The sequence below is a fragment of the Megascapheus bottae genome, chromosome 27 (assembly GCF_031878675.1).
Source record: "Megascapheus bottae isolate mThoBot1 chromosome 27, mThoBot2.hap1, whole genome shotgun sequence".
In the NCBI taxonomy this organism is placed as follows: Eukaryota; Metazoa; Chordata; class Mammalia; order Rodentia; family Geomyidae; genus Megascapheus; species Megascapheus bottae.
Genome location: NC_143535.1, coordinates 10,220,243 through 10,328,062, shown reverse-complemented (window position 1 = coordinate 10,328,062; position 107,820 = coordinate 10,220,243). Strand labels below are relative to the sequence as shown.

The window sequence follows — 107,820 nt, the reverse complement described above, 5'->3', positions numbered from 1 at the left end:
GCCATCTCCTGAATTACTAATGCTGCTTCCTGTCCCGCCTTCTCCATGGGAGGAGCCTCCTCCTCTGTTCCTCTAACCATTGGCTCCCTTTAAAGTCACTCCTGGTGTGATCAGCGAACTTAAAATGGGGATTGTTCACATCAAAAATGTGATGGTCTCCACCAGCAACCAGGATACAAAAGGAAGTGGAAAATGAGGCTAGGGTTGACTTAGAATATGTTTATTGCTACATTTATATACAATTATACAAACAGCCTGGACAGGAAGGGATACATTGCATCAAGTTCTGCAGATTCCACAGGAGTGGTGCAGGAAACAGAGCAGCCACCACTGACTTTGCTCTCAGTTCAAAGTCAAAAATAAGTCTCATACTTTTTTTTTTTAATGGAAAACGTGTGAAAATGCTCTCCAGAGATTCCTCTTTACAAGCGAGTCATGCAGAAAAGGAGTTCTCAGAAGCCATTGCCTTCAGGCTGCTGTGTGAAAGATGGGGTGTTGAAGAGAGAGAGGTGGGTGCTGGCATAGGTCTGTAGGGGGCAACACAAAAGCCCATGTCCTGGTCTGCTTTCCTAGGAAAGGTTATGGGGAGGGGTTGGAAAAGAGAGAAGAGCCAGAAAGAGGAAACCAACAGCAGGCAGAAGTGAGAAAAGCCCTGGTGAAAGGAGGCCGTCTCCAGCTGAGGGTGCAGGCTTTGTAGGGCGGACACCCTCCCAACACCAGCATTGTCCTGTGTTTCTTAGTCCTCGAGCTTGCCACGTGTCAGCTGCCAGGAACCTGCCTGAAGGCACAGAAAGGCAACAAAGTCAGTCAAGAAGAAAATACCACCTAGGCCCTGTCGGAGCAAGGATTTAACATGTATGAGCCGGAATACCTTTTCCATCTTCTGGGCAATAACTGGGCATCTGTGCATGGGGAATGAGGAGAGAATGATGTGCCAGGAATCCAGGGGATTCCACAAACGCTGCTGCCCTGGGGCCTTAGCCCAGAAAGGATAATTGGAGGCCCCACAAGGAGTCTAGCATTCAGTCCAGACTCCAGATGTGGACATGAGGTTAGAGCGTCCATACCTTCGTTTCATGGCATGGTCCCGAACCTTTGGGATATGATGCCTGAGGGAATAGTTGAGCAGCCCAGTGCACGAAGTGATCTTATTCGTACCAGCTTCTTATTTATACCCACCTCATGTCTCTCCACATGTTCAGGAACCGAGGAGAGAGAACCCCCTCCAGGTCAGGTGGAACTTGACCTTGTAGGTTAAAGTCAAGCCAGATGAGGTCTGAAGGTAAAGAGCAAGAAGCCTATAGTCTGCGACCCAGACTCTACCAGGCCTTGGAGCTGATGAGTAAGGTGCAGGCAATCTGGTTCTAGGATTCTTGAGTGAAAGGAGCCAGTCAGTTATATCCTATCTGAGCCTTGGGTGTCACCTCTAATGTCGTCCCTTCAGCATCTGCCAGCCCTGCTCTAAAACAGACAGGGCTGTGAAGGCCTGAGGATGGCAGAAGAACCAGATGCCAATGCACAAGTCCCTGTATTTTTCCCCTAGGTCAGCAGTATAATCAACTCTGGAGAGAACCGACAGTTCTTCCAAGACTGAGAAATAGGTGACATTTTCAGGCTGAAGGATATGGCAACTGCCAACTCCCTTACTGCCTTCATAAATTCATCTCTGGATAATTCAGAAATCTCTGTCATTTGGAGCTTGACTCGGCTGGTGAGTCATGCAGAAACAGTCTTCCTACTGACAACAGCTCAGAGTCAGACTCCGATGATTCACCCTAACAAAGCAAGAGCATGAAGGAAGATGGAAAAGCATCAGGGGGAGTTTGATTTGGGGCCTTTTTCTTTAATAACCAGCCCAAAATAGAATAAATGAGATGACTTAAAGATGAATAGCTAAGGAGAAGCTTGTAGCAACCTATGGAACATTTAGAATGGGTTTACGGCCAAGATTGTCGCTCCCAAGTTTGGATTCAAATCCCAGGAATAGGACCAGCAGCTGGGTTGTAGGAATTCAGAACTAGCTGCATCCTTTCACAGTGAGTGACAGCAACGAAGATGGGAGAGTCAACACCTTCCTAGTACATCCTGAAACAATGGGAGTATTTTGCTGGTGTCAAGAGATGTAGAGAGGATGTTAGCATGACCTTAGCCGCATTTCACAGCAAAGTACAACTCAAAGTTGAAGAAGGAAGTTGCTTCTAAAGTTTCCCTACTTGTTTTTTTATTAAAGAATTTATTAACATTGATTTTTACATCATATTTTAAATGACATGTTTAACCAACAAGTATTCAAGAAGCATTCTCTATATGCAATCACTGACACTTAGATTTTAGAATATAATTAACATTAGGCTGAGAGTTTGTGTGTCATATGTAATAAAACATTATGTCTATAGAATCATAAATTTTTATGTCTATGTAGTTGTGTTTATATTTCCAGTCCCATGTCCATAGCATTGGGTATGCAAATATTGAGTCCTCGCTCTTGTACTATTAGCCACATATTAAGGATACCATGCGCCTTTTGTTCCTTAGGTCTTGACTTGTCTCACTCAACATGATTCGCTCTAGATTCATCCACTTCCCTGCAAATGCCATCATTTTATCTTGTCTGTTGGTTATGTAGAATTCCATTGTGTATATATACCACATTTTCCGTATCCATTCATCTGCAGTAGGGCATCTGGATTGTTTCCATCACCTGGCTATTGTGAATAGTGCAGAGATGAACATAGCTGAGCAGGTGTCCTTATCATATCTTGGGTTATGATGTTAAGGATAGATGCCCAGGAGTGGTACGGCGGGATTGTAGGGAAGGTCAATTTTCAGTTCTTTAAGAAATCTCCACACTGCTTTCCAGAGTGGCTGAACTAGTTTACAATCCTACCAGCAATGCAGTAGGGTTCCTTTTTCTCCACAACCCTGCCAGCAACTGTCATTGACTGAGTTCAAAATCTTGGCCATTCTTGTTGGGGTAAGGTGGTATCTTAGGGTTGTTTTTATTTGCATTTCCTTTATGACCATGGATGATGAGCATTTTCTCATATGCTTTTCTGCCATTTTAACCTCTTCTTTTGATAAGTCTCTCGTTAGTTCCCTTGCCCATTTAGTGAATGATTTGCTGGGTTTGGGGGGGATTAGTTTCTTGAGTTCCCAGTAGATACTGGATATTAAGCATTTGTCTGATGTATTATTGGTAAATGCCTTTCCCAGTTGGTTGGCTGTCTCCTTACTTTTTTATGTCTGATACTTTCTGGCACCTGAAAAGATTCTAAACTATATTATTATTATAATGGAGACTCAAGTCCACAACTTTTTAAGTATTACCTTTAAATGCATCCACTCACACCTGTAATCCTAGCAACTCAGGAGACTGAGATCTAAGGATTGTGGTTCAAAGCCAGCTTAGGTAGACAGATCTGAGAGATTCTCATCTCCAGTTACTCCAGTTTGCTAGTAAAAAGCTGGAAATGGAGGTATGGTTCAAATGGTAGAACACCAACCTTGAGTGGAAAACGTTAAGGAATAGTTTAAGGCTCAAGAACAACCCCCTCCCCCCACATAAAATGCATCCACATTTAGCTCAGCTCAGGTTTATAAAACTTGGGCCTAATCAGTAAGTTGGGGGAACTGAAAGATTATTCATGAACAAGATAAACTACCTTGTGTGGTTTTATTTAGAAATGGGGTCAAAATAGTCTGTGCCAGAGAATTAAGTAATTTCTAGACAAACTTGTATCAGGAAGTGCTCCTAGGCTCACACCTGTAAGCATAGCTGCTGAAGAGGCTGAGGTCTGAAGATCACAGTTCAAAGCCAGCCTGGCAGAAAAGTCCCCTTGAGATTCTTATTTTCAATTAGCCACTCAAAATCCAGAAGTGGCACTGTGGCTTTAAGTGGTACAGCACTAACCTTGAGCAAAATTGCTCAGGGACAGAGCCCAAGCCCTGAGTTCAAGCCACACAACTGACAAAAAAAAAAAAAGATGTGAAAATGTTGACAATTTGAAGTGAGTACATACTTAACCTAAATTAGTATGAGTTAGTTCTTTAATTTGTCTATTCAACATGTAAGTATAAAAAGAATTGGGTGGGGAGGAGTCATAAGAAAACTGTCCCACCTTTTACATTTAGGGGCTGAGGTCTGAGGTGCAAGGTTCATAGCTAGCCTGAGCAGAAAAGACTATGGGACTCTCTTCTCCAATTAACCAGCAAACAGCTGGAAGTTGGAGGTGTGGCTTGATGGTGGAGTGCCAAACCTTGAGTGAAAAAGCTAAGGGTTAGTGCCTAGGAACTGAGTTCAAGCCCTAATAATAGCAATTATATCAACTCCCCCAGCCACCAGAAAAACCTATAGCACATCATTACATCATTATTAGATATAGATGAATAGCTTATATTTTTTTTTGCCAGTCCTGGGCTTGAGCTCAGGGCCTGAGCACTGTCCTTGGACTTTCTCAAAGCTAGAGCTCTACCGCTTGAGCCTCACCACCATTTCTGGCTTTTTCTATGTATGTGGTACAGAGGAATTGAACCCGGGTCTTCGTGCATACTAGGCAAGCACTTTAACCACTAGGCCAAACTCCCGGCCCCATGCTTATATTTTTATAAAGGCAAATCTTCCCACAGAACTCCTGTCTTATCTATATTTAGATAGATAGATAGATAGATCCAGGTAGATCTGTAGATATTGACAGATATCTATATATCACTCTATCTATACCTGTTGCCTCTTCCTCTAAGTTCTAATGTTGCACATGGGATCTCAAAATGCTAGGCAGATCCACACATTAGAAGATGGAACACATATGAAGTGGAACCAGTTGCTGTAATGGTGGAGATGATTGTGGGTCAGCTCTTCTGACAGGGACATTCCCTGAAGGCCTTGGCAGGTGGTGAGCAGGGGGCAGGGGCATGGGAAACGGATAAGTTCCGACTGCAGTTCCCCGCTGTACTTACCTCAGGAGTGCCAGAACCTTCGGAGGAACTCTTACATTTGCTTTATACTGCTTTGGCAAGAGCGCATCTGGAACAAGGCATACAGCTTGGGTCCCCACCTTTCAAAAGAGACATGAAGAGGTTAGAAACCGTTTAGCCAAGCACATGGAAGGAAACCAGGTGTGGGGAGAGAGGACTGCTTACTTGGTATTTTGGGATGCCAGTCAGATAAGTTGATTGCCAAACTAATTTCCTTCTTCATATTTTTAATTTTAAAAGTTTACCTTTGAGGCCGGGAGTATGGCCTAGTAGTAGAGTGCGTGCCAAGCATGCACAAAGCCCTGGGTTTGATTATTCAGTACCACATACACAGAAGAAGCCATAAGTGGCTCTGTGGCTCAAGTGGCAGAGCATTAGCCTGGAGCAAAAAGTGTCTAAGGACAGTGCCCAGGCCCTGAGTTCAAGCCCCTAGGACTGGCAAAAAAAAGAAATTACCCTTGAAACTCCAATATAAAAATGTAGAAATAAGAGTAAGCCTCCCTTTGATATAGATGTCAGAATTCTCTTAATTGTTGTAGCTACTCATACTAATACATTAGTTTCATGGGAATAAAGAGTCTCAGAGCCATAAACGCCACATCTTCATCAGTGGGCTAGGAGATTTTGTTTTATCTATGATTTCAAGTTCTCCCTTGATTATTAATCTAGGCACTGTTTCATTTCAGGTCTTAATTTAATGGATCTGAGACTTTGTCAATCGTTCCTATCTTAGCATAAGCTAATTCTCAATATGCCTTATCTAAAAATGTCAAATATACTATAACTTCCTACTGCAAGACTGGGATGCAAATGAAATGGTAATATACATGGCCTCCCCAGGAGCCACGCTGTCATGGCAACATTTTCTGTCTTACTTTTCTCTAGTCTTGTTTCCAGAGCTGCCATTCTTAGAGATAGCCATTAGAGATATCATAAACAAAACTCCACAAAGGGCTTGCTAAACAAGCTGAGTGTTTTTGTGGGTCACTTCACAGATAAGGGAGGATGTTGCTTACAGTACTTCCTGTAATAGCGGATCAAGCCATTAGGAATACTTCCTGGTAGTTTCTCTGTCTCCTAAATGGGTTATGGATCAAAAAACCACCTTTGGTTGGTGGATCGTTTCCATGGAAATGGATAAGCAGTGTCTTGTACTTGTTGTTTAACCCATAACGAAGACCTGAGTCTTTGCAATCCCAAGTTTGTCAAAGCTAGTAGTAACAAAAGAGAAAAGAGACAGTAAGATTTATGAAGTTCGATAATTTTCCTTCAATATTTGAATGTGTTAAAGGGGGCAGATTTAATTAGAAGATGGTTGATAGTAATGGAACTTTTTGAGGGGAGTTTTAAGTATTTTTAAAGACCTTAAAGGCTAGCAGACATGGAACTTTTATCCGATAAAATATTCTATAGTGTATAGTTGTATTTTTTCCATGTGGTCACCAGTTTCATAATCAACAGTCAGCCATAATTGAAAGATATTTAGACTTGGAAAGGGACAAAGAGAGAAAAAGAGCAGCAGAAGAAAAAGAGAATACTCTTCATGGATATCCTGAGAAAATTCAGAAGTGTAAGAGAAGGGAGAATGGGAGGAAAAAGAGCTGAATCAATGAAAGGAACAAGAAATAAAAGAATGAAGGGAGACAGCGGTGACCACAAAGGAAATAGTATGTACCTATTTCCCCAAAGGACAGAAAGGAAGAGATGAACTAAGACAAACTTCTAAAGCTTGCCACCAGGTGGTGCCATGAACTTAAACTACCTTGAAGAAGCAGGGGATGCTCGTATGAAGAACAGGATAGTGTTCAGTGCTGGTGGCTCAGGAGGCTCGGGATTTATGAACAGCCAAGCCATAGGCTTTGCCATATTAGCTTATGCTAGAAAAACGAACTTGGTTTCACACAAGAAAATCTGTTTGCCTAGTTCTGTAGGTTCACAAAATCACTTTTAAAGCATGTACACACAATTATCTCACCACACACACAAATTGCATTTAAAAACCTTTAAACCTTTCTTATTTTCAAAACCTCTTAGAAAAATACAGATATGGGTCTAAAAGGATGTTTCATTAGTCTAGTAAATGTCTAGAGCAAACCTATCTAATGATAAAATACTAAAGGTGGGACACACATTGCCTCTAAATCATAAAGGAGATACTATATTCCAGGCTGGACGCTCAGTTCAGTAAGAAAAAGAATAAAAATTTCTCAATATTGAGAAGACTGACATCATCTGCATATTACTTTGTAGAAAGTGCAAAAGAATTTGTAAATCATTAGGAACAATAAGAATTCAACAGAGTTCTCTTCAGGTAATTAAAAAAAAAAGAGATTTCATTTCTTTACAGTAGCCACAGATACTTCCAAATGTAACTCTTAAAGTGATAGCAGAACACAAGATTCTGAGTAATAACTCTTTTTTTTTTTTTTTTTTTTTTTTTGCCAGTCCTGGGCTTGAGCTCAGGGCCTGAGCACTGTCCTTGGACTTTCTCAAGGCTAGAGCTCTACCACTTGAGCCTCAGCACCACTTCTGGCTTTTTTCTATATATGGTACCGAGGAATCGAACCCGGGTCTTCATCCGTGCTAGGCAAGCACTTTAACCACTAGGCCAAACTCCCCGCCCTGAGTAATAACTCTTAACAAAAGAAACATGATCTTACTGCAAGTATCTTAACAACTTTACCAAAAGACATTCATAAATGAGAAAAAAGGAATACAATCATGATGTCTATGAAACCAGACATCAAGATTTGTGAAACACTAAGGCTTTAGTAATTAGGACAGGTTGGTACTGACCTGATATTCAAAACACTAAGCAATGGCACAGACCACAAGTGAGAGACCTGGAAAAAAATGGCAAATCAATCTGGAATGACTGTGAAAACAACTAGTCACCATACAGAAAAAAAAGAAAATGGGATCAATAATCCATATCACACATAAAAGTTCATTCTAGATTGACTAAAGATTTAAATGTTAAGAAATAGATAAACTTTGGGGCCAGGAGTTTGGCCTAGTGGTTAAAGTGCTTGCCTAGCATGCATGAAGCCCCAGGTTCAATTCCTCAGTACCACATACATAGAAAAAGGCCAGAAGTGGTGCTGAGGCTCAAGTGGTGGAGCTCTAGCCTTGAGAAAATCCAAGGACAGTGCTCAGGCCCTGAGCTCAAGCCCAGGACTGGCAAAAAAATAAATAAATAAACTTTTAGAGGGAAAGAAAATCCCAGCATTTTTAGATGAAAATATAGAGTATCTATATGGCCCTCAGGAGTAAGGAATTTATTAAATAAGGCAAACACGGGAAATTACTATAAATCATATGCATAGATTAATAAATTAAGCTCTAATAAAAGTTTCATTTATGATCTTTAACCCCCCCTAAAAAAATCATGAAAAGACAAGATAAGGGAGGAAGTATCTGCTTACTAAAATGTCTAAAGAGCCAAGAGCCAAGTGGTGGTAACTACTGAGGAGACTAAGATCTGAGGCTCATGGTTCAAAGCCAGATAGGGAAATGCTATAACTCTCACCTCCACTAAACTATCTTTTTGCCAGTCCTGGGCCTTGAACTCAGGGCCTGAGCACTCTCCTTGGGCTTTCTTCAAGGCTCTAGAGTTCCACTACTTGAACCACAGCACCACTCCCAACTTTTTCTATGTATGTGGTCCTGAGAACCTGGCTATTCGTGCATGCTAGGCAAACACTCTACCACAAGGCCAAACTCCAGGCCCTCCACTGAATTATTTTTAAAAAGTGCTAGTATTGAGGAAAAGCAGCTCAGGAACAGCATCTAAGGACCTGAGTTCAAGCCCCAGGACCAGCACAAAATAAAGTGAAATAAAATCAAGCATGTTAACCTATCAAAATGGCAGAAATGAAGATATTTCTGGCCAAAAAAAAAGCATGGTAAATATGTGACCAGATTGTTTCTCTGTAAACAATTTTTTTTTATTTTTGAAATATTTTATTATTATAGAGGTTACAGTTACATGACTCAGGCAATGAGCTCTGTAAACAATTTTTTGGTTACTTAGTAGAACTGAAAAATGCATCCTTATCCTGTAATGGATCCTGCCTGGGTCTTGCTATTGGGATATTATTGCTAATGTTTATTAGAAGACACAAAGCAAACACAAGAATAATTGATGGCTATATTGCTTATAAAATTCTAGTAGAACTCAAAATAATCTAAAAGTCCACCAAGGAAATGGAGAGAGCGGAGCATATTCAAAGTGAAAAGGAAGTGACAATAGCATTAGTCATGAGACTGTGAGGGGGACTGTGTGCAGGGTGGAAATGAGACCACTTTGGAAATAGACTAATACAACCAAGGGTGGTGGTGTAAGAGGAATCATACATACATACATACATACATACATACATACATACATACATGCATGCATGCATACATACTTTTTTCTCTATTTCTTCTCAGTACATCTCTTTTCTCTAATACTGCTGTAAAGCAATCTCTAATTTAAGTGCTTAAAACTGAAGGTGATGGGAGGGGAGGGGATACTGCTATAGAAAGGGAGGTGAAGACTTTAGTTCTAATTAGCTTTGGTCTTTGAACCATTCAGAATTTGTGGTAAAGTCTCAAAGAAGCCATCCATGCAGAAAAGTCAATGGGTACACCAAGGACATGAGGGAAAGAGGCAGCCCTGTTCCCACCCTCTCCTCCCTATTGCCCCAGCCCCCCCCCCCCTCAGCACTGGCCAAACTCATGTGGTCTAAATCCAACCGCAAATCTGCTGGGCTTGGGGAACACTTACCCAAGGAGAAACTTCTCCTTGGTGTGCTTCTGCTGCCTGCTGATTGGAGCCACCACCGCAAGGTTTGCAAAGTGTAATAAAAATCCTTTTCTTAGTGCAAATCAGAATAACTTTGAGATCCCATTTCACCTCAGTAAGAGTGACCAAACAACAAATGCTAGGCGGAGATGTGGAGGGATAGGAACCCTACTGTACTGTTGTTGGCAATGTACACCAATCTGGAGGGTCCTCCAAAAGCTACACATACACCTTCTCTAGGACCCCACCATACCACTCCTGGGCATCTACCCTAAGTATCACGATCCAGGAAACGAGGGCACCTGCACATCCATGTTCATTGTCACACTAGTCACAATAGCCAAGAGGTGGACACAGCCCAGATGCTCCACAATAGATGAATGTAGTACCAAAACATGTAGTACCTATTCACAATGGAATTTTACACAGCCATTAGAAAGAATGATGTCATTTTCAGGAAAATGGATGGAACTGGAACAAATCATGTGAAGTGAGGTAAACAAAGATCAAAGAGACTGACTGCTCATGTTCTCTCTGAGACGTGGAAATTGGGACTAAAATACACTGGGATATGATAAGTTATACAGTATTCCAGATACACTCAGGGTGACCAAAAGAGGATACGCTTAGGAAACACAGAAGCGCAGTGCCCAAGTGCCTCATTATAGTTATATAAAATAAGATGCATACTGAAACCAACTCCAAGATATGGAAACAAGACCTCCTTTTAAAAAAATGTTTCTTCCTTTTCTAAAATTATGGCTTTTAGTTTTTGATGATTCTATCTTCTTTAACGTATTCATGGTGTATTCAAGTGTACACCTTTGAAAGCACTGGGGAGAGGGTTCAGAACTCGAGGGGATAAGGGTGAAAAAGTGCAGCAGAGGAGTTCACTGGACACTGATAAAAATGAACTATATCACTCATGAGTGGAGACAGGAGGGAAAGACTAGGAGAGAGTAACAGAACACACTGTAGAGAAGGAAATATACTTATCACCTGAGTAAATTATCTCATGTAATTGTAATCCCTCTGCACTTCACCTCCCTAGTAACAATGAAGTAAACTAATAATAAAAAGTGCTTTCCTTAAGATAGAAGACCCTAGGGCTGGGAGTTTGGCCTAGTGGTAGAGTGCTTGCCTAGCATGCATGAAGACCACGGTTCGATTCCTCAGTACCACATACATAGAAAAAAGCTGGAAGTGGTGCTGAGGCTCAAGTGGTAAAGCTCTAGCCTTGAGAAAGTCCAAGGACAGTGCTCAGGCCCTGAGCTCAAGCCCAGGACTGGCAAAAAAAAAATAGAAGACCCTAGTGTGATCACACCAAACCTCTGGGCAGGTGGGAATGCCATGGCCCTTTCAGGAACATGATTCTTCATGAAATCCATGAATTCAAGGATCAACAAACCAGCTTGTGCATCACACCCAGTCTCCTGCTTCAAAACTGACAGTGATTTAAGAACATTTTTACATTATGTATGAGTCAAAAGACTTTTGGGAGGATGGAAAGGTGCTACCAAACATAATATCTGGACCTCTAGCTAAGTACTATGTCAAGCCAGACATGGTGGTACTAATCTGTAATCCCAACTGTCAGGAAGCTGGGGCAGGAGGATTAGGAGTTCGAGGCTAATCTGAGCTATGGAGTGAAGACTCTGCTTCAAACTAAACAAAAAGAAAAGTTTGCCAATCCTTACCCTAGTTTGATCACTTGAATCTACAAATCTGAAAGCAACTGCAGTGCTTATCATTTCCCTCTTACTGTAATTTTCATTTTAATTCCACAGGTTAAATTCAGACTCCTTTCTATTGATCAATAAATGAGATAATTCCACAGAGCATCTGGAGAATGTTTTTCTCCTTGCTCTCTTTCTCTCGAATAAGTGACAAAGAACTGACGGGTAAATTTTAATGAAATAATCACATTCAGTTCTGAGAACTAATTTAGCGTTTTCCTGCTCCAGTTTATCCCTCCGGTGGTTATGGAAAACAATGGGTCTGCCTCAAGCACAGGATGTTGGTCTCACTTCTCAGACCTCCAGGTGGAGGCCATCCCACTTGGCTCTCTACCCTCAATGCTTGTTCTGCCTCTTGAACTTTCTCCAGATTGGGTTCAGTTCATATCACTGAAGTTTGGCCCACTGACTGCCTGAAATATTCAACACCTATTGAATGTCTGTAAAAGCCTGTTTCTTCTACATCCAACTTCACTTCTCCAATTTCATTTTCCTCTAGATCTCTTTGAGCCCAGATCTGCTGTTTACTGGAGGGAGGGTGCTTTAACAAATAGAAAGGAAAGGATGGCTTCTCTCTCCTGCAAGAGTCCACTGCCTATCTACACTTGAAGCTAAGACGTCTTCACCCTAGCCTGGAGGTGGGAGTGCTGAGTGCTCTGCCTAAGGGGGAATGGCTCAGATGCATGCATTTGCGTGTGCGCACGCGCACACACACACACACACACACACACACACACACAGCGCTTCCGATTGCATATGCTACTCTGGCAAGTTATTGAACTTTAAATGAAATAATAACTAGAACAACTGCCTTCAAGGACTCCTTATGAACTAGAGGAAGATGTCTTTCTCTTCAGGCAGCTGTGGCCCCTCTAGGGCCTGTTGCCTGAGAGCCCTGGCTCTGTTGAATCTGCTCATCAACCCTTCAAACTTTTTTTTTTTTTGCCAGTCCTGGGCCTTGAACTTGGGGCCTGAGCACTGTTCTTGGGCTTTCTCAAAGCTGAGCTCTACCACTTGAGCCACAGCACCATTTCCAGCATTTTTCTATATATGTGATACTGAGGAATCAAGCCCCAGGTCTTCATGCATGCTAGGCAAGCACTCTTACACTAGGCCAAACTCCTGGTCCAGCCCCTCAAACTTTTATTGAATTTCTCCTTAGCTTTAACTCTGGCAGTAAACTACTACTCATTTGTCTCCAGGGCCAAACCACTCAACAGACAACTGGCCTAGATCCTATAAGCTTCTTACCCCAGCTTAGAAAGTGAGCCACTTGTGGTCTGGCCCCCTTCCAACTTCATCTTACAAACTACTCTGTCTTTCTTTCGCTTGGCCAAGCTCAGTCCTTTCCTGCTTCGAGATCTTGGCACATGCAGGTTCCTTCCCTGCCTGGAATATGTTTCAGCAGAGCCCCAAAATTGGTGTCTGTGGGCATTCTTTCCTCCCAGCCCCATCCCCAGTCTGGGGTCTTGAACTCTTGAGCCTGTGCACTGTCCCTGAGCTGCTTTTTCTCAAGGCTAGCACTCTGCCACTTTAGCCACTTCCTGTTTTCTGGTGGTTCACTGGAGATAAGAGTCTCATGGACTTTCCTGCCCAGGCCGGCTTTGAACCATGATCCTCATCTCAGCCTCCTGAATAACTAGGATTACAGGCATGCACTCAGTGGCTAGCCCAATGGGCTCTTCTGGCAAGCAAACATAACTTGGACTTTCTGAAATAGGTTAAAGCAAAAATTTTGCAAATGGTGCACAAGAGCATATTGAAATACTTCACTTGGAAGAGAGAAGGTTCTGGGTTTGTGTGTTCTAGTCAGTGCCGTGGTTCTTAGGACAGGACTTGAAACTCCTAGCGGACTGTGTACCCCTCTTCGGACTGTACCCACTATCCTGATCTCCTTGAGAGAAGCTAGCCCTGTGTTCCCTTAGGTGGTGGCCTACCTGCCACCGCCTGGGCTTTTCTGGCATTCTGATTCATGATTTCCATCATCGCCATATCTCCCCCTTAGTCCTGGGTTTGCTAGTGAGTGGACATAAAATGGCTTCTAAGTGTCAAGGATGGTTGGATATTGGCTATTTTACATGGCTCCATGTAATCCTGCCATTTTCACTATTCGATTTTTCTGCTTACCGGGCTTGTGTCTTTCCTACATAAGGATGAGGGCTTAGTCAACTCCGATGTCCTGAGTGATGAATGCCCAGGGTACTAGGGACGGCTATATTTGGATGAATGTATGGAAGGCTTTCACCCAAGCTCTTTTAAGTCCCAGAACATCCGTCCTAAGCTCTTCTGAGGCCTCAGTGATAAAGGAACTGATCTGTAGCACAAGGCAGACAGACCTACCACTACAACCCCTGCCCTCACTTGCCCTTGGAAATGACGCCTAGGATGCCAGTTTCTGGAGCCCCTGAGCAAACCAGCATTGAGGGCAACACTGCCCTAAAGCTGGAGCCTGCACTAACCTGCTCAGCCTTGTCAGATTTACAGCACGGCTGCTCTTTGCACATGCCTCGATCTTCTCATCTCAACACAATTATTTCCTAACTCATCTGCCTCCCCCTCTAGATTATTTAGTCATGAATCCTCAGGGCCCTGCTTCAGACATCTAATAAATGTGGAATGAATATTTAACGAACAGATCAATGTTTAATGAACCCATTCAAATGTGTTGTTTGAATGGACTCGGTCATTCAGGTGCCAAATTCACAAGTCATCTAGTGTTTTCCCTTGAAGATAAATATAGAAAAAAGACTTAGTTTACCACAGAGAATCCTGTGACCAGGGGTACAGAGTGGGGCTCATGCTAGAGTGCTCATTCCAGATTTCTAAATGTGTCAGAGGCCTCTGCTAGGGTGCTAGTGGCTTATGTCTGTAACCTAGTTACTTGAGAAGCAAAGACTGGAAGGATCACAGTTTGAGGCCAGGCTTGGCAGAAATTTTGGAACATATGCCATCTCAACCAATAGTCAATGGTGCCAGCATGTTATCCCAGCTACACAGGAGCCTGAGATGGGAGAATCACAGTTCCAGGTCAGCATGAACAACAACAACAAAAGATCTGGGCATGGTGACACAAACTTGTCATATAAATTGGATTTCAGGTGCAGACTTGACCAGATAAAAAGCACATATCAGCAATAAGTAGGAAAGCTGAGGGAAAAGGGTTCATGGCATGGTTCAGGCAGTAGAGTACCTGCTTAACAAGGATGAAGTTCATACTCCAGTACCACACCCACGAACGCATCACCTACGTAAAAATTACACGGAGGTTGTGGGGTTCTTCGCCAGAGAAATGGCCACATAAAGTGATATGACAATTCTTTCAGCCATCATGACAGTGGCTGTCTGGGGTCACAGGCGAATCACCTGGCCTGATAATGTTTTGTGTGCTGCTCCTTCCTGAATGTTCTCTGCTTTGAGCTGGGGTTCACCCAGATGAACCAGTTTCTCTCCTTCCACTTTGCCTCTGGGGAAATTTCATCTGGCATTCCATCGGCATTCCAAAGAGAAACATCACAGGTGCACATCTGCTTCCTCTCCTGGTTTCCTGGCCACGGGAGTGTACCACCTTCTGAATGAGCCACGTTCCAGTACCAATGGCCAGGTGCTCCACACCCCAAGTCTCTGATTCTACTCTTAGTTCCAGCCAGATAGCTTTAAGCCCAATTTAGGAGAGCTCATGCCTTGCTGCTGCACACCTGGGATCCTAGCCCTTGAGAGGCAGAAGCAAGAGGACTGCAATTCTGAGGCCTTCCGAGTTCTCAGAATCCATCCATAATGCATGGAGCATTCAGCGTCCACGGTGCACTGGGCACAGCTCGGGCATGGAGCAAAGTGAGGAAAAAGGAAAATCCCCACGTGGGCGGTGCTCACATTCCAGTGCAAGGAAGCACAATAGACACAGTAGGGCAAATGCTGTGCATGCTGGGTGGTAAGCAGGGGTGGAACATACATAAGGGCAAGAAGACAAAGGAGTCAAGAAAACGTGTGAAGATTGCCTGCGGAGATAAGAGGAGTTAGTCTGGCTGGCCTGGCCTACGAGGAAGCCAGTGAGATGTCCACTTATAGTCAACAGGAAAGTGCATGAAGTCCAAGAGCTACCTGGGCAGAATGAACTGGAAGCATAAACTTGCTCTTCATCAACCAAGAAGGGGAAGACTGACACCCAAGCAAGCTGAAGGAAGGAAATGTGAAGTTTGGTTTCCTATGAGCCTGCAAGTCTCCTGAGAGAACAGGTGGAAACGTCCAGGGAGTTTGGGCTGAAAGTCTGTTTGCAGTGCACAGATGACATGTACAACATGGCACTGGGTAAGGTCACTGAGAATCAAGGGCAGATGGAGAATGACTAAGACTCCAATACGAAGAAGTGAAACAGCCTCATCCTCACAGCACAGACACAGAGTTCCAGCGGCTGGGGGGGAGCCACCCACTGTTTCCTGCCAAGGACAAAGCACATCTTTCCGTCTCTCCAGACATGGCACAGGGCTTGAAATCCTGTCCATAAACGTCTTCTGACCAAAACATAAAAAAAAGGAGAGGGGGAGGAAATCACAAGTAAAATTCATAAAAGGCAATTAAGATTTAAAAAAGGAATCCAGCTGGGAGTTTGGCCTAATGATATAATGCTTGCCTAGCATGCACCAAGACCTGGGTTCAATTCCTCAGCACCACATACATAGAAAAAACCAGAAGTGTTACTGTTGCTCAAAGTGGCAGAACCCTATCCTTGAACAAAAGAACTCTGAAACAATGCCCAGGCCCTGGGTTCAAGACCCATGACTGACTGATTTTTTTAAAAAATGCCCTACGTAATTATGTATTAACCTGACCAGGCCAAGACTGCTTATAAGCAGCAGTCCACATTTATTACAGTAAGTACCCACTTATTGTAATACTCCTACTTCACAGATGAGATACTAAGTGCTTCTCAAAAGTAAAGAACTGTAATCCCAAACCCCTTCATTTATTCATCCTGCTTTACACACAGTCCAGAGACTGGATGCCAGGCATACTGGCTAGGTATCTAATGTGCTTGAAACTTCAAAACCCAAAATACCTTGAGTTATAAAAAAAAAAAAAAAAACATTTGCTGAAAAGAGCCAATGATGAGGAATGGATCCTTGCAGTTCCTACTAGACCCCCGACTCTAGAGTCTGATAGAAAATTCCATGGTAACAGATGGCAGGAGTGAGCACTCTTCAGCCCTGGCTTAGCTAAAACAGCAATGGAAAGAATGGTGAACACAGGGCCTAAGCTTCAACTCTTGAGGATGAGGGGCAGCTGCAAACCTCTGGGGAGTCTTGTCGGGATGATTATTAGCCTTGTTTGCTTCCTACCAGCACTTGAGTTTGAAGTTGAGGTTTCAAGATTACGAGACAAGCATCCTGCCACTTGAACCATATCCCCACCCCTTTGACCTTTAGTTATCTTTCAGATATGGTCTCCATTTTTGCTTGGGGCCAATGGTAGGAGTTTGTGATCTGAATCTGTGAACCTCCTATCTCTGCCTTCCCTCATGGCTAGCATTGCAGGAGTAAACAATAAAGCTTGGCCTTCAACTACCATCCTTTCTCCACCTCCAAAAAGCTTGGAATGCAAGTGTGAGCTACCATTACCATGCCTGACTCTTATCCAACAAATGTAGGCTATAATCTCCAAAGTATCTGTAGTCAAAGAAAGTCTTTGAGAACTAAGAGCAAAGTTTACAGGCACAAGAGAAAGTTAATCTAAAACAAAGGCACCGAGATCATTGTACAAGAGAAATGTTTAATCTAAAACACAGGCATTGAAATCATTGTACTATCATACATTAATAAACACTAAATGGAAATGACTTAAAAGTTCAACAAGGTCACTAGTCTAACTCCCACATTACACCTCTATTTTCTTTTCCACTTTGAAACTGCCTTTCTATACTTTTTGAGTCTGTCTCACCTAGTTTTTTTCCTTGAGTCATTGGGCCTCTTATGTCCCAAAACTCCAATGGTAGTTTGAATAAATAGCAATTGCTCTGTGAATTCCAGCTATAAGTGAATGCACAGGTATGTGCGTCTTGTTTTATAGAAATGGCATGGAAAAGCCATGCAATTCTTTCATAACACCATTAAATGGAAAGCCTTTTGAATAATGTCTGAGAACGAAAGCAAAATAGTTTGGGAATAAGATCACTCCTGACATCATACTAGCAATCTAAACTCATACTGTCTAGCCTTATTAGCCATTTACTTTTCATTAACTACTAGGGTGTGGCATCCCTGGGGGCCTATCTCCTTATAATGTCTTCATTAGAAAGTACCTTTCCTTGTTTAAAAAAAGACAACCAGAGACAGCTAGGCGTTATGGTGCATACCTACTATTCCCAGCTATAAATACATTTCTATGCATCAAAAAACATTACCAAGAGTTTTAAAAAAAACTCTGGTGCTTGTAATCCCAGCACTGGGGAAATGAAGGAGCTTGGATTCAGGGCCAGCATGAGTTACACAGTGACAGTCTATCAAAAAAATCCAAAGGTGACAAACCCACAGGATGGAAAGAGTGTTTGCAAGTCATATTTGACAGATACACATTCCAAATCCTAGGACAAGAAATTAATATCCTAAATACTAAATGGGAACAACTCCTAGCTGAGCACCAGTGGCTCACACCTGTAATCCTAGCTACTTAGGAAGCTGAGATCTGAGAATCACGGTTCAAAGGCAGCCAGGGCACGAAAGTGCATGAGACTCTTATCTCCAATTAATCACCAGAAAACTGGAAGTGGCACTGTGGCTCGGTGTAACAGAGTGCTAGTCCTTGAGCTAAAGGGCTCCAGGACAGCACCCAGGCCCAAAGTTCAAGCCCCAAGACTGAGCTCTCACCCCCAAAATTGAATATATATGTTACCAATGACTATTTGGTTTCTGAGTTGGAGTCTTCCTATAAAATTAGAAAAAAAAAAACTTAAAAACATATTTTATCTTTCAGTGTCTTCTTATCAACCCATGTTTAAGTTTTATGAAATGAAGACATAGTAATTTATGAGGAGCTGGCATACTTGAGAAACCTATGTGGCATATTCATATTATCTCGCCATTAACTGCCCTGTAGTTGGTGTCTTATTCTGTAGTTTCCTTCAGTACGGTATTCTCAGCCTTTAGCTAAAACATAGCCAATTTAAAAGTAAAAAAAATATATAGTTACATACAAATAGAACAAAGGTATATAAGATTTCACATATTAGCGTTTCATATACTTTTCTATATGAATAAAAGGCACCGAGGACTACCTCATGATTCTAATGTATGTATATACATTTGAAAGAACCAAAGGGGACACCATGACACCCACTTTAACACAGTGCAAGAACCACCTATGCTTAATCAGAAGGAATATTTCCAAGGCTGTCACAAATCTCAGATATCCTGATGTCACATCTCCACACAAAGAAAAAACAAAACTACACTAAAACTAGTATCATTACTTTTAGGAGCAAAGTCAAGAACATGCACAAATACCAAAATAACCCCAAATTTGAAAAATCACTCAATGAAAGAATAGGCAAATAAATTTGACATGTAGAAGGAACTGGCTAGCTGTAAGACTGGAGGAATCTGGGCATACAAGTAACACCAATCAACAATATTTCCTTGCCATTTTTTTAAAGGAATTTGATAACATGATAAATACAAATGATCTAAGAGCAAAAGCTCACAGCCATTTAAATTTTGTTTCTTAAACCTCCAGTATAGTTTCTGACTATGACTAAGTACGAATATGGAACCATTGAAGGAGCTAGGAAGCTAGAGAGCCACACAGACATGTGCATATCAATAGGGCTAGTTATCTTAGTGGAGGTTTATAACTTTCAAGTCTATAGGGACTGACAGAAACACTTCAGTGAGGTGGAGATCGCTCTAAATCAGGAAGCTCCTCTATTGCTAAAGAAATGAGACAAAGCAAGAAGTCAAAAACTTTTCCAGAGGGAAATGGCAGCCCTTAAATTCTTGAAATGGGCCTATTATCAAGTAGATCGTCTAAGGACAAAAACAAGTTAAAATTGTTTAATTGGAAAAGCCAAGGATGAGAACACGCAAAATAGTTTTTCTTACCTCCTAGAACAGAATGTAAGGACTTGGATTGTTAGGTTATGTTGTTACCAAAATAGCTATAGAATTTATTGAAATTTTTATTTGAGAATATTTAAAATGTTCTAAAGAATTTGGTAGGAGTTTGGCATAGTGGCAGAGTGCTTGCCTAGCATGCATAAAGCTCTGGGTTCGATTCCTCGGTACCACACACACAGAAAAAGCTAGAAGTAGTGCTGTGGCTTAAGTGGCAGAGCATTAACCTTAAGGAAAGCTCAAGGACAATGCTCAGACTCCAAGTCTGAGCCCCAGGACTGCCCCCCCCAAAAAAAAAGTTCTATTTATAGTAAATTTAAGAGCAGAACCTGTCTCCCCGTGTCCCAGTGTAGGTGTAGTTCATTATTTTTTTCTTTTTTTTCAGTAATGCATAAAGCTTTGGCTTACTGATCAATTCAATAAATTAATGCTAAATTAATAATTCTTTTTACTTTAACTTGTTAAATGGGATGTTTTCATTATATATATACATATAACTCAATGTTTTTAAATATATGGTTTATTTTTTCTTTATAAACATCCTAAATCCACAAGATAATGAAATTGTAACAAAACACAGCGAGATATTTTTAAATTATGAATCTAATATTAACTTTTTTCTTTTTAAGTAGTTTCAATGTTTAAGGGGTTTCAATGTTAAGAACAGCTTTTAAAATAACAATCAAGAGGGCTGTGAGTTTGGCCTAGTGGTAGAGTGCTTGCCTAGCATGCACAAAGACCCAGGTTCGATTCCTTGGTACCACATACTTAGAAAAAAAAGCCGGAAGTGGTAGAGTGGTAGAGTGCTAGCCTTGAGAAAGTCCAAGGACAGTGCTCAAGCCCTGAGCCCAAGCCCAGGACTGGCAAAAAAAAAAAAAAAAAAAAAAAAAAAAATCAAGAGCAGTAAAAAGCCTGCTTGGTTAGTAGAAAGGCCTGAGTTCAAAGCCCAGTATAGCCAAAGAGGTTTAAAAAAAAAAAAAAGGGTAAGCTCTAAAGAACAAACTCTAAATAAAAAGAAAAACATTAAACTGGGCACCAATGACTTACTATTGTAATCTTAGATACTCAGGAGACTGAGATCTAAGGATCAAAGTTCAAAGTTAGCCCAGGCAGGAAAAGTTGTGAGACTTATCTCCAATTAATGGCCCAAAGCTAGAAGTGGAGCCATGTGACTCAATGGTAGTGCTTGCTTTGACCAGGAGCAGTGTACAAGCACAGGCCCTGAGTTCAGCGTTCAAACCCCAGATGGGTGCACGCACACATATAACCCTTAAACCTCTCCTTCCACCCAGACAAGCAAAACATTACACTGAATTTTGTTCTTCCTGGATTACATTAATGAAATTACTACCTGCCCTTGGGAATAGAAATAATGACATGACAAATATTACTATATACTAATAATCACTGTAAGCTGAGGGTGGGTATCTTAAGCTATATAGGGCCTGCTTAGTAACTAAGAAGCTCCACTATGGTCAAAAAAGAAAAAAAGAATCTGTGAAAAATCAGTAAGATGCTTTAAAAACAGCAATCAGTTTCTACATTTATGGTAACTGCTCTGTAATATAACTTTAAAACAAGAATGTAAGTCCAATTACCATACAGTTGCATAAAGACTCAGAATTCGCTGGGTCAATTAATGACAATGAAACAATCTCCTTATGAAAAGGAAACTAAACACTACACAAGGCAAGTAATGCCTAGAAATCTTAAATTACTTTCTATTACTGACCTTCTGTAATTTATTTTTAACCATACTATTTAATAATTGGTATTATACTCCTTAGTTTAGGAAAAAAAGGTATAATTTGGGGAAAGGGTGAATGTATGAGGATTTTAAAACTATTTTCTATCCTCTTCTCATTTTTAGTATGTGATGATTCATGGCTCAGAGATTATAATTCTAGGAAATATGTAAGAAAACTATGTTAAATAACAACAGTGAACCTTGAGGGCATGAGCTTTTTTCACTTTATTGTTAGCCAGTGAATATTATCCAAAATTAGAGCTGTGACTATAATTGTACAACACAAAATTATGCTAAAGAGCCTACTGGAATTCATCAGACAGCCATTAGTGGATTCTTTACATTACTAAGTGACAATCATTAGTGGATTTTTACATTGCTATATGAACATGTGTTCTTGACTGCTAATGAGAAAGGTTGTAACTGCTTTAATCAGGATGAAAACCCCTACTGCAATGGCTGTTCCTATTTAGAAAATTCACACAGCTTCAAAAATGGGTTGAAACTATTTTAATCCTAATCTACAAATCGATTATGAACAGCAAATAAAACTGGTAGGATTTCAACACTGAATAAGCTGTAACAACGGTTGTGCACACAATTCAAAATGAGGAGAATGAAAAAAACCCAGTGGAGTCGAGGTTTTACCAATTTGGAAAATTGCTTTAATGCCTAGAAAAAGTAAACATTTATGTTTCAGAGCAAGAATGGTTAAGATCTACGAGGTTGTTTTGAAGCGTGTACACAATCACTGCATAGCAGCCACTCCAAGATGAATCAGTTATCCTTTGTCCTAGAGACTTCAAAAATATATTAAACAAAACATTTCTTTTTCATGTTTGCCCAGATTAATCCATTAAGTCAGCAAAATCAAAAAAGCATAAAAGATATTTTCAGACACAATTTGAATCTACTGTGTATGAAAATGTTTAATAAAATGGCAATTTTAAGAGAATGTAAAATTGACTACACATTACCGAATGGAAAGTAGCTGAACCACACAGAGAAAACAAGGCATTCCATATCTTCAAATCCAGGTGTTTCACAATAAAAATATTAGAAAATCTTTCTGACAGGAAAGATTTCAGAATGAAATAATTTAAATAAAACTAAGATTGCAATTCTTAAAACAGGATTAACAAGCCAATTAAGTTTTTTCACTTGTACTGAAAAGAAATGCAGTTATTAAGAAACAAATATACACTTGTGATTATGTAATTGCCAAATTAAGAAATGAAGGTAGACATTTTAGGTAGACATTCTTAGACTATAAAATATTCCTTATACACACACAGACACACACACATTTCCTCAGACACAGAACACTCCCCCTCCCCAAAAAATAGTATACCAGTGAAAATTTACCATTTAATACAAATCAGAGCCCAGAATTCAACTCAACAAGATATTCTGAAGGAAAATGAAATCTAAGTATTTCTTCATGATTCACACTGTATGTATTATAAAACATTTAGCTTACACACACCATTGTGTTTGAATAACCAGTCCCTGCATGGGTCGTAGTGAGGTAGTAGTTACTGTCCCTCTCTTGGGGGACATATGATGTTTTCATATGCTGCCCTTCCAGAAAGGTCCACGTTTAATAATTGAAACCAATTACCAACATATATATATATATACTTTTATTAGACATGTTTTTCAAATCAACTTATGAAAAAAGCAAGCCTCCAAGTCTTTCAGAGACAACATTTCCAAGCAGTATTTCACTAATAAACTCTCGCAGGAACTTCCTGCTGTCTGCACCTCTGAAGCGGCAGGCAAAGAAAATCACCAAAGGACTGATTATAAGGAAATAAAATACTAATCAATTTATCAGTAAAGATGACTACAATTAAGTAGACATAGCAAATATCCAATGTAATTAAATTGGGATTTAGAAAAAAAATCAACCCCCGGCTGCACACAGTACTATTAAATGCACTAATCCTTTTCATAATGAAGTCACTTTCTATACCATGATTGAAGATTGCCACCTACCATCATCAACACTGCCAGTCCTCTGGGTGACAGGAGGATTATGGCTGTTGGCAGGGAGGACACACTGATAATGTGAGGATATGGAAATACATGCAGGTAAAACATGAAAAGGGCAGGGAAAACAGTTTTCATTGAGATGCTCACCATTATCCTTTAAAATGTACAAAGTTGCTCAACCCACACATACACATTTGTCAGACATGATCATTAGTGTTAATCTTCAACAGAAAAAAAAAAATGAAAACTGAAAAAATGCGAAAGGAGGTGATGGAACACCATTCTCCATTCTGACCCAAATGGAAAAGAAAACCAAGTATGATATCGCACTGCCTTAATATTGAAGAGCTCCCCTTAAATTTCATTTTAGCCACCATAGTCAAACTGGTATAAAAGTGCTTTGGCAAGGTGGGATGCATTCCATCGCATCTGCAAAGGCCTGCTTTTCTCTGTTGGTGGTTCAGCTTATGAAGGACATGTATGCAAAATTAACAGCTCTCACATTGCTTCAAACTCATCAATACGTTGCTTTGTGTTGCCTTGTCGAATCTGCCGAAGTGTCTTGTACTTATCACGGCCTGCTTTAACATTCTCAGCATGAAGAACATCATTTTGTGTTTTCTTGGTTTCATCTCTGGCTTGGGCTAATTCTGAGCTTAATGCCTATATTTGAAAAATAAAAAGTATGACAAACTCTAAGAAAATGGTTTAGAGATGCAAAAATATATGTATATGAACTCCCTGACTTCTTAATATATAAAACTTTCTGCTTTGAGGTAGTACTTCTTAAGGCTTATAAGCTTACTTCAGTTAGAGTATGGTGATTGTGCTTGAGGAGGAAGATTTTCCATTTCTACTCATCAACCAGGACACTGACGACTGTACATTTCTTTGGCCTTCTCAACCAACTCATAAAACAACTCAGGGTCATCACTATAGAGGAATATTACTATAAGATCTAAAATCTATACCATGAAGGAAAATTTTGCATTACTACGTTTATTTCAACTGTCACCTCATTTTCTTCTCCTTACTAATAAAGGTTTTACCATTTAGAAATATTAATGCTTTTATAGCTTTCATTTTTAATCTTGATCTAGTCCTATGCATTAAGTAGCTGACTATTTCTGCCATGTAATAAGTATCTTTGCAATTAAAAATATACTTCTGTGTAACAATCATGAGTTGACCAATGAGCATTTGCAAATACAGCCAGTTATGGAAAAAATGAGGCATGACTGAAGAACAAATACAAACCAAAACCAGTGTTATCCATGTTTAAAACTAGTAAAACCTTACGTTCTTCTGAGGCAGTGAAAAACTTGTGCATCAATCAACTCTGGAATACCTGAAGCTGCTTCTTCACACGCTCGTTCTTCTGGGTTTCTGTCACACGCTCCTCCTCACTCCTGTGGTTCATCACCCCTTCGCTGGATAACTCGGCACTGGCCTCCGCATTGTTCTCGTCATGTTCATCATGTTCGTTTTCTGTTGGAGGTACGACTGGTGGTGGTGGAGGTGGAGGTGGGGCAGACATCACAGTTTTCAACTCTTCTTTGGTCTTTTCCAAGTCTTCCTGGGCTGCAAAAGCCTGAACATTAAAAAATAAGCTGATGAACAACTTTTACTCTGTGGTAATTTAAAGAATCAATTTCTACTGCCTAACAAAAACAACATTTCAGAAAGAAATTTATTCTTACTGAAGAATGAAAGCAGGTAGGATAATTTTAGAACCAAGTCATGTAAAAATGAGCTTTAGCCATGATTATCCATCATGACTAAAAATGCTACGTAAATGCTTGATATGCAATGCTCAAGAATGCCACACCCACTGTATACATTGGCTAGGACTAAGGGCCTGGGTGCTGTCTCTGAGCTCTTTCACTTAGGGCTAGTGCTCTACCACTTGAGCCATAACCCCACTCCAGCTTTTTGCCAATTAATTGGACATGAGTCTCATGAACTCTCTTGCCTTTGCTGGCAATGAACCACAAACCTCAGACCACAGTGTCCTGAGTTAACTAGTAACAAGCATCAGCCACCAGAGCTGGCAAATACAGCCTTATTTTTTTTTTGTCAGTGTGTGACTTGATCTCTGGGCCTGGGTGCTGTTGTTGAGCTCTTCAGTTCAAGGCTACCACACTACCTCTTGAGCCACAGCGCCACTTCCAGTTTTCTGATGGTTAACTGGAGATAAGAGTCCTTCACACACATTTTAGTGCCCAAACTGGCTTTGAACTGTGATCCTCAGATCTCAGCCTCCTGAACAGCTAGGATTACAGGTGTGAGCCACCATGCCTGGCAGAAACATCCATTTCTTTTTTTTTTTGCCAGTCCTGGGGCTTAAACTCAGGGGCTGAGCACTGTCCTTAGGCTTTCTCAAGGCTAGAACTCTACCACTTGAGCCTCACACCGCTTCTGGCTTTTTTCTATGAATGTGGTATGGAGGAATCAAACCCGGGTCTTTGTACATGTTAGGCAAGCACTCTACAGCTAGGCCAAACTCCTGGCCCTGATATCTGTACATTTTACTGTAGAATTATTACCTATATATCTTTGGGCAAAATTATAATAGGTGAGTACATCAGTTCTTACTTCAGATTCAATTTATTTGAAGCTTGAATTAAACTATACCTCTACTACAGCAAAGATGACATGAATGTATCACCATGCCCAGCCATTGGTTGAGAAAGGGTTTTGTATGGACTGGCCTTGAACCATGATCCTCCTGATCTCAGCTTCCTAAGTAGCTAGGATAATAAGCTTGAACAGCTAGGGTCCAGCTTTCTCCTTGTCTTTTTATATTTCATCTCTCCCACTGAAGCATGACTTTATACTTGCGGGCTCCTTTAACAAAAGGAGACTCTTGAGTACCTGGGAACTCTTATTAACAACATAAACCCTCCAAACAGATTTATATCCCAAAAGCAGCTGCCCTGCCTTTTCCAATCTACCACAAAAGGCCTCTTAACTTTCCCGTTCTATTTTTGTCTCCTAAGTACCTAACACCCCAATCCATCCTTCATATATTATAAATAACTTAGTTACCATTAGAAAAACACACCTGATTATGCCACAATGCTGTTTTGGAATGTTGAGCCAGAAGTCTGCATGTCTTCTCTATGGCCTTGCCTTAGCAGGCAAGGCTAGACAGATCTCCTATTTCTGAACCCATCATGAACAACCATACTTCCTATAGTCAATTCCTTTTTGCATGGAACATCCACTTCTAACTAGTCCCTATTTTTCCTATCTCCTCAAACTAATTTTTTAAAGACCCAGCTCTCATGTGCATGCGTTTTCCAGACACCTGTCTTGCTCCCACAGAAATGAATCACCCTTTTTGTATTCCCCAAGTGCCAGGCCTAGCCTAAAACATACACTCATCCTTCTAGAGTCAGCACAGTGAGCTTAGTAATAGGAGAAGAGCAGCTAGTCAATACAAGCTAGAAAATGACAGGTGATTACTTTGTGTTGCCACTCAGTAGCTTCCTCTTCCTTTTTCTTCTTGGCTTCTTCTAGAAGTGCAATCTTGGCGGTGAATTCAGCAAGTTCTGCTGCCTAAAATCAACAACATAATTACCAAAACTTGAAAAAATGTATTAATAAAATGGTTTAACATAATGTATACTTCAACTGTTTCATGTTTCTTGGCTTTCATTTAAAAAAAAAAAGGCAATATTCTTGAAGATCTTAAATAGCCTATTTATAATGGGCTTCTGAAGTAATTAACTAATAAGGAGATAAAATGTTTTAAATTAATTTATAGCTTTTGAAGTAATTAATAAGGAGATAAAGTAGAAATACTTTTATTAATCTATAAAGTAATCCCATTTCAGTAGCAGGGACTTAAAATATATAACTCAAGGGCTATTTTTATTCTTATTTAGTTGGCCTGTTGCAGAAACTGCTAAGTCTAAATGAATATGAGAATCTGTTAGCAATGGGCTCCATTTATAAATAAATCATAGATTTTGTTTTGTTTCAGGTTTTGTCAAGACAGAAATGACAGGCTTTATTTATCTTAGACTAAGAAAGACCAAAGGACTCCTTACGAGCTGTTCCTGGTTCTTCATTTGGTCAGCAGCTTGTTTTGCTATGGCAGACTTGGCCTCTTCAGCAGCCCGGCGCTCCTTTTCTAGCCGTTCTGCTTCTTCCTTTGCTCGCTTTCGTTCCTGATCAAGTTCTAGAGCTTTTCGAGTCTGTTCTTCTAGTTCTGTCAAATATATGTATTTCCACAATAACCAAAGGATAATTAATTCTCGTTATTCTCATTACTGAGTAATACCAACAGAGTAGCAAGGCATCTTCTGAAGAGTTTAAAACTTAGCATCTATCTTAATACACACAGAACTCATTTTTAACGGTGTTAAAACAACTAGCTGTTTTTAGAAATCTGTTTGTAGTTTAGAGATGCCATGATAGCTAGGCATGGTAGCTCATGCCTGTAGTCCCAACGACTCAGGAGGTAAGTAGAGAGATCATGTCTGAAACTAGCCTAGGGCAAAAGCAAGGATGCGACCCAACTGATACCAGTTCGTGCTTAGGAAACATGAGGATGTGAGTTCAAATCCAGTACCCCCCTCTCAAAAAAAACAGATGCAAAGACATGAAAACATTTTATAACTGAAGTTTTGTCAAAATTAGAAGCATATACCTTTATTTAAAAAAATCATTTCATTTGAAGCTGACTTCAGGAAAACAAAATCTTCAAAAGAAGGTTGGAGAGAACTGGTTGTGACTCAGTACTGCATTTGTCTAGTGTCAATTTCAAATGTTTATACTTACTTAGGGATGGGACCCCATCTAAACAGGAAACCCCTGCCTAAGTACACCTTATATACACAGCATGAAGCCAATTTTATGCAGTATTTCTAGGGCACCTATGTTGTGAATGAGACCTTGACATGAGGCCAAATGTGGAATTTTCCACTCGTCACATCATGGAAGCACACTAGGCTTTCAGGTTTGGGGGCATTTTATCTCTTTTAAATCAGAAAACAGCAATCTTAAGAAAATCTAAGACATGAAGTTCTTAAGTGAATTACTAAAGACTGCGTTACTGGCATAGATACAAATCCTAAGGCATGATGACATGAATCATCTAAACAAACCAGTTAACTAAAGAATAGAAAGCTTATCTCAAACACTTGCATTCCCATATCAGTAGTGCCATTCTTCATAACAGTTAAAAAGGAAAAGCAACTCAAGCGTCCTGAGAGCCCAGCCTTTTCACAAGGAATCCTGACCTGAGCCACCGTGGACGCACCTCAACATCATTATGCTAAGTGAAGGGATCCAGTTCCCAAAGCCTACACAGTACAGGATTCTGTTTAGTAGGTAGAGTTAAACAAAAATCATAAAGAGAAGTACCTGCCCAGGGCTTCAGGCAGGAAGAATGAAGGGCTATTGCCTAATAGGTAGAGTTTTAGTTTTATAAATTCAGGAGTTACAGAATGTGGTACATATTCAAAATGAATGTATGTAATATCATTGAAAAATAAATTTAGAAATGGGTATGATGGTATACTTTTAGAAATGGGTATAATGTATACTTTTTATTACAAGACAAATAATACAGTGCTTTATCTCATAACAAAATTTCTAACTATGACACACGCCAGAGAAATAAGTTTGGAGGTCAAAGTTAAATGTTGACAAAATGCATTCATTTCCCAATGTTATTTTAAAAATGTTTTTACATTTTTAAAATGGTATATATAAATCAATAGCTGCTTGACAGGATATACAAAAATCTAAATAAAGGCTAGGCACTGGTGGCTTATCCCTGTAATTCCTAGCTACTCAGGAAGCGAAGATCTGAGGATCCCAGTTCAAAGCCAACTAAGGGCATGAAGGTCTGTGAGACTCTTACCTCCAACTAACCACCAGAAAGCCAGAAATGGCACTGTGACTCAAGTGGTGAGCACTAGCCTTGAGATGAAGCATTCAGGGACAGGGTCAGTGCCCAGACTCAGAGCTCAAGTCTCACAACCAACTCCCCACACCCCACCAAAAAAAAAAAAAACATCTAGAGCAGTGCCTAGCGCACACAGGTACTTATTATTAAATATCCAGAGGAAGACAGTATACTCCCAAATTTCTTCTATTGTTCTCATTGGAGATCCAAGTTCCACTATGTTATGTAATGGTAAAAGTAACTGAATGCAAGATGGGTATATTTCATGTCAAATATATCTTCAGAATGGTTAAAAATCATAAAGTTAGGTAACAATGTTCGCTAATGTATGAAAAAGTTTCTTAAAAATAGTTTATTCTATAAAATATCACGAATTAGGTATAGCCGAAATTAGTGCATTTGAATGGAAGTTAAGCACAGATTAGAACAGTATGTAGCTTTTAAGATAGTTGAGCAAAGCTTTATTAGAAAAAATAAACTAATGTCCTTTGCCTTAAGATAACTGATTTGAATTGTCTTGATAGGGATGTTCTATATTATTTCTCATGTTCTAGCTCTCTTATATTCTCTAGGGCTTCTCTGAGTAGTTTTTGTAATGAAAATCATTAATATTTTTGTTATACATCCTAAATAAATGAGATTGAAAGATTTAGTAAGTAAAGATGTAAGAGTTCTATGATTCAATCTTTTAATATCCATTAATGTAAGGCAGATTATTCTGAATGTGTGATGTTGACCTCAGACCTTGTTTGCATGTGTGAGTGCCATCTGAGATATACCTCTAATCCACACATTTCTTTTCATGACTATTTCTCCTTATACTAGTCATGTGGCTCTTGCTACATTAGATCTCTCGATCTATATTTCAATAAACTACACCTTTGCTTTCACACATGCTAACTGCTTATATTCCTAGACTATAAGACAAAGTAAGTACTTCATGTATGTCTGCTTATACTGAAGAAAAAGGGACCTGATGTGGGAGAAACAGAATCAGACTGGAATTTAAGAAACAATTTCTGCTCTGAGGATGGTCTATAAACAAATGTTTCATAGGCAACTGGATTCTAGGTTCCAAGTCTTTTATAGCTCTGAGAAGCTTGACCTACTAAGAAGTCAAGAAAACTCAAACGTTTCTAAGAAGATATGGTTTTTTTGTTTTTGCCAGTCCTGGGCTTGAGCTCAGGGCCTGAACACTGTCCTTGGACTTTCTTAAGGCTAGGGCTCTACTACTTGAGCCACGGCACCACTTCCAGCTTTTTTTCTATGTATGTGGTACCGAGGAATCAAACCCAGGTCTTGGTGCATGATAGGCAAGTACTCTACCACTAGGCCAAACTCCCGGCCCCTTTTTGTTTTTTGTTTTTTTAAAAAAAACCTATTTCTAATACATTTGGAATTAGAATGACCAATCATCTGTGACTTTCCTTCTGGTCACTTCTGAAGAAAAATAGGGATTTATTTAAGAAAGAGTTCTAGTTGTTAGAAAATTAATTTTACAAACATAACATTAACCTGAGATCTTAATGCTTAGAAAAGTCCAAACATTTTATTCTATTCAAGCATTCTATTATTTTGCTCTCTCTGCTACTTTAGTAAAAGTGATATATCCTGAAGTTATTTAAGATAAACCATCCTGTAAATCCTCTGTATGTTTTCTACATACTCTATAGTATTTTGGCTACATGCTGCCTGGGAAATTATCAAATGCAAACAAAAAAACAGGGTTCCTTTATCTGGGAATCAAACCCAAGGCCTTACACACGCTAGAATGCTTCCAACTTGAGTGTCTTCTAATATAAAGTTTTGGTTTTTTTTTTTTTTTTTTTTTGCCAGTCCTGGGGCTTGAACTCAGGGTTTATGCACTGTCTTGGACTTTCTCGAGGCTAGAGCTCTACCAGTTAACCCATAACACCATTTCCAGCTTTTTCTATGTATATGGTAGCAAGGAATCGAACCTGGGTCTTCATGCATGCTAGGCAAGCACTCTTACCGCTAGGCCAAATTCCTGGCCTATAAAGTATTTTTTAGGAGTTGTTTCAAAAACTGTTGTATAGTCATAACAACGAAAAGCACTTTAAAGTCTTTAAAATTTCATGAAGCACTCTATAAATGCCTTTGTTTAAATGCCATATGATGTGGGATGTGCTCTTATTTTTGGAAACCTCAATAGTAGTAAGTCTAAACTAAATGAAAGAAAGCTGCATCACAGAATTCAACAGTGCCTCAACATATATGATTTCATCAATTTGGCTTAAAAAAATGCAATTGTCCTTACATAGCATAAATAAAATGACACAGAAATACTATGTTCAGATAACAGAGTGAGATCTAAAAGCTTACCTTTTTGGGCTTTCATCGTCTGCTCTTCAATTTGCCTCAAACGCTCAATTAGTTCTTCCTTTTCACGTTCTATTCTTTCTTTTTCCTTTTCTGCTATTTCTCTTTTTTTCTTTTCATTTTCTAATTGTGCCCTTAGAAGGAATTACAATTTCTATGTTACAAATTGATAGGTTAAGTTCACTTGTGTCCAAAATATGTATGTTAAAAACACAGGGAGGTACTGTTATACTCATGAGCAGATACATGGGTTGGGCTCATTAATGTAGTATAGGGTCAGAATGAAGACAGATGACTGTTAAAAACTTAGGACATTATAGAATATTCTTAGGACGTTAGAATGTTTATGACATTATAGAAAAAATGTTTAAGGCAATGGGGAAATAAGATTTACCATTTATATACAGGCTGAACTCTGACAACTATTATGTCAACCTTCTAAAACTGAAGCTGGACAGATGCCCACCCCAGGAAAGTGCCTTCTTTAATTAGCAAGAGCCTTCCAGTGAGCAAATAACAAAGGCTTGAAGGAAAAACAAGCATCCTAAATAGGAAAAGTTTGGAAAGGTCTGATGAAATGAATTAACACAAATTTGAGGTGGTAACATACCATTTGTGCCTAGAAATGAGTTTCAACAATTTTGATAATTTCATTAGAATGTCAACAGTTATTTAAGGCTGTTTAAAAAAGACCATCAATGTTCCATGAGAAGTAATGCTAAGTGGTATTTATGAATGGCCTGATGAGAGTGTTTTTTTTTTCTTTTTGTGGGTCATGAGGCTTGAACTCAGCCTGGGCACTGTCTCTGAGCTCTTCAGCTCAAGGCTACTGCCCTACCCTTGAGCCAAGCCCCACTTCCCATTTTCTACAGGTTAAATAGAGATAAGAATCTCAAGGTCCTTTTGTGTGACAGGGCTGGCTTTGAACCTTGATCCTCAGATCTCAGCTTCCTGAGTAGCTAAGATTACAGTCATGGGCCACCCCACCCAGCGGGTCTTTCTTTTAAATATAGCCAAATTCATTGATCATACATCAATAGCCTACCTTGGATCAGATTCATGCTGTGGCCCAAAGCCAAAAGGTGAAGTAAAGTCAAATGTGAAACTGTTACTTAATATGTTCAAATTAGTACATCAGTGTCAATGACAGTAATTTTCCATTAAAAAAAATCAGGCCAGGAGTTTGGCCTAGTGGTAGAGTGATTGCCTAGCAGGCACAAAGACCGGGGTTCTTTTCCTTGGTACCACATACAAAGAAAAAAGCCAGAAGCGGTGCTGAGGCTCAAGTGGTAGAGCTCTAGCCTTGAGAAAGCCCAAGGACAGTGCTCAGGCCCTGAGCTCAAGCACAGGACTGGCAAAAAAAAAAACAACAACAAAAAAACTGGTCTGGTTTATCTCTAACACTTGTTCAATTTTGCATAGAAGACATTACTGCCATCTAGTGTTATTTTTGAATTCTAGGCACAAGAGCACACGTCCAATCTCTTTTACTATTAAAAATATTTCCTTACTTTACAAGCCTACATTGTGAAATTCCTACAGATTCTAGATACCCATCAGCCCTTGTTTGACTTTGGAATAAATATAGGTGATCGAAATCTGCAAAAGGCAAAACAAACACCCTACTACACATACATCAGGCTACACAGCAAGTGTAAAGGAACTCATACTAGCAATTAAGAACTAAGGGCTTATAAATGAAAGAACCTCCAAGATATAGAAACAAGAGCCATATAAGGTGTGACTGTTGTTCTAAATGTATTATTTCTCATCTCTTTTGTTGTCCCTTGGTGATCTCATATTGTTATAGTATCTCACCTTGTTATCTGATATATTATATATGTTATATTGAAAACAAGATGAGGGGAGGAGGTAGGAGAGGAAAATGGGGACCAAACTATAAGAAGGGGTAGCAAAGATTGTTAAATAATGTACCTTCTATCTGGCGAATATAATGTAACCCTTCTATTACTTACAATAAAAAATTAAAAAAATTTAAAAGCCACATAGTACTCCTATCTATGAAATGAGAATAAAGGGCAGACAAATTTAATGATAAAAGATCTTAAATAAAGACCAGGTGAAAGAATAGAACCACAACATCCAAAAGCACATGACTGTAAAAATTACTCGATTTCCATTGATCATGGTGCCTTATACTTTCCTAATAGGTGTTAACTTTGAGTCTCTAAATTTTTTTCCAAATAAAGCATAAACCAAATTAACCTAGACTCAAACTTGCAAATTGTGTTGTTGAACCCAGAAATAATCCGATTCCAGGGTTGACAGGACTTCATTCAATTTTTAAAACAATGACCACTAAACTCAAAATTCGAGAGACACTCAGTATTTAGTTTTTCAGCTGAGTTGTTTCAAAGTTAAACATGCAGCATAGTTTTACCCTATAATTAAGAAACAGCATAAGAAACCTGAAAATTTCAAACTACTCTAAAAGACATGTATGAAGTTGTGAAGAACTGTTGCTTAGAAATACATCAACTTCTACCTCAAAAATTACATACTCACTATTGTCAATCTTAACACAATGAAAAGAAACATCTGAAATTAAGAGTACATCAATTAAAATGAAAGGCTAAATATAAATGCACACCTTTCCAACTGCTTCTGATGTTTCTCCTCCCGAGCCTGAGCCTTCATCTGCTGGACTTCAATGGTATCGGGCTTCCTTCTCCGCATGTATAGCTCATGGTTTCCCATACACAAGGCCAAAATCCGCTTATTGATTCTCAGACGAGGTGCATAAAAAACAAAATCCTGAACACAAAGGTGTTCCAGATTTAAACACTTTCTAAGATAATCTTTCAAAACAACTCACTACATTTCAAAATTCCATCTATGGGACACTTCCACACAAATGAACTCTACATCTGGAGGGTTTTGTAAAGGGGTTAACATGCTCTCGATGTAGACATACTGAATGCCATCTGTTCCTTTTCTTTTCCACAGTAAGAGCACCTCTCCTTCCAGCCCAGTGGAACAGAGTTGTATTTTGCCTTTGTCATTAATGTCAAAGTTGGTCTTTGTTTATGGCTGTTTTCTATGACTCTCTATGTATGTCCTCTGTATCTTTCATCTTTTCAGTAACTAAAAGAGCAGTAGAGTGTATCTGTTCTGACACAGAAAAATTTTTAAAAATCTGTTTAAATCTAAAGTATGAGGCTTCAAAGTTAGAATTCTTAACATAATATTCAGTGAAGAGTTAACGTTAGAATAGGGCTACCTCTAACTACATTCTAGTGACCAAGAAATAATTTCTAGAAATTATTTCTTAGGAATAGTGATTGTATATCACCTACTTTCTAATCGAATTTCATTAAAACTATCTTGCAAAGGTGGAAATCTTGTGTTTTAGAAATATTCATTACTGGGACTGGGAGTCTGGCCTAGTGGTGGAGTGCTTGCCTACCATGCACAACATCCCGGGTTCAATTCCTCAGTACCAAATACACAGAAAAAGTCAGAAATGGTGCAGTGACTCAAGTGGTAGAGCTCTAGCCTTGAGAAAGTCCAAGGACAGTGCTCAGGCCCTCAGTTAAAGCCTCAGGACTGGCAAATAAATAAATAACAAAAACAACAACAACACACACACACACACACACACAAAACCACTTCATTATTGCAGCACTTAGAAACACTTGGAAACTTAAAGTATGGAAAGACTTAGCCATGTTCCTAGAAGCAATTTAATAAGTGATTATCTTCTACATCACATCATAGGTAATTAGGGGAAACTCACAGAATACATAAAAGATAGGGAAAAGAAGCCACTCTACTTACAGGAGCCTTTTTATCAATTGGCTTTATAACAAATTTTTTGTCATTAAATGAAATATTCCGAATCTCACTCCATGGAAAACCAATTTTAGGTGTTAACCTTAAAAAAATAAGAGCATCCATTTAACTAATGGCAGGAAACAATTGACAAAATTTATAACTTCAAGCCACCTTCATTCAATAAACAGATTTTTCTAAATATATCTTACTCATAACATACATCTGACATTATCATATAAGGGGAAGTATGACAAATTACATCACATAAAACCATACCATACAAAGAACATTACCATTTGTAATGTTCATTACAAATTCAAGCATCAGTATAGTTATTTTCCTAAAATTACCTAATAAAACCATCTGTAAACAGATATGCTCTTCTTGCTTTAGTTCTGTTCAGGTTTTATTCTGCTTTCTCTCAAACTACAACAACTGTTAGCTTAAATACATTTAAGAAAGAGAAAAAAATAATAACTTCTAATTCTGGATATAAACTCTGTTTAATTCTTATGGATATATGAATATCTGAAACACTGAATTTCACTATATCATAAAAGGATTATTGTTATGATATGTGCATTGTATCACAAAGAATTTTAAGACACAAAATTGGCTACGTAGTAGAGCTGGAATTCAAACTCAAAAACAAGTCATTGCTTTCTCTACAAACCTGTTCTTCCCTAATGCTGAGAGTACTGAAATAGGCCACTGATCCTGGCATTGTTTCCCCCTTTTTACCATTCTACATACAAGGATGTAAAACTAATCTAGAATAGATCATTCTGTTTATGCTTTTCTTGTACTTACTGTTTAAAGAAAAGTTATCAAATGAATCATAGTTCTAAATACAAGAGTGAAAATGATTCTGATACCAACATTTGCCGGAAGGTGTATGTTAGTCAGCTTCTGATAACAGAACAAGAATTCCTAAAGATACACTTTTAACACCAGCAGAAGGTACTATAGCACATTTTTTGTTTTTCCTGTATAAAACATTCTAGAATCAAGATGCATGTGGCACACTGTCCTCTAATGACAGAAATACGTAACCTGCTTGAAAAGGCCATAGGGTACTTCTGAAGTAACAAATACCCTGATACATGTTATGTGCTATTTAAAATAAGTGATCTATATAATTCTCAACAATCTTTAACATGAACCTGGGAACTAACACAAAAACCTTTGGCCTGGTGCTTGTGCTTCATGCCTGTAATCCTAGCTATTTGGGATGCTGAGATCTGAGCATCTCAGTTCAAAGCCAGGGCAGGCAAGAAAAATCCACGATACTTACTTCCAATTAGCCAACAGAAAACTGGAAGTGGAACTCAATGTGCTAGAGCACTAGCCTTGAGCAGAAGGGCTCAAGCCACATGACCAACTAAAAACAACATTTTGAAAAAACAAGACTGCTAAGTATGGTGATACTAGTGAATTGTTGGAGTTCAAAAACAAAGGATCAGCCAAGCAAATTAATGACTCAGTTCAAACTCCAGTAGCAAATAGATGGTCAATCTCAAAATACGAGACTATTCACTATGCACGTTACTAGGAATATTCTATTTAACTAATATCTAAAAAAATAATTCATTTAAAAATGTGTTCTAAAATTCAGCGCACCTCTATTAGTTTTGTTCTCTCACTGCTCATGATTTCTTATATATTTTAACATGTTTTTTTTTGTCAGTCATGGGACTTAAACTCTGGGCCTGGGCACTGTTCGTGAGTTCTTCAGCTCAAGGCTATGACCCTACCCCTGGAGCCACAGTGCCACTTCCAGTTTTCTGTGATTAATTGGAGATAAGAGTCTCACGGACTTTTTAGTGCCCAGGCTAGATTTGAACCTTGATCCTCAGATCTCAGCCTCCTAAGTACCTAGGATTACAGGCATGAGCCACTGCGCCAAGCTTAACATTTCTTTTCTTCAGCCATAATATTTAAGCAATTGTCCTGACTTGTTGGGAGAAAAAGTTTTAATTAAGTTACCTCACAAGTCACAAGAAACAAATGAGCACACATCAAATAAAATCAAACTGTGCCATTTGAGGAGTATACCTAGAAGCAGACTCTGAAATTACAATGTGCTACAAAAATGGAAACATAGTATCAAAAACTAAGAGGTTTATCTTTGTGACTGCTGTTTAATGTAGTCTGTGAAGTTATTTCTTTTCTCTTTTCTCCCCTTATGGTTAGTCTCATGTGGTTACTGTATCTGATTTTGTTACCTTGTATATTATATATACATTTATTTATTTGACATAAGGATGGGCAGGGGGAAAACAAGATGACTGGGAGGTAGTGGGGGCAATGAGAGGGAGACAAGAAGTAATGTACTCCACTACTTGATGAATGTAACTATAACCCCTCTTTACATTACCCCAACAATAAGATACAATTAAATAAAAAGTCTATGGCATAGTTAATGCCTAACAGAAAAATCTGTCAATGTGAAAAAAAGCAAAGTGAAGACAAGAAACAACCTACAAACTACAAAATTAGCTCCTTATGAAAATAATTTACTTACTTGTCATCATGCTCATAAATATTCAGACCCAAAGCATCAACACCTAGCCATAATTCAGTACCCTTCTTATTTTTTATTTCGAAATAGTTGACGCCATACATTTCTAGATCTTGTGCAATCTTCAGGTATTCCATCATTGAATCTTCCCTGTTAAAATAAAGCTTAATGTATTATGTTTAAGTAGAATTACCTAAACTCCAAATTAAAACTGCTAAAGTACCTTGGATTAAATTGAGTATTTTTATTAACTTTTTTCTTTTCTTTTGCCCATCCCAGGGCTTGAACTCAAGACCTGAGCATTGTCCTTAAGCTTTCTTGAGGCTAGAGCTCTACCACTTGAGCCACAGCACCACTCCTGGCTTTTTCTATGTATATGGTACCAAGGAATTGAACCCAGGTCTTCATGCATGCTAGGCAAGCACTCTTACTACTAGGGCAAACTCCTAGCCCCTTTTTATTTACTCTTACCAATCAAATTATATAGGAGGATAATTTATGTTAAAATGTTTCATGAAATGCAAATACTTAAAACTTGAAAAGCACAAAAGCAGCCATCAAAATACCTTAGCATCCCTCTATGTTCTTCATGCCAGTTCTGTATTCTTTCTTCCCACTGCTCTTTTGTCAATTTGTGTTGTTCCAAAACACTACAAGGAAGAAAAATCTATTACTAAGTATCTATTATCCAAAAATCAATATTCCTTTAGAAGTCTGGAATCCATTTGCTGATTTGACTCCAGTGGTTGACATACAGATCAATGTATGTAATAAAAGTGAATAGAAAGAAATGTATACATACAAGAATATGTAAGACTGATGAAATCACAGTAGGCAGTGCTTTTGTCAGTTATCTCAGCTATAATTTTTTTTTTTTGGCCAGTCCTGGGCTTGGGCTCAGAGCTTGAGCACTGTCCTTGGACTTTCTCAAGGCTAGCACTCTACCGCATGAGCCATAGCACCACTTCTGGCTTTTTGCTACGTATGTGGGGTACTGAGAAATCGAACCAGGTCTTCGTGCATGCTAGGCAAGCACTCTACCAGTAGGCCAAACTCCCAGCCCCTATATTTTTTTTTCTTTTTCTTTTTTTTTTTTTTTGCCAGTCCTGGGCTTGAGCTCAGGGCCTGAGCACTATCCTTGGACTTTCTGAAGGCTAGAGCTCTACCACTTCTGGCTCAGCACCACTTCCGGTTTTTTTCTATGAATGTGGTACCAAGGAATTGAACCTGGGTCATCGTGCATGCTAGGCAAGCACTCTACCACTAGGCCAAAGTCCCGGCCCCTCTCAGCTATAATTCTGTACTGGTTAGCACAAGATGCTTCTATTAGGGAAGGAATCTGAAGGACTTTTTCTTTTTAACAAATGCATCTGGAATCTACAATTATCTCAGAACAAAAAGATTCTAGATAGCTTTAATTTAAAATAACACATGCTGGCCGGGAGTTTGGCCTAGTGGTAGAGTGCTTGTCTAGCATGCACGAAGACCCAGGTTCAATTCCTCGATACATAGGAAAAAAAAAGCTGGAAGTGGTGCTGAGGCTCAAGTGGTAGAGCTCCGCCTTGATAAAGTCCAAGGACAGTGCTCAGGCCCTGAGCCCAAGCCCAGGACTGGCATGCATGCATGCATGCATACATACATACATACATACATACATACATAAATAACACATGCTTTAAAAATGCCTGCTGTAAAAGCATTTTGTAGGAATTCAAATGTTTCAAATACATAAATATGTGCAACCAAAATGGTTTTCATCAGAAAAGTTAAAAACAGAGAGAAAAACAATTTCTTTAGAACTAAAAGGCTGTCTATACTCACCAACCTTACCTTCCAAATCTGACATTCACTGCCTCTAACCCACTAACTAGCATTTAGCTTCAATTCCAAATTTCTTATGAAAGTCACTAATTCCTAAATCCACCTGCTACTTCAGTTTCTGCCTTTCTAACTTGGCTCCCATGTATAATACTCTTAGTCTCACTTGTGGATCTTTATTTTTTTTCTCAGTATTCCTTACAGGGCCCTCTTCCTTTGCACTCTCACATCTGAAGTCCAAGAGAGTCTATCCTACATCTTTTTCTCACTTTGCATCTACTTCAAGTCATTCTTCATTCCCATGCTTTCATTACCTCCTATTTACTAATTAGTCTCAAAACTTTAAGAAAGTTCAGACTGCTCTAAATACCAAATTTCTCTTATGTACCAAATCTGAGTTTGCCCTCCTTTCACATTTGTATTTTCCTCCCCTTGATAAAAAGTATTACCAAGGCTGGGAGTTTGGCCTAGTGGTTAAAGTGCTTGCCTAGCATGCACGAAGACCCGGGTTCGATTCCTTGGTACCACATACATAGAAAAAAAAAGCCGGAAGTGGTGCTGAGGCTCAAGTGGTAGAGCTCTAGCCTTGAGAAAGTCCAAGGACAGTGCTCAGGCCCTGAGCTCAAGCCCAGGACTGGCAAAAAAAAAAAAAAAGTATTACCAACCAGCTACCCCTCCAAGACAGAAAACTATGCAAACACAGCTCTTTTCACAAAGAAGTAATATATATGGTAGAGTTCAATGTTCATTATCCATATCACCAGAAACTAAATTCTGTACAATACTAGATTCTCATCTGGTTTTTCCATGTGAACAGGAGACCCTCTCTCCTGGTTCTGAAACAAAGTTCTAAATAAACTTTCTAGTATTAAAGAGTGTATGCTACAAAAATTAAGAACTACAGTACCGAAAGACATTGTTTGATGTTGTATTTTCTAGTAAATCAAATAACCAAAGTATGTGTACCATATTTTACAGTTAAAACTGTAAACACAGTTTATGAGTTGTATTTATAAGGTAGGCATGGGCTAGAGTTGATCGTCAGCAGGGCAGAATGCTTATCCCCATTTTACAGCTGTAGATCCTGAGGCTCAATACTTTGGGTTGTATACCTATGTCATATACCTATGTTGTATAACTAGCAGAGGGCAGAAGTCAGGTAGAAGCCCTAATGCCTGTCTACTGATATCCCCTGTACCATGCTACTTTGAAAGTGTGGTAGAGGCAGTACTAAACTATGACGACAGCACCAATGAGGAGTCTGAAGCCTGCAAGCCTTTTCATGAAGCTTAACACCCTCTGTGGAGGAAACACAGCCTAACACTTATTCTCAGACATTTACTAAGCACTAATCTGCCTTGCTAGAATATTACCAAGCAACAACAGTTTATACACCCTTCCTTCAAGCCCGAATTGTTAAAGTCTCTTTTAATGCCTATCCATAGAAATAGAGAAGAGTACTTAAATCTAAGTAGCAGCTAAGTCGTGACTAGTTGGCAATTTTTAGACTACTTTAACAAACCTGTAGAATGTGTTCTGCACTGAGTATAATATGAAGGCACATCTCACTCACCGCTGGGGTAGGAGTCTATCATTAGCCAGGTAGCCTGGTTTGTGAATCTCCTTATTGTAATCTCCATATTTGGCTTGGACAGCATAGGAAGCCAAAAGAACGGCAGTTTCTGGTGGGCAATATATCTCGTCATTTAAGATGGCTTCTTTAACTTGCAAGAAGAAAAGTCTCTGGGTTATTTCTTGGATTAATTCTTCAGAAACATCTTCAGGAAAGAATTTAGCTCTAAACTTGAACTGCAAAGGATTCTCTTTTTTGACATCTTGTTGTGTTACCTAGAATAATAATTTCAAGTAATCAGAAAAAAAAATCCTGCAGGCCTGAATGGTAAAAACAAAACAAAACAACAACAACAAAAATCGCTGCGAGAGAAGAGCAGGAAACTAGAGAGAAGAGCAGGACACTACATTCCTCATTTAAAATGGAAACAAGAGCTTGATCTTGAGTGATTGTTGTTCTTAATGTACTATGTTATTTCTCTTCTCCTTTGTTGCCCTTTGGTTAATCTCATATTGTTAGTGTATCTGACTTTGATACCTGGTATATTGTATATACGATTATTTGTTTATTTGAAATAGGAAAAGGAAGAGGAAAAACAAAGTGATTTGGGGGGGAGGAAAATGGGGACAAAATATGGGTGGGGTTTCAATGTGTGAGAAGTAATACACCTACTATCTGGCGAATGTAACTGTAAACCCTCTATATATTACCTCAATAATAAAAAGTAAAAATAAAAATAAAAAATAAATCCTGGAGGGAAAGTAGTTAGAAATATGGTATGAAAATTCCTCCTACTAGGAAATTTATCTAGTCACATTGAATTGGTTTTTTTGGGGGGAAAAGGTAAGACATGTAGTAAATAAGTCTAAATTTCTATGTTGAAGTTCTAAATAATGACTACTTAGAATGGCAGATCCTATCAAGGAGACTAACTGAAAACCTCTCATCATAGTGCTGGATCAGTTACTTATACAAATGTACCTACTTTAAATATTTTCTTACACGCTAAATTTTCAAATAGAAAAAGCAAGAACATCTCTTTTCTAAAAGTTGATGGTGTCTAAATGAATTTTAGGACATGGCACTGGTAAAACTTAAAGAGACTGTGCCCAGTGCCAGTGGCTCATGTACATAATTTCATTTAGGAGGCTGAGATGAGAATGAAGGTTTGAAGCCAAGCTGGGTAGGAAAGTCTATGAGGCTCTTATTTCCAATTAACTAGCAAAAGGCCAGAAGTTGAAGTATGGCCCAAGTGGTAAAGCATAACCTTGAGTAAAAAGCCACAAGGCTCAAGGTCAAATTCAACCTCCAATACTGGCAACAAAAGAGAGAAGAGACAGAGAATCATAAAGGAGGTCTTACAATCAGTCAGCCCCTTAACTTTCAGGACAAATTCATGATTATAACAAAGCAATTTATTAGTTTACTTTTATTATACACATTTTACCTTTTTATTCAATTTAAGCCATGTAGAATAACCTTTGCTGTCTACATACTGCAGCCCAAAGAACCAGACCTCACGCAAGCCAACTGTTTTCACCACCTTAAAAAAAAAAAATCAATTCAGTTCAACATTCATTCACATTGTAACTAGGTGACACCAGATACTTTTTCAAAGAATATTAACTACATAGATTGAGCTATGTTCATTTGCTATGAAAGGGGCTTTTCTAAGTTTAACATAATCAAGGAACATTTCTAAAACCTGAAATTCAGATTTTCTATATTCCTTACTTGACTCACTCTTGATTCTTCTCAATAAGCAACAAATCTGAAAGTAAATACAGTATCATGATCCTGTATTCCTCTTTCTCTTCACTCTACATATGCCCTATAATTGGAGCAAAGCCTATTTGGGTGATAAGGCCGGTCTGATATATAAATGTTCTACCTGTACTGAGTAAGAATTCCATCTTGGAACATACTGTAACTTTCACCCTTCTTCATCCCCAGTTGTGTTTTTGTCTCTAGTACAAAATGCTCCTCCTGTGCTTTTTATCACCTATGAATAATCTACTCTCCAAGGCCTAGTTCTATTAACATGTCTATTGTAACAAAAAAAAAAAAAAACAGTGCTCATTGTTCTCACACTTACTCATTCCCTGGTGGTCTTGCAATGGCTACTGCTGCAGAACATTGTCTATCCTGACTCTACTGACTGCAGTCATCAGGGGAGCATCTATTTCCTGTCTTTCACTGTCTAACACTTAAGGACAGAAATTACTATTTTATGTATCTTAATATCCACATCTCAAGTTTCATGGACTTCCCTGGCTTTGAACCATGATCCCTAGATCTTAGCCTTCTAAGTAGCAAGGATTACAGATATGAATCACTAGTGCCTGGCTCTTGGTTTCTTTTTTAAGATTACCGGGCAGTTACACCTGGAGTCTCAAGTGAGTAACCGTATGTTAGCAAATGGATGCTGTCCAAACCCAGCCTCAGCCAACACTGAAGCTCAGCAAAGCCAAACCTGGAGCCAGCGCTATAGTGGCTCAGAGCAGTAGAAAAATGGGGTAGGCAGTTGCCCAACTTCTACCCCTAGGCTCTACCCCAACCTCAAGGAAGGCCACACACAGCAGGCACAAGGAAAAGACTAGCAGGAGGGTTCAAAGAGCTCAGCTGTGAAATCCTCTAACAGCCCTGAGCTCTCCATGGCTTTTTCCTACTTCTAGGTCCAATCAGAAACTTCTCATGACATAGTTTAAAGTATAACTGCTGGGCAAAAGACTATAATAGATGTATATGTACTCACTTATAAAACATAAACAATCAGCCAGGTACTGGTGGCTCATGCCTCTAATCCTAGCTACTCAGGAGGCTGAGATCTGAGGATTGTGGTTCAAAGCTGACCTAGGCAGGAAAGTCTGAGACTCTCATCTCCAATTAACCATGAGAAAACTGGAACTGGCACTGTAGCTCTAAGTGATAGAGTGCTAGCCTTCAGCTAAAGAGCTTAGGGACAGTGCCCATACCCAGAGTTCAAGTCCTCCAATTGAACAACAACAACAAAAAGAAACAATCATGCTAATAAACTACAAAACATATACCTTGTGAAAGAATTTAGAAGACACAAACATTTTAATATTTCATATGCCCTAACATTTCCTTGTAGTCTCCTTAGTGTGTAAACACTCTGTATTTTAATCCCCCAAGTAAAAGTGACATGAAGCTAACAAAGGGAGAGTCAAACAAAAGGACATTGTGCACTTAACACAAGAACCCTGAACACATAGTAGCTAGCCTCAATCTAACAAATTGCAAGTATTTATAAACCCAGCTAAAGAATGAAAGTTTGAGGCCAAGTAAGGTAAAAAGCAAGAGACCCTATCTCAAAAACAAGATAGGCAGGCACATTGGTTCATACATGTAACCCTAACTATTTGGGTGAAAGCTGGTCAGGGTAAAAGGAGACCCTACCAGAAAAACAAAGCAGACAAAAAGGACTGGGGGCAAGGCTCAGGGTGCATAGATACTGAATTCACTTCTCCGATCTGTGGAAGAAAAGTAGAATTTCACAGCATGTGGACATCTGTATCTATGGACTCCTGAGAGGACTTGGTCTGCTCCTGTCTCACCTGAACTAACCTATCTGTTAGCTTATCCCACATACATACCCACACACCTAAGGTAAATAAAGCCTGCTTGCAGATTCCTGCATTTGGATTCAAGGGACATAGTTAAGAAACAGAACTGTGGCTAAAACGTTGCTGAGAAAAGTCTGTAACCTCAATAACCTACACTATTACTTACAGATCAATCAAATACTGTTCCATGCATTTTATATGGATTCTTACAATCATCTTCACAGAAAGTAATATGTAAATTGTACAAGAGAAAAATGAGGCAAAGGCAATCAGCTAGAACTGGGATTAATGAAGGTGCTGTAGCTCAAGAGTTCACACTTTCAAATAACCACTTGCAACAAATGAACCTACCTTTCTTTCTTTCTTTCTTTCTTTCTTTCTTTCTTTCTTTCTTTCTTTCTTTCTTTCTCTTTCCTTTCTCCCCTTCCTTCCTTCCTTCCTTCCTTCCTTCCTTCCTTCCTTCCTTCCTTCCTTCCTTCCTTCCTTCCTTCTTGTCTTGAGACATGAACTCAGAACCTAGGCAAGCTTCTTTTACTCAAGGCCAGGCTCTACCACTTGAGCCACAGCTTCTGACAAATAAGCTTTCTTTCCACCAGTAGTCAAACATTATTCATGCCTAGGTACTTAGGTAGTAGAGATGAAGGATTGCAGTTTGAGACCAGTGTGGACCAAAAGTTATCAAGATCCCATCTCAACAAATGATAGACCATGCCTGTGATCCTAGCTACATGGCAGGCATATGTAGGAGGACTGTGGTCCAAATAGGCTCTAGGAGAAAAATAACTTTTAAAAACTTTCTGCAAAATAACTAAAACCAAGAGAACCAGATCATGGTTCAAGCAGAAAAGTGTCTGCCTACTAATCTTGAGAACCAGAGTCCAAACCTCAATACCACCTATGTAAGAAAATTACGTATCATGCATATAGATGCACACATGCAGGCATGTATACATGTATGTATGTATGCCTGCATACACATTTACAAAGAGGCCTGAAAGAACCCTGATAGTAGTTCACAAGGTATGATGCAGATAGCTGATCTGCTCATGACTGCACTTCACAAATGCATGTGCACGCACATGTGAACACTCCCCTACATAGACTTGTGTCTTCCAAAACTGTGGCTCTCCCACTCCTGTGTGAGGTCTGTAGAGAGGTTATCTTCCCCCCATGTCTTCTGTAAGATGTGTCACCTTCCTCTCCTCAGTGAGGGCCTTCACCTTTTGATACCTGACTGCTGACTATAGCTCTCCACTCCTGTGTGTAGTCTGTGGAAAGGTTATCCTCCCTCTAATCTCCTGTAAGATGTGTCACCTTCCTCTCTTCACCTCATTTGACCCCTGAGCACCAATCTCCTCCTTTTCTCAGTAAAACTTGATGACCTATAATGTAGCATTACTTGAGCTTAAATTTTAATTTTAGAATACTAGAATAGTTTAGAAGTAAACCAGAAACCTGGGAAGTGGATTTGGAACACCAACCATTACCTTTGAGATATATATATATATATATATATTTTTTTTTAAATTACACACACACACACATATCTGTGTGACTCTCAAGACTGAAGGGGAAAACTGAAAAATAAAAAGAACAGCCTAAGTTTCTTGTTTCTTAACATGACATACCTGACCTTCAGATTCTAACCGTTGCCTAGTACATCATGAATCAATGACATAAAACTGCTGTTAGCTGTCTCCTTGTTCTGTGTCCTCCCCTCTGTTCCTGCTATCCAGGGTCCAAGCTCTTTTATTCATGGGCTAGATAAAATGTCTTTAAGTTCCTGTTGGTCACCATAACAATAATTTTCATAGTAGATGGTTAATATTTCTTAACTGATCCTAGCTGGCAGCCAGTGGTTCACACTTGTAATCCTAGCTACTCAGAAGTCTGAGATCTGAGGGCTGTAGTTCAAAGCCACCCCAGTTAACTGAAGACTCTCATCTCCAACAAACCACCCAAAAAGCCAATAGTAGAGGAGGGGATCGAGTGCTAGCCTTCAGAATAAAAACTCAGGAACAGTGTCCTGGCCCTGAGTTCAAGCTCTAGTATCAACCAAAAAACAAAAGTCCCATCCTAGCTGGGCACTGGTGACTCATGCCTATAATCCTAGCTCCTCAGGAGGCTGAGATCTGAGAATAGAGGTTCAAAGCCAGCCTAGGCACAAAAGTCCATGCCTGTGAGACTCTTATCTCCAATTAATTACCAGAAAACTGTAAGTGGCGCTGTGGCTCAAGTGGCAGAGCTCTAGCCTTGAGCTGAAGAACTCAGAGACAGCACCCGGGCCCACAGTTCAAGTCCCACAACTGAAAGACAAGTACTGCATGATCTCATTCATTATGGAGTTTAAATACATTGGTCTCATTGAAATTGAGATGAGAATAGTGGGTCATCAGTGGCTGAAGTGGGAAGGTGGGGCAGCCAGCGATGTCACCGAGGTAGTCAGTTATGGCTATGGAGAAATAGAATGTTCTGATTGAACAATGACACCCGGTGCATTTCAAAATTCAGGATTTTGCAATGTTTTCAGCTCAAGATAAGACATGGGTTATCGTATGTAGAATTTTCATGTTTTCAGGCATGAATTTTAAGAATTAATTTTCAGAAAGGTCCTATCCAACAAATGTCGGAAGGAGAAAAAGAATATCCCTGGGGCTATTCAAAATAGCTAAGTACTGTGAGAAAATCCAAGTGGTACATTGTTGGTGATGAACAAAGGGACAGGATGCGGAGGTGAGCACATGAGTGTTCTTGACTGAGTGTTACCTGGTCAAAAAGTTGTTTGCCAGTTGTATTGGGCTGAATGGCAAATTCCAGCTCAGCATCCATTGTAGTTACTCTCACGTTGATCTGAAATACGATCATAAGAGATAATCATTAGATGAAAGAATATACTTGTGTGGCGGTAACAGTAAACCTATCACATACTAACAAATACTGTAAAAAGTAAAATTATACTTTAAGACATTTTCATTTAGTCCCAATAACAGTTCTTTGAGGTAATCCAAATACTTGTTCATAACATCAAATTTACAAAATTAGCTATATAGGTTAATAGAAACTATGACTTAACTAAGGATATATATTATATATGTGTGTGTGTATGTATGTGCGTGTGCGAGTGTGTACTAAGTACAAAGGTTTTTGCTCATTAAAAAAAAACAAAAAAGAGGCTGGGAGTTTGGTCTAGTGCTAGGGTGCTTGCCTAGCATGTACAAAGACCCGGGTTTGATTCCTCAGTACCACATACACAGAAAAGCCAGAAGCGGTGCTGTGGTTCAAGTGGTAGAGCACTACTAGTCTTGAGGAAAGCCCAAGGACAGTGCGTAGGCCCTGAGTTGAGTTCAGCCCCCAGGACTAGCAAAAAAAAAAAAAAAAAGGCATTTATTGTATTGTTAAAGAACTTTATATTGAAATTGTTTTTCCCCACTCTCTTGCCTTCTTACTGCTATCTTTCCTGAAGCAAAAAAAGTTTTGATGCAGATGGTCTTTTTCTTAAATGGCTCAATTTAAAACAATTTTATCTTTATTAAAACAACTGAATAAAGGGGTTACTAATCAATATTTCTAAGTACATCTTTACCAAAGTAACCTCTCTCACCATTTTCCCCTCTCTTCTCAAGTTTTCTAATCTCAAAGGATATGCACTGATTATGATTGCATTCTCCTCCCCAACCCCTCCATAGGGCTCAAATTTTTTATGAATTATCTAATAAATTCCTATCTCAAGGTAACATTTTTTCCCATTTTCAAAATTTTATAGTTAGGGCTCTAATATTTAGGTCTATGATCCATGTGAGTTAATTTTTGTGTAAATTATGAGACATTTTTCTGTAAAGATAATATGAGAATTAATTTCCCCAGTAAATGGTGTAACACTGGTCAAATATCTAATTGCTGTATGTCTGCAGGTCTGTTCCCATTCTTCTACTTTCATTAGAGCCACGTGTATTATCGTTATTTTTTAGGTTATATAAATCTTGAAATCCAACTCTGGTGTTTTTGCTTAAAAGCAATTCAGTCAATTTTTCCCAAATAAGGCTCCTGGTACTCAATTGATTCTCACTAAATTAAATCTACAAATACATTTAGAGGAAAATGACATCCAGATGGATGGGGACACACATACATACACAAGGCCAACACCTTACCTATAACCATCGAGTAATTCCCCGTATGCTAGATCTTACAACAAGTTACATAGTGGGAAAGTATCAGGTGGGGGAGGGAGAGGGGGGAGAAGGAGGAGGAGGACAGGGAGAGGGACGGGGAGAGGGAGAGGGAGGGGGAGAGGGAGAGGGAGAGGGAGAGGGAGAGGAAGTGTCCTGGGAAATACTCATTCAGATTTCCTACCCATGGGTAGCACTCTACTACTTGAGCCATGATATAGTAAATGGTAGTAGAGCTCTAGCCTGGAGAAAGTCCAAGGATAATGCTCAGACCTGAATTCAAGCCCCAGGACTGGCAAGCAAAACAAAACAAAACAAAAACCCCCTACCTGAACCATTCATGGTGACTCAGGTTTGCAATTTCAGCCCCATCATTCAGAAGGCTAAGGCTGAAGGATAATGAATTCAAGGCTAGCCTTCAGTGTAAAAAAAGTTGGCCAGAAGGAATATTACCGAAGAAAACACTGTTCTTTTTTAGGTAAAAAACATTTACCATAGGCAATGTCAGTACCACTACAACTAGAATGAGAAAACTAAGAACATGAGCTCTCCTGAGCCCTCACAATCATTTCCTAAGAATAAATTACTATTAACAGAGCACTGATGCTGAGCACTGAATGTGTACCAGAAACTTATCCTCACCACATTCCATAAGTTAAATGAGTCTAGCCTTCATTACTCATAAGAAATTAAGAGCTGAGCAAGCTGGACTAAATTAATAAAGGTCATCCAGATTAAACAGCAGAGCCAGGATAAGAACTGAAGCTCTGAACTCCATGCCATGAGCTGTAACCTTAGCTGCAACGATTGGTGCTCACTGCCCATGAAGGCATTGTTTATCCATGCTCACCTAACGATTAGTCAGAGCAGGGCAACTTTCTTCTAATTCTCCTGCAGAAAGTTCCAGATAAAACTAAGAAAACAAAGTAGTGTCTCCTGGGAATGTGGCTTAGTGGTAGAGTGCTTGCCTAATATGCATTAAGCCCTACATTCAATTCCTTAGCACCATATGAACAGAAAAAGCCAAGTGGTAGAGTGTTAGCCTTAAGCAAAAGAAGCTCAGAGATTGTGCCCAGGCTCAAGCTCCAGAACAACAACAACAACAAAAAGATAGATAATAAATAAATAAATGAAAGAGGGAGAGAGAGAAAGGAAAAGAGAGAAAAGAAAATGTCAAAGTAATAAGATATACTTACTGGCTTCGGCATTTTCCTTCTCTTTCTGTTACTTCCCTTAAATAAAAAATTTTCAATTCTATAAAAATGAAACTGTCACCTGTTAAAGAAAAAAAAAGTGTTACCTTTTCATACAAGCATTTCATACAAGCATAACTATTTTTTTGCATTTCCATGTAAACATTTTTGAAAAAGCCTAATTATTGTTTTTTAGCCAAACTTGTTTATAATAAAGTAGAAATTAACTCATTTTAATAGTTATCTTCAGTGCCTTCTATTTGTGTTTGCTAAAAAAAAGAAATACATTTCCTAAAAAACTGAAATACATTATCCCAAATGCAATACAAAGCATACTGACCAATTTAAAGTTTTCATTTAATTACAGACAATACATCAAGGACAAAATTGCAGGAGCCAAGACTACCTCTGGGAGCCAGGTTCATGCCTGGACCCAGCCCAGCAAAGAAAAGATAAGGATGACTGGATTAGATTCTAAGGAATTGAGCTCAAGAATAGTTTTCCTGAGCTATGAAAGACAAAAGGGAATTCTGACTAATGTAATCTCTAAAAAAACATTTTACAAAGTAATTCCTTTTCATTTTGAAAATTAGAGAAAATGCATGTGTACCTGATTTACTTAAAAGTATGTAAAACAGCTATAAACTCTATCAACAACTTGCATGCCATACATATCAGCAAGTCTTTAAGACCATTGTTAGAATTTTATCTCTTCTTCCTAAGGCAACAAATCTTAGTAAAGAAGTACCATTATGTTGTCAAGATAAATGTTCTTAGTAAGAGGCATTTGGCTGGATCCAGCACTTAGAAGACTGAGACAAGAGAATCAAGAGTTAGAGGCTTAGTGTGATCTATTGGGCAATCTCAAGGCCTGCCTGAATTATATTATGAGATCCTAAATGGAACCAGGTATGACAATGCATGCTGTAATCTCAGCTACTAGGAGACAGACAGGATGATCAAAGTCTGAGAGTGGCCCCCAGCCAAAAAAACAAAACCCCAAACTGGGCACCCAGCATACCTACAATCCCAGCAAGAGAGGCAGACATCAGGAAGTTCAAGGTTCAAAACTAGCCTAGCCAAAAGGTTTACAAGAACCCCAACTCAATAAAGCAATGTGCTGGTATTGGTATGTGCCTGTGATTCCAATTACACAGGAAGCAATAGATAGAAGGAATGCAGTTCAGGCTGGCCCCAGATGAACATGAGATCCTGCCTAAAAAAGTGAAGCCAAGTGCCAATGGCTCACATCAATAATCCAAGCTATTCAGGAAGCTGAGATCTGAGAACTGATATTCAAAGCCAGCTCAGGCAGGAAAGGCATGAGACTCACGTCCAATTAACAAGTAAAAAAACAAAAGTGGAACTATGGCTCAAGTGGTAAAGCACCAGCTTCCAGCAAAAAAGATAAGGGGCAGCACCCACCTAAGAATATGAGGCTCTGCCAGACACAGTGTCTCATGCCTGTAATCCTAGCTACTCAGGAGGCTGAGATCTGAGGATCATGGTTCAAAGCCAGCCCAGGCACTAAAATCCAAGAGACTCTTATCTCCAACTAACCACTAGAAAACTGGAAGTGGTGCTGTGACTCAAGGGGTAGGGTGGTAGCTTTGAGTTGAAGACCTCGAGGACAACAGGTAGGCCCAGAGTTCAAATCCCACAACTGACTAAAGAAAAAGAAAAAAAGACTATGAGGCTCTAAATTCAAACCCCAGTGCTGTCCCATACCCCCCCCCCAAAAAAAATCCAGAAACATCTTAACAAAATAGTGTTTCCCTTTCTCATAACCTACCAAAAGACCTAAAATTCTTAATCATCATCAATCCAGAAAAGATTAGTATTCTAATTTAAAATTTACTACTGGCAATACTAAGTTATTTGAAAACAGACTTAGCTGGGTGATGTATCTGCCAAGAAACTATTTGTTACAGTAGGATTGACAAAATGAGTATTCACTGAAGTGAGGTCAGGCCCTAAATTCCATTTACACATGTGCCCATAAATCCCTTACCCTTACACAAAGAACTTCCTCCTGAGATTTTTTCTAGTCTGAGTCATGAGCAATGAAATTCTGCCCTCAAGTCTTGCTGCTTCCCAGCCTGGGTCTACCCTCACTACACTGTTATGACCTAAGTAAGCACATTTCACACCAATTTTACCATGCTGCTTACCATTCCAAGGACCTATGCCTTGCTTCAGATCTCATCACCCCAGGTCTTGACTAAAACATCTCCAAAGTGACTGCTTTTCATATAGTTTATCAGCCAATAATCCTCAAATGCCATTTCTATGCTTGCTTGCTAACTTTGCTTGCTCACAGTCTAAAGGATTTTTTTCAAGCACGTAATAGCACAAACACTTAAATCCCTATAGCAGAGCAAACCTACAGTTCTTCAAGGCTTGCATATTATGTATTTCCAGAAAGCGATCGAAGGTATTTGTTAGAATTTTTATATTTCTATCAGATGTGAAGTTATGATCCTTTTTATTCCTAATACTGTTAAATTTTATCTGCCTTTTCTTGGTTAATCTTGCCAGAAATGTGCCTAGATTATAAAATCACTTTTCAGTTTTGTTTTTATTCTTTTTGCCAGTTGTAAGGCTTGAACTCAGGGCCTGAGCACTGTCCTTGGACTTCTCTCAAAGCTAGAGCTCTACCCTTGAGCCACACAGCACCAGTTTTTTGTTTTTGTTTTTTCTATGTATGTGGTGCTGAGGAATCAAAATCAGGTCATCATGCATGCTAGGCAAACACTTTACCACTAGGCCAAACTCCTGGCCCTTGTTTTTATTCTTCATTTGTCTCTTGTTATTTCATTCTTTTCACTAGTACTTTGTTTGGCTCTAGTTTATTGTCTCATGTCTTACTCCCTAAAATTGAAAGTTTACCTAAATCAATTCCACTATTTTTCCTTAATAATTTATGCACTAAAATCATAAGCTTGATGCCAGATGTGGGAACACATACGGGTAACTCCAGCTACTCCAGAGGCAGTAGTGTGATGATCAGAATTTGAGGTCAGCCTAGTCAAGTGTGAGATCTCATCTCAACTAACAATCTGGGCCTGGTTACATATATCTGTAATCCTGGTTATACAAGACTTGGAACTAGCAAGATCGAGGTCCCAGGTCTCAATGTTGGATAAAACTCGAGATCAGAACTGAAAAATAACTAAGATGCATAAGCACCAATTGAGAGGATCAAGTGGTAAGGTACCGGACCCCCTTCCATCACCCACTCCCCCCAACAGAAAAGGAGGAAACTAGCCAGCAAGGTAGAGTACATTTCTACTTCCAGTCATATAGGAGGTGAAGACTGCAGGGACCAGTGTTCAAGACTCTGAAAAGTAACTTAAAAACAGAAAAGAAGCTGGATGCTAATGGCACACCTAGAATCATAGATACTCAGGAGGCTGAGATCTGAGTATCACAGTTCAAAGCTAGTCTGGGCAGGAAAAGTTCATGGCCACCAGAAAGCTGGAAGTGGCACTGTGGTTCAAAATGATATAGTGCTAGCCTTGAGGAAATCCCAGTATTGCTCTCCCACCAAAAGAGAAAGCTGTAAATTAAATTATAAAGCAAAAGGAAATTCATTACAAGGTATAAGGTAACTAACTCTAAGTTTATAGTGTATTCACTGAATAGTGAATTCACTAATATATGGGTAAGAATAAAAATTTTAGCACAAGGCTATTAATGTTCACTTAAAACACTAGCAAACTTAAATATTAAGATCAGGATTTTATAAAACATCGAGTTAGATAAAATACTGTTTGCTCTACTTCATATTCCATAAACAACTTTATTTACATTTGCAGTAAGAGAATCTTACTGAAACTTTTACTTCTTGAATCGTGACATTAGCACTGATTGACTATATTATCCAATTACTCAAATTTTTATCCAAAGACAGATGTTAGATCCTCCCCTCATCTATTTGCATACAACAATGTTTCTTAATGTCTGTACTCTAACTCTACCTCTGGGTTTTAAGTTTTTTCATTTGTTACTGAATTTGTTCTAAATTGTCTCTTTTTCATGTTTGAGTTCCCTGTGAGACAAGCCTTGTTAGCTTTCCCAGATTCCATGCCATGAATGATTTCAAATGACTGTGTCTTACAATGTAAACAGAAAAGGAAAGACCTCCTAAAAACCAAGTAGAAACTTCCTTTCCTGAGACTCATTTGAGTAGGAAGAAAAAAGAAGAAAAAAAAGCCTATATCCTCTACCTTTGATACTGTATCTACCCTTTGTCTAAGTATCATTGAATGGCTTAAGTTTTTACATTCCTTATTCTTTCATTATTATTCAGTTTTAAATATTTCAGTTTCCAACCATGATATTTAATCATGAGTAAGAAACTTTCAAGTTTTCAAAAGGAAGTATCAAAGGATCTATGGGCAAAAAAACTCACTTTTTTTTAGCCTGTTTACTTCAAAGTTTATTGTTCAATAGGAATAGCTCATTCAGGAAGGCTCCATTATGTTTAATTTGTGGTCAGTTTAGTGACGGTTCAGATAGAAATGAAAACACTGTACTGTATACATTTGTGGGTTAAAACAAACTAAGCCATGATTCTTTATAATCTCTCCACTGTCACTTAGTCTCCTTAATAACAGATGAACTAAGCCTTCCCAACTTCTTATAATAAAATGCCAATCTTTTTGTCATAGTTTTATATTTTATTAGCAACCATTTAATGGTATGATTCTGTAGTATAAAATGCTAGTGTTTTACTTACATGCTTTCAGTTTAGTTTCAGAACTTTTCTTTTTAGTTAATAGGTTTTTTTCTTTAGCAATTATTTAATCAATGCAGAATTCTAAATTTTTCCCTTCACATTTGGAAGATATTAGTTCATTTTATTCTGGCATCTGTTCCGCTTCTGAGAAGCTAGTTATAATAGGGATACTCATTCTTTTGCATTTCAATCTAGCTTTACTTTCTTAGTTTAAGGATTTTTTGTATTCTGATTTCCTGTTGACATTAAAGAAACATATCCAAGGGCCTTACATAGGCTAGTTAAGCTTTCAAAATCTCCAACAAATATACTTGATCAATACACTGAGATTCCAGGCCTTCACAAAGGACACAAATTAACTTCTAAATGAAGCTTCCAAAAATTGTGTATATTCAGTGAGCAGAGGTGGTTCATGTCCATGATCCTAGCTACTCAGGAGACTAAGATCTAAGGATCAAAGTTCAAAGCCAGGAAAGTAGGAAATTAAGCATTATATATATGCCAATCACTGTGGCAAAGACTGTTGATAAGCAATTAGGTAAATATTAATGATATTAACATAAACTGGGATAGTATTTCTAGGAAGTATGCTGCCAATATCTAATAAAAGCTACACTGCTTTTTTAACAGGAAATTTTGTTTCTGGAATAAACCATCAAGGAAATAAAAGTAAATGGAAGAAACCTCTAATCTAATATTCTTGGCAGTAACCCTTTACAATAAATAGCCAATGATTCAAATCAAAGTGCTATCCCATTAAAACTGTTACAGATGGCATGATGCATACTCCAGAGGGACTGTCAGGTTTTTTTGTTTTTGTACATAAGGACAAACAAAACTGTCAACTATGTGATGCTAATTGAGAAGTTAGAAGCACTAACTGTTCACAATTAGGTTTTAAAAAAAAAAGGTACTGTTCTAAAGAATATTTAGATATACAGAAACAGAATTTAGTATTAAAAAGTATTTGATTCTTTTTTATTTTATTTTTTCCAGTCCTGGAGCTTGAACTCAGCATTTGGGCACTGCCCTTGAGCTTTCTTAAGGCTAGTGCTTAGCCTCTTGAGCCACAGCAGCACTTCTGGCTTTTTCTGTGTATGTGGTAATGAGGAATCGAACATAGGGCTTCATGCACACTAGGCAAGCACTCTTACCACGAGGCCACACTCCCAGCCCCATGTTTGTAATACTTAAATTTCTAACTTAAATGACAATGTCTAAACTACATCACACTCAACTACTTACATATTATCATTATATGTGCAAAAAATTCTACCTCAAATTTCATAAAACAAAGCTATGAATAAATGTAATTGAAACATAACATTTGGGCTGGGCACCAGTGGCTCAGGTGAGCTCCAGAGGCTGTGAGATCTGAGAATCTGGAAATTTATCTCCAATTAACCAGAAAAAAAGCCAGAAGTAGAGCTATAGATCACGCTGGAGAAATTAGCCTTGAGAAAAAGAGCTAAGGGGTCACTCTCCAGGCCCTGAATTCAACTCCTCTCCACTCTACACAAAAACAAAAAATATTGGCCAGGATCATAGCCTAGCCGTAGCATACTCAAAGCCCCAGGTCCAATTCCTTGTTACCATACACTCAGAAAAAGCTGGAAGTATCGCTGTGGCTTAAGTAGCAGAGCACGAGCCTTGAACAAAAAATGCTTAAGGACAGTGCCCAAGCCCTGAGTTCAAGCCTCAGGACTGGCAAAAAAAAAAAAAAATCCAAGCTAATTTACTGATTAAGAATAATTTATAAAATATCACCTGCAAAGTTAAAAAGAAAAACACCTAAGTATGCCTCAAGGTACATTTTTAATTTGAAGCTAATTTCCTGTTTGTGTCTTCTTAAACAATATATAATTTGCCTGAGCCACTGCATTTCAAAAATGTTGGTATTAACAAATATGTATTTTGCCCGTTCCCTCTTTTTTTTTTTTTTTTTTTTTTTTTGCCAGTCCTGGGCTTGAGCTCAGGGCCTGAGCACTGTCCTTGGACTTTCTCAAGGCTAGAGCTCTACTACTTGAGCCTCAGCACCACTTCTGGCTTTTTTCTATGTATGTGGTACCAAGGAATCGAACCCGGGTCTTCATGCATGCTAGGCAAGCACTTTAACCGCTAGGCCAAACTCCCGGCCCTGCCCGTTCCCTCTTAATAGAGAAAAAAATTGCTCCATTCTCCCACTCCTAGTTTTCTAACATTTCTTAATTTTGATTATTTGAATTGAAATTTAAGTAATTGTCTTCATTGTCCCTACTCCAAAGGGGGGAATGGGCAGTCCTGGAGTTGGATCTGGGGCCTGGCACCACAGGGCAGGCACACTACCACTGGAGCTATGCCCCAAACCCCTCAGTTCCTGCTTGCTCCAGGGCCGGAAGTTCCTTTCTGGCAGCTGTTCTACCTTCTGTTCTACTCCTCTGCCCCACAGGAGTGCCAGGAGTAGTGCAGAGCTGCCACTGGAGCAGCACCATACCAGTCAGTGGTCTCAGGAAATGCTGCCAGCACTGTCTCCCACTTCCAGATATTGCCATGCTGATGATATGGATGCAGACACAACGGCATATGTTGAACACATTTGTATTAAAATTTCTCTTCTTGGCCCTGAGAGAGCCTCAGCTTCCTCACACTCTGGAGCAGCCTCATGTGGAGGCGCTGCCTCAATGGCATGCAGATTCCTGCTAATGAGCTGCAGGAGTGACTTAGGCTCTAGAAATTTATACCAGACTTCCTAATATTCTTTTCCCCAAGCTTTAGTGCAATTGTTTCCACCTTTTGAGATTGCAATGGCCTCAGAACACAAACTCCTATTAACGTATAAACTAAATGAATAAGCAGTGAGGGCACTGATAAATGTTCTCAATCTTTTTTTTTCCCTATGTGGGACACTCTGGGGAAGCATAGAATAGAAATCGCCTCCTCTTAGAAAAGTTGTTTTGGCTTTTTTTCTGCCAGTCTCAGGGCTTGAACTCAGGGCCTGGACACTGTCCTTGAGGTTCTCTGTCAAGTGCTCAGTCAGAGTGCTCCCAAATACTAGCCCTGAGTGCTCCTGACTATCCTGCTCTGCCTTTCTCACCTGACATCTTTTGAGAAGCAGGTGTTCAGTGAAAGTTTTCTCCTCTACTGACATCACATAAAAGAGCTCCTCACCCTGGACACATAAATGCACTAACTAACCAGCCTTCCTTATGCAACCATTAGAAGATTAAAAAAACAAAAAACCCCATCAACTCTTTCAGATATGTCTTAAGTGTATGTTATTAATTGGTATCTCTTTAACCTGATATCTGGAAAGGGTGATAGGCAACTCTAAGGTACTTAGTACTGGCTTGGGTAGACACGATCTGTTTTTAAGAGTAGAACTACAACAATAAACGAGAACACTGAATTTAGATTCTCTTGTGAATGTTTTATAAATTTTCAAGAACATCTATATTTTTCCTAAAATAACCAGAAAGATAAATACCTTACCATTTGTAATTATTAACTTTTTTGAGTGCTAAAAAGAAAGTTAAGTCCACTTTGATGTCTTCCTTTTACATTTATGAAAACATTAAAAATTTATTTAATAGATGTTTATAAACGATAAGACATTTAAGAGATGTTTATAAACTATAAGACAAACACAGGTGTATATAAGTCACCTATGTAGCAGTAAAGAACCAAAGACTCTGACCTAAGTTCAGTTCACTTCCAACTGACCTAATTGACAGTTCTACATGGTATATGTTCTGAGGCACCCAGTATTATATAGCAGTAGCTGATTTATTGAAACAATACATTTATAAATGCCTTTAATATCAGACATTTCTCATGTAGTCAGTCAAGCAGTACTACCACAAAAACCACTAAGCTACCAAATCTCCCGGAATAGTGCCTCAGGTGTGTCTCAAATGTTTGTTCTTTTGTTGATGAATTAAGCTTCCATGTAATTCTCACTGTAACTTTTCTGCTTAATGTCAACAACAGTATTTCCCCCCACTCTAATGCTATAAAAATGACCAAGCTAATAGAAAACAAGAACATAAAACAAACAGGAATTTATCATCCCTATCCAAAACGGTTTCAATCTCAATTTAACAACCAAGATAAATCTGAAGGCCAGATAACCCGAGACAATTAATGATTATAATTGTCATGTGTGCTTATCTGGTTTATGGTTTTCAAACCTTTGCTTAATAACCAAACTTCTTCTATAGCTTTTCTAAACTCAGAACTTATAAGCAGTCTAAATATCAAAAATGCTAACAAAGTCTAACCCATCTTACACATTCCATAAAAGGCCTAAGCACAGCTGAGACCTCCTATGTCCTCCATTTCCCTTTATAAAGGATTTTTTTTCTTATAACAAGTATACCTACTCTGTTTATAATAAACTAGCAAAAAATTATATGCACCACAATAGCATTAGTATATTGTTTAGACACACGCTACAGTGCCTACCTCCTCACTGTAGAGTATAGACTCCTCAATACCTAAACATCTTCCTTCCTATAGTGCAGAGACTATTTGGTACATGGTAACAACTGCCTAGACATGACTCCTTTGAAACAGGAGCAAGCAAAATTTCAGTAAAGGGGGTGGTAAGCAAACATTTTAGGTTTTTTAAGTTTTTATTGAAACTACCTTGCAACCAAGTAAACAAATGAGCTTTAATGTGCTCAAGTGAAAATTTATTTACGAAAACAGCCAAGAGGCTGTTTAGCCCAGGGACCATATTTTACCAAACACTTAAATAGAAATGAGTCTTTATCATTCCATAATTTAAATTTTGTGCCCAAGAATGTGCACTCACATGTTGGTGCTAAATGACATGATTATGTATGTCAAATCCATCTTTGCTCTCTTTTGGTTTGAGGGAAGAATTCAAGACACTTTGTATAAGACTAATGACAATCTAATGGGAGCAGAACTAGAAGAAAGGGCAATTCAATTAACTGTGCCAGTGACTGCTGAGGTAAGAAATATGCCTGAGTCTGGCCAATGAGACGAAGAAGATGCCACTAGGGCAGATGTCTCACTCATTCTTTTGGATACTACCTGGATGCAGCAGCTATTTTGGAAAGAGAACGGGTGTCACTATTGAGCCATTTTTGAGCCTCTGACCTTTATTATGTCCCCATTGGCTAAGCTAGTTATATTATTTTGTTATTTACAGCCACAACATCTTAAATAATGTAAAGGCTCAAAACTGAAGACTGCTCACGAACTCACTTGCAGCTAGTCCTATTTGACTTCAACTTTTCACAAATAAAAGAATTATGATATTGAAAGCTCAAAGACTATGTAAAGTGAGGGAGGGGAATGTCTCTGCACATCACTAAATTTACTAACTTCATAAATTCTATCATCCTAGCAAGTACAGCACCTACTTCTTTGATATTGTAGCTAACTGTATCTTTTGGAAGGATTTTTTTTTTTCTAGCCAAGGGTTGGCTCCCTTTTTCAGGGACAGGTAATTTCTGTTAATCATAGGGCCTTTCATCAAGCTCAAAAGTAGTCAGGGATACTACGAAAATGAATGGCATGTATATGTTCCAGTAAAACTTCATTTACAAAAGCAGGCAAACAGCAAATTCAATCCACTGCCTATAGTGAGCCTGACTCCTGCTCTAAACGGGTAATAGAAAACATCTTCCCAAATACATCAATTTACTATTTATTTTATATGGATATGACTTATGAAGAGTAGTAACTACCTTTTTTTTTTGAGATGGAGTCACTATACAGCAACCCAGGCTGGTCTTGAAGGCCAGCCCACACCTGGCACTAATTAACATTGTATCACTTGATGTAAAGTTTATTTTGTGTACAGAATCTATAAACTTGTAACATTTGTAGAAAGACTAAATAGCTATGCAAGGATTGCTGTAAGTGGAGTAGGAGTGTCTTACACAGCCAACCTGAATGAAACCATCCCTTCCAGGAAGCTGACTCTACAGTTCACTATTAAAACAGAATGCAGAAATAAGTAACAAGTCATTCAGTTCACTATTCCTTTCTATAGAGTTCCCAATTAAGATACCTATCATAAGACTATTAAATTGTCAATTACATACCAAACTCTAGAGAAGAAGAGTATCCCTTTCAATCACTAACCCGAAAAATCTGCACAAGCACTTATACAAACACTTCTGAGAATTATCACAGGAAATTGCATGATTTCAATGGAATGATGAACATCTGAAAAACAATGGCATCTTAACCAACTTTAAGATCACACGTTAAGGATTAAAAGTATGTTTATACTTGTGGTAAGTACTGGCATTTTCTATAAACTAGGAATTGCTAATAGCAGTTACATATTAAAAAAAAAAATAGGACCAGGCCGGGAGTTTGGCCTAGTGGTAGCGTGCTTGCTTAGCATGCACGATGACCCACGTTCGATTCCTCAGTACCACATACATAAAAAAAAGCCGGAAGTGGTGCTGAGGCTCAAGTGGTAGAGCTCTAGCCTTGAGAAAGTCCAAGGACAGTGCTCAGGCCCTGAGCTCAAGCCCAAGACTTGCAAAAAAAAAAATAGGATCAAGAGTTCTGGCAATAAGAGAATGTTTATCTTCTCTTTTCCATCTTTCCAAATATAATTAGATATATTTAACTAGAAAGACAAAACTGCTATAGTTATGCCAAAAATGCATGCTACTTTTAAAAAATGGCTTTAACTGTACATTCAATATAAACATGAATATATTAGGAACTAGGGATGAGGTTGGTGGCCCTGATCTATGATCTCAGCTACTCAGAAGGCTGATGATTTTAGTTTGAAGCCCACGCTGGTAAAGTTAGCAAGAGACCCTCACAAAAAAACAACAACAACAAAAACATTATGGCACTTGCCCGACAAGTGTCAAATCCAGAGTTAAATCTCCAGAAAGAAACAGAATTTGAAAAAAGAAAGGGAGAAAAAGAAATCAGGAACTTAATAAAGTGGCTGGGCAAGGTTTCTCTAAAACAGGATGGGACAGAACTGGGGTGAGAATGAGCACCTCTATCACCAAATAAATGATAAGAGTGTGCTTACCTCCAGGCTACTTAAGTCAAGGAGCCCAGAAGAGCCTTCATGATCAAGAAATAACCCAATCCAGCTGCACTAAATCCTGCACCCAGGGGTGGCATCAGGGTAAACTAGCCATCCGTCAGGGGTGCCATCAGGTGACACCCTAGACTTCCAAATTCACAGCAAATGACCAAATTCTCCCCAAGGGCTCTCTGCTCTCCAGCTCTGCAACCTTTATGGCATCAACTGCCCTACGCATTGATCTTTGTGTAATACTGGCTCAAATATGCTCCCATTTAAGTGGCCCTCGTTAAAGGGTATTAATTCAATTTTAAAATGGATCAAACCCCAGAATCACCCACTATCAGTTAACACTCCAGACGCTGGTCACAGATTCTACAGTTGGTTATAGTAGATGATTTGAGAGCTGAAAGTAAAATAAAGACACAAAGACTTTTGTCTCAACCGCCTGCCAAAGATAAAAAGTGAATAATAAAAAAAATTCAATCCTGCTCTTGGGAATGGTGAAGCAATAAACAAAAAACCGTTGTTTCCATCCCCGGGACTGCTGGCAATTAGCAGAAGAGGGAAAGCACAGCAAAACTTGCTGTTTTCTTAGCAAACTGAGAAAAATAACTTTATTTCCAGGTAAGTAATACCAATTTTTTTTAAAAAAAGAGGACAACAAATTTAATGTTTTTTTTTCCTGAGAGGAAAATTAATTACATCTTTCCACAGACACTTCCCAGACGCTCCTATCAACTCAAGTGAGTATGACTATAGGATAGAGAATCTAAAAATGTCTCACAACAGTATGAATTTAACCTTTAAGTGGCATCATCAAATTCTACCCCATTAAAAAAAAAAACTCTAAAGCATCTCAACCTCAACTCATTCCTTACTAATAATATATCACTTGCTGAAGTTCCAAAATATATCTAAAGTGAGTAGGTGAACAAAGTCAATGCAATCCTTTTTACAGTACAGTATGAACTTTAAAAGGAGTACTCTGCATTCTGTCATAATTCAAAAACCATGATTGTTCTCGAAGATATATGCATGCTGGCGCAAGCAATAAAATTCTGATCTTAAAAACAAAAAAAAAACCCCTGCAACCCGAAAAGTATTAGTCTTTTCTCAAATCTAATTCTGCTGCTGGCAAAGGGATTAAGCTATTATTAATCCAACAAAAAAAAAATGAACAAGGCAATTGTTCATCCCGAGTTCTGTCCATCCTAGAGGGGGGGGGAAAGGAGTATTTAGTGTTCTAAAAAAAATAAAATAAAATAAAAATTACATTCAGCCAACAAAGAAATGACAAGGTCTGTGTCCCAGCAGTCAAATGAAACCCTTACTATCGTATGCGTTTATATTTACATCACGTCCCGTGTCTGTGCCACCGGACAGCCCGGGGTTAAGGGGACAGGGGGGAGCCTTCACCCCAACATCTCTTCTGCAATAATAATAATAATAATAATAATAATAATGAATCTCACTCGTATTTCAAAATACAGACTTTGACGAACAGATTCGCGCAATCTCGTTAACAGACAAGCAAAGAAAACCCCACTGGGCGCGCAGAAAGCCACCGGCCACCCGAGCGGCCACCGAGGGGCCCGGGGAGGGCGGCGGGAGGGCGGGACGGGGGGGGGGGGGAGCTGCCAGCCCACCCGGGCCCGCGCTCCAAGTCGGCTCGGGAATGAAGTTCGGAAGCCTTCCGGGGAAAGTGGGGTCCGTCTGTGACGCCCCCCCCTCCCACCTTTCCAACTTCCCGGTGGACCCGACAGGTAGAAGGAGCCAAGGAAAAAAGTTCCCGGGCCCGGCCGCCGTCCGCACCCCCGAGCCCCGCTGCGGCCGCAGGTAGCGCCGACGGCCGGGGACGGTGGGGAGGGCCGAGGGGAGGGACCCGGGCCTGCACCCCGGACCCCGCGACGCGCGCGCACCCCCGGGTAACCCGACACCCCACTCGCAGACCGCAGATGGGGAAGGGGGGGACTGGGAAGAGTTCGGCCAACGCCCTCTCTGGACGGCGCCGGGCCGCGCCCGCCCCAACCCGAGCTCGGGCCCGGCGGCGGGAAGGGACCCGGGCCCGCCGAGGCCGGACGCGGACGTGGGGCCGCGCGGGGCATCTCCGGGCCGGGGGAGCCCGCGCTTCCCGCGCGTCCTCGCAAGGCCGTCGGCCAGGGTGGCGCCCGGCGGAGGCGCGGCACGGCACGGGGCCCCGGCAACTTGTCGCCGCCGCCGCCGCCGCCACCTCAGCGTCCCCGGCGGAGCCCGCGAACGGCGAGTGGAGGGGGGGGGAAGGGACGGCGCCGGCGGCTTACCCCGAGAGCGAGCGGTTCGGGCCCCGCCGCCGAGTTGGCTGAGGCGGAGCGCGGGGCGTCGCGGCTGCAAGCAGGGAAGGGCGGGAGGGAGGGAGAACCGAGCGAGCCAGGCGGGGATGCGAGCGCTCGGCCGCCGGGGAGCGAGGAGCAGGCGCCGCCGCCACCGCCGCCGCCGCAGACAGCTCGGCAATATGGCCGCCCGGCGCCTCCTCAGGGGGAAAGGCGGGGCCGCCCTGCGCCCCCCGCCTCCCCCTGCCGGCCAACGGGCCTGGCGCCGCGGCCTGAGCGCCAGCGCCGCGGCCGCCGTCAGGGCGGGGTCGGCCCCGGGCCCGGGCGCCGCCACAGGCTGCGCGCGCGCGCGCGAGCGGGCGAGCGAGGGGCGGAGGCGGCTGCTGCTGCCGCCGCCTGAGGCCGGGAAGCGCGAGGTTCAGGGGAAGGGGGGGAGCTTGGAGAAGGGGGTGCCGGGGTGAGGTGGAGGGGTGACACTGGAGAACGTGTCCCCCGCCCCGCCCCGCCCTGGAAACTTGAAACTCCCGCGGGCGCCACCGCCGAGCCCCCCCCGGGCGCTCTGCCCACGGGGGTGCGGGGCCCGCGGGCCTGGGCTGCGAGGGAGACTCGGGGCCGGGCCCGGAGGAGCCTGGCTGGGCCGCGAGGCGCGGATCTAGCAAGCTGCCAGGGCGAGCTTGCGTCGTTGTGTGTGTTGGTTCTGTGCTCCTCTTGGCTGCGCTCCCGACCGTCATCGGTTACAGCTCCCCATTTGGGAAAGTGGGGTCAGTTCAGCCGCGTGGAGAGGCCCCGCGAGCAGCCCAGCCCCGAGCTGCTCTCGTAGACACGGCAGAAAGTGAATCTCCACCCCGGTCCTGACTCTGGCCCCCTCTCCTCGGAACTCATCCTCACCCCGCCTTGCCTGCCTCGCCTGGAGGTGTCGCGGTCTGGGATTCGGGATCTGACTTGGAAGGATTGTGGACCCAGCGCAAAAGAGAACTAGGTTTACCCCGGCTTCCGTGCCTCGGCAGTGCTGTCAGGTGTATCCCTGGGTCACTCTACGTGCAAATAGAACCCCAAGAGCGTACTTCGATTTTCTAGAGCAAACAATCCGTGTCCTCCCCATCCTTCCTGCCTTTCTGAGCCGAGACGACACTGCCCGGGTGCACGGTCCTCCGGACCTCTCCCTGGATGGCTCTCCCGGAGCTTCTTCAGTGAGTTACCAACCACGCCCTCTCCAGACCTCCCTGAGCAATTAAACGCCTCGAGAGACTTCTGGGTTAAGCTCAGAGAAGCCTTTAGATTGCAAATTCCTCCAGGATGGGAACCAGGTGTGCTTCGCCACTGAGGCATAACCAAACAGGTTTATGTGGTTCTTAAAACCACATAATCTTTCAGACCACCCAAGGAGCCCTCCAGGCTCTTTCCTTCTGAAGTGCAAGCATTTTCCAGGTGACTGTTCAATGATAGATTGTTCAGGGATAAGAATAAGGGGACTGAATTCTCAAACAGTCTCTTAACCAACTATTAGCAACGCTTTTTGCAACTGAAAAAAAATGAAGGGGTGTGTTATTATTATTAATCATATGTCAGGTACAGGTGTGAAATTGACTATAACAACCCTGTGTTTGCGAGAAATACTGCTATGCTATCTCTCTTTTGCTGTCCCTTGGTTATCTCGCCTTGTTACAGTGTTTTACCTTGTTATCTGATATATTGTATATATGCTTATTTGGTTATTCGAAGTAGGATAGGAAAGGGGGGGAAACAAGATGAGATGAGGGGAGGGAAATGGGGACCAAGACATGAGGAAGGGTGTCAATGTTTGTGAAGTAATGCACCTTCTATCTGGTGAATATAATGTGACCCTTCTATTAATTACAATAAAAATATATGGAGAAAAAAGAAATACTGCTAAATAGAGTCTGAAGGGTTAAAGAATTTGCCCTATGTAACCCAGCTGGAATGGGGCATAGTTATGACCAAATCCAAATAAATATACATTTTACTCAAAGTCTGATTTTATCCTATACTCTGTAACAGCAAACAGACCAGAAGTTGTAACATTTTAGTTGGCTACTATTTTAGCAAATATTTAAATAAAAGATAATGTTCAAGGCTGGTGAGTTTACAAAGGGTACTCTCAGACATGGTGAGTATCAGAGTAAACTGAAATAACCTCTTTTAGAAAGCAGTTCAGCACCACAATTCAATCTTTAGAAATGTTCATAACTCTAGAATCCATAATCCCATATCTGAGATTCCTTCTGAAGGAAATAATCTTAAATGGAGCAAATGATAAATTCATGAATTCTATATAGCCATATGGCTTAGAAGATGTTAACATTAAAATAAGAAAATTTAAGTATCTAAGGTTCTATTTGTTGTACTTTAGGGAACCATCTTAAGTTTTTATGTAAAACACCATGGTGTAAAACACCACAGCAAGATGTTGGTGTTAACTGGGGATAAAAACATGAAATTGCATACAATAAAAAAAATGTATGGCGTGGGACCCACTAGGAAGTCTGGCGTAGTTGTAGACTGTACTTGCCCAACATGCACAAAGTCCTGGGTTTGATTCCTTGGTACCACATACACAGAAAAAGCTGGAAGTGGTGTTCTGGTTCAGATGGTAGAGCAGTAGCCTTGAGAAAGCTCATGGACAGTGCCCAGACCCTAAGTTCTAGTCCTCCAGGACTGACAAAAACCAAAAACTGTGTGTGTGGTGTGGTGTATCAGGAAAGGCAAAAATTCAGCTTTCAGTTTTCACTGAGGAATGTTTCTTTTCCATCCTTGATTCTTTATTATTTCTACAGTGGTTTTTTTTTTTTAATTTAGGTTGAGTTACTAAAACATGGATTACTGATTACAGAAAAGCAGGGAACACACCCTTTGTAAAAGGATAATTGTGGTGGCACATCTCTGAAATTCCAGCACTCAGGAGGAAGAGGCGGGAGGATCCAGAGCTCCAGGTCAGCCTGGGTCTCATGGCAGTCCCCTGCCCTCTGGTGCAGTCATGGGAGAGACAAACAAACAGTGCTGCTGAGTATAGTTATAATTAAACTCCCAAGTCAGGGGAAGCAGGGAAGAGGGCAATCAACTCTGCTTAGAGATAAGAACACCAGAGGAGCTGGCCAGAGGGAAGGGATGTGTAGATCTTCCTCTAATAAAGAAAAGCCTTGGAGCTCTGGAATAACAAGTAGCCAGAAAGGGTGGATGCTTGGAAGTTTAGATGTTTATCCCCAGAGGTTTCAGAATTTTAATTGAAAACCATTTGGACTGTGCATTTCTCCCTCACTCCCCTTCATCCTAGAGGAAATAGGAATCTATCTGAAGGCATTTTAAAAGAGAAATAACAAGATCCAATTTATATTTTAGGAAGGTGACTGACACCCACATGGGTTACTTGTGACAGAGTGTGCATTGAGGTCACCAGGAACTCAAGGGTGGGAATCTACTGCCTAAGAGCTATGTAAGGCCTATGAAGTCATTTGTACGTGAGGAGACAGACATGTCTGCTTTTCATTGCCTGGGAGTTGAACTGGGAAGGTTGTGAAGGCCAAGAAGAAGCAATAGAATGTGTTTTAAAAAAATTTTTTAGCAATAGACTGAAGAAAAGAAATATGCAGTGGTTTCAGGGGTTCTGATGGGTACCAGCAAAGTAAATGAGGAGGATGAAGGAAGTAGAATTGCTTTTCACATTCTCTAAAGATGGGGGGAGGGAGGAGGCCTATATCAGTGTTATCCTTGAATTCCATAGCAACTTAAAGGTGACCAAAGCAAATGAAGGATGTCCCACAAATCTTAAGCTTGTCCACGGATCCTTGCAGCTTAGGTGGCAAAAGGTTAACTTCCAGGTAGAGCAATATGGGGACACAAGGAAAAAAGATGATGTTGGCATGAGAAGTCAGAAGAGGACCCGGGGGATGCTTCTGCTGCCAGCTCTAGCCACTGCTGCCACTGGAAGTCTGTTGAAATCAGTGTCATATCCCCCAGAAATCCTGGTCGAAGGGGCTGTGCTTCGTGCAGCCACTAGGACCACTGTGCTATTTCCCCTTAGATCACTAACCAGACCTTGGGAACTGCTTGTTGGGGGCGGGGGGTGAGCTCAACCTCTCACAGGAGACAGATTCTCCTCTGCCCTGTGTGGTCATTGCTATCACTTGCAACAAGGTAGCTCACTCAGTAGGTGGGATAGGGTAGATGCTGGCCTGGGAAGTTCTGTGTGTACATGGCCCCACCTCCATGAACATGGGCGGGAGGAGGACATGCCTGATTGCTCCTTCTTCAGAGATCTAGAAGAGACTGAGGAGGAAGAGCAAGCAGCTGACGAAAAGGCTGTGAACAAGGAAGGATTTCAGGGAGAATGGATTCATCTGCCTCCTGAGTTCACTGTCCCTCAGCCTGAGGGCACAGACTGTTCTGAAGACTAGCATGAGCCAACCCAACAGTTCCCTACTGGAGACTAGAGTGCCCCACTGGCCACTGAAAACCAGTCAGCAGCTCCCACTGCAAAGCCACTGAATGGTGGCAATACCACCAAGCCATCTTATGCAGTGCTGCAAAGCAAAATGGAAAGAAGGTTGACAGGGAATAAAGACCAGTTCTAAGAATAAATAGAACTGAGACATAAAACGATGAGGCCGGTTGATAACATGCAACATTTTTTTAATTTATTTTTTTATTTTGGATGAAATCTAAAAGAACTCTTACAAGGCACTGGAGAGCACATAAATAGCAAAAGGAAGGGTTCCAGGCAGAAAATTGGAAGACTTGGCTAGTTCCTATCTCCTGCATTCCTGGTGGTCCTGCAGTTGGCAGAAAAGGGCTCTAGCTACTTTTGACATCTGGTGACTTGGTAGGGGAGAGCATGTTAGACTGGTTAAGAATAAGCTGTCAGGAGCTGGGGCTGGATCGGAGTGGGCAAGAGTCTGACAGGGGATCTTGGTATGAATTGGAGACCTAGGGAGCTGCCATGGCTAACTGTCCTGAGTCTAAGACTCACTTGAGTTCCTGTTCATTTGGAAGACAGGTATGGATGTTGGGCATGCTCTTTCAGGATTTCTCTCACTCCCCCAGCTCTGGGTAATTTTGAAAGGGCAGGCTCAAAGTGGCATCATTAGGATGACACAATCCCCTCCTACTCCTCTCCGTGATTTTTCGTTGTCAGAACTGGCCTGGCCCTGGGGGTCGTCTAAGTATTCATTGCTTGTCCCCCTGTTCACATCTCTTTTGTCATGCATGGAGTTTGAACTCAAGGCCTAGGCAATGTCCCTGAGCACTTCTGCTCAAAGCTAGTGCTTTACCACTTTTGAGCCATAGTGCCACTTCCTGCTCTTGGCTGGTTAATTAAAGATAAGAGTCTCTTGAGCCATGCTTCCAGCCTGCCCCTTTGCTGGCTAATTGGGAGATAGAATCTCAGAGGAATTTTTTTTGCCTAGGCTGGCCTTGAACTGCAATCATCAGATCGAACAAGTCTTACACACACACACACACACACACACACACACACACACACACACACACACAAAACCTTTGGGCTGGGAGTTTGGCCTAGTGGTAGAGTGCTTGCCTAGCACGCACGAAGACCCAGGTTCAATTCCTCAGTACCACATACATAGAAAAAAAAAGCCAGAAGTTGTGCTATGGCTCAAGTGGTAGAGCTCTAGCCTTGAGAAAGCCCAAGGACAGTGCTTAAATCAAAACAAAAAATAAAAATACTTTTTATTTCCAATAGAAAGAGCAGAGCTTACCTTGACCAACAAATACTGTCAGAGTTATTTTTCTGTGGATCTGGCTAGATACTACAAGAGGAAAAATCTGTAATAATAAAATTCAGTAGACATGATGAGAGTTTTAAAACTGTTTAACTGACTGTAGCACCGTACTACTAAAAATTGAAATAAACCATTGTTAGCTTGTGGCTAACATGCCGGGAAAATATACACTATGTCCAAACATAAAGGACATGAAGAATGAGATAGTGATTTTACATCAATGTACTATCTTGACCTTATTTAAATCACAGTTAACTTAGTTACATACCAACTTTACTCGTAGACATACTCATACCAGCCATTATGTACTTGAACCTTCTGGAGAGCATGCAAAAATTTTTAATGTGGAGAATCTAGACACAAATGTATATTCAGTAACTAGATGTAGATGTACTACAAGAACTAAACAAATAAAACAAAAAGCATAATAAATAAAAATAGGTAGCATGCTGAAATAGGCCTTTTTTTTTTACACCCATTTCTTTGGAAAATAAAGTTTTGTGTAGAAGAAAGATTTTGTAAGGATTACATATTTAGAAGATTTGGATATTCATCTAAAGTACCTAATATATGAAAATGTGTTTCCATCAATAATTATTCACTATTTTTAAAGTGCAAAATCACAATTATTTTTCAGCCTGCCCATAGAAATGAAAGAGAATTTTAAAACTGTGTTATTTGTACTATTCACATCTTGTGTATTTGAATTCACCAATATAGCCCCAGTGAAATTAGACAAAGTAAATAAAACTATTTTTATCATTTATTCTGTATGCCTAGTGAGCCACACAAATTTAATTGCTGATATAAGCTATAAAATTTCCTTCAGTCAATAAAGATATGATGGCTAATGTAATATATTATCATACTAAGTGTCAGAAAACCACAGGTTTACTCCTACCTTTATTATCTCCCTATCTAAGATCAAATTACATAAGTACACAATTCATGTATTCACAGATACGAGCATATTAGTCATCAACAAAGACAAGGTAGAAGTTATTACTTCACCCTCTCTGTTTATACAGTAAAGACTAGTTTGTGATAAACGGCAATAAACAGAGTGAAGTAAGTAATAAACAGAGTGCAAAGAGTCTCAATGAGGGATTCTACAACCTTGGCTTTGTTCCCAATTTCTACAAGTTACAGAGGGACCTTGAAAGACTTTATGGACTATTCTGTAAGCTACTTTGCAAGCAGGTGCTGTTTGCTTTCCTCAGGTGCAGTTTGAAAACATCATAGATTTTTCAAGACGGGAAGAAGAACTCAGAGCACAATCACTACCAAATGATCATCTCACCAACAGTGCCTTTTGCTACAAACTGAATGAGAACTCTAGAAATCAAGGTGTGTGTGTGTGTGTGAGAGAGACAGAGACAGAGACAGAGACAGAGACAGAGAGACAGAGATTTTCTTATCTTTTAAATGAAGGAACTGGACTGAACCATCCATAAGCTTTTTTTTTTTTTTAAGCTCTTTTTTTTCTTTTTCTGTCAGTCGTGGGCTTGAACTCTGGGCTGGGCACTGTCCCTGAGCTCTTCAACTCAAGGCTACCACCCTATCCCCGGAAGCACAGCACCACTTCCAGTTCTCTAGTGATTAATTGGAGATAAGAGTCTCACCAACTTTAGTGCCTGGGTTGGCTTTGAACCGTGATCCTCAGATCTCAGCCTCCTGAGTAGCTAGGATTATAGGCATGAGCCTGGTGGAGAATTAAGTCTTTTATATGTAAGAGCTAAAGAAGCTGGGCGTGGTGGCTCTTATCTATAATCCTAGCTACTCAGGAACCTGAGATCTAAGGATTGCGGTTCAAAGCCAGCCCGGGCACTAAAGTCGGTGAGACTTTTCTCTCCAATTAACCACTAGAAAATGGGAAGTGGCACTGTGACTAGGGGTAGGGTGGTAGCCTTGAGCTGAAGAGCTCAGATACAACACCCAGGCCCAAAGTTCAAGCCCCATGACCCACAAAAAAAAAAAAAATGATCCTCATACCTGTGTAAATGCACAGATCACAAAATTGAAGGGACTGTCTGAATTAGAGCTGGGAGTTACAGATAGCTAGGGGCTATTTGTGAAGAAAGGTTGCCAATTTGGAGATCCTTTGCAAGTTTATTTAGGTCTTTGATCTAGTCTTAATTGTTCATTTAGGGAGTCCATCTCAAGCTACTGGGTGGTATCGCTGTTCCTGTCCTTAAGACTACTGCTCACAGCTGGGTAGTAGACCTAATTCCAACTTAATTCCAGGTGGCACTGAAATATGGTGGTAGTGGTCTTCATGCTCTGTACCTGTGGTGGTTGAGTGTCCCAATTGTCACTTGTCCTGTTGACCTCCATGGGAGCACATGTAGGCATTAATAGTAAGATTTTCAAGGGAAAGATGTAAGAATGACAGGAACTCGTTTTGAACCTTTTGGTCTAAAAGTCTGATGTAAATTACTTGGGAACTTGAGAGATCCTTTATTTTCTTCCCTATGAGAATGATTTTGAAGGCTGGTTTGCTCTGAGGCTAGCTGGTTATTAAAATATGAGATTTGTAATCTTGTTTTAATCAGAATATATATAGGGGTTTAACTTGGGATGATAAAAATAAGTTCTGTGCTTGACCAATTGACATTCCTTTATTCACTTGCTTGTCATTTATTCCATTGTGAGCATTATGTTTGGTGCTGGGGACATAAAATAAGCAGTACTATTTCACCCTGAAGAAACTCAATATTACAACCAAAAACATAATAAAAGTATGCCAAAAGGTCTGTAGCTAAACCCTCTACTGTGCTAAGGATGCACATTTATCCCCTTCGGGGAATCTCCACTTGATCTATATCAAACTCAACCTGCCCATGGCAAGTTCATTTCCTCCACCTTATTTCATCTACCTCTTCCTCCTCTCTCCCTCCTTTCTCCTCTGCTTCCCTCTCTTCCTTCTATATGCATTCCATACCAATTTGTGAAATCATCTGGCAAACAATCATCTATCCCAGAAAATGCAAATATTTCTCCACTTTCTATCAGTATCCAAGTCCTTTTAATCCTGTGTACTGTATTTGTCAAACATTTTGCCTCTGAGACAAATAATTGAGTCTTTCTTCAGTTTGGCTGGAGCCATTACTTTTGTCCCTAGGTAAACTAGATTAGTGTAGTGACAGAAACATGAAGTAGAGGCTGCTGGTCTCATGCTGATCAGAAAGCAGAGAGAAAGAGATAAAGACAAGAAGGGGCCCAGGACAAGATATATTACCAAGTACATACCCCCAGTGACCTATGTCCTCTAACTAGGCCCCTCATCTGAAAGTTTCCATCACCATGCCATCAACTCATCAACTCATGCCATCAAATTATGAACCCATCGATAGATTAATCCATTGATTAGGCCAAAGTCTTCATGATTAAGAGACAGGGATCAAGGTTTCAACCAATGAGCTGCATTGGTTTTGTTTCTTTGTTTTGGTAGGGAGATGCTTTGTATCCAACTATAACATCTATAAGCCACCTCCTTATCTTCAATTCCTTTACTTGCCCTTGTTTTAGTCCTAGATACTAGGAAACTTCCCAGCTAGATTTCCAGGCCAGAGTTCAGACCTCCTATAAGCTGGCTTTCATAGAACTAACATCCTTGGGTTTTGAGAAGTCTGTGAATAGCTCTGACACATAGTAAATACTTTTGATATTAGCAGTACACATTATCTAGGATGCCAAACCCTGACATTCCAGGCTGCTGAACAGGGAGTGTGGTATTTGTCTTTGTTAGGAAAGTCAATACTGTGTTTACTCAAGGGCCATCAGCTCATATAAACGTGTAACACAAGTATCGCACAATGATTTTTTTTTAAAAATTGACCTTCTGATTCAGATAGGCCTGCACTCTAAATCCTGTGCTGCTTATCTAGTACGCTTTTATTATATATAAAATTCCAGTTGGTGCTATTTTGTTTTCTTCTATTACTCTCATTTTATTCATATAGAAAGCCGATTTTCTACTGAACAGATAGGATTAAACTCAGCAGAAAATGACCAAAAATCCAAAATAATAGTGGTTTTTTAAAAAATCGTTCAAAATGATATCCAACTAGGCAGTCTAGAGCGAACAGAGCATTTGTTCAATCATCAAGAGACCTACTTCCACCACCCTGTGCTCAACTATGGCATCTACCTCCTTGCCAAAGACAGCTGCCCCAGCTCCAGCCATTATGTTCTTACTAAAGCCAGGAGAGAGAAGCTTAAAAAGGGAATGGTGCATTTTCATTCTTTTAAAGACATGTTCCAGATTGCTTCTCTCTCTCTCTCTCTCTCTCTCTCTCTCTCTCTCTCTCTCTCTCTCTCTCTCTCTCTCTCTATTTAATATATTGATATACAATACATTTGATATATTATTCATCAGTCAGAACTTAATTATATAACCAAATCAGATGAGGGTGGGATTACATGATTTTGGAAAAGGAGATTGTGTGTGTGTGTGTGGGGGGGTTCAGATATAATCTCACTATGTAGCCCAGGCTGACCTTGAACTCTCTACTTGTCTCAGCTTCCCAAATGCTAGGATTACTTGGGATGAGGCATGAGCATCTGAGGAGGTTCACTGCCATACCAGCCATGTGAAGTCTGATCCCACGCAGAGCTGGTCAGCTGCAGAGTGCACAGTCCACAACCTGAGGCTAACACTCCAGAAACAGAGGAAACAGATCCAAGGTGACATCCAGCAGTTTCTGCCATAGGGCTCTGAATCTAGGGGGATGCTTTCTGGACAAATCCAGTGAAACTATTGGTCCTTTGTGCCCCATAATGAAAACACATGCATGATGAATTAGTAAGAAAAACAATTGAATTCAACCACCTGTTATAGGCTAGAAAATATACTGTTGGGGTTTGGATATGAATATTTCCCACAGGCTTAGGCATTGCGGGCTAAGCTTGTTGGGAAATGACTGGGTCTTGGGATCTTTAACTTATTCAATGGACTAATTACTTGATGGATTCATAATGTTATGGCATTTGGGGAGGTGATGGACTCTGGAAGATGGGACCAACTTGGAAGAAGTAGGTAAGAAGAAGATTCATTTCCTCCCTTCCTTCCTTCCTTCCTTCCTTCCTTCCTTCCTTCCTTCCTTCCTTCCTTCCTTCCTTCCCTCCTTCCTTCCTTCCTTTCTCTCTTTCCCTCTTTCTCTCTTTTTCCCTCTTCCACTTCCCTCCTCCTTGCTTTTATTTCTTTCTGTACTTACATTTTCCCTACAAGGAAATGAATGGAGATATTCATATGGCTGCTAATCACTGAAGCCAGGACATGCACCCAAACACTAAAACTAGTGTGATTGCTGTTATAGCAATTAGTGATGACAAATCTGTCAAAACAAATTATAGCATTATACAAATATATATTGGGGAAGGATGTTTTATGATTTTAACATATCTGATGGGGGAAAAAAAAGACAAAGACCCTCTCCTCTCTACCTAGAAACTGGTCATGCCTTTTGTTGTTATGGCACTCTGCTAATGCAAACTCCCAAGGCCATGTCTCATTTCCAGGCTGACCCCTGCTCATCCTTTTCTCTTAGAGGGTTCAAGTCTGACCCCAGTTTTCTTCTAAAGCTACTCCTGATGCCCAGCCTGTCTCCCCTCTCTTACATTAGGGAAACAATGGCATTGTCTTTTTTTTCTCTCTTCCTTGTCTCTATACCAGAAAATGACTTTGAGTATTTCTGAAGAATTTTACAGCTGACAAAAGAGAAAAGTATATGGAGGACTAAAATAACACCATAGAGAAATTTCAAACTTATAAGTAGCCTTAAAAGCATGATAGTTACATTACTCTTTTCTTTTCTTGGAGTGCCCATGTAACTAGGTCAGGCTTTATAAAGTTTCTGCTTTTCTCTGAACCATCATTTTGGCAAAAATTAGATCCAGAAATCGAATCCCTGAGTCTCATTTAGTCTCAGGGAAGCATCCTTTGAGAGGGAAGACATCATTTTTCTTCCACCCTACCAACTTGTAACAATCTGTATGGAAAAGAACAGAAATATGAAGGGGAGAAAACAGAATAATAAAGGTTCAAGTAGGATTTATTTAAACTTCAAGGAAACCTCAGACTGTGTATCTTGACACTCATTTCTTCATTCTGCACACAGAAATATCATCCAAGGTAGCATTCATTCTAAGATCTCTCTGTTTGGTTGGGATAATTGAATTTCCCTTTAAAAAAAAATTCTTAGAGCCAGGCGCTAGTGGCTCACACCTATAATCCTAGCTACTCCAGAGGCTGCAATCTGAGGATCACAGTTCAAAGCCAACCTGGGCACAAAAGTCCATGACACTTTTTTTTTTTTTGGCCAGTCCTGGGCTTGGGCTTAGGGCTTGAGCACTGACCTTGGACTTTCTCAAGGCTAGCAGTCTACCACTGAGCCTCAGCACCACTTCCGGCTTTTTGCTATGTATGTGGGGTACCGAGGAATCGACCCGGGTCTTCATGCATGCTAGGCAAGCACTCTACCACTAGGCCAAACTCCCGGCCCAAGTCCATGACACTTTTATCTTTAATTTACCATCAGAAAATTGGTGCTATGGCTCAAGTGGTAGAGCACTAGCCTTGAGCTAAAGAAATCAAGGACAGTGCCAAAGCCAAGAGTTCAAACCCTATGACTGCTCCCCCACCAAAAAAAGTTCTTAGACAGCCATCTGTCCACTCAGCAAAGTTTTACTAAGCACTTAAGATAATTGACCTATCATTTCAAGATTACATTTTTATAACTTACTACAAGATCTACTAAACATGGAAACCATTCATTTCTGAACACATTTTAGATTATTCCTTTGTGAGCAGTTCCTATAGATCTTAACCATAGTATATTTGCTCAACCTTAGCTTCAAATTGTATAGCTTTCTATCTGTTTCTTTTTTGTGTGCCAGTCCTTGGCTTGAGCTTAGGGCCTGAGCACTGCCTTTGGACTGTCTCAAGGCTAGAGCTCTACCACTTGAGCCTCAGCACCACTTCTGGCTTTTTTTCTGTCTATGTGGTACTGAGGAATCGAACCCCGGGTTTCCTGCATGCACTCTACCACTAGGCCAAACTCCCGACCCCCTGTCTGCTTCTTTATCACTTTTTTTCTTCAAATGCTGAGGGCTGATCTAACACTGGGCTTTTGGGTCAAGGCCATGGCTGAGTACTCTTGAGGGAAGGCCCTCCAGGATCACAGCCTGTCTGAGACGAAATCAGTTACTGGTATTAGACTAAAGGGATGCATCAATCACTTGGCAAGTTAATCAGTATGCTGGAAAAATGCACTGAATAAAGATATACTCATCTTAATGTTATCACTGATGTGTCACAGTTAAAAATAAGAAAGCTACTAGACTATCAACAGAATGATTCTTTATAGTTTTGATTAAGTACTACATAAGGTCATACTTGACATTTGTAGTTTACCTCTTACTAGCTGACAATTTCTAGCAGAAACCTATAATTCATTAAGCTAAAAAAGGAATCACTTCACAAGCTATGTCTCAGACATCTTCAAAAAAATTTTTATGTTTTTTTGTAAGAATTAGAGACTATTTATGGCAGTGAGTTTTCTATATTAGCAAAAGAAATATTACTAGCATGGATAAGAAAGCAGCACATAACTAGATAATTTACAGTTTAATACAGTGTTAGCGAATATGACACCACAAGTCTCATCAAAGTGATAGTCTGGTTTTTACTTTTCTGAAAGTCTGACTCATCTTTTAAATAACATGTCATATCAAGATAATAACTTATTTCAAGGAATTTCTTTGTTACCTTAAACAGAAAAAAATGATACTAAAATTTAAAAGCTTCTAAATCAGGCATGGTGGCATATACCTGCCTAATTCCAGCACTCAGGAGGCTGAGGCAGGAGAATTTCAAGTTTTAGTCCAGCCTGGGCTACATAGCAATACCCTGCCCTTTTTTGCCAAACCAAGGGCTTAAACTCAGGGCCTGAGCATAGTCCTTGGGCTTTCTCAGGACTAGAGCTCTACCACTTGAGCCACAGCACCACTTCTGGCTTTTTCTACATACATGAGGAATCAAACCTGAGCCTTCCTGCATGCTAGGCAAGCCCTCTATCACTAGGTCAAGCTCCAGACACCCAATATCCTGTCTTATGAAAAAAAAAAAAGTTAGTCTTCAAGATACTTTGGGAATATAATGAGATATGTTTTCTAAAGAGTTTTTGTGTATTTTCAATACAAATCTAAGGAAAGCATTCCCAGAAAATTTGGCAGTATGTCAAGAGTCCTAAATAAATTCATAATATTTGATCATTCATCTATTTCTAAGAATTCAAACAAAAAAATAAGGACATGGTCTAACACACACATACAGATGCTCATCACAGCATCATGTTAAATATATTGTAAACTTGAGTACTTAAATAGCCCCAAATCAGAATATGACTTTAATTTTTTACTTAATTTTATGAAACCATCATCCAATCAAGATAATAAATATATCTACCATCCCCAAATGTTGTTTTGTGCCCTTTGGAATTCATTCTTCCTTGTCCTAACCCAGACTTAAGCAAAAAATGACTTGATCTTTTTGTTGTTGTTCATTTTTGATACAGGGTCTAGATATGTAGCACAGGCTTGCCTGGAGCTCCTGATTCTCATGGCTCAGCCTCCTGAGTGCTAGAATTACAGGCATGTGCCACCATACCTGTCTCTGACCTGATTTTGCTGCTACTGATCGATTAGTTTGCATTTCCCAGAACTTTATATAAGTAGAATCATTCCGCATTTTTAAAAAATCTTGCTTCTTTATCATAATGTATATAAATGGCTATCCTGTCTTTCTTCTACTATTTGTTGCAAACCTACTTCTTTCCCCAATTAATGAATTGCTTGATATCCTGGAATGAAAAACCATCTAAGCTATTTCTTAACTCTTTCCTTTCAGTTCCATTGATCAAAATGTCTATTTCAGGGCCCAGGAGTGCTTGCCTAACATGCACTAGGCATGTCTATTTCATAACAATTTTAACATTGTAGATTTACAGCAAATTTGAAACCAGATAATGTATTTCTATAACCTTTGTTCTTTATTGTCAATGTTATTTTAATGATTCCAGATATTGTGAATATTAGAACAACACTATGAATTACCACTAAAATTTTCATTGTGACTTTGTTGACTTAAATATGTCAGCTTTGGAAGAATTGATTTTTTTTTTTTTTTTTGCCTATCCTAGGGCTTAAACTCAGGGCATGGACACTATGAGCTTTTCTTGCTCAAAGCTCTCCCACTTGAGCCACAACGCTGCTTCCGGTGTTTTTGGTTTTGGTTTTTGTTTTGGTTTATGTGGTACGGAGGAATTGAACCCAGGGCTTCATGAGTGCTAGCTAGGCAAGTATTCTGCCATTAGGCCACCTTCCCAGCCCAAGAACTGAGATTTTTTTTTTTGCCAGTCTTGGGCTTAAGCTCAGGGCCTGAGGACTGTCCTTGGATTTTTCTCAAGGCTAGAACCACTTTTGGCTCTTTCTAAGTATGTGGTACCATGGAATCAAACCCAGGTCTTCGTGCATGCTAGGCAAGCACTCCACCACTAGGCCAAACTCCCGGCCCCAGAACTGAGATTTTTAAGGCACTGTCTTCTAACTCATGAACACACTACATATCTTCATTAATTTTGTTCCCTAATTTTCCTAGCAATAGGTTCAGCATACAAATCTTGACAATTTGGTCAAATTTATCCCTTCTTTATAACTTTCATTTTAAAATTCATTATAAATTAAGAATGTCCTCATTATTAAAATGATGATTATACTAGATTCTATAATAAGTAGATAAATCTTAAATGATTTGAGTTTGAGGGCAAGTTCCTCTTCATAATCAACTTAGATTTTACTTGTGATATATTGTGGAATTAAAGCAATTAAACTTAGAAATACAGCATTGTAGTACATGCCTGTAATTCTAGCACTCAGGAGGCTCTTGAATTCAACGTCAGCTTGGTCTACATAGTGAAGTTTCACTATTTCAAAAGAGCAACAACAATTTTTAAAAATTGGAATTGCTTTAAATAAGTAGTAATTGCTGCTATGTAGTAATATAGATAGATAGATACTTGAATATTAAGACTTATTTGGATACTTCTGAAGCCCTGTGTGGTAGGTGATGTTTGGGTAGCAGTACCTGCTAGCACCTCTAACTCACTTTTTCAGAAGGAGGGGAGACGGGTCTGACCTATGGACAACATTTCTCTTATTGTTATAATGGTACATCTCTGAGGACATGTTTTAGGGAATTTTGATGAAGGGAAAAATAAGCCCTGATGTAGACTAACAAAAGCAAAAGAGAACCTTTGAAAATAAAATTCTGCAGACACCCCCATCAGTAGTTGCTAAAGATTCATATTCACCGCTATTTTTAATCGTAGGTGCAGAATGTACCATTTAAGGGAAACACACAAAGATATTATCATAACTTCTGGACAGATGTCAGGAAATCCTCTTTAGTAAGAGAGAGAGAGAAGAATAGCCACACCTAACTTACTATCATTTGGAAAAATCCATTGGTTTGTGTGATAAAGATAAAATAGATTGATTGTACATCTGGCTATGAGCCAAGACATTCTTCTGGGAACTCTAGGAGAATGGACCTTCATTGTTCATTTGTTATCATTGCTTCTTCCTGTGAGACTAGTCCTCTGCAGTTATGTGGCCTCTGCCATTTATCAAAAGTCTGAGGCTTAAAAATCTCTTCTCCTTGTCTAAAACAACTCCCTTGTTTATTACTATGCATTTGATGAAATGGCTGGAGCTCACAAGTGACTGGTAAACTTCCACTATTTGTAAATGAAACAAATCTGTAAGACTGTATTAATCTTAGGGAAAAAAAAACCCACATTCCACACTTTGAAATAGCCACTTCCACCATCATTAGTTTAACAATCTTTTTAGATTTCATTGGAATAAGAATTTTTCTGTTATTTAAGGAAAGTCATACTTGGCAAAACATATGATCATCTGTAGATAGTAAGAGTATTGCAAAATGAGGTAAACTTAAAGCAAAACAAGAGCTGGTCTTGTTCTTTGTTGGTTTGTTTTTAAGTTGCAGCAAGGTATTGGTGGCTTATCTGTGTAATCCTAGCTGCCCAGAAGGCTGAGAACTGAGGATTATGGTTCAAACCCAGCCTTAACCACCAGAAAACTAGAAGTGTGGCTCAAAGTGGTAGAGTGCTTGTCTTAGGCAAAAGAGCTCAGGTAGAGTGCTTGTCTTAGGCAAAAGAGCTCAGGTAGAGCACCTAGGCCCCCGAGTTCAAGTCCCACACAATTCCTATGTTAGCCCCCGAGTTCAAGTCCCACACAATTCCTATCTTAGCCTTGTTCTCTAGACAAAGGTGTACTTTTTTGTTACTATTTAGTTTATTTATTGTACATGGCTAAAAAGTTCTACTGTAGAAATTTCTTTTTGCATTTTGATTATGAAATCCTCCAGAGATTGTTTTATCAGTTCAACTTTAAACCTGTTAAATAGCATTTTTATGAACCCTCAAATTTGGATTCATGAAATGAAGATAATACCAGCTCAACAGCATTCTATGTAAAACCACCAGTGTGTTTTCTTTTGTTCTGGATTCATGAATTTGTTACAGGCAAGACTAAAAAGGAACCAGCAAAAACAGGAAGATTAAGACATAAAATATGTACTCAGTTCCAAAGTTCATTTTGATGAGCTGCTTTGCAAAAATAAACATCAGAAATAGAAAAGAAGAGAAAGGCAGGAAATAGAATTCAAAATTATTTACTTAGTTGTAGAAAATACTAATGGTATCTTGTTAATGTCACACATTATTTGCATAGGTTCTGCAGAAGAGACTAAAGAAAGACAGTGGTAAAAATCTATTCTTTTTAAAAGTCGCTTGAACCCTGATCAATTTCAGAATGTGAAAGCATCTCTATATCCCATAAGGATGTTCAGGTACTGTGTGCAAGTCAGACAGGATGAGCTTGAAGAAAGCAAGTCAGTTGCAATGAGCTTTCCCAGGTCTTAAATATACTAAGAGCTCACAGCAACATTGGTCCATGTGTTCCAGTTCTCATCTCCATGTCATCTCACCTATGTCTGATGCTCTACTCAAGACTAAAGCATCGGACATCCTGATCCCTAGCGTGGGTGAGGAGGAAAGGGTGGGACCTAGGCTCAGATCAGGTTTTGGTTACCAGTTCATGTTAATTACCTGGATGTGATGAAGGTTGATTGTAATCTTAGGCACTTCCCCTGGGTAGGATCCACAGACAAGTTGCCTGGTTAAGTCCTATATTCCTGGCTTTCCTTTATATTAAAGACAATACTGAAGTCTTATTTTCTTGGGCAGTACTAAGATAAGAAAGCAGGATTTCCCCTGTGAAAGAAGACAAATGCTTTTCTTTAGGATAATAAACACTCCCCAGTTCAATGCAGACAATCCTCTTATTTGTTCCTCCTGCCCCGACAATGGAAGTCACAAACCCTCTTTCACCTCTGGTCCAAGGCCACTGAATAATCAGAACTTTAAGGAAAAGCATAAAGATAAAGTAAGAATCCCCAGGAAGGGAGGTGTTAGCAAGGCCTACTATGCAGAAACCTCATTCAACTTCCTGGCTTTTCTCTTGGCCTCAAACTCACTGGTCCCCACCTTATCTGCATCTGGAATGCTTCCATTATTTATCCTGATTTAGGGGGTGGGAAATCAGTTTTCCTCTTGGTTCAGTTGGGACTTGATTGGAATTTAAGACAAAAAAAAATACTGAAGGGAAAGAAAGGAAATATGAGAACATAGGAATGGATAAGCTTACAAAACCCAGGTTCATTTTTTTTTTTTTTAATTCCCAGTCTCACCAATGTCTCTAGTTAGATTGGCAATGTTACGTACTCAGCTCCAGTTATTTCTCCTGGCATCCACACTGTCTGGGCTGCCAGGGTGGAGGCAAGACTCAGCGCTTCAGATTTCTGGTCCCATGTCCTTTGGAATAAAGGATCTCTAGTGGAATTTCAGAATAAAAATTTGGTCCCTTCTGGAACTTGCCTGTTCTCGTGGAATTAGCCCTCAGATTGTTAGTTCCAGCCATGTCCACACTGATTTTATGATTTTATGTCCCATAGACCACTGACCTTTTTTTTTTTTGGCTCAAATATATTTCTCTGTCTTTCTTAATTATAATGAAGGGTTCTGCCCTTGATCTTTAGGCATTTCCATTTAGCCTTGTCATACCAGCCTTGGCTGTCTGGAGATATGATTTTTTTAATGCTAATCCCCACTGTTATGGGATTTTTTAATGCTAATCCTCACTGTTTCCTGTTTAAATTTGTCAGATAGATACCTGGGATGGGTTATTAGAATTGGGTTTATCAATTGAGGATCACAAATGATTTCTTCATCATAATTTTAAGCCATCCTCTAGCTTCATTGTATTTAGCTTGGGGAGCAGTTTGCCTCCCCTCCGCTCCTGCCCTAGGTTTGTCTCCTTTGAATGAGGACCAGCAGATAGCAGCTCCTCTAATCCTGTCTAAAACATACCATCTCTATTGGACAATCCAGTTTTCTAGTTCAGGTTGGCCACCATGAGTAGAATCATAACCAGGAAGGCCCATGAGGACCACATAAAAAGGAGACAATTTTAACTGTCACTTTGCTCTTACTGTGTGCCCGGACTGAAGAAGGAAAAAGGTAAGTTACATGATTAAGTCAGGCAGATATGTCTTATTTGCAACTGTAGACAGAAATATATTTTACACAAATAAGAATAATGTGGTCCAGTTCATTGAGAATAAAAATACCAAGTCCAGGGACATTGAGATAAACTCTCCACTACATTCCTGTTCCATAAGTTTTGTAAGTTTCAATTCCTTTCATGCTAGTCATCGAATTCTTCTCCATAAGCATTAGAATTGTACCTGGGTGAGTACATGCGAACATACATAAGATAACTTCTTTCTTGACCTTTTCTCGTCCAATCATCCAACAAATATTTACAAAGCACTTCTTCCTTCCACACCTTTCCTGCTTCATATGCTACAGGCCTTGAGTGACTCATGAGAAGGATTAGAGGTGGTATTTAGGATTGAGGCAAAAATGAGAGAAAACACACCTACTCAGGGATTGGGGTCCATGCACTCGCTCTCTTCCTATTTCATGTCAGGTCCTAGAAACATAGGCTTATAAGAAGTTGGGAATCAATTACATGTCTAGCTCTACCACTGTCATGCTGGTATGTCACAAGGCTTCTCTGTTTCGTTGCCTTTTTGCTTAGACAAAAGTGGTATTATCCCTTTCTTTCTTCCTTCTGCTTTCATCTTTCTTTCTTGTCCAACTCTCACAGATCTATTACACAGATAAATGAGATATTACTGGTCACATTTCTCTGGGAAAAATCAAAATCAAAGTATGTTCCTCTTCAATAGAGTCTCTGCCCAACACCTGTGGATGAACCAAAGAAGAATCATGTGCCACGGCCAATATCCTGACAGTGTCACAAAATTCTGCCATGTTCCTTTGTTTGGATAAGCATTTCCCAGAATGAGTTCTTGCTTCCTTCACCACAGATAATGTAATGAGCTTTATCCAACTTAGTGCCAGGTATGAGATCTTGTAATTTTTTTTGTCATAGTGATATATAGAGGGGTTACAGTTACATTTATAAGGTAGTGAGTACCTTTCTTCTTGTATGTAATTTTTCATTATAGTATTTACCATATTAATTTACCCAACTTACCTCTGGTAAGTACCTACAATGTACCAGAGCACTCATTGGTTCTACACACTGGAAGTACAAGAGTAAATGAGGCAGTCCTAGTGCTTTTGAATGTTACATCTTTATAATGGAGACACTCAACATCGATATGCACACACATGCAGGATTTACGTGCTATCAAGGTACAGAGGGTTTACTAAGCAAGGTAAAGAAGAAGAATTAAGTCTCTCAGTGACTAAAGTTGGTAATAGACACAGAAATCATGAAATACAACAAGAGTACTGAATTTCTCCAAGGCTTTGCTATCACTAAAGCTGTGGGTCCAGCATAAGGCATTAGATACATGCTGGGTCTCAAGCCTTTTCGTCAGGAAAGGGAGAGGGAGAGTCAGGTAAACTGGGGCCAAAAGTGCACATGAACTGTTAATCTGCTCTTTTGGGAGCCACAGGCTTGGAAGTTGCCCTGATCTCTCACCACTTTTACATATGAGTCTGAAAAATGCTTCTCGTTTACCCATTTTAAAGGACTAAATTGGCTCTGTCTCCTTATAAATAGATAGAAGCTTTAGTGTTTATTTTTGTCTTGTTTTGTTTGTTTGTGTTTGTTGTTATTTTGAGACAGAGTCTCACTCTGCCTGGCCTGGAATACACCAGCCCAGGCTGGTCTCTTTATTTATCTCACTAAACAATGCCTCTTATTGATCAGAACTAGTGTCTTCTCCAGAGATATTTTTGTTAACCTTTCCTGCAAAGGAAAGCAAATTCAACATAATATAATCATTTCATCTTGGATCATCAAGACACTTTGACAAGGCAATGTGATGATTAATTTTTAAGATCCCAAGTTGAGATTTTATTAAACTTACTGTTTAAAGATGGCCAGTTAAAAAAGAAAAATTTCTTAGAATATTTAAAACATCCAGGAACCACTGATACATATATAAATTGCCTGTCTAGCTAGAGGCCATTTATTGAAAAGGTGTCATCCTTCCAACAGGAAGGGAGGTTATAGTGTTCTTTCGGCCACATATTTCTTCCATGCCTGACAATGGTTCCCATAAACTTTCAGACTAGAAGCCACCTCTGCAGATCTAAAGCCTTTTTGATGATTGATCTGATGATGAAGAACAGTATGTGTCAAACTCTTTAGCAAATGCCTGACCGAAGAGGGTCCATGTTTGCTTTCCTTTTCCATTGTATTCCTAGCCTAATTCTATTCCTGCATATAGCTGATACTACTTATGGAAGGCCTACATGGAGTTCTCAGCAAAGATTTATACATAGACACACACACTTCTAAAATTTATATTTACGTTTAAAAGGAAAGGAGCTTGCCAATTAGCCATTCTTTCAGAGATAGATAGATAAAGGGAAAGAGAGAGAGAGATTAAGAGATAGTGGCTTTTAGAGCTAGTGAGCTGATATCACGGTTATGGCTGTCTCAGGAACTCTAATGTGACAGGTAAAGTCATCGATACTTCTTCCCTTTCTACCTTGCTCCCCTCTTCCTTTCTTTCTAGCTTTCACCTTTCTTCCTTCCTTTCAACTTGCTTTTCAGCAAACATTTGTGGAGAGTTAGTGACGTACAAGCTCATGTTTAGCTTTGAGCGGCTCAAAAAGAACATGGGGGCAGGGAACAAATCTGCATGAGATTCTTAGAGAAAACTTGACAGCACTGAGGTTATTTTAGTCCTAGAGAGCCCAATTTGAGACACCAGGATGGAAATGGGTGAAGTCCTCCCCAATCCTGGCAGAAGTCTGAGCTGGGGGAAGGGAGGGCAGGCATGTGTCTCCTCACGGGACAAGGTCAGGGCAGCAAGGAGGGAGAAAAGCACAAAGGAGGCCTATGTGACAGACAGGGCCATCCCTCAACATAGACCAGCACATGGGAGTGTGAACTTAAGAATCAAGTGACTACTTTGGGCAGGCTGAAAGAGACACAGATCTTTTGAAGACCAATCATCAGTAATTGGCTAAAAAAGCTGTCCTGATTTTGGTTGTGGAAAGAGCTGGAGCTTTCTTTAGTAATGCTGGGCAGAGGTGAGGAGAGGATTTTTTTTTTCCTCTCAGTATTACAACCTTCCTTATCAATCAAAAGTTTACCTTTTTGTTGGTGGTGGTACTGGTGTTGGTTGTGGGGCTTGAACTTAAGGCCTGGGTCCTGTCCCTGAGATCTTTTGTTCAAAGCTAGAACTCTACCACTGTGAAACACAGTGCCTCTTCCAGTTTTCTGGTGGTTAATTGGAGATAAGTCTCATAGACTTTCCTGCCCACACTTGCCTTGAACCATCACCCTCAGATCTGAGCCACTTGTGGCTTCTTGGTGAGATGAGTCTCATAGACGTTCAAACCACTATTCTTTGATCTCAGACTCCTGAGAAGCTAGGATTACATGTGTAAGCTACAGGTGCCAATGATTAAATGAATTTTTAAAATTTATATATCATGTAAACTATAGACCTGGAATTGAAACCTACACCTACTTGATTTGGAACCCTGTGTTCTTAAATATTTGTATTCCTTTGCCTCTCTTCCAAGGGTTTGCATTAAGGATTAAATGGTAACTTTTACTAAAATGTTGATAATTATTTGAGTAAATGTCTACTTATCCAACTATCATCTTAGCTTTAGGGAATAGGTCTGAGTGTGCATGTTTCAAACATAATTGCCTTTTACCTTTTCTTTTTTTTTTTTTTTGCCAGTCCTGGGCTGGAGCTCAGGGCCTGAGCACTGTCCTTGGATTTTTCTCAAGGCTAGAGCTCTACCACTTGAGCCTCAGCACCACTTTCGGCTTTTTTCTATATGTGGTACCAAGGAATCGAACCGGGGTCTTCATGCATGCTAGGCAAGCACTTTAACCACTAGGCCAAACTCCCAGCCTGCCTTTTACCTTTTCTATTTACCTTTTCTTTTACCTTTTCCCTTCATTTTCATATCTTTTTTGCCATTTAATTTACTTTGTTATAGTGTAGCTTTTTGAGGAACATCACAGAAATGCTCAGAATAATGAGAATGATCCTGTCAGGATAATGTAACTCTTCCTGAGAGTGTTCACAAGTAGTCATTATTTCCTTGTTTCGCCAGGGACATGGGACAGGGTGGTGTTTCTGGAAATCTGGGAACCCAGGTTCTAATCCAAGGCCTTCTAAATTCATTGTCTTATATTCATCTTAGGAAAGTCACTCTCTTTGGCGTGCTATTGTTATCAGGTAACATGGCTGGCAAAATCCTCATAGCATAAGGAGCCTATGTAGGGTTCCTTGTGATTATTTATTTATTTATTTATTTTAGCCAGTCCTGAGGCTTGAACTCAGGACCTGAGCATTGTCTTTGGGCTTTCTCAAGGCTAGAGCTCTACCACTTGAATCACAGCACCACTTCCAGCTTTTTCTATATATGTGGTATCGAGGAATCGAACCCAGGTCTTTGTGCATGCTAGGCAAGCACTCTACCACTAGGCCAAACTCCTGGCCCTCCTTGTGATTTTTTTTTTTTTAAGAGAACATAGTTCTGAAAGGTGTAATTTTATATCATTTGTGGAATTACTCATGGTTCTAAGCACTGGGAAAGGAGAAAAAAACTTAGGAATTAGAGACATCTGACTTAGTACCTTCTTTCCAACTTTGAAGTGTATGATTAAAATAATACTAGGTAATCTCCTAGCACTTTGTACTATTTCAGAGATTTTCATTTGGTTTGTCTTTTTGGATCCTCTCAGGGACAATAGAAAGTGGTGAAGTTATTTCATGCAGGTTCCAGGCAGCTCTATGTCACTCTTTGCTAGCTGGAGACAGAGCTGGGACAGAAAGGCTTTGTGACCCTTGCTCTCTCCCAAGCTTAATAAATATTAACTGTTACGGAAGGTCGCCTAAGACAAAGCTACATTTTATCCCAGTTTGACAGATGAGTAATCCCCAGTGATAAATTCCTTTTCTGAAAAGTCCAAAGTGTTTAGTTGAGCAGATTTGAGTCATTTGTGAAGTCACAAAGGTTAGGACAAATAATACTTGCTACTTTTCTCTAATTCCAAGTCAGAAAAACTTGAGGGAGATTTTTAAATTTTTCTTCTCAATTTAAGAAGGTAAGATAATTAACACACTAAATTCTCTTTGATCAAAGACATATTTCCTTAAAAAATATTTGCAGTTACAAATACCTGTATGGTTACCGCCATGATTATGGAAAAGATAAGATCATAAGGCAAATTTTTGTTCTTCATTATTTATTTATAATACAAACTAGTAGTTCACATCTGTAATCCTAGCTACTCAGGAGGTTGAGACTTGAGAATCATTGTTTAACACTCAAGCTCAAGCAGCAAAATCCATCAAGTTCTATCTTCAAAATAACTAGCAAAAACACCCACTAGACTGGAGACATGACTCAGATGGTAAAGCCCCAGCCATGTGCAAAAGTGAACAAGAGAGAAAACCTCTAGTTTAAGGCCTATGACCAATACAAATAAAATATGTAATACATTGATTTATATATTATTATTATAATTTTTAAATTTTTCTATTATTTTGTAGAAGTCATATGTACACAGTAAGAAAGGCATAGCAGTACAGAAGGTATAAAATAAATATTTTCTATCCCTTTTGAGCCTAGGTAAACATCTAGAAACATGTACTGTTAGCAGCCGCTGCTGTTAGATCATGCACAGCAATCACCAATGTAATTTAAAATAACATGTGCGCGTCTACACATTACAAAGTATTTGGTGAAATTATCTCACAGACGTTTCTGCCCAGGTTGGTGTTGAACTGCAATCCTCAGATCTCAGCCTCCTAAGTAGCTAAGGTTTCAGGAATGAATTTCTGGGGCCTAGCTAAAAGTTTTTTAATGTAAAGAAATTTGTTTTGTTAGTTTTTGATGCATTTTCTCCAGGTTTTTTTTCCCATTAGGCCTGGGGCTTGAACTCAGGGCCTGAGCACTGTCTGTGGGCTTTCTCAAGGCTAGAGCTCTACCACTTGAACCATGGCACCACTTCTAGCTTTTCCTGTGTATGTGGTACAGAGGACTCAAACCCAGGACTTCTTGTATGCTAGGCAGGCACTCTACCACTAGGCCAAATGCCCAACCTCTTCTTCATAATTCTTTAATACTTCCTGAAAATCATATTAAAAAAAATAATAGTGTACCTCCCAGAGTTTGCTTTAATGTACCTTAATTCTCTCTCATATTTCCTTTATCTTGTGGTAACTAAATCTTCAACACGTCTATATTATTATTTAACAGTTCCTTTTTTATTTTAATTTGTCAGTCTGGGGGCTTGAACTCAGAGGCTGAGCACTGTCCCTGAGCTTCTTTTTTTTTTTTTGCCAGTCATGGGCTTGAGCTCAGGGCCTGAGCACTGTCTCCTTGGACTTTCTCAAGGTTAGAGCTCTACCACTTGAGCCTCGGCACCATTTCTGGCTTTTTTTCTATGTATGTGGTACTAAGGAATCGAACCCGGGTCTTCGTGCATGCTAGGCAAGCACTCTACCACTAGGCCAAACTCCCAGGCCCGTGTCCCTGAGCTTCTTTTGCTCAAGGCTAGCTCTCTACCACTTGAGCCACAGAACCACTTCTGGCTTTTTCTGTGCATGTGATACTGAGGGGTGGAACCCAAAGCTTCATGCATGCTTGGCAAGCATTCTACCTCTACGTCACACTCCCAGCCCTTAGCAATTCCTTTTTAAAAACTAATTAACTAATGCTTGTCATTACTGGGCTTGAACTCAGTTTTTGCCTGCTGGTCGTGAACTCAGTTTTTACCTGCTGGTCGGCATCCCACACCTCCATCCTTTACTTGTTTTCTTCCAAAAATTCTTTTGTATTTTCCTATTGTAACTTTATCTCAAAGCTGTAGTAAGTTATAAAGCACTATTCTCCTAATTAGCAATTTTTCTGGTAGGTAAATAATTTTCATATAGGTATTGAAACATGGCTTCGGCATGTGTATTGATTAGTTTAAGATATAATCCTCTACTCTGCTTAGATAGAATTATAATACTTAAAATATTTATATAGGGAGAATGTAGGTACTGAGATATGATTTTAACTTGTGTTGATTAATTTGCTAAAGAGATAATTTGTTTCCTCTGCTTAGATATAATTACCACTTTTCTTCAAGTCAAGCCATTTTATTTGTCTGAAGCTTTTACTTTTGTATTATTTTTTACGTACCAATTCAGGAAAGAATTAAATGTGAGGCTTGAGTTCTGGGCTAGGGCTCTGTCCCTAAGCTCTTCAGCTCAAGGTTAGCATTCTAGCACTTGAGCCACAGTGCCACTTCCAGTTTTCTGGTGGTTAATTAGAGATCAGAGTCTCACGGACTTTCATGCCCAGGCTGGCTCTGAACCATGATCCTCAGATCTCAGCCTCCTGAGTAGCTAGGATTATAGATGTGGGCCACCAGCGACTGGCTGAGTGATAGGAATTCTGTCACCAAGCTGCTGAGATTTGTCAAAAAAAAAAAACCCAAAAAAACAAAACATAGACTTCCCTAAAGTGTTTCTTTCTGAAACAGAGTTTTTAGACCCCAGGCCCAAAGTCCAGGAATCCCAAGTTAGGTTTGGCCACTCACCCCCATTGGACAAATAAAGAGACCTGGTGAAAGGCAGAGAAATGATTTATTCCATGGAAGTCGTGGGGGAAAATAACATGTTAGTATGCATTAGACATCGTCAGGGGTACAGGCATTGGTTCCAGGTTAAACAGCCAGAGAACTGGGGACCAAGGATGGGAAGGGTATGTAGAATTAAAACAGTTCCAGGTCACAGGTATGGCCTGATTGACCTTTTAGCTCACTCTTTGTTCATAGAAGTGTTCCAAGGACATTGTTATCTCACTTGATTACTGGAACAGGACAGGAAGAAGTGGGCTCTTAAGTTTGGGGCTATTTGCTTTAAGATAATAGGCAGACCTGAGCTGCTATGAGGGACAGTTTGCCTGCCACACAAGATCATTATCACTGAGTGAAACAAAGTGATTGCAAGGAGACTGAAGTAGAGAACAGCTCAGATCAAAGGGTACAGCTAAAATTGGGGGGCTTTTTAGTTAATTCACAGGACCCAGCCAAAGCGTATGTTAAGTCACTTCTTATCCTGTGGGCAAAATGTTCATCTGAAAGAAGAGAATGGGCAGAGGCTGGGAATGGAGGAAAGAGAACAGAGGGAAGTTAGGTAATGTGTACCAAACTCATCAGACAGGAGTGGTAAATGCCCGTGCCATGTGGCACTGTAGGGTGACTGTGGTTTACAGCAATCTATTATTTTATATTTTATGAAGAACTAGAAGAGAAGAGATGGAAGGCTCCCATATGAAGAAATATTAAGGACATGGAATGTCAGTTGTCCTGATTTACGTGATCGAATCATGGGACTGACTGAATCATCATCCTGCTCTCCTAAGTACAATTATTATATGACAATTGAAGATAAAAGAAGAACAGGCAGCAGAGGCTCCCAGGAGGGGGAGAAGGAGGCCAAGGTGCATTCTGAGTGTGTTTGTTTCACCTCTGAGCTTACTGTAGAGATTTAGAGTTTCTTCAGTAACTTTTTTCAGGCCACAAGACCCTGACATGGAGCCTCCCAGGCTGACTGCTTGCCTTCTAAAGGGCAGTGAGTGTCCTGGCTTTTTGCCCGAGGGCAAAAGTCTCAGCTGCCAAGCTCTGTTTACTCAGGTCATATGAAAGGGACCCAGCTGTCCCAAGGCACTGAATGCAGCTGAGTAATGAGGCCACTGGTAATTGCCCCACAGCATATGATTGCATGTTGACAGAGCATTGAGCCTTCCTGGATTCTCAGGAGAAGATACTTGCTCTTTTCTTGGGTCTGGATCTATAGATTTTCCTGTTCTTGCCCATCCATCTATCTGTCCATTGGCTTTTTACCTTGCAGAAATCTTTCTTCTTTTTTTCTTTCTTTCCCTCCCTCCTTTCTTCCTTTCTCTCTAGCCACAAGAATGTCTTGTATTTGTTTATTTGTTTATTTATTTAAGTGCTAGGAACTAAACCCAGAGCGTTGTTCATGCTATGCACATTTTCTACCACTCTTCTACCACTCAGCTAAATCCCCAGGCCATTGTCATTCAGATTCTCTTCAGACTTCTTCTACCCTTAGCAATGCCTACAAGAACTGCTTAACTGAAGACAAAAGGAACCATATGATTTTTTATTGAAGGAAGCAGAACTCACAGAGCTGGGAGTTTGGCCTAGAGGTAGAGTGCTTGCCTTGCATGCATGAAGACTTGGGTTCCATTCCTCAGGACACATATACAGATAAAGCCAGATGTGGTGTTGTGGCTCAAGTGGTAGAGCTCTAGCCTTGAGAAAGCAAGGACAGTGCTCAGGCCCTAAGTTTAAGCCCCAGGACTGGCACACACACACACACACACACACACACACACACACACACACACTCACACAAAGCAGAACTCAATCTCTGTAATAAACATCGTAGTCAGAGAGAAATAAGGTCAAATCTGGATTCTACCACTCACTTGACCAAATGCTTCAAATTCCTCTCTTTCTTTTATTTTCTTCTTTCCTCATCTTTCCTTCCCTTTCCTTTCTCTTTCCTTTTTTTTGTGGTGGTTTTAATCCAAAACCTCGAGCTTTATAGTCAGATACTGTACCTTAATCGTTTACTAAATGTTTTAAATGTCAACATTAAAAAAAAAACATAATGTGTCTTATGTTCTTGTCATTATTTTACCCCACAGTCAAGAAATCAAAGAACTTGATGACAATGAAAACACTGGGGGCCAGATAGCACTTAAATTCTTACCATCTTCAATTTTCTAAGGCCTAAGAAAGTATCAGTCACAAAGATTAGGACTGGTGTTTAAAAAGATCCCATCTGTTGTAGTAAATTTGGAGAAGTATAAAGAACAATAAAAATTCACCTGTTGATTGTTCCATTACACAGAAATAATCAGGGCCAACATTTTTGTTAAATGTGTACCTGGTTTACTTTATAGTCCCTTGAGGTTTTAGTTTATTTTTCTTGTTCTTTTTTGTAGAATAGTTATTCTTTGTAAAATAATCCTGGGGAACATTTCTGGACTAGACCTTTTGTAAATGTATGCTCTCAATATTTTTTTTCCTTTCTAGTGACTTCTTTTATTATTGCTATTATTAATAAGGAATATCTTTTTTATATATTTCTTATTGTAATTAATAGAAGGGTTATATTATATTCCCCAGATAGAAAGTGCATTACTTCACATACATTGATACCCTTTCTCATGTCTTGGTCCCCATTTCCCTCCCCCACCCCCACCCCTCATCTTATTCTCCCCCCTTCCCTATCCAATTTCAAAAAACCAAATACAAATATATCCAATACATCAGATAACAAAGTGAGATACTGTAACAATATAAGATAACCAAGGGACAGCAAAAGAGATGAGAGATAACATAATACATTAAGGACAACAATCACTTTTGTTTCTATATCCTAGAGGTCCTTTTGTTTAGCATCATACTGTATGGCCTTATGTATCTAGGTTTTGCTCTATTGCAAATCTCTGCTAGGAAAGCCCAAGGTTTCTACTGGTTATGACAAATGAGGGAAACCATTGAGCCTATGTTCCTTTGAATCTGGCTTACTTCACTTAATATGATTTTTTCTAAGACTTTCCATTTCCTAACAAGTGGGTCAATGTCATTCTTTCTGACAGCAGCATAGAATTCCATTGTGTACAAATAACACATCTTGTTGATCCACTCATCAACTGAGGGACATCTGGGTTGGTTCCATATCTTTGCTATGGTAAATAGTGCTGCAATGAACATCCTTGTGCTAGTGGATTTAGTATGTCCTTGTTTCTGGACAATTGGGTAAATGCCAAGTAGTGGAATTGCTGGGTCATAGGGGAGCTCTATGTTTAGTCTTTTGAGGAACTGCCATACTGCTTTCCATAGTGGTGCTCTCAATATTTTAAGAAGGATTTCCTTACAAAAAAGAAAACTGAGACATCCACAAGTTATTGCTGACCTGATCCTAAGGGCTAGTCAGCTGAAGATATATATATATATATGTATATATATACATATGTATATACATACATATGTATATATATACCTATACACACACACACACACACACACACACACACACACACACGCACTTGCTGCCACCTAAAGGAAAGATGTTGAAATGCTGAAATGACATTTGAAAATGACATTAATAAGCTGAAGTATGAAGTATACTTTATACTTTTATTAAATTTTTTTTGCCAGTCCTGAGCTTGAGCTCAAGGTCTGAACACTGTCCTTGGACTTTCTCAAGCCAGAGCTCTACCACTTGAGCCTCAGCACCACTTCTGCCTTTTTTAAATGTATTTGGTACTGAGGAATTGAACCTGGGTCTTCATGTATGCTAAGCAAGCACTCTACCACTAGGCCAAACTCCTAGCCCCTATATGCTTTACACTGCCACACCCACTCCAGTGGAGTCTGTGCAGCATGGAGCAGAAAGAGCTTGAATGGCTGCCAGTCCTGAGGTTCGCACCAATGGTGATCAGGCCTCCTGAAGGTCCCTGGCAGAGACCGGGACATATGCGTGGAATGCTCATAATGCTGGGTGCTGGGATTCTTTTATCACTCTTTTCATTTCTGATAGTTGATGGTATGGCAGTAATATTCTGTGCCAGCTACTGGCCTAAACAATTAATTGAGCGACTAGATGCTCCAGGAACTAAAAGTGCATGCCTGGCTACTCTGGCGCAAGACATACCCACAGCAGCCTTAATGACCTCAATGCATTCTATTAATAATAAGACAGAATTAGAAACTAAACGGAAAACATGATCTCTGAATTAGTAATAAATGTTAGTTTACCTGAATATGCCTTTAATGCGTCTGCATTACTTGTGTAAATGTCACAAGTACCTAATGAATCACATGGGAAAGGATTAGAAGGGCTAGAGCACCGTGGTGTGCTCTAACTGAACAGCAACAATGGACTCTTAGGTTTAAGGTTTTACAATTCCTGGCACAGGGTAATAATTACTAACTTAGAAACAGAATCATAGGAAGAACTAGAAAACAGATGGTAAACAAAGCTAATAGTAATTAATGCCAAGGCGGATGACGCCTAACCATAATGTCTGACTTATTAACCATGGCTTCTTAGAATGAAGGGAGAAGTTTCTTTTCTACTCAGAAAAATGTACCCTGTAACCATTCTTAAACGTGATTGTAATCTTTTGACCTTATGCCAACTGAAAGAAACTACTCCTACTTTGACTGTATATAATCTCACATTCAACAAGTAAAACTTCGCAGCAGACTTCAAACCTCCCTTGCGTTTGTGTCTGTCTGTCATCGCCGAATCCATTCCTGACCTGTGAATCCAGACTTGGTCTCCCCGCACTCCCGCTGAGTCGGTCTGCGGCATTACACTTTTTATCTTTCCCCCCCTTCAAAAAGCATTCATTTTAATACATTGATCATGCATTCCTAGCATGGAGGACTGCAGTTTGAATTCAGGGTTTCGTTTCCACCTTTTGGCCTCACTCCTCATTTGCTCAGAGACCCTGGAGACTCAGATTCTTCATGTTCCTTTCTCAGCATTATCCTTACTGTGGCAGATAAGTTACTTATTATCCATTCATTCTACATCTTCTAAATATGAATCCTTTCATAAAATAAAGATTTATCAAAATGCTACTTTCCTTATGATTTATACTTTCTTCCTGCCTTCAGTTATGGTTTGCTAGAACCCCAGTAGGCTGGGGAAGATATTTGTTCTCTGGGGCTACTGTGACAAAATGTCACAGAATGAGTGGTTTAAAGTCACAGAAAATTGTTTCATCACAGTTCTGAAAGCCAGGACTTTCCTATCAGTTTCACTAGCACTAAATCAAGGTATTGGCAGGGCAATGTGCCTTCTGAGGCTCTAGAGGAAAATCCCTTGAGCAGCCCAGCTTTGGTGAGGGCTAGCATTCCTTGGCCTGTGGCCACATCAATCTAGCTTTTGCCTTTAGGGTCACAATACTTCTTCTACTTGCCTTGGGTCAACTCTCCTTGTGCCTCCCACCTATAAAGTAAGATGCCAAGATTGCATTTACATATCACTCAGGTAATCAATGACAGTTTTCTTAGCTCAAGATTCTTAATCACAGCTGCAAGGTATGCCTGGTCAAATAACTCACACAAGAGCTGTGGATTCAGATGTAGACATGTCTTTGGAAACCAGTTTTTGTTTTGGAAGTCTAATCACAGGGTGAGATTCTTATATTCGATCATTTTACCCCACTTACTGCCCATGTTTTTCTTCTAAAACTTTGAGGTGCCTTGTTGTGTATTTTGAATCTTTGATCCAGTCAGGAATGATTGTGAAATAAATGATCCTTCTTACCCTCAACACCAATTCACTAAATATTTGGCCTCTTCTCCACCAAGATGAAAGAAAGATGACAAGCATTTAAACAGTGAAAATGAAAAACAAAAAGACTGTTTTTTTTTCCTGTGCTATGCACAAGAATTGTTTTTAAGTAAATGAAAAAAAGAAAATAGCTATGTTATGAAGTTGCCTTGGCTCGATTGAAAGTCTGATGAGTGACGTGCCTGGGATACAAAGCGAATGGAAACCTCTGACAACACACCCCAGCTCCAGGCACCTGGCTGACATATTCTAAGCACTTGACATTATTTCTACAGGCTAATAACAGTGGGCGGAATGTGTGGTTAGGGAAGGATTGCCTTTATACACTTCCTGGCCTTTCCCTGCCTCCCAAGGAGTGACATGACACACTCAGGCTGTCACTGTGACACATGCAGTGGGTGGTAAGAAGAAAGTCAGAGATGGCCTTAATCACACTTCCCTAAGGGGCCACAGGTCTGGCTGCTGCTCACACTCAGCCTAAAGAAGACACAAGGTTCAGGGTTCAGGTTTTCCTCACTTTTGACACACCCAGAGCCAATCGCTCAATGCTTTCATGAGCAATCTGTGAATAAGAAATTTTTTCCTATCTCATTTCAGAACTAGTGAGAATAGGCCAGCGTACTTGTTTTATTTTAATGTACCATAATGTAGTTTCTTTCTGGAGCTTCTGTGTCTGTCGTCACTACAGTTACACTGCTAAGACATACAAATGGAATAATTCTATTCCTGAAAACTGGAGGTTTCAGACTTTATATTTCAGATTTTATATTTCTACTTTATTGTTAGTGTTAGTCTGTAAAAAATATTTTTGGGGGGAGGTACCCGTGGCTTATGCCTGTAATCCTAGCTATTCAGAAGGCTGAGATCTGAGAATCATGGATTGAATCCAGCCCAACCAGAGAACAGTCCACAGACTCTTATCTCCAGTACACAACTCAGAAAACGCTGGAAGTGGCGCTGTGAGTAGAGTGGTAGAGTAGTAGAATACTAGCACAAAGAAGCTCAGGGACAGTACCTAGGCCCTGAGTTAAAGCCACAGGACTAGAAAAAAAATTAACAAATATTTTGCATGCAGTTTTTCTATGTTGCCCATATTAGTCCTGTACTCCTGGGTTTAAGGGATCCTTGTGCTTCAGACCCCAGCTTTCCCAGTAATTGGTATTTTGAGCACACGCCAACTGGCCTGGCTTAGGTTTAGTCTAAATCAAAATGTTTATATCATTAAGAGAAGGATACCAACTCTTTTTCTTTTTACCCATTTATTTTGTTGAGCTGGAGACTGCCCACACCAGGCAAGTACTCTGCCATGCTCCCATCCCGAGAATGACAGAATTTGAGTCATAGTTTACCCTCAAGCACTGATGTAACGAACTGATGTTCAATTTCATAACAATCTATTTCTTTTACATATGGGTCGTTGACATTTGGTTTTGTTTTCTTTCATCCCTGAACTCCTCACCTCCCAGCCACACATAAACACATTTGGCTCAGACATGACACGTCTTTCTTTCCAGGTGATCTAGATTTGTGTATTCTATTTCCTTCTCCTCTTCTCCTGTGCCAGTATTGAGACTTAAATTCAGAGCCTCAAATTCTGTTAGCTTGTTTTACTGAAGAGTGATGTTCTATACTCAGGAGGCTGAGATCTGAGAATCACAGTCCAAAGCCAGCCCAGGCATGAAAGTCTCTGAGGCTTTTATCTCCAGTTAACCATCAGAAAACAGGAAGTGGCACTGTGGCTCAGTGGTAGAGTGCTAACCTTGAGCTGAAGAGCTCAGGGACAGAGCCCAGGCCAGAGTTCAAGTCCTGCAACAGACAAAAAAAAAAAAAAAAGATTGGTGTTACCACTTCAGCTATTCCTCCACTCCTGGCATTTTGCTGGTTAGTTGGAGGTAAGAGTCTCACAGACTTTCTTGTCCAATCTGACTTTGAGCCACAATCCTCCAATTTAAGAGTCCTAAGGATTACAGACATGAGCTACCCGTGCCTGGCTTTAGATTCTTTCATAGTTCCTGGCACCATTTTTAAAAAGTCTGACTCTCTTCTATTTGTGCAGCACTAGCTCTTTCTTCTTGTCATAGGACAATAATGAAGATAGAAGGAAGCAGTCAGTGAGCTGAAAAGAGGCTAGAGACAAACAAGAAGAAGCAGAGGAGAAGAATGGATCTTTTTTTTTTTTTTTTTTTTTTTTTTTGCCAGTCCTGGGCTTGAGCTCAGGGCCTGAGCACTGTCCTTGGACTTTCTCAAGGCTAGAGCTCTACCACTTGAGCCTCAGCACCATTTCCGGCTTTTTTTTTTTTCTATGTATGTGGTACCGAGGAATCAAACCCGGGTCTTCATGCATGCTAGGCAAGCACTCTACCACTAGGCCAAACTCCTGGCCCAGAAGAATGGATATTAAAGAAAGGTCTTACATCCTTTTTCTATTTTAAAATTTGGATCTAACAGCAAACACCACACTTGCTTTTGAATTGTTTTTGTCGGTCATGGGACTTGAATTCTGGGCCTGGGCACTGTCCCTGAGCTCTTTAGCTCAAGGCTACTGCCCTACCCTTTGAGCCACAGCCCCACTTCCTTGAATATCTGGAGTGCCTAACTACATAGGAAGGAATCATACAACAATTAACAGAAGATAGGGCTGCCATCACTTAAAAAAATATATCTTCTCTTTTTTCCCCTTTGGCTTGGTCCCTTGTAAATACTTTAGTTCAATGCACAATTGTTTGGTTCACAAGATAACTCATTTCTGAAAGTTGTTAAAGGGAGAGTTGCTCCAAATCAGAAAGGACCACATGTCAGGTCCTGGCTTGGCTATGTAATTTTTGACCATTAAAAAAACCCCAAAACTTCCTTTAGATTTAGTTGTTTTCATAATAAATGTGGATTCCATGAGAGCTGAATGAGAAAGTGTACACAGAACTCCTAGTCTGGTCCCTGGCACATCAAACAAGTGAGATGCCAGCAGGGGAGGTCAGGGGAGGCCCCAGTGTTCCCTGCAGAAAGGGGATGCCACTGGTGCCAAGAGCCGTGGAAAGCACAGGAAACTGGGTCACTGGCTCAGAAAGAGATTGAGTTCTACTTTGCATCTGAGGCCAGCAGTGCACGGTTCCACCGTGTCTACTTATGACTTGTGTGTCCTTCTGTAGCCCTGGCCACTGAGAATCAGCAAGTCTTTGACAGATTTTTCCACCCTTATCTGCTTCCTCATTCAGTCAGCCTAAATTCAATGATCAATCATGATCATCACCTCCTTGAGCAGGTCCTTCTTGAAGAGCCCATTGCACAGTGGTACTTAGTTAAGCCCCCAAACCCTGACTCCCTGCAGCCTTCCACCGTGCTACACATCTGCATCTATAGAGTGCTTTGCCGAGGCCGACAACCTCCTAGACTAGTAGTATGAGGCTCTGAATATTGGGGTCTCTCTCCATTCACAGACTGAATCTGATTACCTCCTAACCAGGTGCCAGTGGCTCACGCTTAAAATCCTAGCTACTCAGCAGGCTGAGATCTGAGGATCGTGATTCAAAGGCAGCCCAGAAAGGAAAGTCTGTGAGATTTTTTTTTTTTTTGGCCAATCCTGGCTTGAGCTCTGGTCCTGAGCACTGTCCTTGGATTTTCCTCAAGGCTAGAGCTCTACCACTTGAGCCTCAGCACCACTTCCGGCCTTTTTCTATGTATGTGGTACCAAGCGTGCATGCTAGACAAGCACTCTACCACTAGGCCAAACTCCTGGCCCCAAGTCTGTGAGACTCTTTCTTATCTCCACCACCCTCCTATGTATGGCCTCTTGAGTAACTGGGATTATCATGTCCATCACCACCTCTGATTTATTTTCAAGGTTCAAAGTCTTTATACAGCTGCAAAAACAAATCCTTTGGCTTCAGATTAAGATCCAGTTTTGTGTTGCCTCATCCTGCTGTTTGCTTTATTAGTTCATTTCAGGCTAATTCTCCTTCCCCTTTTTGCAATCAATTGGGAAGGACTCTGACAGGGTATCTAATTGACTGTCAGGATTTGGAATCCATTCTGTATAGTATTCATTCCTACTGGTGTAAACTTGCCATTGGCCAGTGACTATTTTTTCTCTCTACTTTGGCTCCATCTAGTGGACTAAAATTGCCAGTGCCGCCTCAATGTCTTCCTTAGGGCTTTATAATTTCAAGTAAGGTAGCAATCTCCCTCTCCCTCTACCTCTCCATATTCTCAATCTGTTCAGGCTGCTATTTCAGAATAGTACAAAGTAACTCATCAACAATAGATTTTTATTTCTTTCTCACATCTTTAGGGGTTGGTATGTGCAAGATCAAGATATCAACGCATTAAGTAGTTGGCAAAGATCACTTTTTTATATATGTAGGTGGTCTCTTCTTGTTCTCCTCTCACATGTTGGGACAGTCAACCAAGGTACTTTGATCTCTCTTTTTTTGTGATATGAGCGGGAAGGTTTGAACTTACAGCAATTACACTTGCTAGGCAAGTGCTCTATCACTTGAGCCACTCCTTTAGCCCCATTTTACACTGGTTCTTGTAGTAGTGTCTCACTTTATTTCCTGGGCCAGCCTGAGCTGCAGTCTTCCACCTGGTACATCCTTGTGTTGCTGGGAATGGTGGACACCAGCCACTGCTGGTATTGGCCTGGGCTGCCTTCAAATCTCACCAACTCCACCTCCAAAATAATGATTCCAGACCAGCTACCACACTTAGCCTGGGGCTTCTTATGTAAGGAGATGAATTCCACTCACATGTCTCTTCCCTCTTGACTTAATAATAATCACCCCCCCCATCTAGATTCCTCTTCTTAGTATCACTGGCTTTGGATTCAGTCTTAGCAATTACACTTAACTTTGCTTCCACTTTGCCCCATTCCTAGTCACAGCATTTAAAGGGCTTCCCCTGCAACTCTCACCTCCCATACTTCCTGGACACGTTTTCTTTCTTTTTCTTTCATTTGTTCTTTCTTGCTTGCTTGTTTTTGTCCTGGGGCTTGAACTCAGGGCTGAGGCACTATCCTAGGGCTTTCTCAAGGCTGGTGCACTACCACTTGAGCCACAGTGCCACTTTTGGCTTTCTCTGTGTGTGCGCAATACTGAGGAATTGAACCCAGGGCTTTGTGTATGTTAGGCAAGCACTCTACCACGAAGCCAAACTCCTGGCCGCACATTTTCTTTCTCTTTTTCTCTTTTTCTTTTTCCCTCCCTCCCTCCCTCCCTCCCTCCCTCCCTCCCTCCCCCTCTCCCTCCTCCTCTCTCCCTCTCTCTCTCTCCCTCTCTCTGTCTCTGTCTCTGTCTCTGTCTCTCTTTCTTTCTTGTCCTGGGGCTTGAATTCAGGGCCCAGGCACTATGTCCTTGGACACTTTTTGCTCAAGGCTAGTGTTCTGCCACTTGAGCCACAACACCATTTTTGGCTTTTTCTGAGTATGTGGTACCAAGGAATCGAACCCAGGGCTTTGTGCATGCTAGGCAAGCACTCAACCATTAGGCTACACTCCTGGTTCTTTCTTGAAGAACAATTCTAGAGTCCCTCAATAGTAATTACTTGGGCCAGTAGGGAATTTCAGAAGCAGTGTCCCTCCTTTCATGTCACTGATCCTTAATAGCTGTTTTCAATGTACAAAAGAAAAAAGAAAGCACTTTTCCTAGGATAATTGTTACTTTTAATAGGACCACCTGGACTGACCTGGCTCTTGGCTATTTGTGCACACATCACTTACACAGCTTCGCAAATCCTGTTTCACACTCAGAGATAACTGGTCCATGAGGGAATGTACAAATCCCAAATACTTGAATTCTATTTCTATTTGTTTCCCTTTTCTTTGACTCTCAAATCCAGGGATGATTTTCTTCAGTTCATTTATAAGAAACTGGTATTTGTTCAATATTACCTACTGTAGGCTGATTTAGGAATTGTGGGTCTATTCAAGTTGCTACGTTCCTGGGGGGGGGGCAGGGTTGCTGTGGGAACACACAATTAACAAATAAGTAAAGCCATAGTATATGAGAGCATAGTATATGCTAGCTAGGTGTTATTGGAACAGGAAAGCAGGGAGGGGTCATTAGCTGCTATTTTACAATTTGTAAGCAATTCATTAATGAAGTGACATTTGAAAAGATACCCAGGGGTCAGGAGCATGGCCTAGTGGTTAAGTGCTTGCCTAGCATGCATGAAGCCCTGGGTTCAATGCCTCTGTAGCACGTACACAGAAAAAGCCGGAAGTGGTGTTATGGCTTAAGTGGTAGAGCTCTAGTCTTGAGAAATCCCTGAGTTCAAGCCCCAGGACTGGCAAAAAAAAAAAAAAAATGAAAAGAAAAGATACCCAAAGAAAGTGGAAGAGTAAGGCCTGCCTGTGAGTATCAGGGTGGAGATATCTCCATTAGGGCTTGCTGAGGGATTCATTAGATGGGAGATGATGGGGAAAAGACAGCTCTCAAACTCTAGAATTTTCAGGGGAGAATGGGGTTCAGGAGAGAAAAACGACATGTGTGAGGTCTTAGGTTAAATATCTGGCACCAAGACAAAACAACAACAATACCATCAAAGGAACAAAATAAGACCCAGAGGATGGAGCCATTAATTGAAGTAGATAAAAAAAACTGTGGTAAAAGATAATGAAGAAATGAGTCATTCTGTTCATTTGCATATGTTAATTTGAAGTGCCGGAAATCCAGGTGTAGGTGAACAGGTAATGGGGAAATCAGATTTGAGATAGAGTCCTGAGCTTGTGATACAAATATATGCTTTCACAACATACAATCTGCAGATGTATTTTATGGCCAAAAGCAGGCATGACATTTCTCAATAGGCATAGGGAAAAAAGGACGTGAGGATGGGTCTTTGGAACATCCCAGCATTCAGAGCTGGGGAGGGGACGACAAGCCAGGGAAGGAGGCTGAGAGCAAACGAGCAGAAGAGCCGGAAGTGCTGTCTGTGAACTCAAGGTAGAGAATGTGGTGTTCGTACGTGACACGCCAAATGCTCCGCTGATGTGGGACAAAGACTGGAAAATGACCGTGACATTTAGTTATGTGGAAGTCATCACTGACCTTAACTGGATTGATTTCAGTGAAGAATGACGTGCAAGTCTGAAAGGAATGATTTAAAAATGATAATAGGAGGAGAAAAAGGAAAGAGTAAATATAACACTTTTGACTTTTTCTATAAAGAAGGACAGAAAATGGAACAGTAGGTGGAGGGTTATGTGATATCAAGAAAGTGTGTGTGTGTGTGTGTGTGTGTGTGTGTGTGTGTGCTTAAAACCAACTTTTTTTTTTTTTGCCAGTCCTGGGCTTGAGCTCAGGGCCTGAGCACTTTCCTTGGACTTTCTCAAGGCTAGAGCTCTACCACTTGAGCCTCAGCACCACTTCCAGCTTTTTTTCTATGTATGTGGTACCGAGGAATTGAACCCGGGTCTTCATGCATGCTAGGCAAGCACTTTAACCACTCGGCCAAACTCCCGGCCCGTTAAAACCAACTTTACCAGATACTGGTAGCGGATGGCTGAAGTCCTAAACACTCAGAAGGCTGAGATCTGAGTTTTCTGGTTCAAAGCCAGCCTGGTCAGGAAAGTCCATGAGATCCTTATCTTCAATGCAGCCACCACAAAAGCCAGAAGTGAAGCATATAAATGTGTACTTTAAGGGGATACTCAATAGTAGAATACCTTAATGTCTTTCCAAGTAAATTTACTATTTATTTTCCATAGTCAGTGCTTTGAGGGGAGTAGAATACTGCTATAGACCCTCTCCAACACGTGATATAATCAGTGTGTTTAATTTTTGTCATTCAAGTGAGAGTAGTATAGTATATCATTGTAGTTGTGAATACCCTGACAGACGTTAATGTTGATCATCTTTTCAAGTTCTCAATTCTTTGTGTTTGTGTGGGGGGGGAGGAGGGTTCCTGTTACTCCGGACCTTGAACTCTTGTTTAGCTTTTCCAGTCAAGGCTGGTATTCTACCACTTGAGCCATATCACCATATCTCCAGCATTTTGCCAGTGAATCAGGGGTAAGAGTTTATGGACTTTCCCGTCTTGGCTAGCTTTGAATCTGAATTCTCAAATCTCAGCCTCCTGAGAAGCTAAGCATATGGCACCCAGCTCAGCGTTTCTTTGTTGTTTGATGAACTTGACTGTCTTAGGAGTCCTTACATCCCCACTGTTTCTCAACTAAAATCCCACTGAGGTTGCTCTCATGATTAGTACTGTCCTTTGGGTATGTTTGGGGTATGTTCCCCAAAGATTTGTGTGATGGACACATGGTCTCAGCATGGTGATGTTGGGAGACAGAGAAGTAAAAGTGGGGACCAAGCAGGAAGTGAGTAGGTCATTGGGAATGAATGGAAGGAAAGGGTCAAAGCTGGACTCATACAGTGAGTTAGCTCCTAGTTGTTGAAGGATAAGCCTGGGCCCTGAGGCCCTCTGACTTCCCGTCTGACTGGGATCTCATCCACAATGTGCCTCTGGTATAGCTTAGGTCATCTACTACGAAACTCTCGTTAGAGGCCAAGTGGATGCCATTACCTGGCCTTCAGCTCCCAGCCACCCAAAATATAAGCTTAAATAAACACTTCTGTGTAGGAACTCAGCTTCAGATACCTTGTTCTAGCAATAGAAAGGGGCTAATACATTCAGTCTGGAGTTATGAGATTTAGGAGGAAGACTGCAGAAGAGCCATGCCATTCCTCTCACACCATATTCATGGTATATACTATCAACATGACATCACTATCGATGCTAGAACAGGTCCCCTGGCTGAGGTGGTGATTCTCAGGACTCTCCTGTAAAGCTCTATCCATTCTCACCTGTACTCTGGAGGACAAACTCATTATGTATAGATGTCACTGAGAAGTGAGAATTAAGCTGCTTCTCTATCCTCATAAAATGATTTGGAATTCTCCACAGGAGAAATTTGTCTATTTTCACTATTTGTTTAATTGCTTATTTATATAAGTATGGATATCATTTTATGCTTTAGGTTAAGTTCCGTGACTAGTTTATTTTGCTGTTCAAATCATTCTATTGAAGAGAAAAGAGGAAAGGAGAGAAAAGAAGAGGTGAAGAAAACCATGAAAGAGGAGTGAGGCGAATGAAGCGAAGAGGAGGAGAGGAGAGAAAATTGCTGATTTGCTCACTGGAAATTTTCTCAATTGGCTCCGGTGACATGTTTACATCATTGTGTGTGTGTGTGTATTAGAACTTCTTCAGTTTCAGGCACTATAAGATACTTTTCTTGTGTATATTGACTCCCTGCTCCTTAAACCAGCCAGAAATGGTTTCAAGGAGGCCTGTATTTTATTTTTTTATTATAGAATGGTACTGGAGGTCATATAGGCACTTTACTTATTTTATGATGGGTTGTATTACCAATGTCAGGAATAAAAGATAATATTGATATAGATTCTACAATCAATTAAAGGATAATAGGAATAACAGGAATTATAGACAGTTGTGACCGAGTTAAGTTTAATAACATGAATAAATTTGACAATTTCCCCAAACATACAAGTTTCTAAAATTGAAGAAGGAATTGGAACTATGACCACACACACACACACACACACACACACACACACACACACAAACAAATTGTTATCAAAATTCTTTCCACAAAAAACACTCCAGGCCCATGTGATTTCACTGATTAATTTCATGATGCTAATATTACATCAACCTTTTGAAGCAATGGAGGCAAGAAGACTGCCTAAGGCAGCTGATGAGGTCGTAAGTCTGATACCATACCTGACAAAAATATAACATAACATCTCTTCTCTATATACACAAATATGGAAACATAAGCATACAAAAATAGAACATTTAATATATTAAATTATATTGATATAAATCTTTCTCAAATATTGGCAAGTAAAATCCAAGAATAGAAGAAAAGGATGCTATATCATGACCAAAGGGACATGCTTACAAGTGTGTGAGGTTTACCCACACCCAAAGAAATGCATCAATATATCAATGCATCTTTTCTCTGGAGCCACAATTTTATCTGCTGTTGCTCAATGCCTGAAAAGAATTACTTCTTTTTAGTCCAAATGTGTGGTGATGGCAAGTGGGAAAATAGTTCAATGTCCTTTTTCCCATAACTGCCAGAAATAAAATCTCCAGAATTGGCTCCTTGAAAATGGATCATATTACATGTTTGTACCTTGATGGAAATGATTCAGTAGACAGTGAAAAATGGAGGGGGATTGAAGTGTTGATTTTGTGAACAACTCAGACTTTTTTTTTTCACTCCTCATACCTTGTCTGGGCAATTTGCCATTTGTAACTTTAGGCTCTTGGGAAATAAAGGGTTTTTTAAAAAAATATTTTTATTGTAATTAATAAAAGGGTTACATGATATTTGCCAGATGGAAGGTGCATTAATTCACATATATTGATACCCTTTCACATGTCTTGGTCCCCATTACGCTCCCCTCCAGTTCCCCCGCCCCGTCTTGGTTTTCCCCCCTTCCCTATCCAGTTTCAAATAACCAAATACAAATAAATCCAATATATTAGATAACAAAGTGAGATACTGTAACAATATGAGATAACCAAGGGACAGCAAAAGAGATGAGAGATAACATAATATATTAAGGACAACAATCATTCATTATATGGCTTTTGTTTCAATATCCTAGAGGTCTTTTCAATTAGCTTCATACTATATGGCCTTATGTATCAAGGTT

The 107,820-nt window shown here is 40.0% G+C and overlaps 1 protein-coding gene across 2 annotated transcripts; it reads right to left on the bottom strand.

Annotated features, from left to right (window-relative positions):
* Positions 1-234: 234 nt before the first annotated feature.
* Positions 235-64,411, bottom strand: Rdx (radixin). Of its 2 annotated transcripts, XM_090319562.1 has the most exons (16): positions 64,316-64,411; positions 50,260-50,338; positions 47,661-47,744; positions 42,755-42,850; positions 41,308-41,582; positions 38,483-38,566; positions 37,920-38,066; positions 35,399-35,495; positions 34,212-34,375; positions 31,604-31,734; positions 27,396-27,556; positions 26,809-26,901; positions 24,689-24,931; positions 23,843-24,003; positions 4,957-5,054; positions 235-778 (listed from the first exon to the last, which is right to left on the bottom strand). In XM_090319562.1, exons 2-15 carry the CDS (start codon positions 50,269-50,271, stop codon positions 4,988-4,990), a joined length of 1,815 nt encoding a protein of 604 aa, XP_090175688.1. In that variant the 5' UTR covers positions 50,272-50,338; positions 64,316-64,411; the 3' UTR covers positions 235-778; positions 4,957-4,987. The 2 variants fall into 2 exon arrangements, with proteins under 2 accessions (XP_090175688.1, XP_090175689.1); XM_090319563.1 differs by lacking the exons at positions 235-778; positions 4,957-5,054 and having other exon boundaries at positions 21,556-24,003; positions 64,316-64,410.
* Positions 64,412-107,820: the final 43,409 nt, after the last annotated feature.

Coding starts and splice junctions, on each gene's coding strand:
- Rdx (XM_090319562.1), bottom strand. Junction 42,851..47,660: donor GCAAACAACTTTTTGACCAG/GTAACACTCAGT, acceptor TTTTTTTTTAAG/GTGGTGAAAACAGTTGGCTT. Junction 27,557..31,603: donor GACGATGAAAGCCCAAAAAG/GTAAGCTTTTAG, acceptor TATATTTGACAG/AACTAGAAGAACAGACTCGA.